The 130,217-nt window shown below is 41.8% G+C and overlaps 3 protein-coding genes and 1 pseudogene across 3 annotated transcripts; 1 reads left to right on the top strand and 3 right to left on the bottom strand.

Annotated features, from left to right (window-relative positions):
• Nucleotides 1–38,858: 38,858 nt before the first annotated feature.
• LOC143390514 (olfactory receptor 9I1-like) lies at nt 38,859–39,803 on the bottom strand. Its single transcript, XM_076842891.2, has one exon. The coding sequence runs from the start codon at nt 39,801–39,803 to the stop codon at nt 38,859–38,861; it is 945 nt and encodes a 314-aa protein (XP_076699006.2).
• Nucleotides 39,804–56,846: 17,043 nt separating this feature from the next.
• LOC143390513 (olfactory receptor 9I1) lies at nt 56,847–76,351 on the top strand. Its single transcript, XM_076842889.2, is given in 3 exon segments — nt 56,847–57,310; nt 57,312–57,785; nt 75,958–76,351. Coding segments are annotated over 3 exon segments (1,332 nt in total).
• An 11,702-nt stretch (nt 76,352–88,053) lies between these two features.
• Or6q1 (olfactory receptor family 6 subfamily Q member 1) lies at nt 88,054–89,003 on the bottom strand. Its single transcript, XM_076844582.2, is given in 2 exon segments — nt 88,054–88,664; nt 88,667–89,003. Coding segments are annotated over 2 exon segments (948 nt in total).
• Nucleotides 89,004–97,292: 8,289 nt separating this feature from the next.
• LOC143641397 (mortality factor 4-like protein 1 pseudogene) lies at nt 97,293–98,604 on the bottom strand (annotated as a pseudogene).
• Nucleotides 98,605–130,217: the final 31,613 nt, after the last annotated feature.

The following is a 130,217-nucleotide window of genomic DNA, read 5'->3' as shown; positions in this document are numbered from 1 at the left end:
TCCCTGGCTTCAGATTCACTTCTTGTGCACTCTTAAAACATCAGTTAAAAATCTCAATATTTTTAAGACTTTGATCATATCGCATTCCCCTGTTAAAAACCCTGCCATGGTACCCTGTCGTAGATACGGTGTCGCTCAGACTCCCTAGTATGGGAAAACTCCCCTGAATCTCCATTTACTTCCTCATGCCTCTTCTTACTTCTGAGACCTCACACCCATGTCACATCCTCCCATAGTCTCTCCGGCCACACTGAGTTAGCAGGATTTCTCTGATCTGCCATGTTCTCTCACATCTCTGTGCTTTTGGCAGAATACTTGCCTGGTATACCTTATCCTTCTCACCCATGGGTTCTTGCCAACTCTTGGGCTGCCTTCAAACCTCAGCTGAGTACTCTTAAAGTCTCTGGGGTCACCTCCTCCAGTCAGTGCAGGGCCCTTGGAGGTCAGCACATGGCAAGGGCTTGAGATGTTTCCACAGAAAAGCCATCAAATGAGATATGAAGCCCCTTGCAAATGGAAAGGCACCATGCACATGTTCAAGTTTTATTTTTTATTTTATTTTATTGACTTTATTTTTCTGTTGGCAAACAGAAAATGCCTAAGAATAAAACTAACTAAAATTGATGAACAATCATGAAGGTCATAAGCCATTCTTGAGTTTACATGTCTATCTTCAAACTAACAATATGCTAACTTAATATCTGCTATCATATTTAACCCTCTTGGTTTTTACCAAAAATTGATTTTTTAAAACTATATGGTCTTGCCTGTAATCCCAGCTACTGGGGAGGCTGAGAAGGGAGAATTTTTTCAGTGCATGAGTTCAAGTCCAGCCTCCTTGGCAACAGAGTAAGACACTGTCTCAAAACAATATTTATTTATTTTTCTTTTTTTATTGATTTAAAAAACATAAATGACAGGGAATGCATTATAATTATTATTACACATATAGAGCACAATTTTTCATATCTCTTGTATATAAAGTATGTTGACACCAATTCATGTCTTTATACATGTACTTTGGATAATAATGTCCATCACATTCCGACATCCTTATTAACCCCCTGCCCCCTCCCTTTTCCTCCCACCCCTCTGCCCTATCTAGAGTTCACCTATTCCTCCAATCTCCCCCTCCCTACTCAGCCTCCTTATATCAGAGAAAACATTCAGCATTTGTCAAAAACAATATTTAAAACAAGAAAGAAAGAAAACTCTAATTTTCTTTTTTTCCTATTGTTCTTAATAACAGAAAACAATATACACACTACTCTATGTGATTTGCATACTAATTCGCTTAATCCCCATAATCACTTTATGAAAAAGGAGATTTTCTTATCCTTATTCTACAGATGAGGAAACTGAGACAAAAAGAGTTTAGGTAAGATGGAGAAGACAGCACAGCTAGTAAATGAAGGAACTCTCATTAGGGCCAAAGTTGCACCCAGAAGTTCTGTTTACCATGCAATGAGATTTCACATGCTTCCCAGGGCTCTTCCAACAGCCCCTACTCAGGAAGTGCCCACCATTAAATCAACAAGCACAGATGCCTGCACTGCAGCCTATGAGTATCTGAAGGCTGGTGGAGGCTTTTGGACTAAGGGATAGAACATCCTTTGGCAGACTTACAGTGTAACAGGATAGAGCAGGCATTGATCATCTTTAAAGCATAAGACTTTGGCAGCTAGAGCAGTGTTGGACTGACCTATTGGGGAACGTGGTAAATAAAGGAAATTGGATCTGGTGACCTGAATTGAACAAAGAACCAGAAGAACCAGGTCAGTTCTCTCACCTGAATTCCACTTTGGCTTTACCTGGCTGGTTCTCTCCTTTGTCCACTGTTTTTCCTTAGTCTCTAAAAGGTCATTTTTCTTTCGCTCTTTGGAGAAGGGTCCCATGGGTGTGGAGGGACCTGTGTGCACGGAACAGCAGGAGGTCGGGGTGGATCCGTTTGCACTTCCATGTCTGCTCAGTTATGATCCGAGCCAGTCTTTTGGATCCTCAGTGTCCTTCTCTCCTCCTACACCCCCTCACACACATGCCTGCAATGTATGAATCAACGTGGGGACAATAATGCCTTAGCTGCCCGACGGTTTCTGGACTGTATGGTTCTCAAGAGCCTTCTAGGCAGTACTGTTCTGTCAAGGACTCTCTTCTCTTCCTCTTTGTCTCCATGACCTGCTAGGTCTGGTTAGGATACATTCTTCACCCTTGCTTTTGTTCTATTCCAGGCAGAGGTAGACACCCCGCTCCAACACATAGCCCTTTAGGAAGTCACACTAATATTGGCTAGAAAAGCCCTGAGGTCCCCAGGCAGTAAAGTGATCTCTGAGGAAAGACAATTATTGTTCACGTGGACTCCTCACAAACCACCTGGTAGCTCTCACTTAGGAGGAAAGAAGCCTTCCCTCCCAGTCCCAACTCCCAAAGCCCTAACAAATACCCAGAGTGGAGTCTAACATTAACAATCCCAATTCTGCATAGTCCCAGGAGGAACTAAATGTCTCTGGCTTTTACTTCTCCAATCAGAGCAAGGTCACAAAGGATGCCAATTGTTACCCTCACCTCATTTTGACAGAAGGGAGGCTTTGATCCAGGGAATTAGGAGGGTCAACCGAGCACCCTGCAGAGAGACCTCAACAGGATGCATTCATTGTGTCTTCTTTTTGTCCTTTCTGGGAGTCAGAGGTTTCATTAAACTCCCCCCCCCTGCCTTTTTTTTTTTTTCTTTAAACACAAATAAAACCAGAAGGAAAACAAAAGCCTGGGATGTTATCCAGAGGGGGATTGGGCAAGTTCTTCTTATTGATATGGCCTTTGCTAGTTCTCCACCTCTTTGACATCATAAGTTTTTTTTTTATCCTCCAATTCATAAGCATTTTGCTAAATTGAATTTCAACAGTTCTCAATTCATAAAAGAAAACAAGATGAGAAAGAACAGAAAAAATCTCCTCTTTGACAATTATGAAACCAAGAGAAAATGGGGCCGCCTGGTCCATCAATTCATCACTGTGTTAAGAATTCTAAATGAAGAATAATTAGAATAAGACATACTTTGTGTTTGTATACATGTCAAAATACACTGTCATGTGTAACTAAAAGAACAAACAAAATTTTAAAAAAATAAAACACACATACAAAACAGACACACAACATCCGCCTGTTGGAAATAGGCAAACAAATAGGTGAGATAATCATCTATCGTTCAAGATGACAAGTACTAAACTGTTAAGCAAAATGTGAATCATGCGCCACATCAGTGTAGGGTACAGTTACTTACAGGTGGAGGAGTCAGTGTAGGGTACAGTTTCTTACAGGTGGAGGAGATCAGGGAAGGCTACCCAGAGCTGGGCTTTGACAGTCTGCCAGGATGGAGGAATGCTGACAAGCTCTGTAGGAAGAGGGATCAGCAAGACCAAACATCCACGGTTAGATGATCCCAGGGACGACTCCCGATGCAATGAATGGCACTTTGATGACAGCTCAGAATGGTACAGATTCCAAAATGCTCGGGACATATCAGAAATCAGACATTTTCAGACTTTCAAATATTTGCATGTTCATGGTGAAATATATAGAAGATAGGACACATATCTAAATCTGAAATTCATTTATGTTTCAGGTATATCTTATGCACACAGCCTAAAGTTAATTTTATACAGTATTTTTCATACACCTATGTTTTGACTGTGACCTGTCACACGAACTCAGTGTGGAATTTTCCACTTGTGTCCTCAGGTAGGTACTCAAAAACTTGAATTTCAAATTTTCATATTAGCAATACTCAACCTATATGAGGCAAGTCAAGTCCAGGACTCAGGATAAAGTATATAGGTGTTGGTTCAAGTGCAAAAAATAAGGTGGCAACAAAAACCTCAGTACAGAAGATAAGTAATATTTTAGCATAATACTTTAAAAAATCGAAATCGATGCAATATAGTCTAAGATAAACAAATATAAAAATTGTAAATAAAGGCCGCACAGCATTACTGATTTTTCCCTTGGCCTCAATCCCATCATGGTTCGTCAGTTGCACTGGTGCTGGGAGATATGTTGAAATGGGAGGGCAAGACCAGAGAGCTTCCAAGGAACAGACTTTTCCTTGGAGAAAGAGCCTTTCCATCACCTAGGGATTTTCATTTATTTTCTCTCTGTTCTCTGTGTAAAAAAGGAAAATGCAAGAAAGTCAACATAATAAGATCAATACTTGAAGAGTGCCTTTAACCATTTCAAATCATTCCCTTCATCTATCTTCACAAGAGCCCTATGGGATAGAGAGAGAATGAGACTCCTCATTGTACTGAGGAGTAAACAGAGGATTAGAAAGGTGTTCAGGTCATACAGTACATTTTGTCTGTCCTGCATACCCTGTTTGCTAGAGGACTCTGCCCTGGCACAGCCCCTTCTGCCCAAGGGGATTTTTTTTTTTTTAATGATCATGAACACTCTCATGCATATGCATGTCAGAGCTCTCGAAATGAAAAAGTCTTCCCAGCTGTCCTGTGTTAACAAATAACAGTAATACAATGTGACTTGCAAAATAATCTTATTTCTAATTCATGAAAAACACAGTGTGGTTTAGGCGGTGCTGAGTCTCATAGCTATGCCCTTTGGAGCCGGTGAACTTGGGGATAGCTAGTGCAGGACCCAGCAAAGGGAAGACTGTGTAGAGGAGAACCAAGGACAGCCCGGAAGTGATCTTCTTCACTCCAACATCCCCGTGACCAGAAGCAAGTCACATGCGCTCAACATAACTGCAAGAGATGCCAGGAAATGCACAAGAGCACACAGATATCTGTGCAAACTAATGTTCAAGCTAACATCTCTGCTACCTTTCCTACCCTTTGTGCAGTATAAAGTCTAGAACCCTCCTCAAAATTTTGAGGGCATGCAAGGGTTCACTATTACATTTGCATGGCTCCTCCTCATCCTGCTTCCACTAGTACATTATTTATATTTGTGCACATTTCCCCTGATTGTGTTCACCCTTCTCTGCACCACAGCACTCCAAAACATGACCTGTTTTCTTTTTGTTTGGTTTGGGGTTTTGTTGTTTTATTTTACAGTACTGGAGATGCAACCCGGGGTGCTTCACCACTCAGCCACATCCCAACCGTTTTTTATTTTATTTTATTTTATTTTATTTTATTTTTTTGAGACAACTCATTAAGTTGCCCAGGCTGTCCTTGAGCTCATGATTCTCTTGCCTCAAACTCCTGAGTCTGGGATTATAGGTGTGTACCACCACACCCAACTCATCTGTTTTCTTTTTCTCTTCATTTTCTAAAATTGATACAGAGTATGGGCAGCAGACTTTTAGTAAAGATATGGTAGAAAATTTAGGAGGTTTACAGTACTGCACAGATGGGAGGGGAATTTAGAACTGAATAATGAATGTTGTTCTGCAAGTTTCCCGGCCATTTCCATCTGAAGGAACTCATTACCAGCTGCTCCTCACCTTCACCTTCAGCCTGCCTACTACTGTTCAACCCCATCTCTTTCTCTACTAAGGTAATCTTTTATTTATATCTATATTCTCCCCGTGGCAAAGTCTTCCAAACCCCTTTCTATCCAGTCGACTAGAAAGAGATTTAAAATTCTTTTCATATTGTTATGCATGATAATGTAAATCTTTAATATCTAAATTTCTTCCATTTAGATCATGCATTGAAAGTTCTTAAATTTCATTAATAAGATGCTATAAATCACCATGTGCCTCTATCTTTCAAAAGTGTTTTCTTCAACCAAAAAAAAAAAATTCTCTTTTTAACAGAGAAAAATTAGGTCAAATGTCAGCTAAGATTTTTTTTTTAACATTTCAATAAAGGATTCAATGTTCAAAGAAGTCTGGAAAAAAATTAAATGAAGTTAAAAAACTATCTTTCCAGAGACTTTAGTATTTCATATGCTTTATAAATCTCAAAAATAAAGAGTATATTATGAAGCAATTCTCAAAAGTATTTAACCACAGAGTGCTTTGTTGTCTACTGTGGTGTAATAAACACCCACAAATTCAGTGGTGCACAATAATGAGTGTCTTTTTCCCCTCACATTCGTGGTTTCACGGTCAGCAAAATTCAGCTTGCTTAAGCTGCATTTGGCCACCTTGTCAAGCTGTCAGGCTGCAGTATGTTCCTGATCTGCTTGCATGTCGTCTTTGGATCAGCAAGCCTTTCAAGGAATGTTCTTTTTCTAACAATAACAGAAATACAAGCAGACAAAGCCCCATTATCAAAACACATCTCCTGCATCGACTCTACTGATGTCCCATCCATCAAAGCAAGTCGTGTGGTCAAGCTCAGCATCCTCAAGGATGGGAAGGAGGGGAATTTATTCTATTCCCAATTGGCAAGGAGTGAAATGAATATTTTCTGAACACTAGTCCAGCCATCACTGTTGTTCATAAATGTTCATGTCCTGCCAACCCCCATGAGCCACATGCAACACACAGGCGTCATCACCCAATACCCCCCACCACAAGTTTCAACAAACTATATCATCAAGATGAAACTCTGGCATCTTGCAATCTTCACCACGTCCAGAGGTAACTCTCCCTGAGTCTAAAGAATTATAATCTAATATGGGCACAGTGGTGCATGCCTATAATACCAGTGGCTCACCAGACTGAGATAGGAGGATATCGAATTCAAAACTAGCTTCAGCAAAAGCAAGGCACTAAACAACGCTTTGAGACCCTGTCTCCAAATAAAATACAAAATAGGGCTGGAGATGTGGCTCAGTGGTCAAGTGCTCCTGAGTTCAATCCCCGGTACCAAAAAAAAAAGAAAAAGAAAGAAAGAAATATAAACTTAAAAGACAAGTTTGATGTCATCCCACAAACTTCAAAAATGCATTGATGAGTCAGCGATGAGCACTTCCATTAGAAAAGCAAAAGAGTGACAGACACCTGCAGTCATTGGTCTATAGCAATTCTGAAATCCTGGTAAAGTGTTGCTATGTCTCCTTATCCTGGAGAAGAAGAAAACATGCCTGTCAGTGCATGAATCATCTCCCCTGGGAAGAGGAGAGTGGCAAGTGACAGAGAAAAAAACACCATGACCATATTTTTTTTTTCATAACCAGAAACATGCAAACAGTTTCTGTGTTTCACTGTCTCTTTTTTGCGGTACTGGAGATTGAATCCAGGGGCACTGTACCACTGAGCTACATCCCCATCCATTTTTATTTTTAGTGTTAGTTTGAGACAGGGTGTCTCATGAAGTTGCCCAGGCTGGCCTGGAACTTTGGATCCTCCTGCCTCAGCCTCCTGAGTCACTAGGATTATAGACGTGCGCCACCCCACCCAGTTCACGTGTCTCTTTCAATTAGCATGCTGTAGCCACTTAGAGTTTACCAGAAAGAAGGGGTAAGAGTAAGGGTTCTGGTCTCAGATGGCTTGGGTTTAAATCCTGTCTCTATCATTTTCCATCTGTGCAATCTTAGGAAATACACAAAATCTCTCTACTTCAACTTCCTCATCTATAAGTTGGGGGATAATAGTAACAATCTCAAAACATTGTGGAGAAAATCAAATAAAGACAGAAAGTAAAGCCACTGTTGAGTTAGATGCCCTGGTCTTCTCCGCATCAGAGGGTGATTCCCAGACAATTTCCCAAATTCAACCTTTCTTCCTACTTCCAGGTCAGAATCTGCGTACATTCAATAAACACTATAGAGCTCACACCAACTAGTTACTTTAAGACAGCAGTAAAATCTATCTGGACTCTAATGAATATAGAGCCCACTAATAATAGATGTGATAACCACAGAAATAGTCTCTCTGAGTACCCATTATATGCCAGGCACCATGCCAAACTCTTTCACATAAAACTCCCCACTTAAGAATAAAATTATAAATTGTTCAAACTAAATATAGCATTTCTAATTATGTAAGAAAATATCATCAAAGATTATTTTTTAAAAAAAACTTTTCTTTAGATGAGAGCTCTTATAACTCCATCACGCAATGTCTCCTGTGGTCCTTCTATCCCATTTTGCTCTTCTCTAGTCCAATGTTAATTGACTATTGATGTCAGCCTTCCCTGTCATTGCCTTTACATAATTTGATTTCAAATATATGTCAATCTTTCTTTACATTAAAATATGAAATTTTTTGTTGTTATTATGCCTCTGTCTTTCTCTGTCTTCCCTGGTGCTAAGCTTCCTGGGAAACTCGGGAGGCCTGGTTTCATGCAAGTGAACACTTGCAAATGATTATGAGAGCCCAGATGGTTGGTACAGCAGAGGAGGTGCTGATGGACACTTTGTACAGCTCTGGAGATAATTAGAAGAAAGTGGCTTTATTAAAAGCTTTCCTCGGGGCCTCCTTTACTTCCTGGTTCCTCAGTTCATAAAACTGGAAAGTTCAACCTGGGGCTCACTACTGTGGAGAACATGGCCACAGCCTTTTCCCCCATCAGGGAGAGACTTGCCTAAATCATTATATACACAGATTAAAGCCAGAGTCCCAATGACCAGCTCAACTGCAGTTACACAGAAGGCAAAGGGACTCTGCCTACAGACGTGATTTGTAGATGTGCAGACGCCCTGGTTGTTGAAAAGGATCACAGCTGCTCTGGGAAGAATCACCTAGAAAGAGAAGAATTAGCAGCTGCTTGAGGACACTAACCTCCGGGTCAGTGCCAGCAGCAATGGAGGTCACAGAACATGAAATTGACTGTTGAGAACAAAAGGAGAGACAAGGCGTGATGTATTGGTAGGCCAACAACTGTCAAACTCTAAATCATGCATCCATCACCCTCTGCCTGACATCTTGGGAATCATAATAGATTGGGGGGGGGGGGGTGACGGTGCCACAAAATAATCACAGTCCCATCTAAAAACTAACTAGTATTTCCAAAGATGAAGCCCTAATTTTAATCAAATAACACATTCAAAAATGTTAAAGCAATGGTTTTCAGTCATTCCTGTGATCACCACCGCATGATGCCCTGTGTTTCTTTTAGCCCTTGTTTAATCACCCTGCTTCAAGAAACAGCAATTACCTGTCCTATACTTTCCCTTTAGAAACAGACCTGATATATCATGGACTTAAGGAGCCAAGAGAATTTTGAAGTCAGTTTTAATGCATTAAAGATAAAAATTGCCTTAAGGCTAAAGTTTTTCATTGCAAGAGAGACTATATTGAAAAGCAAAAAAAAAAAAAAAAAAAAATTTCATTGGAATTTCTGAAAAAGAATCTTCTGATATAAAAAGCAATCCTGGAAAACAAGGGAGAGATTATACCACTGAGCATACAAGTCACACTATATAGAGTCATTCTCTTTTTTCGTTGTTGTTGATATTTAATTTTTTAATTGATTTTTTAAAAAATAAATGACAACAGAATGCATTGCAATTTTATTACACATATACAGCACAATTTTTCATAACGCTGATTGTATATAATGTATGTTCACACCAATTCGTGTCTTCACACATGTGCTTTGGGGAAGGGACAGGGCAGGGGGTTAGCAAGGATGGTGGAATGTGATGGACATCATTGTCCAAAGTAGAGTCATTCTCTTTATTAAAGTGACACGTTATCTGTAGGTAAGAGCGGGGGAAAGAGGGTGCCCTGATTAGATTACAGGTGTTTTTTGGATTCTTAAGAAGTGGCCAGTGTCCGACATCCCTCAACCCAGGATGATTTCCAGAGGAAATCATCAGAAAGCCACCTAAGTCTTCATCCTGTTTTCAGAGGCATCTGGAAGACGGGATGCTTGTGTCTTGCTTCCTAGGGTAATGGCAAACCTTGCAGAGAATCCCGACATGCCAGCAGAGCCACGCACCAGCAATGGTTGGTAAAGGTGTCAGGGCAGAGGGGCCAAAACAACCTCACAGAACCCTAACACCTCCATGCAATAAACTGCTGAGAGTGCTGGTAGCCAAAGGAGCCTCTGGGCCATGCAGAGAGAACGTGGAGAGCATGCATCTAAAAAGGGAAGCTGTGGCCTGACTATGGGCAGCAACAGCGCAAGAACAAAAAGCTAGCTAGCTGCATCTAGACAGGGGAGCACAGGGAACTGGCTGTGCCAAATGTCCTATCTCGATGCCAGAGTGATTGGCAAAGCCCTTGAAATTTTAAAGCTCTCCCAGGGAGAAGAAGGGAACAAAAAGGAGAATTTCAAACTAAGGTTTAATCCTGAATGGGCTTTGCTTAAAACTGAAAGTGAGAGAGTGGCCCTGCATTGGAAAGGATTTGCTTCACCCCCCACATTCCCCAGTTGAAAATGACTGAGTTTAGTTAAAACAAAATTTTACAGTTGTTTTTTTCACATACCTATATTGAGACAATAACTTATACACCTGCTACACTTAGCAGAATATAGAGCAAAAATGGGACCAGAGAGAATGAGAATTGTGAAAAAAGTTAAGAGGCACAAAAATTTTTTTTAAAAAAAAGGTAAAGGAAGATAAAATTAAAGAAATAACAGTAAGAAACTTTCTTGAGTCTAAGAAAATAAATCTTAGGCCTTCAGATGTGAAGAACATTGTCAAGATGCCAATATTGAAACAAGACATACTTCTAGACGCAAGGATAGAATGAGTACATTGAACATTTCTGTAGGGAAAAACAAAAAACAAAAACGGGTGATTTATAAGGAAACAAGGAAACTGCCATCAAATTTTTCATCTGGTATACTGAATAATAGAAGCCGAAAGAAAGAAAAATGTCTACATAGGTCAGAGAAAATGGCTTTCAATCTACTATTCCATACCTGGCCGACTTATCACTCAACTGTAAGTTAATCATACAAGACTCACATTCTCTGACCACAACATAAGGCATAGAGAAATTAACAAAGGCCTAACTGAAGAAATTATTAGGCATTTTGACATATTGAAGTAATCTGAACAGTTACTCTTGAGATAAAATAAAGCTCATCCCCAAATCACAAACTCTTTAGAAATAATTGACCTTGATTAAGTACATATTAAAATATGTGAATCAGAGCAGCAACAGCAGAGGGGCAAAGTAGGCCTTTTAATATATCTTATTAGACAATATGGACATCAAAAGATAAATGGAACAAGGAGTCTCAGTGGCGCTTGCCTGTAATCCCAGGGGTCTGCAGACTGAGGCAGGAGGATCACAGGTTAGAAGCAAGTCTCAGCAATTTAGCAAGGCTGTAAGCAACCTAGTGGGACCCCGTCTCAAAATAAAAAAGGGTTGGGGATGTGGCTCTGTGTTTACACACCCTTAGGTTCAATCCCTGATACCAAAACAATAATAATAAATAAATAAATAAATAAACAAACAAATAAAATGGAACATATATTACCAGCAAATATATCAATAGTACATGCACACTCACACACACCAAAAAGAAGCTACAAGAAAGTTTAAAATTTTTCAGTATAAAGTAATGATATATGTGATGACTTTTAAATAGACCTGATAAACTATGAGTTGGTTCTTTGAAATAATCAACAAAATAGACAAATATATTGCCAGTCCAAATGAGGGAAAAAAGACATAAAACAAAATAAAGGAGTGACACTAAGACTGAGCAATGAGAAGACACAGTTTGTGGAGTTAATAGTCTATTATAAGAAAGAACATCTCAAATATATCATACTAACAAAAAATTAAATATGACCTGAAGTTATCAGTATGGATAAATCCCATACGCATCAGGCTTATGATGGTTATGAATAACATTGTTGGAGGGTTGAACATTATGAACACCATGGCACCAACAGATGTGAAGTTCTAAAATAAATATAAATAAACCATGGATTGATATGGAGACATAAATGTGTGCTGAATAAGCAAAAGCATGTGTGGGAATGTTAGCACCAAGTTCAATGTAGTTATGATCTTTGCAGAAGAAGGGAAATGGGTACACCTGGATGAGCATTCATCATATAACTGTGTTTTGTGGACTTAAGATATTTTGTAATAAAAACTGTGAGAGATACCTTATACAACTGTTGAAGGTCTAAATGTCATGCTTCACTTCTCAAGAAAATGTTAAAAAATTATTAAACCAGCACAAGAAATAGGAAAGTAAGTACATCATCAGAGTTGAAGAGTAGTAAAAGGCCTACCTCCATCAAAGACATCAGAATATTATGGGTTTTATGTCAACTACCTTTGGAACTTATAAGGGATAGATCATCCCTATGATATTTTAAAACTTCTGAGCACATAATGGCTAGCACAGCATTAATATCAAAACCAGACAGAGATAGCATATATGCACACCAAAATAAAATCATATAAAAATCTCACTTTTATCTCCAGTTGCCAAGACTTTGGATAAAAATTAGCAAACTGAGTTAACTGGTATCAACACATAAGCCTGGGACTTCTTATAAGAATGTACGGATGGCTCAACAGTAGAACATCTATTCATGAGAAGGTTTTTACATATTAAAAGAGAAAATCTTGTGTCCTTTGTGATACATCCTTAAGAAAAAAAGCTCTTGATAAAGTTGAACACTTATTCTTTACATGAAAATATAGGCAACAACAACAATAACAATAACAAATTTGAGCAATTAATAGGGGAGCTATATTCAATCCCCAAAAGCCAAAGACCAGATGTTTTCTTCAATATGAGGATGCTGATTCATATTGGCCATGGCGGGGAGCATGGGAGGAATGGAGGAACTTTAGATAGGGCAAAGAGGAGGGAGGGGAAGGGAGGGTCAAGTGGGTAGGAATGATGGTAGAATGAGTTAGACATCATTACCCTAAGCACATGTTTGAAGACACAATTGGTGTGAAAATACTTTGTGTACAGTGACTTGAAAAGTTGGGCTCTATATGTGTAATATGAAATGAATTGCATTCTGCCATCATGTACAACAAATTAGAATAAATAAATAATTTAATTAAAAAATAGTGGAGCTATCTTGCTGTGCTGATGAGGGACAGTGGATTCCAGACATTAATGGCAAGTGCCACCCTGAATGGTAGGCTACGGAAGACATTTTGACTACATTCACATGCACAGCAAAGCAGCTTCCCCTCACAGTCCTGACCCAACATTACTCTGGGGTCCTAAGCAACACAGCAGATTAGAAAAATAAAGCAAAATGTTACATATTTTGATGAATTGGAAAACTATCATAATTTATAGGTCATATGTTGTCATGTAGAAAAACCAAAGAACTGGCTGAAGAGTTATCACAATCTAATCTATCAATGAGGTATCTATATACAAGAAAAACATTAAAAATTAATAGCTACAAATGCCTACAGCCATGTTGTTCATTAGGGCAGAACTAACCACAGGTGGCTATTAAGCACTTGATATGTTGCTAGTCAGAATTCAGTTCTAAGGGGCGGGGGTTGTGGCTCAGCTGTAGACCGTTTGCCTAGCACATGAGAGGCCCTGGGTTCAATCCTTAGCACCACATAAAAATAAATAAACAAAATAAAGGTATTGTGTCCAACTACAATTTAAAAATAAATATAAAAAAAGAATTCAGTTCTAATATCAATGCTGGATTTTGAAGATTTAATATGAGAAAGAATGTAGAATACCTTAAAATTGTTATGTCACATTTAGATGCTAGTTTTTTAGATATAGTATTAAATAAAATGTTATAAAAATTAATTTCATCTGTTAACATTAAAAGAATTTTAAATTATATTTGTGTGCCATATTTATGGTTTATATTATATTTTTTGGATAACACTAGATTAAACAACATAGTAGAATAGAAATTTAAATCATAACAGTAACAAATACTATGATTACTATTTAGGAACAAACAATAAGAAATACCCCACTATATGTAAACAAAATTTTAAGAATCTATTGAAGGAGCTAGGGATGAGGCTTAACGGTTAAGCACTTGCCTGGCATGTGTGAGGCCCTGGATTCCATCCTCAGCATTATAAATAAATTTTAAAAATATATATCTCAATGGGGAAAAAAGTACCATGTTTTTGAATGAATTCAATCTTTCAAAAACTGTCAGAATGAAATCCATTGCTTTAATTCAAATCTAATCAAAATCCCAATGAATTCCCTACTCATGTTGTTGGTTGTGTTGTAATGATAGTATATCAATGACCGAATTAAGAGTTATCCTCTACTGTAAGCTTTGCATGTGGTTGCAGCTTTGCCCTCCCAGAGATGGAGTCTGTTTCTCCACCCCTGAATATTTCTGATTTTGTGGCTTTGTCCCATGGATTGTCACTGAAGCCGCATGCCATTTCTGATCATTAGCTTCAAGGCACCTCGCTCACTTCTGCTCTAATTCTTGGAGCAACTCTAATTCTAGATCTGTGTGACTAGTATAAACTATCTTGTTGGAGAATGAGATAGCACATGGAGGAGCATCCAGATGTCCCAGCCAAGGATGATCTACAGCCAGGAAATTCCCAAAGATGTGACAGAAAAGTAGCCAACCTACAACCTGGTCCACAGTTCACAGATGCGTGAGCCCCCTCAGCCAAAACCAAGAGCACTAGTCAACCCACAGACTCAGCTGAAAATTTCAGCAATCATAAAAATTTGGCAACAGATAACTGATCCATTGATAAAACACAACAAGTTGATTTTAAAGTTTATCTCAAATTTGGAGAAACAAGAAAAATAAAGATATTTTTTTAAAATGCTAATGAGATACTTTGCCTTGTCAGAAACCAAAATCAACCCCAAAGCCTCAGAAATTAAACAGATTAAGTTAAATACTACTGTAGAATTAAAATATATCCATGGAACAAAAAAAGAAGTACTGAAAAGAAATTCAAATAGTGTCAAAATAATCAATAAAGAAACCAGTAAACAGTGCTTACACAATTGGCATATCACATCAAAATAATGTATAAATCAGTATCATTTTATTTATAAAAATAAAAAAAGTATTTTTAAACTTCGGGGAGAGAAGGATGACAGAAAATACCAGGAATTAAAGCTTTAGAAGACCTCTGACAGGAAAAGTAGTGGCAGTCTGGGAATGGTCTTCTGGTGGAACAGCAGATAAGTGACATCATGCCATAGGAGGTGAGCCCCAACATTCTCTTTCTCTCCATCCCCTGGTCCCCTGCACCGGTCTTCAGAGCCTAAAAGGAATATGGCTTCTATTTCATTTCCTTCATTCCTCCAGCTCTCATGAAAATGTTTATTATGGCCCCAACTGAACTAAAACTATGCAAAGAAAATAATTGTAAAAAATGTTGCTCTATTCTAGCTTGGCTGAATAGTCACAGGACAAATCTATCAACAATTCCACTTCTAACCCATATCACATGAAGATCCCTTCCTACTAGGAAACATTAGGCAGCTTTGGTGGGAGTTGGAGTTGAAGGCATGCCTGGTATTGTGATGCCCCCTGCTTCACTTTTCTTGCTAAGGATTGTTTTAGCTATTCTGAGTCTCTTATTTTTCCAAATAAATTTCATGATTGCTTTTTCTATTTCTATGAAGAATTTCACTGGGATTTTAATAGAAATTGCATTAAATCTGTATAATGCTTTTGGTAGTATGGCCACTGACAACATTAATTTTGCCTATCCAGGAGCATGGGAGATCTTTCCATCTTCTGAGGTTTTCTTCAGTTTATTTCTTTAGTGTTCTGTAGTTTTCATTGTAGAGGTCTTTCACCTCTTTTGTTAGATTGATTCCCAGGTATTTTAATTTTTTGAGACCTGTGAATGGAATAATTTTTCTAATTTCTCTTTCAGTAGATTCATCGCTGATGTATAGGAATGCGTTTGATTTATGAGTGTTGATTTTATATCCTGCTTCTTTGCTGAATTCATTTATTACTTTTAGAAGTTTTCTGGTGAAATTTTTTGGATCTTCTAGATATAGAATCATGTCATCAGCAAATAGTGATAGTTTCAGTTCTTCTTTACCTATTTGTATCCCTTTAATTTCTTTCCTTTGTCTAATTGCTCTGACTAGAGTTTCAAGGATAGTGGTCAGAATGGCAATCATCAAGAATAAAGGCAACAATAAATGTTGGTGAGGATGTGGTGAAAAAGGCACACTCATACATTGCTGGTGGACTGCAAATTGGTGCAACAGTATAGAAAGCAATATGGAGATTCCTCAAAAAATTGGGAATGGAACCACTACTTGACCCACTCCTTGGTTTATACCCAAAGGACTTAAAATCAGCATATTTAGTGATGCAGCCACATCAATGTTTATAGCAGCTCAATGTACAATAGCTAGACTAGAACCAACCTAAGTGTCCCTCAATAGATGAATGGATAAAGAAAATGTGGTATATATACCCAATGGAATATTACTCAGTCTTAAAGAAAAGTAAAATTATGGCATTTTCCGGTAAATGGTTGGAGTTGGAGAATATCATACTAAGTGAAATAAGCCAATCCCACAAAACCAAAGGCCGAATGTTTTCTCTAATATGCAGATGCTAATTCACAATAAGGCGGGTGGGGGGGGGGGGCTAGGGAAGAATAGCGTTACCTTAAATTAGGTAGAGGGAAGTGATGGGAGGGGATGGGAAAGGATGTGGGCATAGGAAAGATAGTAGAATGAAACAGACATTATTATTGTGTGTATATATGTGACTGCATGACCAATATGATTCTGCAACATGTAAATTCAGAAAAATGAGAAATTATATCTCATCTATGTATGATGTATCAAAGTGCATTAATGTATTCTACTATCATGTATAACTAATTAAAACAAATTAAAAATTTTTAAAAAAAGAGAAGGAATGCCTGAAATTAACAAATGATGAGTTATCCATAATTGTAACATAAAATGAAAAGCTTCAGAAAATGATGTAATTATGAAATGATTTTTGTTTAGAAAATGTAAATTATATATATGTAAATTATTAGAAAATGTAAATTATTATATGATTTTTGTTTAGAAAAAAATCAAATAGTTTAGTGAGCATAAACAGACTCATACAAAACTAATCATGTGCCTGGGTGATAAGATTGAAAGTCAGAATCTCTGAAAAGGAAGGAATCGCACTTATTTTTTTTTTACTTTATATATTTATGTATGCTTTAGGTTTGTTACAACAAAAAAAAAGTCTGATTTTCATAAAACAAAATCCAACTAAGTCTGTAAAAGAAACCAAATACCTAAAATATGTATGTTATGGAAAATTCAAGGCTGTGCACTCATTACATTTAATCATATCTCTTCCATTAGGATAAATCAAGTTAGTAGTGATAATGGTGGTGTTGGTGGTGATGCTATTAGAATGAGGCTTTTTGGTGACCCACCATCTCTACCTCTTTCCTACAAGTTGGAAGACTTCTGAACAGCAGTTTTTAAATATAAATAAATCCTTGGGCTGGGATTGTACCTCAGTGGTAGAGCACTTGCCTGGCATGTGTGAGGCACTGGATTCGATTCTCAGCACCAGATGTAAATAAATAAAATAAAGGTCCATGGGCAATAATAAAAAATATTATTTTAAAAATAGAGAAATCCAGGGAATGTTTTACAATTTTCCTGGTCTGCATAAACAACAGAATCTCTATGTTCAATCTTGGAACTCCAGAAGGTGCACAATTTTATAAATGTCAACTGTTCAGAAGAAGGAATTTCCCACATGACGTACTCACTAAGGCACGAGGGGAGGGACTTCCCTAAAGCATAGCTCACTGGACCCTGAAGTCAAAGAATGTATTCTACTCTCTCCTTGGCACTGCTAGAGGCACCTGGTCTCTTCCATCAACAGATACTCATTTGCTGTCCTCTGTCGCCAGGCAGTGAACTGAAGGTACAGAAACATCAGCAAGCAAGGCTCACACTGCCCCTTCCCCACTGAAAAGTTCAAGGCCCCCTGGGGAAAACAGACATCAAAGCAGTCACCGGAAGTGGCTGGCCTATTCCAAAAAGGAAGGGAGAGGGAGCTACAGGAGCAAACAGTCCACTGGGGGAATCACAGACAAGCTTAATAATGTCTGCAGAGGATTCTGGATGTGGAGAGCCTGTTACCTAAAGAGCCCATTTGTGACAAGATGGAGAAGAAGACTTTCTTATTGGGAGAAAGAAAGTGAGTTTTTCCTTCCACAGACATTAAGCATATGTTATGTGCCAGGAACTGTGGTATTTCTAACAAGCCATTGTACGTTCATTCATTCATCACTTATTCCACAAATATTTCCTAAGTACTTTCACCTGCCAGGGACTTTTTTAAAGCACTGAGAACACAGCAGAGAGCTATGCCCTCATGAACTTGCATTCTTGTAGGGTGACAGAAGCTAAAATTCCAGAGGAAAACATATTAGATGGTGATAAGGGCTATGTAGAAAAATACTGCAGAAAAGAGTGTCAGGGAGCTTGTTTTCCATTTTAAACAGGGTGATCAGAGAAAGCCTCATTAAAAGGTGATCTGTGAGCAAAGATTTAGAGGGATCCAGACAGCAAGCTATCTAGGGGAATAGTATTGTAGGAGAGGATACAGTAAGTGCAAAAGTCGTGCAGTTTTATCATGCCTGGTGTGTTCAAGGAACGGCAAGGAGTTCAGAATCTAGCAAAAGAATAAGCTGGGGGGGGGGTGTGGATTGTGGCTCAGTGGCAGAGTACTTGCCTCGCATGTGTGAGGCACTGGGTTCAATCCTCAGCACCACATAAAAATAAATAAATAAGTATCATGTCCATCTACAACTAAAAAAAAAAAAAAAAGAAGAAGAAGAAAAAAAAAAGAATAATCAGATGAAAAGGAACTCTCTTATAATTCAATGTGACAAGCACCGATGTGATTCTGCAATCTGTATACGGGGTAAAAATGGGAGTTCATAACCCACTTGAATCAAATGTATGAAATATGATATGTCAAGAGCTTTGTAATGTTTTGAACAACCAATAAAAAAAAACTAAAATAAAAACATTCAATGTGACAAGCAATGTGGCTGGAACATTTTGCTAATGAATTAAGGAAAGCCATGCCAGAATTCTAGAGCTGGGCCACATAGGCAAGGTTTAGTATTGGCTGGAATGAAATGTTTTTAAAGAGATGGAAATGTTAACGACCCTGAGGTGGTCATTCCACATTGTATGTATGTCAAATTATATACAATTAAAATAATATTTTTTTACAAAGAAACTGGAAGCAAGGTCAATGTTAAACAGAGCCATTGTCCTCAGGACAAGTAAAACCAAAAGCTGACTTGGCAGCACAGGGACAGGTGTGGTCAAGGTGAATGGGATCAGACTCCTCCCTGAAGCCCCCTTCCCCTTTTCCCAGTGTGTCTCCTTTGTTCCTTGTTTTTTCTCTGCTCCTGACCTTCTGGTCATCCACTGATAGTGATCTCCAGGTGAACTCTGCTCAGGGTGACAGGACACCCTGGCCCAGCCCCACCACCATCCTTGACTAGCTGTGTGATCCTGGGTGAGTCTCTCCATCTCTGAGCTTTCACGCTCGCATCTGTTGCTTTTCACTGTTCCCCACACGCACACAAAAAATATAGAGATGATCACAGTTTAGTCACTTAACGACAGGAAGCTGGAGACGTTTCACTTAATGATTCTTTTTTCTTCCCACATGTGCATCCCCCATGCAAGCAGAAGCAGGTTGGGGGTCATCTGCTGGAGGCTCCTGGCTCCTGCACAAGATTGTACCGGTGTGTTCTGTGCCAGCCCTGTGACCAGTCAGTGACTGGTCTGAGTCTCCAAGGAGAGGTTATTGCTGATACTGGAGTTTCCTTTTGTACAGATGGCACACTGTGGCCTGAGGCTTCTCTTCAGTCCCCATTTCTTAAAGCCACAGGCTTTATTGGGCCATCGTTAAGAAGGAGGAGGGAGCCTGAAGTTCCAGTTCTGCCTTGGTCCCATGAGGAATCATCTGTCTCCCAGTTTCCTCTGTCATAGTGATGTCATGAATCATAGGCTGCCACCCTCGCCACCTGTGACCTGGGAGAACGGACGCTTTGTAAATACCCAGCCTTTACCCAAAGATGGTAAAATAGAAACCCATTCACTGCAGAGAAGAAGAGGCCCATTGTAGCCACCAGTTGGCCCTCTCTGGGGTCAGGTGCTTCATCGAGTTTCTCCCTTTAATCTTTAACACAAGAGAAACCCTAGGGGGAAAATAAGTAGGACAAGCGCATTTTCCCGAGAAGCAATTGGCAGTGAGCAGGTTGGCATAACCTTGGCCAGCTCTCTGCAGCTAAGAAATTGTGGCAATTATTCTTAGCATCAGAGGCACAAGCACTTTTTATGACTTTGAAAACGTCCAGGCAAGAAAAAGGAAAAGAAGAAGGTTCAGATGAACCAGGCACAGGACAGGTGGGAGCCATCTGCACCCTCGGTCATTTTGTATCCATCTTTCCTTGTGGAAGGTGCTCTAGTAGCCAGGACTGACATTTATACATAGAGAGAGAGACATACATACTTCCTGCCTTCAATAGCTTTATAGGCTACCATAGGAAGGCCATATATACGATCAATCATTTCCAAACCATGATGCAAATTCAGAGGAGATGATTTCTAAGGAAGTGGCATTTTGGCCTCAACCTTGACACTTAAAATTTCAAACTTCCTGTTCTCGTTGTCCTGCCTAATTTTCTTGCATAGCCTAGAAAAATAACATATAACTTACTTATTATATTTATTGTCTGTCCCCCTCACTGCCATGTAAACTCTGACCAAGACTTCTGCCTCACTTTCTGTCCACCTCATCCTTCCTCCTGAAGAAAAATGCAAAGAAAAAGTGATGTGCTCTATGTTCACGGAGTAGCTTCGATGTTTCAGAACAGCGCCATATGCACTGTATCCTGAGAAGGTTATGTGACTTTCCCTGTTCTTCTGAAGCAGGGACACAGGGAGGCAGGGGCTAGAAGCTTACCCAGGGCCATTCACACCCACCAACCTTACAGAGATGAATTAGAACCTTATGGGGCCTATAGAAAGTGCTCAAGAAACAGAAGTTGTTATTTCACTTTTTCTTGTACTTTTCAAAAGGAAGATATCAAATTATCTTAGTACTAACAGCTGGCATAGGAAGCCGTATTTTTCCTTTGACTTTCCTGCTTATTACAATTCCAGAAATTAAAATCACCCTTCATTTAGTGCCTTACCTTTTACAAAGATCCAAGAAGGTCTTTTTCCAACTTCCGTAGTGTGGCACAGATGGCCTCACTGATGGAAGACTCTTTCTTATGCTTTGCTCTGGAACAATTAATAGCATGTATTCACTATTCACATCCTCAGTACAGTCGCAAGCCAGTCTGAATTTTAACACCCTGACAACCCATCATTAGAGGGATACACTATTTCTATGTATCATTACAATAAACACATTCAGACACAGCATAATACTTCTCAGCGATGAAAGCTGATTCTCTCAAAGAAGTGGAGACATTTTTTACTAATGACGCCTCATTACCAGTAACTGGTGAAAATAATGGCATGTTAGCACATTACACAGCTACAGAGAATAATTGTTAGGAACCTTCCCAAGGGCTCCTTCATCTTCTTGTTTCTCCAAGATATAAACCAAAAGATCCCATGTAGTAATGATATGTGTAAACCATGTAATCACCTTAACCAAACCAGCATGATCAGTATTTTGGAGTATCTAGTTGTCTATTAGCACCATGAGGTCAAGATCTGTATATACCTTGAGCAAGTGAGATGGCGCTTGGGGTGTCCAGGAAGCTCCATAGGTAAGGCAGAGCTCTGGGTGTCCAGGAAGCCTCATAAGGTAAGGCAGAGCTCAGGGTGTCCAGGAAATCTCCTAGCAATGCCATTTCAAAGAACCTTGAGCTTGGTGTTACCTACTGGAGAGGAAAGAAATTTCTGATTAACTGTATATATCAGCTGGGACTCTTTTGTTGTAAATCACCAAAGACAGTTTGAACAAGCTTGTACAAAGCAAAATAAATTTTATTATAAGAATATGTATATTCAAGTCAGGGCCCAGTTGCACACTCCGGTAGTCCCAAAGGCTGGGGAGCCAGAGGCAGGAAGATACTGAGATCAAAGAGAGACACTCAGCGACCCTGTATCTAAATAAAAATATTTTTATAAAGGTACCGGGGATGTGGCTCTGTGGTTAAGCACCCCTGGGTTCAACTCCCAGTGCCAAAAAAAAAAAATGTCTATTCAGAACCCAACCCAGGATTCTAGTTGGAAACTCTGTAGGAAGTCGGGTAGTTCTTTCTGTCCATCTATTGTATAAGTTCATTCTTGGTATTCCTCTCTCTCTCTCTCTCTCTCTCTCTCTCTCTCTCTCTCTCTCTCTCTCTTTCTCTCTCTCTCTCCACCTTCTACCTATTGTGCTGTGCAGAATATATAAATTCACAGAATCCAAGTTTAGATGCTTTGGGTTTAGTTGCATGCATACCTCTTAACTCTCTCGACCTACTTCCAAATTCCCAGGAAATTATTCTAATTGGCTTAAACTGAGTTTAGAAAAAGTTGTGGTTCAATCCACTTGTGACCCAGGGTCACTGCCATCTATTACAAAATATATGATGGGTGATTTCATCATTGTAGGCTAGAAGGGGAGTAAACATACAGTGTTCAAGAAACAGGAAGGACAGTGTAAATAGAGGGTACTGGGGGACACTATCTCAAACCTAATATTCCCAGGGAGAACTCATGAGTCCACTTTTTTTAAAATGTTCTTAAATAGAAGGGAAAGCAGTACAGAAGAAGCAGGGGACCAATGAAAAAGGAGGTGGGGAAGGAAAGGGAAAGGGGGAGAACTGACCAACTTATGCTGTATGCAGGTGTGAACATATCCCAATGCATTCTAATTTTATATATGACTATAATGCACTAATTTAAAAATAAATAGAATAAAGACCAATGGAATAGAGTAAGGAGATCGGGAGGATAAATGAGAGAAGAAGAAGGGATAATACTGAGTATTGAAATGGAGAAAACTATGCTATATGCATTTCTGAATATGTTTAAATGAACCTCACTATAATGTGTAAAGACAGTGCACTGAAAATGAAGAAAAAAAAAGTTCTGCTCCCTCTGATCAAAATCCTTATATCCAGTTCTTCCCTGTTTTCTTGTACATTCAACATTTAATCTGTGGTTGTCTATTACCACATAATAAATTACTCCAAAACTCAATGGCTTCAAAAAACAATTATTTATTATCATTCATGGGTTCTTGGATTCATGGATTCAGACAGGACATAGCAAGGCCACAGATACCATACAGAAGGGCTAGGACTTTATTAACTCACTCACTTGTCTATCTGGCTACAGTTGAAGGACTATCAGGGATGTGACCATAACACTCCTCCCATGGCCTCTTCATGTACTATAGGCTTCCTCACAAAATGGTGGCTGAGTTCTTTGGGCAAAAGTGGGAGCCATGCAGAAACCATCTTGCTATACAGGACCTAGCATCAGCATTCACATAGTATCACTTCCTCAACTTTCTATTGATTGAACTACCTGCTAAAATTTGCCTGGTTTTGAGAGGAAGAATCATAAACCCTCACATCTCAATGGAGGCATATATCAACATCATATTGCAAGGAGAGTATGGGTGCATGTATCTTGGTGTGGTTATCTTTAAAAAATAAAGTCAGCTATACTATCTGTAAATCTTCTTAAATCTACCTCCAGAAAACATCTCAAACCTGACCTCCTTCTCCACCATTACCAACCTAGATCAACTGTTTTCAAAATCTTTTAGACTATTGTCAATTGCTTTCAAACTGGTCTCTCTACTCTCACTTTTAAACTCCTTTCTGTCAGTTCTTTACAGAAAAAGCTGAAATGTCTTTTCCCTGTTCCACCATCTTCATCACCTTCAGAATAAAATTCAAAGTATATACACCCTTCATAAATGGCTCATGGCTGGCCACCTACAATAAGAAGATCTATTATAGGTTTGAGGGCAGGGAAAGCTGTTGAAGATTTCTCAATTCCTCCAAGCTGTCACCAATCTAGTCTCGGTATACCCATGACTAGAAATAAGTAGCGTTCCAAGAGATCTATGGTGAACTTTGGCAGGTTTCAAAGATGTGTGATGCAGCAGGGACTTGAACTCTGAATGCTTGTATAATAAACATGGTTTGGAATTGATACCCCTAGGCATGGTCTATTTCTTTTAAAACTCTCGCTATGAAAAAAATATATAAGGCACATCAAACCTGCACAACCCTGTTCGTGTCATATGCCCCAGACCTTATCTGAATGCATGATCATGATGGACAATATAAATACTGAGACTGGTCAGTTGATTCATGTTTCTTCTCTGAAGAATTTTAACCAAGAAACATAGATACTGTAAGCCACTTGGGTGGTAAGAACTTGAACTGATTATCTTCATATATTTTAGGGCTAGTGGTCATATTCAGCCCCCGTACAGAGGACATTGGTCAGAGGATTCAAAAAGAATCAGAGTGAATCAGAGATGAATCAGACCACAACACCCCTTGAGATATGAGAACAAAGTTTTGGTTCCCAGTAGCTTTTGGAGTCCAGTTCCCAGGGTGCCTCTCTGCATTCAGCTCCCTTATCCTTGAAATTGACTATTTTGTCTTGACAATAAAATTCCCCACTGTTACTGAGGCAGCTTGACATGATTTCCATTTGCCACAACCAACAATCCCTGACTAAGAGAGCCTGAGAGGGTGTCAGGTGGAGAATGGAGCTTGAACCATGGGAAACGTGTTGCCACCAGCCACTTAACGGAGGTACTCAGAAGACCATCAACTCACGCATCTACCTGCTCACATCTACTTCTTTGGTTCCCAGAAAATTAAATTCTTTAAAAACCTCCAACCCATTTTCTAAGTCTCATCAGAAAAGCACCTGCCAGTCAGTGAAAATCTACTAGACACGAGAAGAGCAATATACAGTTCTTTCTGAACAGGATGGGCCATCCTTTCCTGACTGACAGGTCATCAGTGGAAATTCCAAGCCTGCCATGTAGCATTAAGCAGAAGCTACTTGCCAGCCACTCCATAATCTTCTTCTCTCCCTCCCTCCCTCCCTTCTTTCCTTCTTTCATTTCTCCTTTTATTTTATTTCTTTTCCTTCCTTCCGTCCTTGCTTATTTCTTTTCTCACAACCATTATTTTTTGTTACTAAAGGATAAGAGTCCAATGATGACCAAAACAGATAAAGCACTTGCTCTTTTCAAGTTTGCAATACAGTTGGTAAAATAGACATTAAATAAATATCAAATAATCACTCCGCAATATAAATATATACCTACATTAAAAGCTACAAAGAAGATTTATATGAAAGAGAATAAGAGGTTCATATGACCCTGACAGGGAAGTCCTGAGAAGATTACTGAGGAAGGAAGTTAAAACCGGCGCAGGTAGGAGCAACCTCCAGGAAGAAAGTGCTAGAAGGAACAGATCAGCTGGCCTGAATAGGTCAGGGACTGCAGCTATCCAAAGTCATACACTTGAGTGAGTAGAAGCAGTTGTTGGTGCCAGGACTCAGCTAAGGAAAGTATGGAGCAAAGCGAGGATAGCTGTTCGTTGGGACTGGATTACATAGAGTCCAAGAGGCAGGTTCAGGGTTTGCTCTCCACCCTAACAGCAATGGAAATCACATGCTCCAAGGCATGATATTGGCTGATAGATTATTAGAGAGAATATCTTATTATCCTATAAGGAAGTTTGTTATGGTTTTGTTCAGGAATGTTCTCTAAGGGCTCACATGTTTAAGGCTTAGTCCCTAGTGCAGCAGTGTTCAGAGGTGGGACTTTGGGGAAGTGATTGGATCGTGAGGGCTCTAACCTCATCAATGGATTAATCCACTGATGGATTCATGATTGAATGGACTATTGGCCTTGGTGGAAATTGAATGATGTGGGACCTAATTGAAGGGAGAGGGTCTTTCAGAGCATGCCCTCGGGGACAATATCTTGTCCCTGGCCCCTTTCTCTTCCCCTCTTTTCTTTCTCTTTTCTCTTCCTCCTCCTCCTCCTCCTCCTCCTCCTCCTCCTCCTCCTCCTCCTCCTCCTCCTCCTCCTCCTCTTCTTCTTCTTCTTCTTTCTCTCCCCCCCTTTCTCTCTCTCTCTCTCACAAATGAAACTCAGAATTTAAGAAGACACTTACTTTAGGGACTGACCTCATACTTGAACCATGGGAAACATGTTCAAGAGTAGGTACCTCCTTAGGAGCAATCATTATGCCACGCCATCTTCCAAGGGGCCTGTGATGGTCACCTTGGGTAGGTGATAGTTCTCAGCTATTTGGTCAAACATCAGTCTAAGTGTTGCTGTGAAGGTATTTTTCAGTTCAACAGTTAAATTGGATAACTGAAGAAAGCAGAGCACCTGCATAACATGAACAGGCCTCATCCATCAGTTGAAGGCCTTACTGGAAAAGACAGAGGTTTCACAAAGAAGGAAGAATTCTGCCTCCAGATGGGCTTCAGAGTGAAGACCACAGCCTCATCTCTCCCTGAGTCTGCAGCATGCAGCTTTCAGACTTATTAGCCTCCACAACTGTGTGAACCAATTCCTTAAAAGAATTACTTGCAGATGGATGCACAGGTGTATAAACAGATATACAGATGATCTATTGATAGATATGTGTATAAATATATATGCATAAAAAGTGAGAAGTATGTCAATATGAATATATCTCCTGTTGTTTTTGAAGAACCCGAATGTAGAACTTTGCAATCACTATCATCAAAAGTAAGTCAAACTCAGAAAGTCAAGGGTCAAATGTTTTCTCTCATCTATGGAAGCCAAAGAGCAAAATAAAATAACAAAGGGATCTTACAAAAACAGAAAATGAAAGAAACAGAGTAAAAGAAAGGAAATAGGGGATAGAGGAGGAGAGGGAAAGGAGAGGTACTTGAGAAGACAACCAAATTCTGATATGTGCATGTGTGAACATATCACAACAAATCCCACTAAATTGTGTAATTACAATGCACCCCTTAAAAAAGCCTCGAGTCTAAGCAATTAAAAGCTCATCTGCTCAAGGTCAGTGTAGTGAGAGGCGAACTTCATAATGACTCAGGGTGCAACTCTGAAAACAAACGGCCAGCATTCAGTTCTAGGTACGTGTCCAGCTTTCTTGACCTCCTTGTGCCTCCGTTTCTTTGTCTGTAAATGGGAGACAATATCAGTATTAATCTCAAAGCACTGTTGTGAAGAATAATTGAGGGAATGTATACAAAATCCCCAGAATAATGCCTGAGCCGATAGGAAACCTCATCAGGTGTCAGGATGTGTTAATTTACTAAGGCTGTGATAATAAAGGACCACCAGCTGTTTGGCTCAAATGACAAAGTACCACAAGCGTGGGTGGCTTTAACCAACTTGTCCTCACAGTTCTGGAAACCAAAAGTCTGAAATCAAGGTGCCTGCAGAATTGGTTTCACTTGAGACTCTGAGGGACGGTCTGTTCCAGGCCTTTCCTTAGTTTGTCTTCTCCTTCAGTGTCTTCCATCATCTCCTCTCTGTGCTGGCCGTCTCTATGTCCAAGTTTCCCTTTTCATAAGGACACCAGTCGTATTGGACTAGGGCCAACCTGATGACCTTATTTTTCATTGATTGCCTCTATAAAGATTCTACCTCTAAATAAAGTCACATCCTGAGGTACTGGAAGTCAGGACCTCAGCAAGTGAATTTTGAAGGGGACCCAATTGGACCATTAACCCAGAATTACGATTCCCCTGGATCAGTCTGCACAGCAAGTTCCTTGTCATCTGTGGTAGGCTGGGCTTTCCTAGAATCAGACCCTGAGCTGTGGAATTGAGGGCAAATTGTTTACCTAAGAGGTGACCCCAAGAAGTGCAGGTAGGGAGGTGGACAAGAGAGGTAAGAAAGGAAGAACAGGCCAGGTCTGTGAGCAGCTGCTCCATGCTGATACCTGTAGTAATGTCCAGGAGACAGCCGGGAGCTCACCTCAGAACTGGACCATCCTGGGAACGAGGAGTCTTGAGAATTTTCCTACAAGTCCAGACACTCCTTCTTGAGGGCTACTCTCCCAGCCTTAGCTTCCTTCCTGACTAGCTTGAGGGTAGAGAAAGTCCTCAGGAAAAGAGGGGAGGGTGTTTACAGGAGGAATCCCCCAGGTGGTGTGCACTGGGGTGGCCAGTGCTGAGGGGACATGAGAGGGGCTGCAACAGCCTCTACTGTGTTGCTGTGCACGGCTGAATCCCACCAAGCATGACCATGACCTCGTAGTGCATGGACACTGGAAGGTCTGTCTGCCCTGAAGGAACTGCTTCCTAGCATTCTGCAGGCAGAACCTTCCAAAGCTGCAGGGAAGAATCACTCTGTTGGTTCTCGGGTGCGACCGGAGGGAACGCCATCTCTCCCTGGCTACTTTCAGTGTCCCCAATCATGGCTATAAAGGTTCAAAGAAATCATAAGGATTGGGAGGTGATAATAATTCCTGTTCCCTTCCAAATCTCTCAGCTTCACCACAGAACAAAACATCCACAGCATTGATTTTTATTGCAAGCCAAAACCCTCCACATTATTAGTGACTAATGCAGTCTGCAGACAACCCTGTGTCTCCAGGCCACTCACTGGGCTGAGAGCAAAGTGCTCAGACTCTTAATTTCCTTTCTGAACACCAAGTTTTAGTCCAAAATTGCTTTTCTGCCCCCCACCACCATCTCTACTTTAAATATCTCCTGGCTCTTTCTCTCCTCTTACAACTTGCTTATGTGATTTCCCCCACACTGTTATTACCAGCAATTAATATTTATTGGCATAAAATGATACAGAGCAGATTAATTCCAGAAACATTCTTCCATCCATCAAATCCTAATTCTCCTGCCATCCTATCTGCTCTTTTCATATGCTGAGTCATATTCTAGTGATATAGCGACACTATTAATAATCCCTCGCATTTAGATAGCTCAGGAAATCAGAGAGCCCGAGAAGTTGTGAAAGGTCATCCGATCCAGAGACTGTGCTGCATCCTATGTACCAGGCCCCTCTTATCTGAGCCAGGGGTCACACTCTGGTGGGTCACAGAAGAAATAGAGATATCAGATAAGCATTGTTTAGCCCATATGTGATTTTTAAAAATCAAGAAACTTCCCATTTTTAAAACTCACTTTCAAACTTTCTTTAAAAAAGAAAACTGTTTTCTCATAGCGCATGGCAATACTCGGTTAGAGCCCAGAGGTGGTGGCTCCTATAGAAGATGGTTTTCTTGTGCATGATTCACCACCCTTCCTGGTGGATCGTCTCAGTCTGAATCACTCAGTTATTCAGGTTCTCTGATGTTTGAATCACCATTAAAAAAAAAAAAAAAACTTCAAAAGACAAACCTGGGAAAAATGTTTGCAATACAAATGACAAAGAACTGGTTTTGCTAATATACAAATTACCCTTACAAGCCAAAATTGACAAAATACATTAAAAATTTACAAAATAAATATAAATGATGTACGTAAATGAGACAATTCTAAGCCTTATTAATAATCAAATTAACACTAATTAAAATAATGAGATGCTTTCCAAGTAAATATTGGTCATGATATTTTAAAAAGCTTGTTCCCCAGTGCCATGAGAATGCTGGGACACCAGCGGTTTCATTCATTGTGCATTGGAACGGCCCTTCTTTAGGAAATCCAGCAATAGCTCACTTTGTATGTTTCAAGCCTGTGGTTTTAATTGTTCCCATCCTTCATTCTCTCATCTAATCTATCCCCCAGTCACATCACGGCTTCCAGAGCTAGCTCCCAGCTGCACCGTCCCAGATCTCCATACCAATCAATTCTCTTGATTCCACTCAGTCTACAATTCCTGGGACTCACGCCCACTGGCCTTACCCTAGAGGATTCCCACACAGCTTTTCTCTGCCCACAGGTCTCCCAGGAAATGCAACAATGGTGGCTAACATGGTGGTCTCCCTGAATTCAGGTTCCTGAATTGTCCAGGATTGCATTTCTACCCTGATCCTAACTGGAAAAGAAATGTAAGGTCCCAGGACAACTAAAAGCAACAACAACAAAACAGTAACAGCAAGACCAAAACCATTCACGTTGATGCCTGGGGTAGTTTGGTGCAATATAGAGAAATGGAAATTAAACATTAGTTCACAGGTCTCATTCTCTAGAAATGTCTTTGCTCAGCAAAGACTGTCTGTCCCCATGGTTAGAACGAAATAGTACCTATGTGCCCCCAGCATCTTTAGCTCCTGCTTCTTACCCAGCCCTTGCAGTCTGACACCCACACAGCCCCACCGCTGTTAGTAGAAGTTTACTTATTTGAGTTCAGTTTTTTGTTTGTTTGTTTGTTTTTTAAGATTCCATAGATAAGTGAGATCATTTGGTATTTGTCTCTCCATGCCTGGCTTATTTCACTTAACATAATGTTCTCCAAGTTCATCCATGTGGCCTTCCTTTTTAGTGTTGAATAGTACTTCAGTGTGTGTGTATGTGTGTTTATGTTTGTGTGTGTGTGTGTGTTTGTGTGTGTGTGTGTGTATGTATACCACGTTTTCTTTCCATGACTCATGGATGGATACTTACTTTGATTCCATAGCTTGACAGCTGTGAATCATGTTGCAACTTTAAAACACAGTTGTCATCAATAAGTGGGGGTGAAGACTAGAAGTTTCATGGATTAAACAAAAGGAAATAAAGGGAAGGGAGGAGGGAGGAGAATAGAGGAGACAGTAGAGTGAATGGGACATAACTTTCCTGTGTTCATAGATGGTTACGTGACCAGTGAAACTCCACACCATGTACAACCACAAGAATGGGATCCTAATTAGAATCAGTTATACCCCATGTTTGTGTAATATGTCAAAATACACTCAACTGTTATGTATATCTAAAAAAGAACAAATAAATTTAAAAAATTAGAACAGAGTGGCCATTCAGCCATAGTGCCTGGGCTTATCTAACCTTGCCAGGCCTTGTTCCTTGTTAAAAAAGAGCCAGCAAGAGATGAGAAGGGGAAAGCTGGTCCTACACATGATCCTTCCCTCAGAATCCTGAGACTATGTCTCCTCTCATTGTACAAAGGACCTCAATAAATTGGTCTAGTGATACTTTTACCAAATGATGGTAGGAGGCTGGTATCTGCAGGCAAAAGAGTAAAATTAGACCCTTACTTTACACAATATGCAAAAAATAACTGAAAATGCATCAAATACCTAAACATAGGGCTAAAACAAAATTTTTTAAACAGAGAAAATTTTGTGTCCTTGGACTTATTTTAAATATGACAGAAAAAGCACAGGAAATAAATGTAAAAATAAACAAATGGGACTTCATAAAAATTAATAACTTGTGTATAAAATAATGCTATAAACAGAGTAAAAAGGCAACCTACAGAATGAGCAAAAATATTTGTAAATCATGTAACTTATATGGGGTTAATATGCAGCATATAAGGGAACATATACAACTCAAACAACCTAACTTTAAAATGAGCAAAGAGCTTGAAGAGACATTTTTTTCTAAAGAAGATATAGAAATAACCAAGAATCACATGAAAAATGGTCAACATCTCCAGTCATTAGAGAAATGTAATTTCAAGTCCTCAATGAGTTGCCACTTCATATCCATTAATTAGGATGGCTAGTGATAAAAAAAATAGAAAATAAGTGTTGACAAAAATGTGGAAAAATGGATTCTTTGTATTTTCTCAGTAGGAATATTAAATAGTGCAGCTTCTGGTGAGAAGCACTAGGTGTCCCCTCAAAAACTTAAATATGAAGCATACCATATGGGCCAACAAATCCACTTTCAAGTGCATACCCAAAAGAATTGAAAACAGGGATTTGAACAGATATTTGCACATCCATGTTTATAACAGCATTTTTCACAATAATCAAAAAGAGGAAAGGCAAGTGTCCACCAACAGATGAATGCAAAGATAATGTGGTATATACATATAATGACATGTTATTCACTCATAAAAAGCAATGGAATTCTGATACATGCCACAATGTGGATGAACCTTGAAAACATTGTGCTAAGTGAAATAAATCAAAAACAGAAGGACAAATGTCATATGATACCACTCATATGAGGAACAGAGAAAAGGTAAATCCACGGAGACAGAAAGTAGAACAGTGGTTCCCAGTAGATGGAGGGGGAGGTTGATGGAGAGTTACTTGATGGGCACAGATATTCAGTGTGGGAGGTTGAAATAGTTCTGGAGATGAGTGTGCAAATATACTGGGTGCCACCAAATTGTACAGTTAAGTGGTTAAAATGGTAAAGGTAATCTTATCTATACTTTACCACAATGAAAAAAAAAAAGGTTAAATAATCAAGGGGAAGATTTTTAAGTTAATTTTCAAACTGTGGGCCAAGTTCTAAGCTACCCACTGGAAATACAGTGAGACACAAGATCAGCAAAGTCCCTGCCCACACACACAGTGTACCACTAACACAATGAAGCAAACAGCTGCATAAATTTAAAAGATGTAATTTGGGGTGGTGGTGGTGGTTCTATGCTCAGGCAAAGTAATGTAAGGAGATAATGCTCAGGGAACGGAGGCAGGGTAGGAGTGCTATTTTAAATGCAGTGCCCAGAGATGCCTCTTGAAGTTGGCAACATTTAAGCAGAAACCTAAATGATGAGGAACAGCCACTTCAGGGTTTGGAGGAAGAGTTTGCCAGGCAGAGGGACATCAAGGCAAAGGCCACAAGGTAGAGATGAGCTTAATAATCAAGAGCACCAGGAAGGAACAGATGAGAGCAGAAAGATAGGCAGGCGCCAGCTCATGGGGGCCTAATAGGCTGTAGTAAGGAGTCTCGATTTTTATTTAGGACTACTAGGGAGTCATTAAAAGTATTTAAGCAGGAGAGTAGCATAGTCTCATGGACATATCTAGAAGAACACTGAATCACCACTTTGGAATACTGACAAGGCAAAGAGAGAACAGGAACTCCATTAGTGAGAAATGCCCCCCAAACTCCATATGCAAACAACTGAGCCAGAAATAGTTCTATGCAGTGACTGATACATAGAGCAAATTAGAATTCAGGTCATCTGCCTCTTTGGTAATATCTTCCCTTTGGATGCTGAACATTCTTGCAAAGTTAATTCTATTCCTGTAGGGGAAGCTAAGCTGTGTTCCATTTCAGGATCAAGAAAATAGGCTGTTTCCAATCAAAACAGCCAGGGACTTTCCCCACCATCCACCATTTATTTCCATATATTTCTCTAATCTCATGACCACCACTTAGGAAACCAGGACCAGTTTGCTGGGGCTATGCATGAACATAGGCTATTTTCCTCTCATCTGAAGTTAGAGAAACCCAGAATTCAATCCTTTGATTCATAAGACTCAGCACCTTGTAGCACCTAAATTTGGAGGATCCTAAGAAGAGACTAAAGATGCTTGGGAGGAGAAAATAGCTTTAGGCAAATGAATTTCATGAAGGTTTTATCATCAGAGTCTCTTTATTGAAAATGAATGTCTCTTCACACAGTGAGCCATGCTGATGTAATGCTGCAGGATCTTTCTGCACATGCATCTGGAAACATCCTTTCTCTGCTTTAAATTCTTCATTGCTTCCCTAAGGGCTGTGGGATTGAGTACAAACCTCAGAGCATCAGAAAGGAGCTGGCAAGATCTGCCTGCTCTTCTTGCTCCACCTTCGCTTCAGCAACTAAAGATGCCTGGGGTAGCCCACCACTACCCCAGCAGCTGGTCCATGACATGAACTTCTTTTTATCCTTCAAGACACTGCTGAAATGTCTCCTCCCTTTCAAAGCCATCTTTGATCATCAATCCCTGCAAGGAAAAGTTTATCATTTCCCACTCTGGCCACTACTATACCTTGCCTGTGAATCAACGGCAGAACATGTACATGTATATTTTTGTACATGTTGCAAACATTTCTTTACATATTTCTCACTCCTTCTAAATTACAAGCTCCTTGAGATCAGAGACCATGTCTAAGTGGTCTCCAGCCCTCACTGGAAGGTTGTGAACAAAATACAAACTCAGTGAATGTTAGATCAAATTTATTATCAGCGATTATATTCAGCCTAGAAAGCAAATAATACCTCCTACCTCTTCATTCCAGTATTTCTGAAATAGGAAAGTATTCATTTAGGTTGTAAGATTCACACCTCAGTTTTTCCACAGCACTTAACACATTTTAACATACTACATTACCTACTATACTCTTTACTCATTTATTATAGTCAATGTTTCTCCTCTGTTGACTCCATGAAGATATAAGCTCCACATGGACAGAGAATTTTTTCTTTTTTGTCTATCTTCTTCATTGATAGCTCTCCAAAATTGCTCCAAAGCAGTGCCCAGCAGGTATCAGTCCCAAATAAAGGATTAATGTATTGAATTAATGAATGAATAAAACATTTTAGGTTGTGTCTACAGCGAATCTTCAAAGCAACACACATAGATGGGCTCTTCCTATAATACCTTTCTGAGGAGTTTTGAGATCCAGAGAAGCACATTCGGCAAGAGAAAGGTACTTTTTATTGCTGTAGCCATCATTTTTTTTTTTACTTTTTTGTGTTTGGACTGTTATGTTTTAAATAAGGACAAAGACATGTCAAGAAAAGGAAACAGACACAATGTTCTTTTTGACTATTTTCAGAAAGCTTCATGACTTTTGAAGAAGAGATAAGTGGAGAGCCCTGAGATTCTCCTTCCCAACAGGATTAAAAGGATGAATCGTATAATGTCCATGCCGCATCTTGATCTCCACAAGCCACCTGGCAGCCCCACCACAGGGAAGCAGGCAGCCTACTTTTCTTTCAACTTCTGTCAGCTATCCCGATCTCCCAGTGATTCATCCTCCTGAACACACTATGTCTGAGGAAGATTTGCGAGAAAATATGCTCTGAAGGTTGAATTCAGCATCAGGCAAAATGAGACTCAGAACCTAGAGCTACCCTGCCTCCTTTGAACTCCATCACCAGTGAAAACCTTTCAACCAAAATGCTTCATTCCCTTTCTGCTCCCTGCACCCACTGCTGCCGGAAAGGTGTGGGAGATCCACAGAGAAGGGTGGTGTGGGCGCCCCAGCAGCTCTGCCCTCTGGCCATGTGCATGTGGCTTCAGTGGGGTTTTCCTTTCCTTGTAGGTTAGATAGCAGGATTTGAGCAAGGGTCAGGGGAGAAATATGAAAGTGTTTTATCTGTCCTGTATTGATCCTCATGATTAAAAAAAAATGTGACTATTTTGCTCTTATCTGTGTATTGCAGATCCCCATCACCTCACTGGTACCCACAGACCAGTGTCAATGTATAAACACACATTTCCTCCAGGGGCCTAAGAGCCTGTATTGTGTGGGTTACATGCCATCGTCCCCTCTACACCATGTCCTTATGCTGATAACCTGGTTAATCTGTCCTTACACCTACGTTCCTTCTTGGAAATTAATATATATGTACAGGTAAGACCATGAGTAAAGTGTTAGTGCTGTTCTAAATGATGACAAGAACACAGCACTTTGGCTTCTGGATGAATGGAGTTAAATAGGTCAGTGCAGAGTTCGAGGGTCTGCTCTCTTTATTTTTGGATATATTGAAGTCAAAGTGTTACAACTTAAAGTTAAAAAACTTGCAACATCAAAGCCCAGTTCCTAAAAAGAAAGAAATTCCAAGTTGAGAAGGAATCAAGAGAAAACAATTCCAAGATTACCAGCTAGAGTCTACTTCTAAAAGATTATATAGAGAGTCTATTTTAAGAATGAGACTTTCATTTTTTTAAGAACGAGAGTTTTAATTGAGATAAAAGAAAATTCAGGATGGAACTTGACATGTATTAGGTAACTTATGAATATTTCCATTCAAATATTAATACATGTAATTGTCAAAACAACATAAACGCCATTTCCTCTGTATCTTCTATATGAATCAGACGGAAGTATCCAAAACCACTAAAACTTCATTTTATTCTTACCTACTTGGTACATACATAAAGCAATTATACATATGTATCTTCAATATCATACACATACCAAACATCATTCATTTCTGGGCAGTGTTGGTTGTCACTCAGAAAGTAGAAGTTGGGAGGAGAATGAGGTAACAACACCCACCACCACCAAAATAGCAAACCCCTAACATTTTGGTCTTTAATTTCTTTGTTTTGTAATTTAAAGATGGATTTTCTGCCATTAAACACATAAGAATTCCTGCAAAGGTGGTTTCTTAAGCTCAGGAACACAGCTGAGCATGTCATGGGAGGTTAATCAGTGTGTTGACCCCCAAGGAGTATGACCACCCTGAGGAAGGAACAAACGGGTTTGCCCCTCAGGTGCCCAAGGATGGTCATGCTGCATAGAAATAAAGGTGCACCAATGAAAAGGGGGTCAAGCCAACCTCGTGGGCATGCACCTGCTGGCTTTCTCCAGCCCAAGGTGAATTCTGGAATGAAGCATACACAATCGCATGAAAGTCAAATGCCATGCACACAATACCACAATTTGTGTTTCTTAGGCCTAGAGAGTCTATGTCCTTCCATCTCCACCACCATGTATGCCCCCTTTCCACACATCATACGGCAGCCAAAGAAATTTTCCCACATTCAGAGCTGACCATTCAATACCTTGCTCTTCTTGGAATCAGTTTCACAAGTCCCTAAGTAGATCTGCCAGGCCCTTTGCCCTGGTTTCTTCTGAATTCACCAGTTGCACCTCACACTAAGGTTCCCCACCTCATGCTACCGCCACTGTGGCTTCTCTTGGTTCCTCAAAGCATCCTGCCTCACAGGCTCTCACTCATACAACTCTTCCCTTCCAGAACAATCTCCCTATCTCATGACTGTGGCATACTTAATTCTTTAGGTCTCTGCTTAAATGTTAGTTTTGCAAGGACTTTTCTTACCATGCCAAAATCGATCAGAACTCTATGAGACAATATAACAATCCCTGTGTTTCATTTTTTGTTCTATTTTCCAAAATGATATTTAAAAATTAATTCCCTGTAAAAAGGGTTTACTATCTGTCCATGCCCCAGGTTCTAATCCCCATGTAAGAGAAGCCATACTTTATACTCACACTCTGTTCTGAACTAATATCATGTCTGAGGCATAGTAGATAGTCCATAAATATTTGCTGAGTTGATGGATAAGATTGTGGGATCTCCATGGAGATGTTTCCCAAGAAATATTTCTAGCAGATATGGAGGTCATTAAAAAGTGACAGTCAGAATTCATAGTTATCTGTCTTCTGACAATAAAGTAAATGTCCTAGAGGAGATGAAAGTAGATAGTGGGTTTCATTACTGGAGAATAGGAAATAACTTGAGTTAATTGAGGCAGATGTGCATGAGTAATACTTTAGAAATAAAATAGAGCTTCTGATCTTTGATGATCAAGAAATATTACAAAGTTTATATATATATATATATATATATATATATATATATATATATATATATATATGAGATTCAGTTCAGCCCTACATCTAGATAAAATTGTTTCCAACAACTAAAGCAGATCATTACATTTTTCTTTCATTCTACAGTGTATTACCCTCTATGACATCTTGGAAAGTAGGCTAATATATTAATTGAACATTTCTTAGATCACATCTCCTTTCCTCTCTTTATTTTTCCTTCTGTTCACTGCTTGTAATTTTTCCATGGCAAACACCTAAATTGGATATGACTAAATGTTAAAAAACATTAATATCCACCCCACCATCCACAACCAAAGAATTTGACTGACCTTACTATGTAAAAACTGAGCTATAGGTTTGTAATTATTTTAGACACAAAAATGAGCCTCAGGAAAAAAACTCAACCTATATCTTGGAAAAGCATTAATAAAGAACTCAAAAAACTTAACACTAAAAAAACAAATAACCCAGTCAATAAATGGGCTAAGGAACTGAACAGATAGTTCACAGAAGAAATACAATTGATCAACAAATATATGAAAAAGTGTTCAACATCTCTAGCAATTGAAGAAATGCATATCAAAACTATTCTAAGATTTCATCTCATTCCTGTCAGAATGGTAATCTTCAAGAATACAGGTAACAATAAATGTTGGTAAGGATGTGGTGAAAAAGGTACACTTATACATTGGTAGTGAGACTGCAAATTGGTTCAACCACTATGGAAAGCAATATGGAAATTCCTCAAAAAAATGGAAATGGAACCACCGTTTGACCCAGCTATCCAACTCCTTGGTTTATACCCAAAGGACATAAAAATCAGCATACTATAGTGATGCAGCCCACATCAATATTTATAGCAACTCAATGTATAATAATTAAACTATGGAACCAACCTAGGTGTCCCTCAATAGTGAATAGATAAAGAAAATATGGTATATATACTCAATAGAATATTACTCAGCTTAAAGAAGAATAAAATCATGGCATTTGCCAGTATATGGTTGGAGTTGGAGAATATCATGCTAAGTGAAATAAGCCAATCCTACAAAACCAAAGGCCAAATGTTTTCTCTAATATGCAGATGCTAATTCACAATAAGGCACTAGGAAAGAATAGTGTTACCTTAAATTAGGTAGAGGGAAGTGATGGGAGGGAATGTGGGAATAGGAAAGATAGTAGAATTAAACAGACATTATTACTGAATGCACGTATATGACTGCATGACCAATGTGATTCTGCAACATGTACACTCAGAAAAATGAGAAATTATATCCCATCTATGTATGATATATCAAAGTGCATAAATGCATTCTATGTCATATATAACTAATTAAAACAAATTTAAGAATTAAAGAAAACATTCAAACTGTATCTAGAACAGGTAAGAAAAATAAATCCTATATTCTATAGCACATTGTTATTTACAAACGTGGTATTCCATTTCTCTTGAGCCTAGCTGAAGGTCTCTCAACCTTCAGTCATAGCAAGGCAGAAATTTGTCTGATAAGAAAACTGATACAGAGCATCTCCAACTCAAGATCATAGAACTAACAAAGTTCCAGAACCCCAAATTCCATCTCTCTGCTTCACGATATCTTAGTAATTATGAAATCTAGTTTATGTTTTAAGAGAGTGAGATTAAAAACTCAAAGCATGACTTGCAGGGACTTCTGGCCTGATGAAGCACCAGCCTTACTCCCCTTGGGAAACCCTCACAAATCTTTTGAAGACTTTCTTCAGAGCCTCCTTCACTTCCTTGTTTCTCAGGCTGTAGATCATGGGGTTTAGCATGGGAATGATCACAGTGTAAAACATTGACACAATCTTGTCTTCCCAGAGGGACTTGCCCATGTTACCTTTCAGGTAAATGAATATGAGTGTCCCAAAGAACAGAGCCACCGCCATCATGTGAGAAGTACAAGTGGAGAAGGTCCTGGCTTTACCACCCACTGTCTGAATCTTCAGAATGGCCCAAATGATGAACATGTAGGATATAAGAATCACTAAAACGCTCAAGATGATGACCAGGAAAGCAAAGAGGTAGATGACCTGCTCCAGAGGCCTGGTCTCACTACAGGCCAGTTTCAGCAGCGGTGGAAGGTCACAAAAGAAGAAGTCCACTTGATTGGATTTACAGAAGGAGATGGAGAAGGTACACCCAGTGCGGACCACGGAATTCACCATGGCACCAGCATATGCAGCAGCCACCAGCCCCAGGCGGGTCTGCGGTGTCATGGCCATGGCGTAGAGGAGGGGATTACACACAGCCACGTAGCGGTCATAGGCCATCACAGCCAAAAGGAAACACTCAGTGCTACCATAGAGCGTAAAAAAGAAGAACTGGGTGGCACAGCGCTCGTAGGTAATGACCGTCTTCTCAGTCCTCAAGGTCTCAAGCAACTGAGGGACAATAACAGAAGAGTAACAGATGTCCAGGAAGGACAGGTGGCTGAGGAAGAAGTACATGGGAGTCTGCAGCTGAGGTTCACTCTGAATCAGCACGATCATGCCCAGGTTGCCCCCCATGGTGATGAGATAAAAGGCCAGAAACACGAAGAACAAACATAACTGCAGCTCTGCGTGAACCTGGAACCCCATCAAAATAAACTCCACCACCCTGGTGCTGTTCTCTGCCATGAAGCCAAGGTCACCTGCTGAAATAAAATAATAAGTCTCATTGAGAATCCACTAAGGTGACGAAGGCTGGATTTAATCATTGCTCAGTAATATAATGATTTTTTTTTTAGATTTGTAAACTACTGTACATTTTTCACCAACTTCGTTTCACTGGATCCTTCAGAAACCCTGGGAAGCACATGTTGTTAATCCCACTTTTGACAGAAGAATATAAGGGGAAAAAAGAAATGAAGTGATTCATTCAAGATTCATTGTAACCAGGCAAAGCCAGGGTTAGAATGTGCTTCTTTGAATACTTCCAAACCCTTGCAGGTCCCATGTTAGAGGCTATATCAGCTTCACATAGAACCATAAAACACTGCATTGGGAAAACCCTAGTGTTATAGTATTAAGGACTGGGCTTTGAAATCACCAGGTTTAAATCCTTTCAGACCTTGAGCAAGTAATTCACTTGTCTGACCCTAGGCCTCCTTCTTGGTTTAATGGGATTACAACCCAAAGTCTTAACATTAAGGTAAAGGACATATTTGCATACTGTGCATGACCCTTGATCTCACTCACACTTAAAATTATGTTTTCCAAATGTGGTATACATACAATGAAATACTATTCAGCTATAAAAAGCAAGGAAATCCTGTTATTTGTGAAACATGGATGACCCTGGAAGACATTATATAAAGTGAAATAAAGCCAGGCATAGAAAGACAAGGACCACATGTTCTCACTCATACATGCTATCTGAAAGTTGAACTCAGATAAGCAGAGAGTAGAATGGTATAGTCGGGGTACTAAGGAGATGCTGGTCAAAAGAAAAATAAATGTCAATAAGTTCGGACATCTATTGTACAACAAGGTGACTATAGTTAATAGCAAGGTATACTTAAAAATTGCTGAGAATAGATTTAAGTGTTCTCACCACAAAAAGAGTATAATATATATTAAGTATCTTGATTTAGCCATTCCACAATCTGTGCAGACCTCAAAACATTGTTATAAATACCATAAATATACACATTTTTGTCTTGTTAAAAAATAAGAAATGATGAATCCATACAAAATTTTTTTCTTCATTATGAGATAATGGGAATGACACACTACTAGATTCGGTCTGGAATCTTCTTATCCCCAAGTCCACAGCCCCCTGGAGTCCCAACATCATCTGTGCCTATGTGCACCTAAGCAGTGGACTTAGATGCTAGACAGAGGGACATAAAGAGCAAGCACAGTTAGAACCTCCGCAGCCTGCTGCCTGCCAAGTCGTGTCCCCATCTCTGCTCCTGCCAAGCATTATGGCCTGGTTTCCAAGTGCTCCTCTTATTCCCAAGGACCTGCCCCAATTTAAAAAAAAAAAAAAATACCAGATCATTATCAATCAATGAGATGCCTGCATCCTGCCATTCCAGAATTAGCCTGCAAAACTCATTAAGGGACAAAGCCGTCACATTGAGTTTACAATTCTAATACAGATGGGGTTCCTGCCAGGTACAATCTTGTCTCTGAGCCTTTGGATGTTAATAATTGGGGGAATTGAAAATATGGAATGTGGACTTCAAAGACAATTCCTCATATACTCTTTTCATCCTTGAAACAAAATCTGAATTTGAGAAAAATCTCCTATTGCACTTCAGATAAGTAATAAATCAAACTTTGATCAGTGTTTGGCAACAATGCTCTAATGGTCGAACAAAGGTCAGCATCTGATGGGGACTTTCGCCTCACACCAAGTTCTTAATAGTATAAATATTTAGATTGTTTTCCTGTTCTGAGGGCTAAATCTTATCTTGATCTTCTCCCTGAACAATGACTTACTGTGTTCTTCAGAGTTCAAGCAAATCATCCTGATCCGATGGAAAAAGAATCTGTATTCATGTTTTTATTCAGTAAGAATCTACTGAGAATTTATCCTGTACCAGGCTCTCTTCTGATTGCTTAGAACAAAACAGACTAAGAAAGATCTCTGCCTGTGGAGCAGACATTGTAGCAGAACTGTCTATATACAATATGCTTTAAAGAGAAGAAATATATTTTCTACCATGATAGCAGATGACAAGTTCTATGAAAAGAAATGCAGGATGTGGGGAATTGAGGGTATGCAAGTAAGAAGGATATTGAACAGGACCATCCTAAAGCTCATTGAAAAGCAATGTCGAGCAGAAATGGTGAGATCAGGTAATAATTATTCACATTTATTTGCACACACTATTTACCCAAAATAATACTTTAAATGACATTTTAAAAAATAGCAGTAGACTTTCCCATTCCCATTACAAAATATGTGAAGTTTTTTCAGGTCCTTTTGGGATATTTTTAAGACAACATTCTTCAAGAGTATTATCCTTCTAATAACAAAGAGAAGCCCCTGAAGTACTGGAAGTTCCATAGGGAGCCCAGGATAACCTAGCATAAAGGTAAGGCTGGATCCCAGAAATAGAGCACAGTGGGCAAGAAACGGGCCCTGAAGAAACACTGAGCTTGTTCCAAACCTGGGCCTAGCCATTTCCATTTGTGTGAACTTGGACAAATTCCTTGACCCCTAGAATCAATTTTGATACCTATGCAATAACAATAATAGCACTGCTGGGCTTTGAGGAAAAGATAGAATTCATGGAAATACACTGTGCCTAATACAGAGCATATCTGACACATGAAATTATTACAAAAATGGTTTTATAACCCTTTGGTTCTTCAACCGTTAAGAAATTTAATTTATCACTGCTTTATTGCTGAGTAAAATCAGTCTCGAACTGGGTAAACCACTCTCTCAAAATCATGCAGTTAATAAACAGCACCAGGGTTTCCACCTCTAAATCCACCACACTTTCCACTAACCTAAATCATGGCCCATACTTCCGCTGGACACATAAGCTAGATTGGTTGTACTTTTATCTTTTGGTAATAATTATAATGAGCGACGTGAGGAGAGTGCCCAGTATGTTAACTATTGCTCTAGGTATTTCATGAAACTGCTTCATTCATTTCTCACAATACCCCAACATAGCCCATCTTCTTACACACAAGCAGAGGCTGGCAGAGATTAAGTCGTTTGGTTAGGTAGACCACCAACCAGGGATTTGAATCATGACCTGTCAGACCCCAAGGTCCTGCTCCCAATCATCCCCTTATTCCTGAGTACAATAACAATGAGAGTTACCAGGCTGTGAACACTTTTCTTACCCAGGACTTCTCCAGTAGTTTTACAAACATTACCCTCTTACACTTGGGGCAAGGAGAAGACTAATATTAAATAAAAATCTTGGCAAATTACCCTAGTTCTGAGTTGGAAGCACTGCCTAGTTTCTCCTCCTTGTAACCTCACCGTATTTTGTGTGTCCTATCTGCAGGAAGGGGAAGGCAGGAGAGGTGCTCAGGCTTACAATCAGAACAAACTCCTAACCAGGAGTCTCACCCTCTCAGAACATCCCCTCTATTGTAAATCCATTCTTCCCTAATCTCCCATTATACCTCTATCACAGAATTAAGTTGAAAGATGACAGTCATGTGAACATGCCCTGATTACCATCTGCTAGTAGATACTCCCCTTTTGCCCAAATCTCATTCCTCATTTTTAATTTATCTTATCTTGCTGCATGTTGTGCATTTTTGTAAACCACTTTAAATCTCTTTTGGAAAGAGGTATTGATGAATAAATAAATACAAAATAAAATTGCCCATTTGCTGGATGCCAGAATAATCAGAATAATTATCCCTATCAGCATCAGGCCAATAACAGTGCCGCCAGAGGACTCTGCCAAATGGGTTCTGGAAAGACAATGCACAAACAGGCATTCAACCTAAATCAGACTGATCTATGTATGGATGATGGAGAAAGGCAGATGCTCAAGGAGAAAATGGAAAAGCTTAAGGAGGTTTTCAGGTCTGCCATACTAGAGCCAGTTCCTGAAATCTTAAAATCTCAAGATAGCTCCCTAGGCCTTCATTTTGAGACAGTGTCGGGAGAGGTTCTCCTAAAACATAGCAAACCTGATGAGATCCTTCTCGGCATCAACTGTGTCCACTTTAATGGGCAGAAGAAAATTTTGAGGGAAACCAAGATTTTCCAGTGGTTGCTGATCTCCAGAAGAACTACCATATTTTTTCCAAAAACTATCACCTTGCCATGTGATACACAGTCTAAATTCCTAAAACACTGCTGAATGACTTATAATTCTAGGCAGAATAGCCTTAATCAATTTCCTAATGATTAAGATTAGGGAAAACAGCAACTCCACATAACATCAAGGTGGGAAGAAGAACCATGGATGTGTGTGGACTTAGAAGAAAGTATTTGGTCCCAGGCATTCAGAAAAACTAAATGACCAGGAGAGTATGGATAGAATACTGAAGAATCAGTTTCCTGTTTTTGAATCCCTCAAAGTAGTTGAAATCATTGGCTTCTAAGGACATACCAGAAGAAAGTGAGTCTTGAATACCATCCTCCATCATATTGAGCAGCATCAGCATTTAACATTCACAACAATCTGTTACCAAATTGTTGATCAGGTGTGCAAACCCTTCACTTCTGGGGGCCCTACTATAATGTGGCTCCGTAATTCTGGGTCACCCTCCACCGAATTAGCAATGTCTGCCCAAGACTCACAGCCTCATTTCTATATCAACCAACAATACACACAACTAAGATAAGTGATCCTCACCCACTCGGAAGCTAAAGGAGATTGTCTGCTCTTTGAAATTATTAATACTCCCCAACCCTCCTCTTAATCTCAGAAAACTAATGAGGGTTTCAGAAGAAAGTTCAGTGGACCTTAATAGGCTCCATCTGTCATTCTGGAGAAGAAAAAGTACTGTACTAAGAACCAAGAGGCTGATAAGAATCAAACAAGAAAATGCACAGGAAGATGATTCTAAAATTTTAAAAGTTTGCACTTGCAAGGGATTTCTATAAGTGCCCAGAGATCAGCTTTATAATAGCACATGCTGTGGGAAATAAATAGTCATGGATCTGAAGAGTATTTATATAGCTCAGTAAAACTAATCCACTTAGATCCTCCAAGTCCGTTTAAAGTTGTCTTTAAATGGTGACATGTAGAGGTGGTGTTCTATGCCTAAAGTTATGTAGCCAGTTTTCTCGGCTGGAATCATGCAACAAAAATTTATAAAGGCTTTGCCCATGAACTCTGCGCCAGGCAGTATACTGGACACCAGGGATGTAGTAAGAAATATTTAGAACTAAACAGACATGGATGATGGTGATTTGCCCTCTGCCCCATAATCGAATTGGCATCCTCTGCCTGTGCTGTCTTAAAGAGGAAAGAGGAAAACAGATGAGGTATGATGTTTTGGCTGCCTCTCAATGTGACAGGAACAACTTGGACCCTCAGGATGTTTAAATGATGGGAAAAGTATGTCAGTTCCTTCTGCCACGTTTGAAATGGTTCAACTTAAGGATGAAAATAGTTACTATCCGAGGGCTCCCTGTTACCCTCAGAAAACATTGGTTGATTATTTTCTAATTGAATAAAAACTCATCAAGACATAGAAAAAAATATTATCTGGCAATATATTGCACTGAAAATAGCAAAAAAGGCAGAATCAGCAAGGTATCAAGGAACTAAACTGCTTTGAAGTTCTGTCACAGTGGGGTCAAATCCCAGCCAGTCACTTAAAGTCCCTGGATTTCAGCTCTTCGTTTTATGCAATGGTCACGATGCTCCCTAAGCCACAGGAGTGTCGTGAGGATGAAGTGAGATGAAATATTGTGGGTTCAGAAAAGGACAGTTCTGCTGCATACGAGAGAAGATGTGAATTCCATCTCCCAGATACTACAAACTGCTCATAATCCCTCACTTTAGAACATTATGGACCCGTTACCTCATTTGACCCTCACACAACCCATTTTCAGATAAAGAAAGTGGGACACAGAAAGTTCAATGGAATTGTCCAAGGGCCACACAGCTAGAGAAGCAAAACTGCCAGACCCAGGACATAGACCCTTCCTACCACACCACACGCCACAGAGATATGTGTACCCTATATGAAATAGCCAGGAGAGGGGACGTGAAACACTGAGATCTTAAGACTCTTCCTCACTTTGTGATCCTGGAATGAGCTTCCATAATGGCATATATAGTCTGCCCAAACACTTACCCTTCTCCTCCTCCGTCCTGCTCACTCTGACCTAGCTTCTTCCCAGATTGAATGCAGTGGAGTTTTGAACTTAAAGGAGCCTCAGAAGGTGATGGTCTCAACCTCCTGCCTTCAGAGGTAATGACGTAGTATTACCTCCATCCTAGAGATGAGGAAAGATGAGCCTGAGGTGAAGAGCATCTTGCCCAGATACAGTCAACCAGTGGGAAAGGTTGGGGTAACTAGAGCCCAGGTCTCCTGCAGCCTGAGGAGATGCTCTTTCTGCTACCTGGGCTGCTCCTCCTGTCAGAGAACACAGCTTTTCTTATTCCAGGGCTACTGCTCTTCTATCAAGGGGGATTAGGAGGGGAGAGGAGCTGTGATGCTGAGGATTCTCGACAGAGCCCGTCTTACAAAGCAGGACTGTGGGCATGGGTTTTCATGAACTCTAACTGGGGCTCTTTCACCCCCTAATCTCCTTGAGCTTCTCCCAGAGTCAGCATCCAGCTGACCAGTTTCTAAAGGAGAGACCTCAATTCTCTCTACTTAGAAAAGACTGAGCCAAGCACAGAACATTGCTCCAAAGACTCTGAACTGCAGGGATCTAAGACTTCCCTGCCACCCAGAACAGAAATCTCCTCTCTAGCATCACTGACAGATAATTTCCGAGCTGACAGTGATCCTTTCTGACCAGTTACATTTATGCAGCCCGAACAATTCCAAGGATGGAGAAATTACTCTCCCAGGAAGGAGTTTGTTCTGTTTTGGAGCCTACCTATAACTTTCAGCTCTCTGTAAGGTCAATGGTATCACTGGATAACTCCAAACACCTGACAGAGTTTTACAAGTTTCTTAAGAGATTCCACAAGAGCTTTCCTTACTCTCTCCACTTTCTCAATTAGAATCCATGACATCCAAATAGCATCCTTACCTTTTCATGGCATGCCACCTACTTTGTGACTTCTGATGCTAAAAACAACCACCTAAAAACACATTTGAGAGACATTATCAGTCCAGTGTTACAGAAGAAGAAAGTCCCAGCACATTGAATTCCCCAGAAAAAAAAAAATCACACTCAGTGTTGACCCTACTTTATAAAGGAAAACCCACTTCAGAATAGAGGAACCCAAGATTCAGATTGTCAAGTACACTTCTAATCCGGACTGTGGTTCGTTTTCTCTCTGATCTACCAGAGCCATACTCACCTTCAGCAGCACCAAAAGGCCCTCCCCAGTCCAGAAGCCTGAGTGAGTGCAGGCAGGGTGTGGAGACTAAGTGGCTCTTCAAGGAACTGGAGAAATGGACATCGTCAGCACCTGCCGCTCACAAGCCCCAGCACCCACAAGAGCGACCGTCAATAGGTGCTGGATCTCTGCCCTATCCTGGGCTGGATCCTTCACCCCAAGAAGGCAATTAGAAGATGGAGGCAGGGGGATTGCCATTGACGGGAGTTTCTAATCAGGCCCTAAGCTTCTAATTAGGCTTCTCCAACTCCCAGAGGAAAGAAAACTTCCAAAAAGGGCCCATGCACTGTTCTCATCCTCCATTCCTCCCCATCAACCTTCATCCTGTCTGGAAGCCTCGACCGTAATTCAACTTCACCTTGGGGTTGAGGAAGCTACTTCTGTGTTCTGCTCTCTGAGGAGTTGTCATGAACCCAAGGTGACCCATTCTGACCCACCTCCTTTATAAGACACAAGTGAAATGTGTATGTGAAGTCCCAGTGGCCTGCTTGCTCAATTATTCAACTAATATTTAATTAGCTATAAAAATAAAATACTAGAACAGTACCCAGCACACCATATTAATTTTATTTATGTTTAGTCTATTGAATCACCTAGAGAAATCCTGTGAAGTAGATACTATTGTTATAGCCTACCGAAGGGGGAACTTAGAAAGGTGAAACAGCCACTCACATAGGAAGGGGAAGGGCTGAGATTGCAACCAGGGCAGGCTGATTCCAATGCCTGACTCTCAACCGCTATTGCTATCCTAGCTGATGTCACGCAGCTGATAATTAATGAGCTTCTTTAATACAGAAAACTTGGGCAATGTCCAAAAGGTGTGGCAAAAGAAATGGAAACCGCTATAATCACACCATTCCAATAAGCCCTGTTCCTAGTTTGAAGGGAAATGCACTAAAATGTGCTTACTTAACACATAAACTCTCCGATAGTCAACTGCGTGGGTTTAAATCCTCCCTCTACTTCGTGAGTGTAAGGAAGTTATGTCACCTCTCTACGCCCATCTCTTGGGGTGGTTATACACGTTTTGAACAAGATGACTCATGTAAAACACTCTGAACAGGGTCTGGTACTATTATACCTGTCCAGAATTTTTTTCTATAGGCATTTACACATCTTTTTTTTTTTAATTGGGATTGAAGTTCATATACTGTTTTATATTGTTCCATTGAGTAAGTTAATAAGAAAAAAGATTAACTGATATAAAGTTGCCTAAGTAGGAGGGACCCATGACCCTCTGCAGTACCAAGTTATCTAGGGATGAATCACAGTATATGGGAGAACATATATGCAAATACCTGACCATGTTATACAAGGTACTTAAGTATCAGTGGATTGGGCCCTGGATATCCCCTGGGGAATTTGAGGATGACTCTGTATGTCTCTGTGTTTGTGTGTGTGTAAATATATATACATACACACAGATGGAAAATAAAGATATGTATGTATCTTAACCTTGAACACGATAGAGAAGATTTATATTCCCAAAAGTGTATACCTCATACTGACGGTTGTGCTTCATCTAACACCAACACCTGCCACCAGTGACCCAGCTCTGCCCAAAGGAAGATCTCTCCTTCCTTCCTTTTCGATGAATTCCACACAGACTCACTCCCACCCAGGACTGCTGAGGGTGTTTTACATCCCAGGACCTCTGCAGAGGCCAGACTTTGAATCCTTTATCTCAGGGGAAATTCCTCAGTGTCCTGTATAGATAGTGGCCATTGAATCTTTCCCACCAAGAAACGACCAAAAGACTGAGACTCCCCTATATTGTCTCTCTCACATTTGATATATCAGAATTTTCCAAGGAAAGTCTTAGAAACAGTTCAACATTCTCTTTCCAAATAGCCAAGAATTCCACCATCAGTGATTCAAATACACGTTTCTTTCTGGGGCTGGGGTTGTGGCTCAGTGGTACAGAGCTTGTCTAGCAAGTGTGAGGCACTGGGTTCCATTCTCAGCCCCACATAAAAATAAAAAAATAAAATAAAGGTATGGTGTCCATCTACAACTAAAAAAAATTAAATGTTTCATCATACATAAATGAAATTTTTAAAAATGTTTTATGGGAGACCAACCTTGCACGTGACTGAGTCACACTCCCCCACTGGGTGCTGAGGTGCTCAGTTACAGAAATGTGGCAGAGTTTTCCCCACCCTTCTTGGGTCCGAGGGTCGATGTCTTGTGCATGGGTGTGTCTTGCTACAGCCCCGTGGGTGGAGCTATGCTCACCTGTTCCTTTCTAATATACCTCCTTGCCCTGTTTAGGATAGAATCTTCCATGGAAGTGCCTTGTGTGTGTCCCTTCCTCTAACTGTGCCCTTGGGTGTGGCCTACCCAGGTGACAGTCAACCTGCTGACAGTGGACATCATGAAGATAGACTCAGCCCCCTGAAACCTGACCCCTTGCCTCCTTTGAATAGCTTCTCCTCAATAAAAGAGGTCAGCGCGAGCTCTTTCCCCTAACTGAGCTGCAAAATAACCAACAAGAGACACAAATACCTTTTAATTTGGGGTCGCTCTGACGGCTCCTCTGACCTTAAGGGTCCACAGAAAGAGAGAGAGCGAGAGTCCGCGCTGACCCCTTTTATTGAGGAGAAGCTATTCAAATGAGGCAAGGGGTCAGGTTTCAGGGGGCTGAGTCTATCTCCATGATGTCCACTGTCAGCAGGTTGACTGACACCTGGGTAGGCCACACCCAAGGGCACAGTAAGAGAAGGGGACCCACACAAGGCACTTCCATGGAAGATTCTATCCTAAATAGGGCAAGAGATTATATTACAAAGGAACAGGTGAGCGTAGCTTCACCCACGGGGCTGTAGCAAGACACACCCATGCACGAGACACCAAACCCTCGAACCCAAGAAGGGTGGGGAAAGCTCTGCCACATTTCTGTGCCTGAGCGCCTCAGCAGCCAGCCAGGGAGTGTGACCCAGTCACGTGCAAGGTTGGTCTCCCACAATGTTTCTTTCTACAACTGATGTAACATGGCAGCTTCATCATATAATAGATTCTCATCTACACTTGGATATTCTTCCAAGCTTTGTAATTTGTTATAGTGATATATTTATAAATTCTTATGTCTGAAGAATGCTCTTTCATTAATAAATCTTCATAGTAAGTTTATGTCAAGCAGGTTATTTGCTATTTTTGTATTTCCAGTTTTTCTCTGTTATTTTCACCCCATTTGCCCCTCCTATTGTACTATAAATACTGAAATATTTTCTTTCTGATAATATGTCATTTTTCCAACAAATCTCCAAAGATTATGAAAGTGATATCCTTTTTATAAGGCCTGCTGATACTCATTTTGACAGATCTATACTCTTCTAGCTATTCCAATGCCTATATAAATATTCAGAACAATAAATACCTCAGTTTGGTATATATTCTTCTAAATAGTCCTATGCCTGTATAAATATATAAACTAATAAATACCTCAGAGTTGGTATTGAAACTTTTTTCAATTGAAATGGTTAGAAAACTCAATAAAATATATTTACAATACAAAAAGAAATTAAATTTACCAACTCATGTAACCAAAACCATTTGATTCCAACGCTTTCAGGCATGATTTCTCCAGAAATTTAAATTTTCTCATCAGGCCACATCTCCTAACTTTCCCTCTGATCCATTTCCACCAACACGGTAGTATCAGAAGCCCCATATATAAACACTCAAAAGTCCATGAGGAAGAAAGGCCATCTCTCAGTACCCCAGCTACTAGTCGCGTATCACCTGCAGTTACTGTGAGCACTGATGACAATAGGCTCACAGCTATATCCTTCCCTGGAGTAAGGGATCACTGTTCCTAGAAATTTCTAGGAAGTCACACCCCTATTGGGGAGATATAGAGGACAGCTCAGTCAGTGAGTGGCTGTTATGAACTGCAAAATGTCAAATCCCTTGCCGGAGGCAGAACTAAGTCCATGGTGGAATTTGCAGGAAGTCAGAAGTGTTCTCCAAGAACTCACAGTTCAGCTAAGGAGATGAGACTAACCACTAAGGAACAGCTATGAACAGTGGAAGACAAGTGGAATGCAGGGCCACCATGTGTGGTTCTAACAAAGAAATCATGAGTTTCAGAGGCCAGGGAAGAAATGAGAGCTAGAGTAGCCAGAGAAAGTTGACCATACAGATTCAGATTTGGAGGATACAGATCCTCCAAATGAATCTTCAAAGAAGGTGAGCTAACAAGCTATTCAGGGTAGATGTAATTGAAATGTGCATAGGCCACCCTGGACACATTCCTTCCAATAATTGGTCTTCTTTGTAAAGCACTAAGCAGACAGTACAATGAGGCTTCCACCCCTGAGATGGGACTTGACGTCAGGACCAAGGATGGGTGCAACGTAAAGAGAATTTCACCAGAAGTCCACATCCAAGTTCCAGTCCTGAGAGCACTCATTGCAGGACAGCGGAACACAAGGGCCAACGATGAAAAGAACCAAGTCTTTCCCTGCAGAAGCCTTGAGACTAACAAGAGACTCACAAGGCCTAGGAGTTGCCACAGAATCCCCAAAAGATTTGCTTTTATCCTCTAAGATGTGTAGAGAGCATGCGATAATGAGCTCTGCGGAAGTGCATTCTCCCTGACAGGGCTGCCTTTTCCCAGGAGCCCCGGGGTGTCTCAGGTGCTGATTCATGATCCAGCAAAACCCTCTGGGCTCACAGCATCTCTCCCACAAAACCACCTCCAAAGCATTTTAAATACTCACTGGTTTGATGAATAAGAAGGAAACCTAAAATTGGTCAGCTACATTCATTTATCTGAGCGACTTTAACTGCCTTTTATGAATTGCCTGAAAAACCTTAGGTTGGTTTTTCCAAGATGAATCAACTGGATTATTGCACCAGGTAATGAACACATTAATTCTCACCCTGAAAATCCTGGGCAGATACTGGCTCTGAGGGAAGGTCCTTGCACACTAGGGAAGATGGAAGTAGGCAGAAAATCTGGCCTTTGCTATCAGAACTTACCATCTCATGGGACCACATCCAGCCTAGGATGTCGGCTCTTGTATGAAACACGCAAGTAAGATTGGAACATTTTTTTTTTACCTACAGCTTTAATCTCTCTGTGTTTATGTATCACTAGGTCAATTTTAGAAAATATAACTTCATGGGAAGTTGATATTACAAAGTGTAGAGTTTATAAAAGACATGTCACTGTAAATTACTATGTTTTCTAAATCTACGCTGGTAAGAGAACTAACTATACATATTAAAACTCTGGTTTTGGAATAATATAAACCTAGATGAGAGTCCAGGTTTCTTTACTGACTTGTTATGTGACCTTGGGTAAGAGTCTTAGTATGCTCCAATACAAAATTTCATAGCATTGTGAGATTTGTATAAGATATGTATGTAGATTGTGTAACATCATGATTAAAAGAGAGCAGATGTTCAATGGCTACCAGCATTTGGAAAAGTAACGCAGCCTAGTCATTCAACTGGGGTCAGAGAACCAGTGTAGAATCTAAATATTTTTTCTTTCTAGCTGTAAAACCTCAAGCAAAATACTTAATGATTCCAAGCCTCAGTTTCCTCATCTATAAAATAAGGACAAACACCCCCAAGTCATAATGCTATTGTCAAGTTAAAAAGGAAATAAAGTCTTTAAGCGTCTAACTGAATCAAAGAACTCTACTCCCTCTGCTCTTGCCTCAATCCAAGTTGATGTTACCCCAAACCCTTCTTAAATAACGTCATACAAAACTGGGCGTCACCATGCAGGTCCTGCAATTTTTCCTTCTGGAAAATATCTTGCAAATTTCTCTGTTTGAAAATAAGCAAAATTTACCATTAAGTAAAAATCCATTCTAAGTTTTCAAAAATCATTATTCTGTCCTCATTTTCTTCTTGGGGAAATTGAGGTTCTAATCAGTTAAGAAGTTTTTCCAAAAAGAGATTATGGTACAACTAAGTCTGTCCTAACCCATAAAAAAGGAAAAGAAGAAAAAACTTAGATCACAAAAAAAGACTCCAAAATCATTCTTGATTCTATCCTCCTATGGAAGTTGAGTTTAGACCAATTAATCTACTAGAGGTTTAAATTCTTCTTTGGTAAAAATAGATAATAAAGGCTGCTTAAAGGTCTATTTCAAGGACTAAATAAGATAATACATGCAAAGTATTCAAAATCTTTAGCAGAATGGATCAGTTAAATATGCTATAATCATATCAAAGAAGATGATAATGAAGTCACCAATAACAAATTAAAGTTGCCTATGTTACATAGAAGATTACAAAAAATATGGTGGATGTGGAAAAAGAAATAAAGTGTGATTTGTATCACAACATCACACGTGTAAATTTGAAAACATAACTAAACCACTGTATTTTTAAATATAAACATATCTGTAAATAAATATAAAAAGAATAAACGTGGAAGGATATATATTTTGTTATGTTCTAAGTTTTTAAAATATTTTTAGTTGTAGATGGACACAATATATTTATTTTATTTGTTTTTGTGTGGTGCTGAGGATCGAACCCAGCACCTCACACATGCTAGGCAAGCTCCCTACATCCGAGTTATGACCCCAGCCCTGCATTTCAAATATAGTAGAGGGAATACCCATGAGGTCAGGGAAAGGCATGAGGATGGGGTGAGAAGCCCAGAAACAATAAAATATAATGAAGAAGTGCCTTGCCTTGAGCAATGAAGACTACCATCAGGAACCGGAGAGTATGAGTCATTCGGCTCAGACCTAAGGTCCCACAATATTATGTTTAAGTAACTACAAATCACTTGGAATAGTGCCTGCACAGTTTATCTAATCAGTACTTAGTACATATTTAATCAATAATTAGTACATATCTAATCAGTAATAAGTGCACATATTTCGAATAATATGGATATTAGGAAACCCATCCAAGAGCCTCCTTTAGCCTGTACACTTAGTCATAAGATCCTGGGTTGTAAAGGCAGAAGATGACCATATAATCTAGATCCACTGTTCTTCAGAATAGAGTGAAGCCCAAGGAGAGGAAGAAACCCTTTGAAGTTTCTGTAGGTGTTCAGTGCGTATCATAGAGAAGGCAAACCCAGCTTGAACAATCCCAAGATGGGCTTCCAATGAGGCTGACTGATTCCTGCTGGGTGGCATGGAGCGTTGTGTGTGACTGACAATGTCTTCCTCTCAATAGGGACCCTTGGTTAGACCCTGAGGATGCTGTGGACTCAAGGGCAGCTTCCACTGGCCCCTTTATGAAAGTGTGTGCAGCTGGAATCTCTACATGTGGAATCCATAAAGCTATCATGATTTTATAGAAGCCCAAGCTGGTCCGGGGCCTCATCACAAGTTCAGAACCTGTTGCAGGAAGATCCCAGTAGAACTGGAAATAGAACAGTGCTCCCATGGACACCAGGAGAACTGCCTGCTCTCCCCAGGTCTGCAGACAACTCACTCCTTGACTTTTGAAGAAGTCATTAACCTCTCTGGGCATCAGTTTTCTCATCACCAAAGTAATAGCAGTACCAGTCATGTCCATTTCACAGGGAGGTGAAAGCAATGACAGATGATTATGAATATAAGAATGTATGAAAGAAAGTAAAAAAAGAGGTATTCTGATGAGTAAGTAGTTTTTACTACCATGAGTCTTATCAAAATGGCAATCCTGCGTAGTAGAGCAGTTAATAGTTGTACTAATGAAAAAGAATTTATTAAAAACTAATTTTGATATTTATAGATCTGGTTATAGATTCAATAATTCTGAATTAGCAGATGCCAACATGAGAGAGTTGGGGATGTGGTACTAGAAGGGCAGGGAAATGGTTCATGGGAGCAAAGTAAGAAAATGGAATCAGGAGTCTTGGATGAGGACCCTGCCCCTCCACATGTGAGGTCAACAGCTAGTTTTACATGTCTGATCTGTTTCTCATCCACAAATGAGACAAATGTCACTTGTCCAGTAGGATTGTTGCCAGGATGCTTAAAATATTGCATATGGAAAGTTCTAGAACAGTAGAGATGACATTGAAGAAAGAAAGTATGAATCCTGATTTCCAGGCAAAGATCTCAAGCGTCACTTGGACTTTAGGCACTTTAATGGGGATTCTGGATGGACTTGGAAAGGGGCCAGCAGCAAACACACACACTCTGATGTAACCCCAATCTGTGCCCAGTGGCAACAGAAAATTATAGGGAATGCAAAAATTTCCATGACTCAAATATAAAACAAACTAAATATAATTATTTTGAGCATCTGGTAAAGTATAAGAAAAGAACATTCATTTCACTTGATATTTGAAAGCTTGTCCTCAAGCTAAAGTTTAGTGACATTGCTTCCTCTACAAATTCTATCATGCTATTTAGTCCTTTAGTGTATAATAAGCATGTAATAATAATAGAGAAATGCCTCTTATTATTGTCATAATCAACCCATAGAAAAGTATAGAAGAGCTAATTAGAATAGAAAACATTGTCACATGAATGGAATAAAATATTTGTTTGTTTTAATGGAGTAGAAAGGAAGAGAGAAGAAATGATAGGGAAATGACTTTTTCACCTTAGTGAGAGTCCAAATTTACTCAATTACTGAAAGAAAAAAATATATACACACATAGGGATATATATAGGTAGACAAACAAATATATTATTTAAAGAGATAGACAAATTGCAATATAATAAAATTTTCTTGAGGGAATGCATTATCTTTCAGAGCAAGAAGTCAATAGATACTTTCTAAGACTGATGATAATAGCAAAAATAACATTAACTAGCATTATTCAGCTCTTTCAACAGCTGGACTCTGTAGCATTCCTGTTACAGATATTAATTTATTTAAAGTCCAAAATAACCCTATGATATAGGCACACATTTTCTGCAACGTGGATGAGAAATTGAGGCACAAACGTGTTAGATAACTTTCCTAAAGTCAGATAACTAAAAGGTAGCAAGACTATAAGTTTGAACATATTATTTATAATCATGGTCTTCGAAATGATAAAAAATAAATAAATAATATTGTGAAGATGATGACCTCTGAGCTAGAGTGGTAAAGATTAAAGTGGAGGAAAAAAACTTTTATCTATTAATTATCACTAACTGACCAGGAAATTTCAACTGCCTGGTTGAATAATCATATAATAAGAAGAAAAATATGTCAATGTATACAGTAAGGAATTATTCAGCATGATGAGTAGATCATCATCTTCCACCTTCTGAACAGATGGTAAGAAGAGATTAAAATTGTTGCATGTCTGGAAGGGATAAAACTAAGGCCAGTGGGTGGAAGGTACAGAGAGGAAGAATCCAGGTCCAAAACAGAGAATTACTGGTGGAGCTGTCTGCAGATGGAGGCTCATGTAGCGACTAAATGACCGCACAGGGTATGCAGGAGAGGGACTCCAGCCCCAGATGGGATTAGAATACATGTCACTTTGCTCCCTTCCAAACTTGAGAATCACGTGTCTTGTATCTCCACAGAAATCCCCAAGATGAAGCAGAATTAATTTGAATCAGAAGCACCAACTCAGGGGTCTCAGCTCCATACAATGCAGAAGAAGCTCAAGGAGAATCAGCCGGGTTCAGGATTTCTAAAGAAAAATTTAAAAAATAAAAACTCTATACCTAAATTCAGAATTATAAACTCATCTTCTACCATAGAGAAAAAGATTCTGTTCCTGATTCTAAGAATTTTGTTTTGTTTTGTTTTGTTATTTTACTTTGTTCTCACCCTCAGACCAACAGTCCACACTGAATCCATGGCCAAGAATAATCTCACTACAGTGGCCGAGTTCATCCTCACAGGCTTTACTGACCACCCCAACTTGGAGACGCCCCTCTTCCTGGTCTTTCTCAGTTTCTATCTTGTCACCCTTCTGGGGAATCTGGGGATGGTGGTACTCATCCGAGTGGATGGCCAGCTCCACACCCCAATGTACTTCTTCCTGAGCCACCTCTCCCTGCTAGATGCCTGCTACAGCTCCATCATCACCCCTCAGATCCTGGCCACACTGACCACAGGCAAAATGGTCATCTCCTATGGCCGCTGTGCTGCCCAGTTCTTCTTCTTCACCATCTGTGCAGGTACAGAGTGTTTCCTGCTGGCAGTGATGGCCTATGACCGCTGTGTTGCTATCAGCAACCCTCTGCTCTATACTGTGGCCATGAATCCCAGAGTCTGCTGGAGATTGGTGCTGGGAGCCTATGTCTGTGGGGTGTCGGGCCATCCTGAGAACCACATGCACCTTCTCCCTCTCATTCTGTGAGGACAATCGGATCAACTTCTTCTTCTGTGACCTCCCGCCCCTGCTGAAGCTTGCCTGTGGTGACACAACGAACACTGAGGTCATCATTGTCTTCTTTGGCAACTTTGTGATTTTGGCCAATGCCTTGGTCATCCTCATTTCCTACCTGCTCATCATCAAGGCCGTTTTGAGGGTGAAGTCTTCAGGGGGCAGGGCCAAGACTTTCTCCACATGCGCCTCCCACCTCACCGCTGTGGCCCTTCTCTTTGGGACCCTCATCTTCATGTATATACGAAGCGGCTCAGGAAAATCCCTGGAGGAGGACAAGGTGGTGTCTGTCTTCTACACTGTGGTCATCCCCATGCTGAACCCTCTGATCTACAGCCTGAGGAACAAGGACGTGAAAGCTGCCTTCAAAAAGGTCACTGGTAGAGTCCAGGTGTCCCAGAGGGGGTAGGTAGAAATGAGAGGACTTCTTATCCTAGGCAATTTTGTTACCACGGCTACATATCCTAATAGGTTCCAGCACTATATGCATCCTATAGGCATGAATGGAGACAAGGCGGACCAGGGCCACCAGGCACATGAGAAAAACTGCAAAAGCTGTGAAGTTTGTAGCCAGCAATACCCCTTCCAGCCCATTCCTTGTCACTCAACAGTCCGGCCACTCTCTAATGTCATAACTTAGAAATCCTGAAGTTCACCACCCCAATGCTTACCACTCTTTCCCCTTTCTGTGGGCTCCCATCAACATTAGCCTGTTCTTGTCAAAGATGACATCTGGGGACCCCTGTGAATTGAGCTAATAATTGGCCTTCCTTTTTCCTTTTAATATATAAATGAATAATCACTTCAATTAGCAGGAGGACTATATAAAACAGAACTGAGACTCTACCTGGCCCAGGCAAGGAGGTCTTTGAGATACAGGCCTCCCTTTTCACCATTAGGGTGTCTTGCCCCTTAGTGTCTTCCTTCCTGCTCAGGCCATGGTGGAATTTGCGAACGGCCTTGCAAGCTGGAGACTCACTGGCTCTGTGGTTCCTGCCTCTTTGCTCTGCTGAGATCTCAGGAAGAAGTAAGCCACTTACCTTTGGGAGGGTCTCCCTCAGCTCTGGCTGCTGAAGCACACTGTGCTGCCTCCTCTCCTCACCCACTGCCTACCTCGTGAACAGTTCTTGCAAGCAAAGAGCTCAGAGGAATATAAAAGACAGCCGAACCACACATCACCTTCCCTAGCAAAGATCTTGCTATAAATTTATAAAGACTATTGCTATTTAGAAATCTGAATTTGCTCGTTACTTGGTTCACATTTTGAAAAATTCAGAGATTCAGAGCCTCAAAGAAAACTGTATTTATAATCTTGTGCTTCAGAAATAGGAATAGCAAAAAAGAGTCCTTGGAGACCCCCTAGTTAGGCTTATCCCAAAGCATAGATTCCATGTCTCTAAACTTCCATTCCAAAAAACAAAGATTTTGTAGCTAAATAAGGATGGATAATCTCACCTCAAGAGAAGGAGCTATTAAGTACTAGAATATAATAATATTTGTGTGACAATTCAACATGTCTACACCGGAAATTTCCAAAATGAGTTATGGACAACTCTAGATAAGATGTGGCACTAGACCTATCCGTGGCCCAGACTGAATGTGTGAAAGCTGCTTTGTGTCACATAACTGGTCTTGTTGACACAGCAGGCAGTTAATATTTAAGCTGGTTACATTCTTTCAACTTTTTTCATTTATGTACTTCCCTCAAACAAAAGACAGCTGGACGAACCTAATCTCTTTTTAAAGCATTTGAACTAAGAAACCCTGAAATCATTTTTCTGTTTCAATGAAATGAAAGATGATGAACTTCCATGAGATTGTGATCCACAGCCATGTTTAAGTCAAAGTTAGGGAGCAAGCAAAGTTGAGGACTCAAGAATCTTCTTAAATTAATCAATCTAAGACTTGCTTCTGTCTTTGGTTTTTATTAGGCTCAGGTCAGTGGCATCAAGTCAGAGAAAATGGAAGAAGCAATGGGAGAAATCAAGGCTGTCCATGCCAAGATACCACTAATCAAGAGATTTGATGTGCTAGTCCAAAAGGGCAAGATAGCAGTATGGAGGAACCCACTTCTTGCCTGATTGTTCCCAAGATAAAACCAAAACAACTGATATGTAGTTAGCTGAATGTTGAGGTGGGTAGCCATGGGAGAGCACTGGAATTCTCAGAATGCTTAAATCCAGAGTCATCTTGAAAAGGGCCCTGTTGTCTGAGCTTGAATCACTTTGGGAGTCAGAAACATCTGAATTTTCCTATCTCTGTGACCCTGCGGCCATTCAACTGCTCTCCCTTGATAATGGACTTCCATGAGACGGTCTTGGCTCAGGGTATGGGGTCAAACTGCTAAGAGTTCTATGCTGTGGGAAATGTGGAGTGGGATGGAGAGGGGGACAAAAGCACTTTGGAGAACCTGCCTTCTGAGTTCAGTGGCGTGCACAGCCACATGGCGTTCTGCGTGGGCACCAAGTCTCATAGCACCATGAACAAGGATGGCAGATCGCACAGATCCCACCACCCCCATCACGGCACAGATCTTTATGGCTCTGTGGCCTTTCCCACCCTCAGAACCATCTGGGTACACACCATAATGCTGGTGTCTGTCCTGTCCCACCCCCAGCATTGCAGCCTACAAAGCTCCAGAGGAATCTTTGCGTGAGGAGTTCCACATTTCAACTAGGTTATTCAGGAGGCAAAGCCGCTGAGAAAAATTTAAACTGCCTTCAGCCACAAATCACTCTGGCTAATCCCTGGAGGGCATCACGGCTGAACAAAGGAGGGTGGTGAAAAGCCCAAACGCATAGCTTTTTCCACAGGAGCACACAGCTCAAGACCCAGAGAGAAGCTTTGGTCCACGTAGGTCATAATCGCCCTTGCCCTCATCCAAGCACCTTGGCAAGTAAGAATGTTTTTTTCTTTTTTATTCTTTTTTTTAATTTTTCTATATTAAATAATAAATATAGGCAATATAAAGGATCCATGAAACAAAGGGTTGATTCTTTGAAATGAAAAAAATAAACAAAATTTTGGGTAAACCAATCTTTAGGAAGAGAAGGAAGAGCCAAATAAATAAATAAACAAAATTACAGTTGAAAAAGGAGACATTACCATAGATACCACTGAACTTCAAAGGATCATTAGGGAATATTTTGAAAAATATATGCCTAGCTAAGCACAGTGGTGTACACTTGTAATCCCAGCAACTTGGTACACTGAGGTAGGAGATCACAAGTTCAAAGCCCATCTCAGGAACCTAATGAGGCCCTAAGTAACTTAACAAGCCCCTGTCTCAAAATAAAAAGTTTTTAAAAAGGGGACTGGGGATGTGGCTCAGCAGTTAAGCATTCCTGGGTTCAATCAGTATGATTGATATATATATATATATATATATATATATATATATATATATATATATGTATAATTATATCAATAAGTATGATATAAAAACCTAAATAAATCCTTAACAAGCATTAAAATTGAATCATTAATAAAAGTCTCCCAACAAAGAAAAACCCAGAACCAAAGGACTTCACTACTGAATTTTATCAAACTTCTAAAGAACAGACATCAATGTTCCTCAAACTATTCCATAAAATAGAAAAGAAAGGTCACCTAAACTCATTCAACAAAGCCAACATTAACCTACTACCAAAACCTGACAAGGACACAACAAAAAGAAAAATATATTTATCAATATTCCTGCTGAACAAAAAAAAATGCAAATTGAATTCAACTGTACATTTAAAAGATCATATGTCACAATTAAATTGCCTTTATTCCAAGGATACAAAGAAGATTTAATATATACAAATCAATCATATATCACATAAATTGAACCACGGACAAAATTCACAGGATTATCTCCATATATGTAGAAAAAGCTGTTGATAAATTTGACATCTCTTCATGATAAAAGTCCGGAAGAAAAATACCAGATACAGAAAGATCATACCTCAATATAATAAAGGCTGTATAGGACAAGTCTGTAGCCAACATTATACTGAATGGGGGAAGCTAAAATTATTTCCTCCAAGACAAGAATCAAGATAAATATGTACATGCCCACGGCTCTTATTTAACATAGTACTAGAAATTTTAGCCAGAGCAATTAGGCAAGAGAAAGAAATGAGTCATAAAAATATGAAAAGAAGTCAAATTTTCACTGTTTGCAGATAGTATGGTTATATACATTATTTCTGTACTTATAAAATTACAAAGACTCCACTAAAAGACTCTTAGAATAATAAATTTATTAAAATAGTAGAATACAAAATCAACAATAAAAAATCAGAAGTTTTTCTATACACCAACAATGAATTTACCAATAAAGAAGTCTGAAAAATAAATTCATTCACAATAGCCACAAAAAAATAAAATTAAAAACTTAGGAATAAACCTAACTAAGGAGATTTACAACGAAGATTACAAAAATTAAATAAAGAAATTGAAGAAAACAGAAGGTGGAAAAACCTCTTCATAATCATGGTTGGGATAATGAATAATGTTAAAACAACCAAACCACCCAAAGCGATCTACATACTCAATGCAATCCACATCAAAATATCAATGACATTCTTCACAAATCTAGGAGAGAAAATCATGCAAAAGCACAAAAGACCCAACATAACCAAACAATCCTGAGCAAAAGGAGCAATGCTGGAGGTATATCAATATCTAATTTCAAAGCATGCTATAGAACAAGAGTAATAAAAACAGCATGGTATTGGCATTAAAAATAGACTCACAGACCAATGGAACAGAATAGAAAATCTAGAAATAGACCCATGCATTTTCAGCCAACTGATTCTCAACAAAATTGCCAAAAATATACTTTAGAAAAAGGACAACAGCCTCTCAGTAAATTGGACTGGGAAATCTAGATATTCACTTAGAGTAACTTGAAGCTAGACCACTCTCTCTCTCACCCTGTACAAAATTTGACTCAAAATGGATCAGAGACCTTAATGTAAGACCAAAAACTACTAGAGAAAAACAGGGTAAGCCCCTCGAGGTAGTGGTACAAGAAATAACTTCCTCAGTAGGAAGTACAGGAAACAAAAGTGAAAAATGGGAATGCATTCAATTAAAAAGCTTCCACTTATCCAAGAACACAATCAACAAAATAAAAAGACATTCTACAAAATGGAAGAGAGTCTTTGCCAACTGCTTATCTGAAAAAGGAAGATTTAATATATACAAATCAATCAATATATCACATAAATTGAACCCGGACAAAAAATATATATATAAAGAATTCAAGAAAACAACATTAAAAAAAACAAATAATCCAATCAAAAAGAAGACAAATAATCTAAAGAAATTGAATGAACATAACAGATATTTCTCAAAAGAAGTACAGATGGCCAACAAATAAAAAATTTAAAAAAATGTTCAATGTATTTGTCAATCAGGGAAATGCAAATCAAAACTATGATGAGAATTTCATCTCATTCCAACTAGAATGGCAATCCTCAAGAATTTAGGATTATTATTTATAAATGCTGGCATGGATGTGGAGGGAAAGGAACTCTTATCAATATTGGTGGGAATGTCAATTAGTATAAGCACTATGACATTATACTAATGTCAATTAGTATAAACATGGAAGTTCCTTTAAAAACTAGGAATGGAGCTACCATACAGTCCAGAGTTATTCAAAAGAATTGGTCAGGACACTATAGAGACACATGTATACACATGTTTATAGCAGCATAGTTCACAATAGCCAAGTTATGGAACTCACTTGGGTGTCCATTAACAGACAGGTGGGTAAAGAAAATGAGATAGATAAATAGATAGATAGATAGATAGATAGATAGATAGATAGATAGATAGATAGGATAGATAGGATAAATGATAGATGGATAAATGACAGATACACATGTGTGCAGGCCCATACACACTGTGCACCCGTGTGTATGCATGCGCGCGCGCGCGCACACACACACACACACACACACACACACACACACACACACAATGGAGCTTTATTTGGCCATAAAGGAGAATGAAATTATGTCATTTACAGGAAAACAAATGGGACTGGAGAGCATTCTGTTAAGTGAAATAAACCAGACTCAGAAAATAGAGGGTCATATGTTTTCTCTCCCATGTGGAAGTTGGAGAGAAAAAAGGAAAGGGATATCATGAAAATAGAAGGGAGACCATGAGGGCAGAGGAAGGGAATAGAAGGGAGAGAGGAGGGGAGGAAAAGAGAAGACACTGGAAAATGAAATTGGTCAAATGGTGTTATTATGTTCATGTACAGATATGTCATGGTGAATCCCGCTATTATGTATAATTATTATGCACCAATAAAAAGGTTTTTATAAAAAGGTCAGTAAATATGTAACAAAACTCTCAATATGTTTAACCATTAGGGAAAAGCAAATTTAAACTATAATGAGGTTCTATCTCACCCCAATGAGAATGGCTATTACCAAAAAAAAAAAAAACTAAAATTGACAAATGCTGATGAGGATGTGGAGAAAAGGGAACCACTATATACTATTGGTGGGACTGTAAACTGGCACATCCCCTTTGGAAAACAGTGTGGAGGTTCCTCAAAAAACTAAGACGGATCTTCTGGGCAAACCAGCCTTCCCACTCCTGGGTATGTGTCCAAGGGAAATTAAGTCAGCATACAAAAGAAACAACAGCATGCCCATGTTTATTGACTATTCACTATAGTCAAGCTGTGAAATCAGTTTAGGCACCCATCAACAGATGGATGAATACAGAAAATATGGTATATAAACACAATGGAATATTATTCAATCATAAATACCAATGAAATCCTGTCATTTGCAGGAAAATGGATGGAACTAGGAACCATTATGTTGCACTAAATAAGCCAGACATGAAAGATGAATATTATATTTTTATCTTATATGTGAAAGTTTTTTTTAAAAAATGGCCTGAAACTGAAAGTATAACAGGGCTATTAGGGACTAGTAAGGAAGCCAAGGGGTGGTGGGAGGAAGAGGAAGAATCATCACCAAAAGCTGTGACTTCTGACCTGTGGTCATTACCAGCTGCTAACTGTAGGCTGTTATTCAGCAATAGAAAACTAATACATGACACTCTCCCTGTATTTCTTGTAAAATAAAAGTTAAGTTTAAAGCAGAGGCCAATAAGCTTTTTCTGAACTGGGTCAGATAGTAAATATTTTAGGCTTTGCAGGCCACACAATCTCCATTACAATCACTCAGGTCTGCCATTTTTGTGAGCAGGAAGCCATAGGCAAGCGTCTCTGAGTAGCCATAAAACATTTTTTACAAAAATAGGCCGCAAGCCACATTTAGACTGTGAGCCATGGTTTGCTGACTTCAAAAATAATATATATACAATATGTGGAACACAAGCAGGCATATAGTAAGTGATCATTCTTTTAATAATTATAATTTTAAAAAGAAAAGAATGGATCACACAGATGTTGGTTCATGATGGTTGGACACAATTACCTGCACACCTGATCAACACTTATCTTCATTGGTTCAGGCTGCTAAAGCAAACTAGCATAAATTGTGCGCTGTTCAACAACAAAAACTTATTTCTTATAATTCCAGAGGCTGGAAAGTCCAATGTCAAGGCATCAGTTGATTTCATGTCTGGTGAGGCCTCACTTTCTTATAGGCCTCACTTTCATAGCTAGTGCCATATAGCTGTGTCTCCATATAGTGAAAAGAGCCAGGTAGCTCCCTAGCACTTCATTTATAAGGCCCAAGTCACATCCCAAAGTTCTCACCTCCTAACACCATCACACTGGCGATTAGATTTCAACCAATAAATTTTGCAGCACAGTGCATCCAAACTATACGGTTGCTCATACCTGGAAAATTGTTTGCTCATGGTACGTATCTCTAAGTCTCACCCATAACTCTTGGTCATTACCTTCTTCTCATAGCTCTTTTACACCATTGGCAAATTCAATCATAGGAAAGCAAATTTACTCACCCAGACTCTAGGAGGTCCCTAGGAAAGAGATATCTGTCTGACTTTGTGGGGAATTAATCTTATGAGATAAATATGCAGCTCATTTGGGGCCAAGGCAAGGGCAGGCCTTAAAGGGGACCATTTCTCCTCTCATGGCTCCCCTGGGTCTCAAGCATGTTAGACCCCTGGAATTGAAAGAAGTTCGCCCCTCCTTGTGTGTTTCATAAACTCTGTGGAACTGGTGACCTCTGCCTGAAAAGATCAAACCACAGCTTCTAAGTCAGCATCAGCCATGAGACCAGGGACATCAGTGGACTGCAGAAAGGGGGCTGGACTGGTCCTTGCTCAGCTGTGTCAGGTGAGGACACTGTTTGGCTTTCTCTAAGATTCCATCTCCCAGAAAGAGGCCCAAAGGACAAAGAAGTCACTGTGCACCCTGGAGAGAATTTAGGCAGCTCCATCCTGTCTCTGAGCCCCTCAGCCAGCCCAGAACCCAACCATCTGAGCATGATAATGAGGACATCAGTCATGGCCAGTACCTGGCTATGTTGGTGGCGATGGTTTGTGTTCTGTGCTTTTTGGGGTGATTCAAGAGTCACTGTCCCCAGAATGCTCTCAATTTATCTATCACTGAAGCCTGAAGTTCCAACACTGGTGCTGCCTTCCTTCCTTTGTTAAATAGCAGAGTGGTCCTAAGCCGATGGTAGGTGGACCCTGTGACTATGAGGGTCCCAACTTGCATGGGCTTTGGGAGCTCAGGGTAGAGAGGGGGACATTTTTGCTCAGAAACCTAGAAGCCAGGGGAAGGGTGACCCAGTATCTGTCCATGGACCGCTTTTGAGCTCTTATGGTAGGAGCGTATGATGTACCAGCGGCAGAAATTGATTCCAAGGGTTGAAGTGAGATGCTTAGGGCACAGCCAACTCTGCTCAAGGCCCAACTGAAAAAAAACAAGACCCACAGATAGGGAGATGGATAGTCCTCCTCTCTCAGGGGGGTGTGAAGCAGAGGTCAAGTGCAGCAAGGACTGAAACCAGGAAAAGGGCCTCCTCACACCTTGACTTTGTCCACTTTGGGTCTCAGAGCAGAAGAGCCACATTGCAAGCTCCCCACGTCAACAGGGGTACCATTAATGGGAATAAAGTGCCTCCTCCAGATTTTTGCCCACTGCAGATATCAACAGGAAAGACAGCACGGGTCAAGGGGTCTTGTTTCCATTCATATATCAAACACCCGCCATGGCCCCCTAAGACATGGGTAGGGAAGGCTAAGACAGGGCCACACAACATCTGCTCTGAAGCCAGCAAGTGCAATGGGGACGCGTGCAAATAGGATATTGACTCCAGATGAGGTGGGGATGCTCCAATGTGCAAGGCATGGACACATTTAGGAGCAGTCAAGAGCAACTCCTATGAGAGGGCTCCCCAAAATCATACCCCACAACCACAGGACAGTTGCACTGTCACCCCAGATGCATGGGCAGACAAGCAGTTTCTCTCTGGGCCAGTTGCTCCCTCTTCATGACCCTGAAATTCCTTTCTTGTAAAATTATGGAGCCAGACATCTGGGCCTGGGCTCATTTGTCATCTAGGCAGAATGATGCAGTGGACAATTTATCTTCACAGACCCTGTCTCTGGCTGGGCACATCTCCTACTCCCTGGACCTGGGATTCCTTCAGGTCCACCAGCACACGGTACCTGCCCCTGATCTGAAGCTCCAGAGGGCAGATACACAGATATACTGTTGTTAGTGAATTTCCCTGGAAGAACCATCCCTATTTTTCCTAAAATTGGCAAATCTCTTTCAATTAGCTACTTACCACATTTAGGCTTCACAAGTGGCACATGGGCAAGGAAGGCACCATTGTTCCCATTCTACGTAAGAGAAAGGTGAGACCCACAGACACTGGATGACTTGTCCCTTAGGTCACAGGGCAGTAGTCGGGATTCAAATACTGGGGATGGTCTAAGATGTAGCCTGAGAAGCATCTGAGGGCTCACACTAGGGGGATCTTCTCACATAGCATGAGCTCATTGGCATGGTCTGGAGGAAGCATGTCAGATAACAGAGAAATTTTAGGCTTTAGCCATTGTGTGACTCAGGCGTTCTTGGAGTATGTGGCCAGCTGTCTGTCCATCTGCTCTGCAAGGTAGCTCAGATGAGAAAGTACGTGGCTCAAGGCCCTGCTCTCTACCTGCATTCAGAAATATTCCAAACACTCAGCAGCCCAAGTGCATAAGTAGCCTCATCCAGAAAGTCAGCAGGTAGCTCTTGCAGATGATGCTCTACCCCACTTCTGAAAGATGACCTTGTAACTCAGGACAATTCTGGAACTGGATCCAGGAGACTTGGATTGCATTTACTTCTTCTGTGGGCTGGGGGCAAATCACCCTCTCTGGACTTCAGCATTGTGTCTGTAAAATCAGAGGGATGGCTCCTCTGTGGGCATGGGCTACCGTGAGGACTAAATGGGAAAAGCTGTCCGAGGATGTTTTTATGCTGTAGAGTCGCACCCTGATCTGGCCCTTCAGAGGCCCTGGCTCCAGCCTCCTCTGGCCTGCCCTCAGGTACTCACCTGGACCTCTCTGGAAGAATCCCTGTCTCAGGAACCATTTGTACTCTCCACACTATGTAAGGTGTCACAGAGGGTTTTGCTGTTGAAATAGAGTTAGGGATAGGTATTTCCCTATTACCCAAAAGAAAACTGAGCCCCAAGAAAGGGAAGGGGACCTGCCCATTGACCCTGAGACACATGCATGGCAAAACCAGGAATAAAATCTAGGTCAAAAGTGTTTAAAGGTAACCCTAGGGCTAGCTGTCCCCCTGCAGGTGCCTCACAGCCTGTAGGATACCAAGCATACCACCCTCCAGGGCCAGCTAGACCTGAGAGAGAGCCCTGCGGCCTTGCACTCAGAAAAGCTGCTTCACTGGTTGTTTTTCAGCTTCTCCCTGGAGACCTCAGGCCTCTGCTGAGCATCGTTGGATTAAGTCTGGCTTTGAAGATTATAGGGTGCAAGCAGGCCCAGGAGATCCAAGATCAGAGAAGTCGGCCTCCTTCATAAACACAGGCCCAGGAGCAGGGTCCCCAGAAGTAAAGAAGTATTGAGAGTCAGGGCCCGTCTCCCACACGGTGGGGCTGTCTCGGCCAGGCATCTCAGCCAGAAAGTAAGGAAGGGTAGCAACTGACTGAACGCAGAAGGTGAGGGGCTGCCAGCGCCACAGGGGGGTCTCAGAGACCCAGAGGACTCTGACGTCACAGTCATGTAGGGGAAAGGCTTGGAGATCCCTCCCTTGGAGGGAGAGGGGTCTCCTGGAAACCCCAGCAGATATGTCTGGAGCCTTCTAGAAGAAGCAAGTCCAGATGCTCTGACAACAGAGGACCCCGGCCACACACCGACAGGGAAGGACAGCCCTGTGCAGTGGTCCTTTTGTTCTGTTCTCAGCAGCTGCCATGGTTAACACTATCCATGCCCTTGGCTACCTGCCAAGGCTCAGACTCCGGAACATCCTGTCTACGGAGGGAGATGTGGCTCCCTTACATGCCGTGGTGGATCAACCAGAAGTCAACTGACAGCAGCTCTGGAGCAGCCGCTGTGCCCAGAGGAGTCCTGATCTTTATCCCTAGGCAGGGGGTGACAGGAACAGCTGTCCTCATCCCCCTACCCAGCAGGGTGCCCCTGCAGCTGTCACCCACCCTCCAAGTTCCTCCGTCAGGGAGACATTGGAGCAGGACAGCGCATTCCTCCTGAGCTCCCTTGGAATCTTTCAGAGGTTTGAGAGGCCTGGTTCTAGTCCCCACCCTCTCCACGTTGCTGATTAACTAAAGCCAAGTCCCTTTTTCACTCCAGGCCTGAATGCCTCCCTCTGTGCAATGCTAACACTCCAATCTGAGGCCAGGGAACACTTTCAACATCGTGGTGTCTACAACGTGGAGAAATTCATATGAAGGCAGAGTCATGGGGTGCAGGCGGACAGCCCCAGGCCCATGTTGGCAGTATCTCTCACCCATGAGCCCAGCTCTCAGGACTATCTGAAGCATCTCCAAGGCTTACCAAGTTTCAAACCAGAGTTCAGTCTTTGAGCCTACAGGTCCTACCCAAAAGATTTCTGGGAAGTGTTCAGCCAGGCTCCTGTGTCACCCTGCCCCTATGTCTGTCTTAGTTCTTCCCGCCTGAGCCATTGTCAAAGCCAGTCTGTGTGTCTGTTGCGTGTACTCAGAGCTCTGTGCTTGTATCTGTGGCAGTTTGTCTATGCAGGTGCCTGTGCCCATCTGTCTGCCAGTGTGTAAGGCTACCACTCTCCAAATGTGTCTGTCCCATTCTCACTGACTCATCCACATCCGAGTGCTGGTCTCTGGATGTGTCTCTGTTTCTGCATCTGAGCCATCTCTCCCAGTGTTTGTGTCTTTCTGTGTCACATCCATTCTGTACTCACTGACTTTATAGACAGATGCCTATGGGCAGGGAGACTATGGACTGGTGCATGTGTGCCTACATCGCTGTCAGCCTGTCTGCACAACTGCTAGTATGTGTGTATGTCTGCATACTGTCACTTTGTGGGTCTCCTTATCCAGCTCTGGGAAACTGCATTCTTTCTCCTTGTCAATCTACCTGTGTGTGTCTATCTTCCCTGGAGTCCCTGCTTCCCCCAAGGCTTTTTTTCTTTAAGCAAATGCACATCCAAGTTCATTCCCACATTCTCACCCTTGCTCCTCCCAAGGAGAGATTCTCTGGGGCTGTTTTGTAGGGCTCTGTGGAACTACTGTCCAATCCCAGCTTTCCCCGTTCTTTCCCTTTTCAAGACTCCAGGCTCACCTTCTCTGAAACACTCTGAGGCTTCTCTTTGCTATGGCTGGGGCAAAAGAGGACCCAGCCTTCCTTCCAACATCATGGTGGGACAGCAGATCTACGATTCCTGCATCTCAGGGGTCTAGACCCTAACAAGCTCCAGCCCATGCCCAAATTTGGCTGCAGCCCCAGAAACCCCTCTGGGTGATTGGAGGGATGACTTTGCTGGAGTCAGAGCCCATAGCTGGGCTGCTCTCTGCGGACAGAGTCCCTCAGGTGAGAGTCGTACCTGGAAAGAGGAAACCACTTCATATAGGTGCTCCTAGACTTACGGTGGGGCTACATCCCAGTAAACCCAGCATAAGCTGAAAATATCCCTCAGTTGAAAATGCATTTAATAACCCGCCAAACCTCCTTGCTTGGCAATGTGGGCCGCTCGAGAGTCTCCTTGTGTACCCACATGATGGCACAGCTGACAAGGGAGCTGTCACTGCCTGGCACCACCAGAGAACATTTTGCCTTATGTCACTAGCCCACGAAAAGACCAAAATGTAAAAGTTGAAGTATGGCTTCTACTGAATGCCTAACATTTTGCACCATTATAGACTCAAAAGTCTTAAGTGAAACACCTTAAGTCAGGAACCATCTGTACTCTGGCACAGGGCACAATGACAGATACAAGCAGGGAGAAAGACCGCAGGCTGTGACCTACCAGCAAGGTGACTTCCCAGAGCCTGGGAGTTTTCCTTCCACAAAATGGGATGCAGGTCTTGGACTAGTTCAGTGCTTCCCTGATTCTGTTCTAAAGACCCGTGCTGCTCCGTGACAATCTCTGGTCTGCAACAATATGACAAGAAAATGATAAGGTGACACATGAGTCAAGGTGAGGTCACCAGCCCTCTTTGAAAGTTGGAAGTATTTTTCCAATGAAATTTTGTGCCAAAATTAAAATCTGTCTAACTTAGGCCAAAGTCCCATAACTATTCTATTAATTTGTTAAAGAGCCAGGGAGCCAAGGGATTAATGACCCCTGGCAGCCCTTCCCTCTCCACCTGCCCCACATTCAGGACTTCCAGGCAGGGATGGTCACATTTCTCCCCTCTCCCCTTATCAGAGGTTGGGAAAGTAGCAAACATAGCAAGACATTCTGGGAGATTTCTTGAGACTTCTGTGAAATATTTGTCTATTTTTTATTTGACTTTCCATATCCACCAAACCTGTTAGGCAGGGAGGCCGTGTTTATCAAATCACTTCCAAGGTGGAGAAACTTTATCTTCTCCCCAGAATGCCTAGAGAAAGGTACATGACTGCCTAATTGTGATTTTTTTTAACCCCTAAAGACCTTCCTTTCCAGACTCCATTGTGGTTTCAAATGAAAAATCATCCAACCCGTTGAGAATACTTTACCCTCTAGGAGGAGTGGTGTGTGCATATTGTCAGTCATTCACACCCTAGTAGAAAATGAGTTCATCATTCCTTCTTCCTTCTGCAATATTGACTTAGTATAAGTTAATAATAGCTACATCTACCATTTACTGTGTCTCTGCTGTTACAGAAACTGCTTTTTCTATATTCTGCATGTATTATAATTCTTAAGATCCAATGAGTTAATATATCTAAAAATTTTATTAAAATGCCCAATTTATAGCCAATGTGATGTTCATGTTTCCTATTATTTTATTATCTTCATTTTATTATCTCTTTTTAATACAAAAACTCTGTGAGAAAGCCACTATTATAATTCACATTTTATAGATGGTGAAATTGAGGCTGGAAGAGGAAATTTCACTTGCCTAAAGTCACATAGCTAATGAGTAATGGTTTGGGATTGAAACCCAGACCACTGATTCCAGGGAGAGAAGTTACAAAAACCAGGAAGGGAAACCCCGCTTAGACAGAGGTGCTGCCTGCGGGCTGGGGCTGGGGCCGTAGCTCAGTGGCAGAGTGCTTGCCTAGAATACGTGAGGCAGTGGGTTCGATCCTCAGCACCACATAACAAATAAATAAATTAAATAAAGGCATTCTGTCCATCTACAACTACAAAAAAAAATTTTTTTTAAAAAGATGCTGCCTATCTCTGTTCTGGCTGTTTCCAAGTTTTTCCTGAGCACCCGTCTCCTTATGGTGTAGAGCGTTATGCTACAGTCTCATGTCCTTTGAGGCACATGGGGGCTACACTCTGTCCTGCAGTTGAGGAGAAGGTGAGCATGAACCCACAGAGCCCCACAAAGATCTGCCTTGGGAGAGCTCAGGGTGGAACCACCCTGCCTCAATGCTCCACATTGGAACCGTGGGTTACAGCGACCACATTCTAAGTCAGACACTTGCAACGTGGCTGACAGTGGACGGTTTCCTCCAGTTTTCATTTACATGAACAGTCTTCCAAGGTATGAAAACAAATCACTTTTCTTGGCTCTTAATTGCCTTCAATGACCAAGTGCATGAGATCTGTCACATCCCCATGGTTTCAGGTTGCTTTAAGGTCCCACTGCAGTGCCATGGTGGTGTCAGACCCAAGACCATCCACCCCACGTGGCTACTCCCTTCATCAGGGCTCCCTTCTCCAGCCCCATTAACCTCATGAGGTCAGGGCAGCAGCCACTGCTTTTACATGAAGGGCCCCACTGACAGGGGACTCAGGCCTTCTAACAGATTCACACCAAGGTGCTGTTTATTGAAGACTCTGCTTTGTAGCTCCAGAGATATCCCAGTTCACGCCCATGCACCAGGTGTGTTCTGATCAATAGCTACAAGCCACTTCACAACCTAATATGAGTGAGGCCTGGTTGTCAACCCCACAGAGCTCAGAGCTGAGTGGGACACAGGCAGCGTGGAGACATCATTGTCTCAAGAAGTGCACCCTCACCCAGAAGCGACCACTCTCAATAGAATTGCCTCATGTTGTCCAAAATCATTGTCAAGACCAAACATCATATGTTAACTCTGAATAAGAAATAGAACTCCCAGTGCTGCCAACACTGTGGCTGCTCACTGTACTCTCTCCTTACAGAAAAGCCCCTGACTGAAACCAGATTATTCTTAGAATGATGAACCATGAATCCAGCATCAGGGCACAAGGAAACACCTGGACCATTGCCACTATGAAGTCAGACCTGCCGAGGCAGCCAACATTTGGCTCAGCACAGACTGTCTCTTTTATAAAAGAGAGAGACACCCAGGCAGGCTGAGTCATTTTTTTAGTTGATTTGACTCTCGCTCATGTAGGAGAGAGAGAGAGAGAGTCCTCAGGAACATTCTAGTCCTGAGCATATGCCGTCTCACTTCCCAGGTCACCCCAGCATCAAGCCCAAAGTGTGTTTAGTGGGGATATTAACTTCAGGAGATTGAACTTAGCTTTCCCCAGGATCAGCCTTGTAGGCTACACATACCTGGGCCTTGAGCCCCCCCAAAAATGAACTTATTTACAATGTAAGCATCTTGGACTGGGGATATAGCTAAGTTGGTAAGTGCTCACTTCACATGCACAAGGCCCTGGGTTCAATCCCCAGCACCACAAAAAAAAAAAAAAAAATACTAGAATGTTATGCATCTTTTCTCTAGCACTGGGGTCTTCACCTGTTGGGTATTACCTTTATTTTGCTAATATTCAAGGGAAGTCCTAAGTCTACCTCAGGAAATTACTAAGAATTTTGCAATGGCCCTTGACATTCCTAACTCCGGTTTTCAAAATCCCAGAGTCCTTAAAAAACAAAGGACCCAGCTGAGACCCTCCTCATGCATATGACTCCTAGAATGACCGTCAGTAGACACAGAAACGGGTCAGGAAGAAGAAGGACTAGAAATTCCAAAGGGCACTGGCTTGACAGTCAGTAAGCCAGGATCTTGAGAAGATTACTTACACTTATGTGATATTGACAAGTTAAGTCATCCCTCTGAGAGTCTCATCCTCTTCTACAGTAAAGATAACAAAGGCTAATAACAATGTGTCTAGCTTTTAGTCTTTGCAGGTATTAACAGACTATAACATAGCATAACAATACATTCTAAATGACGTTAATTGTTATTGTTGTTGACAATAATTATAAAAATATAATCTTGGAAGGAGCAGTTAACTTTTGAGAAGAGACAGTTCCCTGATCCTCTGTATATTTTGTACAGTATAGACCCAGAGAGTCACCAAGGACTTGGAATAAAAGGACTTTTATGTGTAACGGGTGGAACAGCTTCCTGACAGAGTGCTGGGGACTGTCCAAAAACAAGCCCCATACTGAGTAATCTGGGGACTTGCAGAGGGAGAGGAAGAGTAGGAAGAAAAGGAAAAGGGAGAGAAAACAAACCATAATTGTTAGTCCCCTTCTACCAAACATAATATCTCTTAATCCCTTGACTGTCTCTTAACACCAATATTCAACTTGCTGTAGCACCACCCTGTCATTGATCCTGAAAAGTTTTCTGCTAACGAGCAGATTTGAGAAAACTGAGTACACCACGTGGCGCCCACTTCACCTGCCCACCAGCAGTCACTCCCTGACTGACTGATCCCTACCATGCTGCTCTAAAGGCCTGGCCTCCTTCCATGGGTCAGAAGGGCTGCAAAGCCTCTAGATCCAGGGCCCTCATCTGAAACTTCAATGAGACACATCCCTTGATACTGAATTTTCTTCTGATTTTGCTTTCTGTGTGTCTCTTGGAAATGGCAAATGTCTGACTTTTGCTCTTTATTCAACTCTTAAGTGTCTGTCATAGTCAGGATCTGCGGGGTCCCCTCCTCTTTGCCCCTGAAAAGGAAAAGCCCAGATGGCACACTGAGATGAGAGATTGATGGAGGGGCTGTTTCCAAAGCCAAATTCAGGGTGAAGGATGCCAAGGTATGAAGCTGCTTCTATCCACGGGAAGGAAGTAGGAGAGCGCCCCCCCGCCCCCGCCACCCCCTACCAGAGCTGTGGCCTTCATAGAGAAGATAGTCACTGCCAACCGTGGATGAGCAGAGAGCACTGGCAGCCCCTGCCTCACTCTGCCATCAGGCCTCCCGCCAGAAGACGGAGGGCAAATCATTCATAACAATCAGTCTTCTGAGGCCCAGAGCAGAGAGGAGGCTGGAGCATTCACCTCGACAGGCAAGTAGGGGAGAGAGCACCCTCTTCCCAGCCCAGGAGCACGGCTCTCCACATTTACTTTTTTGCAGATATTTCTTGATGTTATCCTGCTTCCATATACTCATCTATTTACTATGCTGTTATTGCTTTTGATTAATAAATTAAAAACATAGCAATAGAAATAATAAACATAGAATATTTTCATTTAATTTTGTTAGAAGATATTTTATGCTTTTTATGTACTTTTTCTATTATCCTAAGTTTGCTGACTTTTTTCCAATTCGTTTTTTCCTTCTGCTGCTTTGGAAGGTATGTATGTATGTTGTTTCTAGTCTTCTAACGATGATGGTAGTTTTTAATTCCCTCGAGTCTGTACCCCTCAATGTCAAGAATGACGTAATGCAGAAAGAAAAACCCTTAGAAATCCATACTTCTCTGTTTCTCCCACCTGTGCCAAAAGACCTGATTTTTCCACTGCATTCCTTCTTAAGGTGAACTCGCTTCTCAGAGCTGAGACTACAGGTTTGAGAAGGGCCTGGACATAGCATCTACCAAAGGTCAGTGAGGTAGTCTTTGAAAGTAAATGGCAGATGGGGACTAGGGTGGCAGCGTGGCCTTCTCCAACAGGATCGGCAATCTAGACAGCATTATTGACAACACAGCCAAAGTCATCGCCTCCACCCCTACCACCAAGGTCATGCTCCGTGACTGCCACCACCTTCACTTCAGACTCCTGGCTGAGGCCCTTCAGGAAATGCGACTGGTAGGACATGGGTCTTCTCCACCTCCTTCTTCTACAGTCCTTCAGTGTTGGGTCCCAGAGCACAGAAGCTCCTGAATGGTAGCTTCAGCCTGGCCACACTCTCAGGAATGTTGCCTGGCTTTGAGGATTTCCAGTTGACCCTGCACCCAGCCACCTTCCCAGGCAACCCTCCGGTGAGGAAAATGGGGGAGCGCAGCACGGATCCAGATGGCCTGGTCTCGGGGCCTCCACCCAAAGTGCCAGAGAAGGGGCTCAGACTCCCACGGGGCGGGAGAACATGTGCCCACCTGTCCACCTTCAGCCTTGCTGATCTCACTGCCACTCACCAAGCCTACCTAGCAGCCAAAGCCCTGCTGGTCACCTATGGGAACCTGATATCCTGCTCTCCAGGAGAGGGACCATTCCTGGGAGGCACATGTGCCAATGCATAGGATGCCAGGCCTTGGCAGGTGAGCAAGCAAATCCCTCACCCAGCCCTGTCCATCCCAGGTAGGATGAAGCCCAGACATGCAGAGAGGCAGAGCGGCCTAATGAAAGGAAAGCTGAACTGAGGGCCCAAAGGATTTGAGATGAATCCCAAAATGACATTTCTGTGGGGTCTGGTCACTCACCTTTGTCTGAGCTTCAGCTTTCTCCTCTCTAGAGTATAATAATATTTATACTGCAGGGTTATTTTTTTTAAAAAAATAAGAGGTCATGCATATGAACACTGCCAGGTGATGAGTGCCCGTCATCAGGTCCAGCCCGCTCCAGGTGATCTGGCGTTGCTAACAACAATGGTGATGATGTGAGAACTGAGAGAGGTCTTAGAAATCAGCTGCTCTGACCCATAGAGGAGGTCGTGGAAATGGAAGGCAGACCCAGGAGGGAGGCCAGTGGTCGGTCAGGTCACTACCTGCCAATGCTGACATGCAGCAAAGACAACATGAGGTCCATAGTAGGAAAGAATTCACCAAACAGTTAAAAAAATAATACATCTGCAAAATCATGCATGAGATAGGTAACGACCACCCATGCTTCATCTGTGGCTCAGCAGTGGGGCGTGAGGTAGTCCTCCTGCTGTCATTGGAGAGGCAATGCTAGAACAGCCTCAAAGAGAGACGGGGCAGCCAGGCACTGTGCTGCACACCTGTAATCCCAGAGGCCTGGGAGGCTGAGGCAGGAGGATCACAAGTTCAAAGCCAGACTTTGCAAATTAGCAAGGCCCTAAGCAACTCTGTAAGACTCTGTCTCTAAAAAAAAAAAAAAAAAAAAAAAAAAGGATTGGTGATATTATTCAGTGATTAAGTGCCCCTGAGTTCAGACCCTGGTACCAATAATGAGAAAGAGTGAAAGATGGATGGTACATGTTTGGGAGAACAAAAGCTTCAGCCAAGAGCTTCAAGAAACAGCACTGTTTTTTCAGCCAGAAGAGCTGGGTCTGTGTTGTTGTTCTATCCCCAGTTTGCTGTGTGTAAGAAAAGTCTCTTTGTCTCTCTGGAAATTAGGTACTTTGGTCAAATAAACTAGACAAGGAAGATTTGTATAACCATGGGAAGGTTGGAATAGATGGGTAATTGTTATAGTGTGCTCCTTAGGCTTCAGGGCCCTAGAGAAGGATTTAAGAGTTCCAGGCTTATGGATTGGTCTTCCGGCAGTGAGAGGCTAAGAGGTGGGAATCTGGACCCCATTCTGCCTGCTCCAATCAGAGATGATCTATTTTTCTACCTGACATATTGGTATTCAGCATAACATTTTACTTGGGAAAAAAAATTTTTTCCCAAAGTGTCAACTAATAGACTACATTACCAAGAATGATGCATAAGCCTTCTTGGTTAAGAGCTAGATAGAAGTATTTCAGGATTTTTCAGTCCACATAATCTCTATCACGAGTACTCAACACCACTGAGTAACATGAATGAAGCCACAGGTAATCCATAAGCTAATAGACATGACTGTGTTCTAATAAAACCTTATTTACGTACACTGCAATTTGAGTTTCTTCCACATGTCTTCCATGTGTGATATAACAGTATTCTTTTAATTTTTTAAACGATTTAAAAATTTAGAAGCTATCATTAACTCACAAGCCACACAAAAACAGGTGCAGAGCATATTTGGCTGCAGGCATAGTTTGGCAGCCTGTGAACAAGAGGATCTCCAGCAGAGAGAGGGAGAGGTGGACAGCTGCCTCTTTAGGACATTCATAAGATACCTCACCAAAGATACTAGGGGTCTCGAGTAACAAGACAGAACTGGCTCCCACCAACAAGGGTCCATTGTCTGTTTTTCAGGAATTGTGCAAATTGTTAATTACCCCATTGGGAGCTTGAGGCTGGCCATGTTGTGAATATTCTCACCAAGAAAATTAGAGAACACGAAAAAAGCTGACTTTTTTTTTTTCTCCCAGAGAGACAGTTGTTGAACAAGCAGTACGCCACTGCTAACGTCCAAACAATGTTGTAAAGTTGAAGTAGAGGAAAATTCTTTATCATATTTTATTTTTTGTACTGGGGATTGAACCCAGGGATGCTTTGCCATTGGGCTACATCCCCAGCTCTTTTCATTTTTCATTTTGAGACAGTGTCTCACTAAGTTGCTTAGAGCATCCCAAAGTTGCTAACGCTGGCCTCAAACTTATGATCCTCCTATCTCAGCCTGTGGAGTTGCTGAGATTACAGGCAAAAGCTATGGTGCCCAGCACATTTCTTCTAACATTAATAGAAGTTTTTCTTAGTGCCTCTGTGCCGGTGTAACAATTTAATAAAGACTGGGTACTTTGTGAATAAAATAAATTTGATCCCCCAGTTCAACAAACTGGAAGATCCAAAATCAAGACTCTGGCATTCTGTGTCTGGAGGGGACCTTCTTGTGTTTGATGTGGTTGAAGGCAGAAGGGTAAAGACAGGCCTAGCTAGTTCCCTCCGTCGCTTCTATAAGGCACTAACCCCATTCATAGGGACACAGCCCTGTGACCTAATCATCTCCCCAAAGGCCTCCCCTGTTAATACCACCACAAGAGAGATGAGTTTCAAGGTGAATTTTGGAAAAAACATGTGTTTAAACCAAAGAAATCTTCAAATCAGGAACAACCTATTTTATTGTCTTTTTATTAGTGCATTAAAATTATATATAACAGTGGAGTTCATTTTAACATTACCATAAATGCATACAATATAGTTTGCTCATTCTTAATCCCCAACACATCCCCTTCCCCTCCTCTTCTTCCTCCTACAATCCCCCTCCTCTGCTCTACTGGTCCTCCTTATACATCTTTGTCTATTTTTAATTGATGCATTATGTTTACACCTAAAAGTAGAATTCAATACAATGTACTCACACATAGCATAAGTTGGTCGGTTTCATTCCACAGTTGCTCTCTTTACCCATCCCTCGTCCCTTCCCCTCAATGCCCTTCCTCTACTCCACCTTCTCATTTTTATTTTCATGTGATCTCCTTCTTATTTTTTTTCCTTGTTTTTCTCTAGTTTTCACAAATGAGAGAAAACTTTGGCTCTTGACTTTCTTTTTTAACTTTTTTATTTGTTCTTTTTAGATATGCATGACAGCAGAGTGCATTTTGACATATTTGCATGGAGTATAGCTTGTTCTAATTGGGATCCCATTTTTGTGGTTGTATGAGATGTTTCACTGCTCGTGTGTTCATAAATGAACATAGGAATGTTTTGTCGGATTCACTCTGCCATCTTTCCTTTTCCCATCCCCTCCTCTTCCCTTCATCTCCCTTTGTCTAATCCAACAAACTTCTATTTTCTGCCCCTGCACCCTGCCCTTGACTTTATGAGTCTGGCTTATTTCACTTAGCGTGATACTCTCCAGTTACACCCATTTACCAGCATATGCCATAATTTCATTCTTCTTCATAGCTGAGTGAAACTTCATTGTGTATATCTGCCACGTTTTCTTTATCCTTTCATCCATTGATGGATCTTTAGGCTGGTTCCAGAACTTGGTTATTGTGAATTGGGCTGCTATAGACATTGTTATGCATGTATCACTGTAGTATGCTAATGTTAGTTATTTTGGATAAACACCAAAGAGTGGTGTCCCATTCCTAGCCTTTTGAGGAATCTGCTTTTCAACATGGTTATACTAATTTTCCATCCCATCAACACTGTGTAAGCATACCATTTTCCCCAGAAGTCATTATTTGTACTATTTGTATTCTTGATGACTGCCATTCTGACTGGAGTGAAATGAAATCTCAGTGTATTTTTTGATTTACATTTCCCTGATTATTAAGGATGTTGAACATTTTTTCATATATTTGTTGCCCATTTATACTTATTCTTTTGAGAAATGTCTGCATAGATCATTTGCCCATTTATTGAATTTTGTTATTTAGATTTTTTGTTTTAAGTTTTTGGGTTTCTATATATTCTGGATATTAATTCCCTGTTGGAAGAGTAGCTGGCAGACATTTTTCCCACTCTGTAGGCTTTCCCTTCACACTCTTAATTATTAATTATTTCCTTTATAGCCCTGCCCCCAATCAAGAAATTTCTAGACAGGAATAATCCCTCTTGGCTGGAATCTCTCAGGCTAACTCAACAAAGAAGTTTTTATGCCACAAGCATGTATTAAGCAATATCCAGTCACCTTGGAGTAATAGGGGGATAGGAAATGGGCAAAAATATGTGCTTGCCCCCCAGGTGTTGACCTTCTGATTGGAAAGAGCCACAAATTATCATAAACATCAGGCAGAGTTTTGGAGAAAATGCCATTAGCAGGAGTGGCCCAAAGCATGGGGCAGACAGCAGAAGGACTTGAGTGGAGAGATGAATAGATGGGTGGGTGGCTGGGCGGTAGAAAATTGGATAGGTTCATATTCACAGAGCAGCAGAACTCTGAATCTATTTTAGACAAAACCCAATGCTTCTAGATTCCCATTGCCTTGACTTTCACTTGGCTATCCAACCCCGATAGATGAACACAACTCACAGCATGTGAAAAGAGAGGGTTATTTTTTTAATCAGAATTAATCAAATGTGTGGATATCAGGTTCCCCCCCCCCAAGCACCAGCAAGCTCAGATATGGGGGAACCATGCATAGCAGGAAGGAAGCACCCCAGGACTGGCGCTGCTCCTGTCCACTTTCTGTCTCCTTGTCCTCTCTCAGGTGTTCCATTACACCAGGAACGTCCACCTCACCACCAGAACCCAGGAAGAGATTTCTTCACCAAGGATGGTGAGACGCTGACAGCATTTGACATTAGAAACATCGGCGGTCCTCCCAGGTCAGAGAGGATATAAAGTCGTTGGACATTCTGATTTTAGGGGCCCCCGTGGAAAACAGCTACCGATCAATGAGAGAGCTGTTACCTGAGCAGAAGAGCACTTATAGGTAAACTCTGCACACACAGGAGTGTTTGTTATATTGAACCTACTTGGTCAAAAGGGGTGAGTTATTAACCTACACATCTCTGAGTGGAACCTCCCTAAGCCACTCCGAGGCTCCCCAAATGAAGAAGCTTACAAAAGACAAAGAAAATGAGAAGATAAATTGTATTCCACTGCAGATCCAAGCTCACCCTGAGGTAGCTAATGTGTCCTCCTGGAGTTACTAGGAATAGTCAAGAAATAGCCAATCGATGCTGAGCTTTTATAAAACAATGGGAAATGACCCAGGGAAACCCTTTAGTCCTTGGCCAGACCCCACAGCAGCTCAGCGCAGCAGAGGGGGGAATTCTCATGTAAGTGCAGTTACACCTCAACTATCAGGGCAGGTCTCTGTTACAGCAGCTTAAACTCTCCCTTCACTGGGCAGCCAAAGCATCTTCCGCAGACCAGTGTAGTAAGAATAAAAGTAGAAGTTTCTCCATCGGGTATGCACGTTCTTCTCCCATTGTAGAGATTTCTAATTATCTCCCTCTGGTCCTGCTTTTAGTCTGAAATGTCTCTTTCCATGCCCTCATCTATCCTACTCCGGCCCCACAGCTGAAACGGCATGTCACCAGGTAAGGAGGGAGGCTGGCCCTCACCAGAGTGTGGTCAGCAGCAGCAGCAGAGTAAGCTTCAGGTCAAACCTCACGTTCACATCTAGGGAAGATCCTTCGGTGAGAAAAAGCACCGGAACAAGGAGACCAAAAAGATGGGGTCAATGTGTCCTTCCCGCAGGCTACGCTCACATCACTTAAGCCTCGTACATCCTTTCTTAAATCAACCATGAGTTTGTCCAAATCCTGTAACTAGTTTAAGACCTGGCACTTGGTAGTCCAAAAACATTGAAGAAAATCCCCCTGTTGACTTAAACGTATTTTCCTAAGTTGTCATTCATTCATCAGGTACTAAGTGGCACCTACTGTATACTGCCATATACAAGGCTAGCAACAGCAAACGAGACACAGTCCCTGGACTCCTAGAGCTCCTGATGTGTTCAAGTACAATGACGTTCTGCCCCCACCCTGCCCTCCTAGCTCAGCTCTCTTGAGAAAGAAACTAGACCATGAAGCCAAGTTATAAACCGTAGTAAAAGTTTGAGCCTTGAGAACAGTGGAACAAGTAATCCTGAAGAGGCATGTGCAGGGAGACTTTTCACTGAAGGGAACGGTGTGTGATGCAGGCCTTAATCTATGAGTGACATCCTAAAGGCAACAAACCATAACAAGGACAGCCCAGGCCAAGGGGTAAGTCAGCAAAAAATTCAAGGTTTGAAAGCAAGGAGGAGCCATGGCAGATTGAGTTGAGACTGTGATGTAGGAAGCAGGTGACCAGATCACAGAGGGCCTCACTTGTGGACCCAGGCACACAGACTCTATTCTGTAGGAAATGAGCAGCTGCTGATGTGCTCACAGAGAAGCCGGGCATGTGTTGCCGTGGGATTAGGGGAGACGAACACATGGTGGATGTACTAGAAAGGAGGATGATCAGAACAGGGACACCAGGTCCAAGGTCCCGGGAACTAAAGAAGCCACCGAGTTGGACAAAGGCTTTTCTTACACTGAAAACTCTTTCTGAGAGGGTGGAATCGTTGGGAAAAGGTGCCACTCAATGAAGCCAAGGAGAAGCCACTGGATGCTGAAAACAATGGGAGAAAGATAAATAAGAAGGAATCCTTAAACTTGGAGATTAGGGGAACATGGAATAAAAGTCTCTAGAAGCAAAAATAACCAAAGCCAGGATAAGAGGTTAAATGGGAGGGACTATGTGACCATTTCAGGGCCCAGCTGCAAAATCTATCCTGTAACTATGAAATACAAAGCTCTGTCAAGTTCTATCACTGGAATGATTTAGAGACTGGTGGCTGCATGCTAAAAAGAGAGGCTTTCTTCTAGCTGGGCATGGTGGTGTCTAGCTGCCGTCCCAGCACTCTGGAGGCTGAAGCAGGGGGAATCCCTTGAATCCTCGAGTTCAAAACCAACCTGGGAAACATACAGTGAGACCCCCATCTCAAAAAATAACCAAAATTTTTTTAAAAAGAGATGGATTCCTTGTAAATGCTAAGGACTTCATAAACATTCATTAAATAGGTTGTTGGGTAAATAAATGCACAAATTAAGTAGTCACAACTATTAATTACGACAGTGCAGCAAGCGATGGTCGTTCAATTCAAAAGGACGCAGCCCGGAGAGGAGGTTCTGTAGGTTGCTCAATGTTATTTCATGATAGTCTGGCGCATGATAAGCAGCCACCATGGGGATTTCTGCCATCTGTGCCTTTGGCTCCCGTTCCGGGGACATCGCACAATCTGGAAGGCCCACTGCAAGGAGATGGAAATGCTCGGAGCCTCCTGGAAAAGCCACCACACGTCGTGGAACCACTCAGCTGCCTCCAGGAGCTTCCCGGCTCTGCTCTCTGACACAGTTTCTTTCTCCCTCAGAGAGTGCCACACGCCAGAAGTGTCCCATGGACTAGGGGCCCAACGGGAGGAAGACCCGGTGCACCACAGATACCCTGGATGTCATGTCCTACCAGGAGCCCCTCAGCACAGCGCTGGCCGTCTGTGCAGCCCTGCTCTCCCCCGTCGCCCTGGCCATCCTAGGCATAGTCATCAGGCACCAGCACACCCCCATCGTCCCAGACAATCACAGCCAGCTCTGCTACCTCCGACTGTCCTCCTTGGCACTGTGTTTCCTCTGTCCCTTCATGTGCATTGGCTACCCAGGTCCCCTCACCTGTGCTGTGCACTAGGCAGCCTTTGGGGTCACCTTCACAGTCTGTGTGTCCACTGTGCTGGCCAAGACCATAGTGGTGGTGGCAGCCTTCCACACCGCAAGTCCAGACACGGAGATCAGGGTGTGGGCAGGGCCGGTGCTCCCTGGCACCTCCCCAATGTCTGTTTCCTGCTCCAGACGGCCTTGTGCATACTCTGGGTGACCAGATGGCCCCCACAGTCCATAAACTCCACAGAGCCTGGATCCACGGTGACTTTGAAGTGTAATGGGGGTTCCTTGGAACTGTTCTATGCCATGCTGGGCTACTTGGGTTTGCGAGGTCTGCTCAGCGTGATGGTAGCCTTCCCTGCCCACAGGCTGCCTGACACCTTCAATGAAGCGAAGCACATCACTGTCAGCATGTTGGTCTGCTCCATGTCTGGGTGTCCTTCATCTCTGCCCACAAAGCAAAGACACCGTAGCCGTGGAGGCCTCTGCCATCTTGGCATCAGGAGCAGGCCTCCTGTTCTGTCTCTTCGTTCCCAAGTGCTACATCATCCTTCTCCACCGTGCCAAGAACACCAAAGGACAAATGCTTGGCAGACCTCATCCCAAGTGAGGAAAGCAGAAGGGGATCACAGGAAGTCCTGCTTTCTGGGGAATGCCCTCTTAACTCCCTACCAGGAGGAACACTCCTTCCTCTGAGCCCCATCACACTGGTCCAGAACCCCTGCTTGCCCCAGCTGCCTCTGTTTTGTATTTCATCTCATCAGGGGAGATAAGACACATTTGCAAAAAAATATTGTCCTTGATGGAAGCAGGTGGTCTCTTTCATCCTTCGGCCCCTAAGCACAGAGTCAAGGCCAGGGACACAGAAGAGACTGATTACATCTGATGAACAAATGGATCCACTTATGCAAAGTTAGCACAGGAGGAGACCCGGGAGAGGAGGCATGGAGAAAGGGGGGTTGAGTGGAGTCCAATAAATGTGGTTCTAATTCTCTGGCTCCTCCCTTTGTAGCTGTATGGACTTGAGCAGGTAGCTTAACCTCCCTGAGGTTCCGTCTCCTCCTGCAGAGGATGAGGCTGAGCTCTCCCCTCCAGGTTGTGGGGATGATGAAATGAGAAAATAGTGAAAGTGCTCGGCACACGTGAAACACATGAAAAGTAGAGAGTTAAAGACACCTTGTCTGCTCTGACCTCTTACAGATAAGGGAATAAGTGCTGAGAGAGGACCAATGTACCCAGAGCATCACCACTATACACAGGTTAAGAGGCAGATGCACAGGGCTTAAGCCTTAGCTCTGCCACTTAGCTGCGTGACTTTGGACAAGTTACTTAGCTTCTCTGTACCTCAGGAGGATAACAATAGCACTGACCTCATGGAATTATCAGTGAGGAGTAAATGAATTAATATTTATAAAACATTTAGAAGAGTACAAGGCACATGGTAAGCACTGAACAATTATTTGTTAAATAGTTCAATAAAATGATGAATAGTGGCAAAATCTGGATATCTTGTTTTATTGCCAAATGATTAAAACTTTTTTTGAGACCCTTACTCTAAGCTAGGTCATGGGGGGGGGGGGGGGGCTCTTTGGAGAGTCTAAAACATATTCTTATAGGCAAAGAGTTTGGGGTCTAATATTTCCAACTTAACCCATTTGAACTACACTAGACATGTCTACTATGAAATTTTCTTCTAAGTAAACAACCTGTCCCTGCTATGGTTAGCTACTTGCCTTTTCGTAAATGAGGACAGGTGACTGTCACAGACCCCCTGGGCAGCACTCCACACTAAGCCCATGCTTCACTCTAGGAACAGAAACCCTCAGAGAAGCAATTATGTTTTCAGAAATGTTCTATTTTCTGAAATGTACATTTTCCCTGACATGATTTCCTAGTTTATCTTCACTGCACGTGGATCTACCATTAGTAGCCACTTTGAAAAACATTGTCTGTTGATACCTCCACTTTTCGTATGCCCCAGATTCTGATGTAGCTGTTTTTTTTTTTTTTAAGAGCGATAGTTTTAATTTTGTAATGTAAATAATCACACTCTCACAAGAGTGGGGTTTTCCCCCAGTTTTGTTTCTTGTATGAGGTTTTATTAAAACAAGATTCACTTTATACGTGCAAGAGCCTTCCTGATGCAATTTATCTCAAAAATATAGACTTATTCCTCAAGAATCCCAAAATAGTAGACTTTATTAATACTTCCCATGGAGTTATTCTTAGAGCAGTTCTCAAAATTCAGAAAACAGTACTTGTGTTTAAAGTTGAATTCTTCTTGCTACCATAAATGAGTACTACGTAACCCAGAGCATTTCCTTTTCCTCAGTCAAAACCCAATAGGTATTGTGTTTATGTCTCCTCAAGTCAGGTGCCTGGAAGTGTAGAGTCCTTCTATTTCATTCAGGTGAATTCTTCCATTTGATCCTGAGAAGTTCTCACTTTAGTAACATTTTTGCATCCCACAGTCATTGAAAAGAATCTAAAGCACATTAGTGATGTAATACTCAGTAAATGAGCCAGGCACAGTGGTACACGCCTGTAATTGTAGTGACTCTGGAGGCTGAGACAGGAGGATTGCAAGCTCAAGGCCAGCCTCAGCAACTTAGTGAGGCCCTGTCTCAAAGTAAAAAAAAACAAGAACTGGGGATGTACTTCAGTTGTCGAGTGCCCCAGGTTAAATTCACAGTACCAAAAAAAAAAAAAGTAAATGAAAGGTTTTCAAACTGCTTGACCTGTGCACTCCCTATTAACAGAGGGAAAGACAACAGCTCAAACGCTATTAGGCAAATCTGTGGTGTTGAAAGATGCTGCCATGTCATCTGGCCAGTTGAGGAACATCGTCAAAGAAAATCTGTCCTTCCCCCCAATCGGTCCCAAGTTCAACATTTTCTTCTTCCATTTACTGTAGTTTCTGGAATCCACATTCAAATGGTGATCATACATGCCTTTAGGAACGCAATTGGTACATATAGGGAACTACTTGAATTGTAATTGTCTTTTTAAGTATAACTTGGAACTGGCATTGCCATAGAGATCTCTTTAAATCAATTTGCAAGCACCATCTGATTTGGGAGAAGATCGGTCTATATTTCAAATCACAGAATGCAGATATTACAAATGAACATAAATCACATGGAAAATCGGCTCTGATTCTGGGAATTTCATCTGTGGTGGAAAGTGCTGGTTGTCTATCAAATTGTGTTTTCTTCCATTTCTTACAATAAGTAAACTGGGCATCTGGTTGCCCACCTAGAGACTAATTTTACTTCCTTTGTGATTAGATGTAACTTTTGACTCACTTCTCACTGAAAAAGGTGAGTGGAAGTGCTCATTACCACATCTGCTCAAGATACGTTAAGGCACAGAGTGTGTCTCTCCCATGTTTTACTCTGGCCTCTCTTGCCCAGTGTTGACCATGTAAATAGCAAGAAGTCTCTAGATCAGGGGCTGCAAGTCGTCTCTGTTACAACTACTCAGAATAGCCATTGTAGCAGAAGAATGGCCTTAGTTGTCATTATAGCAAGATACATGGATGTGATTATGTTCTAATAAAACTTAATTTATGGACACTGGAATTTGAATTTTATGAACTTTTGTGTCAGGAAACATTATTCTTTTAATTTTCATTCAGGCACTTAGGAAGGTAAAAACCATTCTTATCTCACAGGCCATTAAAAAGCATGGTGCTGAGCCAGATTTGGCCTGCTGGCTTTACTTTGCCAACATCTTAAGGAAGGTTGACTCTACCAGATAGAAAGAACTTGAACCTTTGAATACCTGCTGCTCAGAGCTCCCCATCAACCTGGAACACTCACCAAGGACTTCTGCCAGGAAGACAAAATATCCTGCATTCTTCATGCTACGTTGTAGTTAAGTCTCTCTTGTTATAGCAGCGCAGCATGTTCCTTTAACTATTGCATAGTCTATAACTCCTGGGTACCCAGCCATACCTCCCTTCCGTAGTCCTTACCATGCTCCTTTTGGATACCCCAGAAAAGGAGGCTGGGTATCCTCCATCCGCCTCCTCATTGTCTCTTCCAGGACTTGAGGGAAAAGGCTCGGCCCAGGGCTCCCTTCACCTCCTTGTTCCGAAGACTGTAGATGAGGGGGTTGAGCATTGGTGTGACGATGGAGTAGAAGACGGACACCACCTTGTTGAAGTTGATGGAGGAGGCCACTTTGGTCCGGACGTACATAAAGAAAAGAGTGCCATAGAAGAGGCCCACCACTGTGAGGTGAGCCGCACAGGTGGAGAAGGCCTTCCGGCGCTCAGCAGCCGAGCGGATGTGCAGCAGCGTCCAGACGATGTTGCCGTAGGACACGGCGATGACGGTAGAGGAGGCCAGGAGCACAGCCAGAGATACCAGGAAATCCACCGTCTCCTTCAGGGGGACATCCGAGCAGGACAAGGCCAGCAGGGGTGAGGCATCGCAGAAGAAGTGGTCCACAACGTTGGGGCCACAAAATGCCAGCTGAGTCATGAGGTAGATGGGCAAAATGGGTGTAAGGAAGCCTGCCAGCCAACAAGCAGCTGCCAGACGGATGCAGGTGCCCCAGGACACCAAGGACCCATAGCGGAGGGGCATACAGATGGCCATATAGCGGTCGTAGGCCATGGCGGCCAGCAGGAAACAGTTGCCCCAAGGAAGGTGAAAATGAAAAGCTGGGACAGGCAGCCAGCATAGGAGATATACTTGCCCCCCTCTACCCCAGTAAAACCAGCCAGCATCTTGGGCACCGTGACTGAAGTGTACAGGATTTCAAGGCAGGACAAGTGTGTCAGGAAGAAATACATGGGTCTCCGGAGCCGGTGGTCAAGGCCCACCACTAGTATGATGGCCAAGTTCTCTGCCAAGGTGAACAGGTACATGGTGAGGAAAAGCGCAAAGAAAAGGAGGCGTGCTTCTTGCACCCCAGCAAAGCCCACCATGACAAACTTCGTTACTTGGGTCCAATTTTGGGTATATGACTGCATAGGTGGGAGGGACAACTTGGTAGACTCATAGCCTCCTCGATGATGAAAACTCCAAGAGAGCCTAAGAGGATGTCGACTATAATACCTTCTAGGGCAGAAAAGGAAGGTGAAGTCAGACACTGACCCCACCCACAAAGAATGCAAAGTCTGAGGGGCACGGGAAAATGGACAATCTCAGTACAAGATGAAAAGGGTTGAATAGGATTGAGGCAGGATATTACGGAAGGAAACAGCAGGGAAGCTCAACCAGTCTTGAGAGGTCTTCCTGGAGGAGTCAGTAAACTTGAACCTGAAAAAGAGGTATGAGTTCACGAGATAAACAGTAGAGAAGTAGAGAGAATGTTGCAAGTATAAAATCCCAGGCACCATAGAGGACATTGTGGATTTGTCAAGGGAAAGGAAAAGCTAGCTCCAATCCGAGGGCCACAGAGAGCTTGAAGCGTTCTAAGAAGGACAGCAATCCTTGCTTTTTGCCCTTCAGAAGGAGCAAATTTGGCGGATAAGAAAAGAAGCAGAGAGGCCAGAGGTTGTTGTGAGTATAACATGGAGTGATATTGGCCTTGACTATGGAAATGTCAGTAGCTCTGGAGAGTGAATGTAGCTATTAAAACATAGAATCCACAGGATTGAGATCAAATACAAACTGGATCATCCCATTGTAGAAACATAATAAAAACAGGGTACAAAGAGATTAAACTCCTATCTTATTTTAAGAGTAAAGGGAATATGTAGTATCTCCATTTCTACAGAAGTTTTAAAATGTAACCCAGAGCCAGGCATGGTGGTGCATGCCTGTAATACCAGCAACTTGGGCAGCTGAGGCAAGAGGATCACAAGATCAAAACCAGCTCAGCAATTTAGCAAGGCCATAAGCAACTTGGCGAGACCCTATCTCAAAATAAATTAGTCTAGGGATGTGGCTCAGTTGTTAAGTGCCCCGGGTTCAATCCCTGATACCAAAAAAAAAAAAAAAAGCAATCCAAAATTCTTTGACACTCTTCCCATTGAAATGTGGGATCGATGGCTATTCCCTAGAATCTGGGCTCTGTGACTGACAGCAAAATAACATGGAAGTGATGCTGTGCCTGTTTTCAGGATCAGAAGAAACTGTCAGTTTTCACTTCCTGCTTTTTGGAATCCAACCACCATATTGTAAGGAAGCCCAAGCAGCTTGCAGAAAGCCCAGATGGAGAAGAACTAAGGCCCCTACCCTGGCCAAGCTCCCACTGACAGCCAGCAGTAACATGCTAATGTAGGTGAATAAGAAGTCTAACAAATATATCCTTCAATCTCTGGTTAGGACTGCCAGACTGACACCAGCCTTCCCTGATGGACCCTCCCTAGTTGTAAATTTGTGAGCTAAATAATTGGTGGCTGCCACTTTAAGCCTGAACTAGAGTTTGAATTCAGGTTTGCCACGTTCTTTAAAGCCCTTTCCCCTTCTGCTTATAATTAAGCAAGTTTCTTCTGGCTTCAACATCCCATGATTTCCAGATGAGGAGAGCACACAGAGGTACAAAATCAGAAATGAACAGGTCAGTGACTTCAGATTCCTGTGCATGTCCTCACCATTTCTAAATCCAAGCTGCAACATCCTTACATGCCCTCCCTAGAGGAGATGTTCACTGTACACAGATGCTGTAGAAGCCTGACTTGACAGCTGTTATAAACAGATTTTGCAGTAAAGTTCTCTGAAATGTTCTCTCTTCTCTGCATTCAGGAGGAACATGAGATGTAGAGTCACACAGATCTGGAATCAGCCCTGGATCTGCAATACACTGGCGTGGCTGTCTCATATATGAATTGTTACTATTATTCTAAATCTTACCTGTCCTTCCAGCTGTGACACAAGTTTGTTAGTCCTATCTTCACTTGAGTGCCTTTTACTTCCCTCATTCCCCCCAATTTGTATGCACATCAGGCCAATAAGTACAAAAACACACCTGCTCTGTACCAGGAATCTTGGCAGATACTGAAGAGCATCCTGGTACAGAGCAGGTGCCCGCCAACAGCCAACCCGAGGTCAAGTACGGAGCCTTGTAATTCTCTGATCCATGGCTTAGAGTATGCCAAAACCTGTGGGGTTCATATCAGGTCCAGATTAGATCCACTGAAAGAACCTGCTTTATTACTCAAACACTGAAGGAGGATAGAGAAGTAGGATATTTCAGACAGAGAAAGTGCAAAGATTCATGCTCACCCAGTATGGCGTAGTTGCCAGGAGACAGCTGGAAAGGGACTACATTTTCACCTTCTTGTATCCACTCAGTGATGCATGTCATCTGTGGCTGGGATTTTTTGAGAAGCGTGTGTGGCTTCCCTGTTCTTTCCCCATTGTGAAGCCAAAAGATGGAAAGAGCCCGAGTTCCCTGCAGAATACAACTCATGTCTTCCTGAAACATAGAACATCAAGTATTTTCTGTACAAGGCCAGACTGTAAATAATTTAAGTTTTTGGGAGCCACAGATAGTCTCTGCCACATATGGGGTTGGGGGAGGCGTTGCAAAGCTTTAAAAATGTAAAAATCATTCTCAGCTCATGAGCCTTACAAAACTGGGCTACAAGCTGGGTATGGACCGTGGGCTATAATGTGCTAATCCCCGTCCCACACCGGACTGTTAGATGAACAAAAAAAGAATGTCATCATACTGTGGTGAGCTTCAGTTACCCTACTTGATGGACACACCACCTCTGGCACCACCATGCAGCCAAGCTGTTACCAAATCATCTATTTTCTCTTGTTCTGCAGAGAGATGGGGTGGGGGATAATTGACACCCAAGAAGGTATAGGTTGGACACAGGTGGGCAATTACAGCCTGATTTTTAAAAAAAAAATGTTTCTTTATTGTTTCTTCTATTCTATTATCTACTTAACAAAGTGCAAAGAGATCTTTTCTTGAATTCCAAATTGAAGGCCAAAATCTAAACAAAAAAATCCTAAGAAATGAGCTTGAATTCTACCAGCTCTTCCTCTACTGTCTGATACCTAGTTGCATCCTCTGAAAGACTCAAGGGATGAACTCTAGCTGTCAAATGGATTGGATGAATATATTGAGAAACGCATTCAGAAAGTTTAAATTAATAAAATAACTGAATGAATGTCCCATCGCTGCACTTACTAGCATTCAGGTATGTACCACTTAACAACAGGAACATGTTCTGCAGGCAGCATCATTAAGCAGTTTTGTCATTGCATGAACATCGTAGAGGTACTTACCCAAACTACAACAGCTATGCCATCACTAAGTGTGGCCTGTTCCTGCCCAAGCCAACTTATGCAATGCATGACTGTATGTTATTTCACTTCCATTCATTAAATAAGAGAATCTCAGGATTATCTAACTTTTGGCAAAAAATTGAAATCCACAGCATTCAAACCCATTAACTCACTGATGTGGTGTATGCACACTTGCATGCTGACCACTTCCCCACTCCAGCATTCGTCAGGGACCCTCCATGCCAGGCGTAGGAGAGATCATCAGGCTGTAACAGTTAATAGGGGCCAAGCCCTGCCTTTTAAGAACCCAAGATGTGATGAATCTGTTATACACCGGGAGAACAAAATAGGGGACAATTAATTTGGCCTAGAAGGAAGACAGAACAGAGGAGATTAAGAAGCAAATATCCCACCCAGGTCACAGTGAGGGTGGTGGAGGCCAGACAAAAGCAAAACCAAGAGCATCATCGGGAGAAGAAGGCATCCCAGAAGAAGAGGCCTAAACCTCATTAATAAGACCAAGCGAATCACAAGAAGATGTGCACGGGAAGGCAGGAGACTACCTGGTGCCTTCAAATCCCAGGCCCTCCTCCTATGAAATGAAATAAAAGAAACCCAGATGGAGGGTGATGCTTACCACAATGGAGTAAGTATATCTGATAGGATCACTTAAGACAGTGTAATGAGAAATGCTGTCTGAACAAGAGTTCAGAATGGGCCCTGGCTCACCCCACAGCATCCAGATCCTGCTTTGCATCTTCATCCCCTCCACCTCCACAGGCCAGGTGTTGGTAGGAAGGTGAGCCTCTCACCAAAACAGAGAAGGGATCATAAACTGTATCCCTCCCATGGGCCAAATTCTGCCAGACTCCTATTATCTTATTTTTCCTTCATAACAATATCATGATTCAATGGTCTATCCTTGATAGGAGCGTTATTTGTCCTGGTTTTCATACCACTGAAAAAACCGAGGTTCAGGAACAGTCACTAACTTGCACAAGATTAAAGAACTCATATGTAGCAGAGATAGGATCCAAACCTTGGGGTATCTGATGTGAAAATTGTGCTTTCTGTCCACACCATGCCACCTCTCTGCCTTTCCATTTCACCAAATGACATGCCTACAAGCCCTGACTCCCAGCCCTGACTGTGAGGTTGATTTCTTGGCAGCTCACAGCCCTGCTGGCTGGAGGAACCCCCTGCAGGCTGCAGCAACCTGCAGGAGCCCAGTGAGGCACCCAGACATCAGCTTCCTCTCTGAGGTCAAGAGAACTTCATCAACCAAGTGCCACATAGGGAGCAAGTGGCCAAGGGGAGAGGAGACGGTCACACAGGACAACTACTAAACAAGGAGAGAGGCCGCCCAGGAACTTGACCCAATTTGGTGTCCTCAAAAGATGGTGTTTTCTTGGCTGAGATTTTTTTCTTACAAATATGGAAAAACAGTTTGGGATTCATGCAGGGAAATTAAAAACTTAGTTCCTGAAGCCATTAGCTTGTGTGGCTCTGTGACAAGGCTGGTGAAAGAGATTGAATTTCTCTATTTCCGTTCTCTCTACCTGGCCCCTGAGAGACTTGTTCCCAAAGGTGAAAGGAATGGAAAATGAGCTTACTGAGATCCAGGTCATGATTTCAGAAAATAACCATCAACCAAGGTGAGCGAGCAATGGCAGGTGGGTGCCATGAGGCAGACAGAAGGGGCCCCAGGATGCCCACACCTGCTGTCTGCTTGTCCTTTGCTCTTCTTCACTGCATGGCTGATTCCCGGCTCCCACTGCAAAGAGGCAGCCCATCTCACGCAGATGGTCTCCTGTGTCAACAGCACTGTCTCAAGGACCAGAAGAGCAGAGTTTGACCCTGGCTCCATCTAGTACTAGCGATGATTTTGAGAAAGTCATTTAAACTTGCTGAACCTCAGTGTCTCCATCTTCAAATCAGGAGAGTAACAGGGACATTGCAGGCGTGGTCTCAGGATGGAGGAAGCAGCATCAAGTGAAATCTCAGGACCTATGCCATTCTTGTTCCCTCTTTCATCTCTATGTGGCTTCCTCTGGCGCTTCCTTCAATTCTGTGCACAAGGCCACCTTAATGGAGAAGTCACTTCTGACCACCTGTCTGAAAATGCAACTTCCCATCACTCTCTGAGCCCCTGCTCAGCTGGAATTTCCTGGTCACAACTTCCTTTTCAACTGATAGATATTTATTTGCTCGACTATAATCTCTCTCTCTCTCTCTCTCTCTCTCTCTCACACACACACACACACACACACACACACACAAAGTTCCTTGAAAATAGTGCCTTTGACAATTTGCTCATCATCGAGTTGGCAATACCAAAAAGAGTCCCTGGCATGTAATCCACATGCAATAAATATGTTGATGAATAAAAGAATAAATGCATGTTCCCACCATTATGCTAACCCAGAATACTTAGTTCTCTTTCACCTTCCGGCTACCTATTTTTGAGGAAATGGGAAGAAACTGAAGCCCACCTATACTTACAGAAGAGCTGTCCAATCTGGGTGAGGTCCATGAGACCATGCTGCCACTCAGCTCTGAGATCACTGGATGCCTGCAGGGATGACCCCCTGTGTGCCTAGAGCAGCCTGCTGTCACTTCTCTTGTATGGGAGGCAAATTGAACTGACTTTTTCTATATAATTTCTTTTTTCTTAGCTGCTGAATTGGATTTTAAATTCCCTGGAAAGCTGTACTATATTAGCTGTTTTTAAACTCTGGTCTAGCATGCCCTATATTTCCTCCGTCGCCAGATAGCTGGGAAGAAGAACAAAAAGAATATAAGCTTTGCTCTTATCAGCTAGTAAGTGACAGAGTCCAGATCAGAAAACAGCCCAATCTGACCCCTCTCCAGTCATGGGGGCAACAGAGACCCCAGAGTCCTGTTGAACTGGAGAGTCCACTAGAGCAGGAAGGAACCATGGTGGGAATCAAAGTTTCTGACTCCCAGTTCCTAGTCTCAAGAAAGGAATAACAATCTCTGTTCTTACTGCCCCGCTCCCCACTTGCCACACCCCAGACATTCTGAAACTCATTGAGAGAGATGTGTCAGTTCTTTGAAAACTTCAACAGTACCTTTGGGAAGAACTTACTGTCCTGCTTCTCTTGCTTATAAACCATTCGATCACCGCAGCATTTCACTGGATGGAAAGCCGAGGGCTGGGGAATCCAGGGGCTCCCCAAGTGGTCCTGAAGTTGCTCTGGACTAACAAGCAAATGGATTTTATTTAAACTGAAGGTTTATTTGAGGTGGCTTGAGGGAGGCAGCCACAGATAAAAAGACCTAAAACCCCCCAATGTCCCTCAGCACCCTTACTCTATGTGAGCATAAGGTACTCCAGAAGCCAACAGCCTACGTCCAGGTGTGCAAAGGTATCTAGAGAACCACACACCTGTCCCTGCTACCTCTTCCATCCACTTTCTTCTCTGGATGGAACATGAAAACCAAACATGCTCAGAACTCTGGAGCTGGTGGGAAGGGCAGGTTATTAGATCCCATTGTTGAACAGGGACCCCAAATTCAAAGATCCAGCTTCTCTGATCCAAAGAGAGAGGGCAGAATTCTGCCCTCAACTGAACCGGAAGGAATAGGGTAGTTATCACTGGCAATAAAATGATGCCTGCTCCATGTTTAAACCTAAACCCCCCAGGGGTGGCCCGTGGGATCAGGTCTCTGCGGAGGTGTGAAGCCTTCAGAAAACAAAGGAAAGAAGATAATAAATCATGAGGAACTCTGCCCCAGAGGGTATGCAGAAGCTATATGGGAGTCCCACTTTTGTAGACTCTCAGGACAAACACTTCAGAACAGAGGAGGAGGGGTCATCCAGGGAAAGTTCCATGCCAGCTAGACTCTGCCAGTCTCTGGCTCTGAGCTACTACAGGAGAGAGCGAAATGAACTCTCCCACCTTCCAGATGTTATGGATCCAAGGAGGCCATTCTCTTCTAGAGTGGGGGCATGCACCTGCACACCTGCATGTACCTGTCCACTCCTACAATAACAATAGGCATTACTGAGCAGCCCTGAGGTAGGATAGAAGAAATCTTGTTAAGATGGGTAGAAAGGAGACATAAAGACAGGACAATGAAATAAAATTTTAATTCAGAAGCTTCATATACATTTCCAAGTCTCTCTCCCAAGACATTTACTCCTAATTCCTAGAAAATCTATAAAACTTAGTTAACCATGAATCTGTTGACTTATGATAATCACCTTGAGTACTGTTAATTAACCCCCCTCCATAAATCGATTAAATAAAGAGTGATACAATATCTTGAGCAGCCCATAATTCAGGGTACTTTCCTGTGCTCTCTGTTGATCAGATAAGGAAGACCATATCAGCCTGAGGATCCAGAGATTGACCAGACAACCAGAAACTACCTTAAGGTCACCAGACTGATATCATTCTTACAGTCTTTCCCATAGCCACCCCTCACCAATTTTTTTTTTAAAGAAGAGCTAGGAACCCCAAAAGCATCTCTCATTCTCAAGATGGCCTGCATCCTCCTCCAAATGCAATTCTTTACACCCTAGGTATCTTCTCTCTTGAGATTGCCCTCACTCTCCCTTGAATATTTATCTACTTACACATATCATATATCCAGGGGTGCTATTCCAAATATTTAACCTCATAGACATCAACCAAGCTTTGTTCTTTTTTTTTTTTTTTTGAAATTTAAAGAAAAAATTTATTGAAGATTTGAAAAACAATTCCTAAAAGATTTGACTTTTCCAGAAAACTGTAGCTACACAATACATTGCGTCTATCATGTTAAAACGTGCATAAGACACAAATACAAAAACCATGAAACAAGCCACCATTCTTCAACAATTTGAGCAAAGATATAATGCCTAAGGAACAACATGGATGACTTGTGAAGGATGGGCTCTTTACTTTAAGCACCATTTAAAAAAAAAAAAAAGGAGCACAAATGGATGAGTGTGTTCAGTTATATACACTGAATTGAACCTTTGGCACTAGGAATCAGAGCATTTTGTCATATAGCATTAACACATATTATAAAAGTGCGTAGTGTCAAAGGAATAGAACCACCAGCATTCAAAAGCAGCTTTGTCAACTAGGCAAACACTCTACAGCATGTCTCTCTGTTGTCCATCATTGAATACACTGGTAGCAACTTTGAAATGAAATTAAAAGAAAGGAAAAAAGGAGCAGTAACCCCTTTTATTTTCTCTGTTTAAATTCAAACAGAAAACAAACATCAATTTTTGTTATACACTAACATCTTCAAAGTACATCATTTGTACAAGAGAAGGACTAAGAACAAAAATGTGTTTACAGAGATCCAAACACAAGTGAATGAAATACACCTCCTCACACTGCTTTCCGATGGTATTCAGGAGGGGCGACTTCATAATCGCTGGCACTAAACAAAGTTGCAGAATTTTTTGCCAGGTACTTGAGGAAATCATGAAGATAATTCAGTAATAAAGCAAGGCTCTTCTCATCCAGAGGTGTATAGGCCAACATTGCTCCATTTCCTACAAATAATCTCAGTAGATGTGGCGCTCCATACACCTGGGACATGGGTGCATCAGGATGATCTGCAAGGGTTTCAGCATACTGTGGTCTCTCAAATTTGTAGAGCAGTTGAGTGCCCAGCATTACATTGAAGTATTCTTTTATTCCTGCCACAACTTCATTAACAGCATACTCCTTATTATCTGTGTTTCCTCGAGATTTCTTGTAATTTGCATAATCCTCAAGAATAGAATCCACATTCTTCTTCGCAGGAAGATAAAAGAGCTGTTTTTGTCTGGTAATTAAGTCCCAGTCATCAACAAGCCCTGGTTTTAGCTCTTCAGGAATCTTTACTTTAACTTCAACTCTGTTCATAAATGTTTCTTCATTTTCAACAGTAGGAGCTACCCGGGCCCTTTTCTTCCGAGGAGGCTGAGGTGTCTCACTGGTACTGCCACCATCTCCATTTCCAGGTGTTTTCTGTTTGTTCTTTTTGGTTTTCACTTCAACATTTTTCTGTTGCAGACCAGATGTCTTCTTTCCTGGAGCAGCCCCTCTCATCTTCCCCTCTGCATACTGCTCCTGATTGGCTTTTTGGAGTTCTCGCTGTTTCTGCAGATTGGTGTCCGCGTACTTGAGCACTCTGCTCTCTGGAACCCATTCATCCCAATTTTTATTCCAACCACTGTAATGTATAAAGTATTTCACTTGTTTGTCCTTTATGGCAACCTTAACGCACTTTGCTTCATAAAGGAGAGGCCCATGAAAGCACAGCACTCGCTCACCCTCCTGGAATTTCGGCTTCGGGTCCTGCTTGGGCGCCATTTATAAGTGATTCGCCGCCTCCTCCTTCTCCCACCACCCCCGACTACCGCCCCCTACTCTCTACCCCACCCAACTTCGCGTCAGACGCGCCGTCAGGAACAGCCAGCTCTACATCCTGGGCCCGATTTGCCAGCGCCTAGACCTCACAACACAGCGACCCGCGCATCCGCCGCTCCAGCCAACGGCTGCGCGCCGCGCACGCGCCCAAGCTTTGTTCTTAATGTTGCTTATCTACATATTACTTCTTTATTTCATGATAAATCTTATGAAAGATTTGCTTATTTCATGATTTCCTTTTTTTTCATTTTTCAAAGAATGAGGTTTCGATTGTCTTAATTTTCTATTTCATTAAGTTTTGCTCTTATACTTATTATTTTCCTCCTTTTACCTTCACGGATTACTTTATTTTTCTTTTTAAGCTATTTTGATTGAATAAAATGCATTTATTTCCATTATTCTTACTTTTAATGAATACAATGAAGTTATATATTTTACTCTAGTCACCTCGCTGACCAGCTCAGGTGCATTTCTATTTATAATACACTTTAAATTGTTCAGTTTAAATATTTAATTGTTATATTTTTTACCTTTTCTTTAACTCATGAGTTCCTCAGGTATGCATTAGAAAAGTTCTAATAAGTAGGAAAAAGGAGAAAGTAGGGTCATTAGACTGATTTTTGCCATTTAAGTTATTTCTAACTTGATTCTGTCCTGAGACATGGTGGTCATTTTTATATCAATCCTTTGAAAGTTGAGTTCCTTTTTGAACTCATGTTCAAATCTCACAAAGCTTCTATTTGTACTTGGGAGGGATATGTACATGCACATGTTGTGTGCAAAGGTTTTAAATATGTATATTTAGAGATTAGGTCACATTTGCTAATTTTATTATTCAAAGCTAATTTGTTTCTAATTGGTTTCAGTTTATGAGTTGTATTACTCTCCTACAATGGTTTTATGAATTTCCCCTTACTATTCTGTCAAAGGTTGCCCTATCTATTACAATGTTATAATACATGAACATTGTATTAGGAACATAGAATTTTGTTATTATTATGTTTTCTTGATGTGTGCTTTCGCTTATTATATTTTTTAGTTTCTTTGTTTATCCTTAAAATGTTTATTGCTTTAAGATCTTTTTGGTCTTCTGATAATTTTGTCACAGTAACTTCTTATTATTTGCATTATACATCATCTTCCATTCTTTCAGTTTCAACCTGTATATGTCAGTTTGTGTGTGCGAGTGTGTGTGTGTGTGTGTGTGTGTGTGTGTGTGTACACATTTAATCATTCTATCTTGTAGGTAGGAAGCAAAGAGTTTCATTTTGTGGGTTTTTTTAATCCTTCAATTGCTTCTGTTTTTAAACAGATTATTTTATTTCATTTACATTTTTGTAAGTCATAATTCATAAACTGATTTAGACTATTAAATATCATCACATTTTGTGTTTTCTGTTTACCATTCTCTCTTTCTTCTTTTCTACTTCATTTTCTTTAATAATGTGTATTCGCTTCTGATTTAAGAACTGTAGCTCTTATTTCTATTATTTTAATAGCTGACCTGAATTTTTTAACCTAAATGCTTAAACTTTGTGTCAAACTTTACATTATTTGATTCCTTCCAGCTACAGTTGGATCCTTAGAGTGTTTTAAGCCCCACATCTTGAATAGCTTCTCCAAATTGCTATTATTGCTGTTAAAGGTTGTAATTTTTAGACTCAAACCATTAATTAAAATTTTCAACACATTTTATTAATCTCCAGGCTCACTAGAATGTTTTAGAATTGGGGCAGAAAAGTATTTAGAAAATGCTTGCTTTTTTGGATTCCACATCTTCCCTCCATTTTTAAAGCAAATTTTAAGTCTCTTGGTTACAATCTATGTGTAGTAAAGTCTTTTACTATTTATATGTCTGAAGATGTTTTTATTTAACTCTCCTTGAATAATAGTATAGCTGATGGTAAAATTAAAGGTTGACAGATTTTCTCCAGCACCTCAAATTTATTCTATTATCTTCTGTTTTAGTCAGCTTTTTACTGCTGTGACTAAAGGACTTGACCAGAACAACTATAGGGGAGGAAAAGTTTATTTGGGGTCTCACAGTTTCAGAGGCCTCAGTTTGTAGACAGCCAGCTCCATTCCTCCGGGCTCAAGGTGAGGCTGAACATCGTCGCAAAAGAGTGAGGCAGAGGTAAGTAGCTCACATGAGCATCAGAAAGCAAAGAGAAAAAGATTTCTACTCACCAGATATAAATATATACCCCAAAGCCAAGCCCTCAATGCCCCACCTCCTCCAGCTACACCCACCTGCCTTCATTTACCACTCAGTTGATCCCATCAAGTGATTAATTCACTGATTGAGTTAAGGCTCTCATAACACAATCATTTCCCCTCTGAACCTTCTCACATTATCTCACATGAGAGTTTTTGGGGAACACCTCACATGCAAGCCATAACATCTTTCCAGGTCTGTTACTATAATAAGAAGTTTGTTGTCAGTATGTAACTCCTCCTTTACATATTTCATCTCTTTACTCTCTTTAATGAATCCTAAGTGAGTTCCTATATATTGTCTTCCAATTCTCTAATTCTTTCTTTTCCTACATCTGAACTAGATTTCAGCCCATTCATTTCATATTTTCTTAAAAATATGTGATATATTTATATGGTCCAAGCCCAAAACTTACACCAGTAAACAATGAAAAGTTACCCTCCTGCTTCTCCTTCCAGCTGCTCAGTTTCACTTTTCTCTGTGGCAACTAATGCATCAATTACTTGTATTCTTTCTGAGACATTCTATGCACATAAGTGGAAATGCGTGCAGGTATTCATACAGACACACACAAGAGTTCTTTTTCTCCCTTTTATGCACAAATGTTGACACACTGCATACTTCTTCTTGCCTTGTTCATTGAACAAAATATCGCAAGGATAATTTCATATTTGTGTGAAATGAGCTTCATCATCTACTAAAGGTGCTCCATTGACGAACATGACTAATTCACAAATCTCCCGCAAGAACCACTTCTAGTCTTTGCCATTAAAATAATTCTGTATTAAATGACATTATTTTGAACATGTAAGGGTGGTCTTATCTCTAGGATATATTTCTTCAAGTAAAATTACTGTAGGATTGTACTCCTAAAAGGAAAATGTACACATACCTAGACATGTTTGTTCACAATTATTTGCATTTGAATTAAATTTTTAGAAAAACTTTTTATTTAATTTTGAATTGGGAATACATACACTTAAATATAATGTTCAAAAGAGGCAAAATTGTAACCAACAGATTATTATTTATCCTTCCAGAGTCATCACTTGCATATGTAGGCACATGTATGTAGAAGATATCTTTTATTCAGGAAATTAGTGTTTCCTTCATTTATTTATTTGGAATAATCAATACATTTACATTAAAGGTTGTCTGATTATTCTGTTCAATTACTTTCATCTGAAGTGAATCCATTGTTCCTTTACTTGGCAGCAAGTTTGTTCCCAGTCTCTTTCCAAAAGGGCCAAGGATGAGATGTGAACGTCACCCTACTCTTGAGCTTCAGTGGGTGAACCTGTGGTGCTTCCCCATCTCACAGGAAATACTCTTGACCCAGCAAGTCTATGCCACCCCTTCCACCCTGATCACTGTAATTCTGTGCCAACCTGGATCTTCAAAAACATTGGTCTGTATTTGACCCTGACTGCCTTCTTTTGTTTTCTCTTATTTTAGCCAGTGTTGTTATGTTTTTTCAGGAAAGAACATTTTTTTAAATTGCTATATAATAATTATATAGAATAGTAGTTTCCTTTGTGGCACATTTGTGCACGCACATATTAGTTAATCAACTTCATTCCCATGTACCTCTCCTTTACCCCCTCCTCCCTCCCACTCATCCACTTCCTCAACTCTACTATCTCCCTTCTATTTTCATGAGATCCCCCTTTTTTTTCCTTTTTTCTCTCTAGCTTCCACATATGACCTTAACATTCTGAATTTGGTTTATTTCACTTAACGCGATGCTCTCCAGATCCATCCATTTTCCTGCAAATGACAATGGAGATTTTTTTTGGTGGTGTTGTTGTTCTTGTTTTTTGTTTTGTTTTGTTTTCCCACATGTTTTATTGGTGCATTATATAGTTGTACATCTTGATGGGATTTGTTTTTACATATTCATACATGCACACAACATAGCGATATAATTGGCCAATACCATTCCACAGCCCTTGACAATGAAGTTTTACTCTGCCATAAGTAAACTGCATTCTTGAAGCATGAACTTACCACTCCTTCATATCCAGGCTCTTAGTACATATACTTAAAATGAGATAGTTGGATTCTGTGGACCTCAACTATAGTAAAATTCTTATGCCCAAAGTGGCCAGACCAGGTCAGTAGTGATATAAAAGCCACTTTATTCAGGCTTGCTCTTGTCTCCATCTGTTGCATTTTATTGAAGCATCGGGCATATGAGAGACAGTCCAGATTAAATAGCAGCTGAATCTGATTCTGAACGTTCCCAATTCAAAGAGTAATGCAAAGAGAATTGACTGAAAATGAAAAAAAAAAAATTCTTGGAGTTAACTCATGTTTGAAAAAAACTGATTCTGGGGTTGCACTCCATGTATGTATAATATGTCAAAATATACCCAGTGTCATGTATATCTAAAAGCAACAAACAAAAAAGAGAAAGGAAGAAAGATCTATTCCCAAGAGGCCCGAAGCACAGGGTTGCAGTAAGAGGGCACTTAGCATACTCTCTGGCATGTACTAACTCTGCTAGGATGCACCTGGTACCAGACGTACTACAAAAGGGCCAGAGGATTCAGTAGGTACAGAGGTCTTTAAGGGATCAACAGGAAGGGAGAAACAAAAGGGAACAGGAAGTGACTCTCCAGCCAGCAGGGGGAAAGGACTAAAAACAGAAAAAGATGATTTTATCACCAATGAAGCCAAGTTTCCTCCCTTCCATCAACCTTCACCCTGTACACGGGAAACAAGGAATTATCAAGTGTAAACCCACAAACCATATAAGCCTACAGAGGCTATGAGGCAGAGAGCAAAGCCCCTCTACAATGTACAAGTACACTCTGCAAGGTCTGGCTCTCATCTGTGTTGTTCAGAGCATGGTGCCTAGCACATAGTGAGCATTTAATAAGGGTCAGATGCAGGAATAAAGGGGCACAGAGGAGTTGTTATAGCAGATCCCAATGCAAATACCTGTGAGAATACATATACATTGTGGATACAGAGAGCTCACAAATCAGCAAAGGGGATGTCTCTCAGCATTGAGGATTCAATGTAACTTTAGGGCAAGGGGGGAAAATCAAAATAAATGAGTGTGTGTCCAACCCTGGCCATCGGGAGAGTTCCAGTAGACCCATTCAGGGACATCTCCTTACAGCTAGGAAATGATGAGGTCTGAATTGTAAAGGAGTCCACCCCACACAGGTTCAGAGATGAGCAAAACATTGTTCAGTGTGTGTGTGTGCAGAGGGATAATATCTTGATCAGCTTGGCAATGTTAATTCAAATTGTATAGTGAATGTGCTTAACCTGAGATTCTGATATTCCCAGAGGAACTAGGAAAGAAAAACATGACAAGGAACAGCCCTTAAAATCAATTTTGAGGGGATTCAGAAACAAATTGCCTAACTCAAGGGCTATCTGTGTAATCCCCGGGTGTTCCGGATGTAGCTGGTTTCCTGAGCTGCTTTAGAGATGAGTGCCTGCGATGACGAATGCCACTTACTATGCAAGTACCCCTGGGGACATCACGTCCCACACTCTGATCCTCACGTTCCTTATTCCTACGAAACGAGACCTGTGCATCAGGAACATTTTGGTTGCAACTAACAGAAAATTCCACTCAAGCTGGTGCAGTCAAAAGTTCTCATTTGCGGGGGGACATTAGCCAAGTATACGAAAGGCCCTGCAGTCAATCCCCAAAATAAACAAAAAGAAAAGGACATTAGTGGACTAGTATGATGGGAGCCCCCTGGGTGTAAACCAGGCTCTCAGGTTGGCTTCACTTGTAACAAACCCTCTCCACTTGATGGCAAGGTGGCTGCCAACAGCTCTGGACCTACATCAGGAGCATTAGCCCAGTGGAAAAGAGCACAGTTGTCCCACAGTCTTAGCGGGAGATGGCCTCTCACTGGCCCCAAAGGGGTCCAGTAACCTACCCTACGTCACCACGTGGCCCGCGGGATGTGGTGGCCTCAGTCCCCATCTGACATGCACACGTACCCCTGGAGTCAGGGAGGGTCCCCAAGGCACTCTGGGCCAGACCTCATACTCAAGGATTCCAAGCTTTGCTTCACTTGAATATCATCCTCCTCTTTTCCTTCCTCCTGCCCTGCACAGGTGCCCACAGCCTCCAGTTATTCGAGTTAAGACAGAAATTTAGATCCCTCTAAAGCTTGTCCCCATTTCTCCACCCCTTCCTGCACTCCCCTCCCGCCACCCCCAGATTCTCACATTTTCAATGGAAAGATGGTGTTGAACCTCCGTCCTACTGGGACATCTGTCTCTACCTCACTCCTGCGTTGACTCCACCTCGATGCTGGTGGCTGACACTGGCAGGTGCCCTGGGAATGTGTGGCTCAGTCCCTTCTGGTTGTCTTGGCTTGTTTTTCCCTCCTGCTTGAATGATGTCCACAGTCTTGAATGGACGCATCCAGTTGGGACGTGAGGATCAGGCAGTTTACCCACCATTCCCCATAGAAGCTCTCCTTCTGCTTCATGTCTCCTGCTTCCTCCTTACCATCTCCCTCTGACTCTAGCCAGAGAAACTCCTCTTCTCTTAAGAACTCAAATGGAGCTTGGGTAGAGACCTTGCCCAGCATGCACAAGCCCTGGGTCCATCCCCAGCACCAGAGAAAGAAGAGAATTCAAGTATTTAGAGTCAGTCTACCCAGATAATCCAGAATGATCTTCCTGTCTCGAGTCCACATAGAAATCACATCTGCAAAGACCTTTTTGGCAATGTTAATGTAACAGACTTGGAACTTGTCAGCCCCCATCACTCTAGGAGCCAATTCCTTATGAGCCCTTTTCTTTCTTTTTTGGTACCAGGGATTGAACTCAGGGGCATTCGACCACTGAGCCACATCTCCAACCCTACTTTGTATTTTATTTAGAGACAGGATCTCTCTGGATTGCTTAGCACCTCACCATTGCTGAGTCTGGCTTTGAACTTGCGATCCTTCTGCCTCAGCCTCCTGAGCCACTGGAGGCTGTAGGCGTGCACCACCCCACCGGTCTCTGAGTCATTTTCTACATACATCTACATCTTCTTCTGTTTCTCTGGAAAATGCAAAGTAATACACAGGGCAAGGTTCCCAAGGTTCAAGAGGGTATCATAACCAATAAAGAAAATAATCTTCATTTCTTGAGCACTGATCTTACAATAACCCACTAAAATAACATTGTGATTCTGTAGATCTTGGGGAGGTTATACAATTTCTGTATTCAAGGTCCCACAACTAATAAATAAAACAGATAATAATTTCCCGGATCTGGCTGAAGGCTTACTCATTCTGTTGTGTAGTGAATAACTGGTTGAAATTCCAGGCAAGTGAGGCCCTGGTTCTCAGGATGTGCTGAGACCCTTTTCCTTCCAAGATGCAACCAGACCATTCCATTCATAATTCTGCATTTCATGTTAGAGAAGAGCATTTGGGCTAAAAGTTTTTGACACAAGCTCATAATGGACGGGAAGAGAAGCAGAGAGAAAGATAGTCTGGCTAAGAATGGAAAAGACATTGTAATTTATTATCAATGTCTGCTAAAAAGTTTACTTGAGGTAAGAGCTCACAAGCAACATATTCGTCATCACCAAAAGAGGCTATTCAGACCTTCTGTTCCTAGGACCAAAAGACAAAGGGAATACCAGGTATCAATCCCTTTTGCATTGCTATAATGAAATACCTGAGACTGGAATCTTTATAAAGAAAAGAGGTTTATTTGTGTTCTTTGTTCTGGTCCAAAGGCAAGGGGCTGCATCTAGTGATAGCCTTCTTTCTGGCAGAGTCTGTAGGTGGCACGGAGCAAGAGATAAGGATTGCACATGTGTCTCTTTTGGTCTCTCTCTCTCTCTCTTCCAATAAGTATTCAATTATGGTAGTTCCACCTTGGTGACATAACCTGATCCTTATCACCTCCCCAAACCCCCACCTCTAAACACTAGAGTTGTGTTAAGTTTTCATTCTTACTATCTCACAATGGGAATACAATTTTGATATAAACTCTCAGGCAAACCACTCAAATCACATCCAAACTATAGCACTCCAACTGGGCTTTGGTAACGTTAGCAATGACCTGGAGCCAAGACAAATTGTGCTTTCATGTCCGAAATGGAAAAAGGCGGGATCAGGAAGAACTTCCTAAAGAAAGCAGCAATTAGAATGTCTTGAAAGAAGGTAAACATTGTGGTTTAGTTCTATAAAAAAGAGAAAGTCAGAATAATTTGGGCTTGAATCTTGAATCTTAGTGAAGTGTGGAGACTTTAATTGTATCCCAACATCTAAGCAGAGTCCAGCAGATAATATGTGTTCCTCCACAGTATGTAGAACAAATGTTAATAATTCACTATGTCCTCCCCACATCCTGAGCATGCTGTCATATCGCCTCTGGTCTTCAGCTTTATTGGTTGTAAAAGCGACTTACCAGCATTTCCTTATGGGTTTGTTATGAGTCGTCCAAGGGATCACTTCCACACAGTGATCGGCTGAGAGCAGAAACTCATTAGAGGGCTCGACACCCCAATTAGAGTTGCTTTTCTTAAACATTAATTAGTAAGTCTACCAACTGGTCCTACTGTTTTCTCAGCACCTGGGAATCAGAGTGTGTAGGGGTGTGAAATATCAAGAAGAGATGACTCCCTTTGACCTTAGAGACCACTGGAGCAAATTTTCACTTGATCATAACTGAGGAGGCCAATAGAGGGCAGCAGAGAGCTATGGGGTTAGAAGGAATCTAGAAATCATGGGAAGAGGCTTCATCAGAAATGCAGATGGGTCCTAAAACCAAGCCAGGAGTCAGGACCCTCAAAAAAGCATCCTGGTTCTGCCGCACACTTGCTGTGTGACCTTACCTAAGGCATATAGACTCTCTGGTCTATGCTCTCTAATCTCTGCAATGAGGACCTTTAAAGTAGGTCCCAAGACTGTTGTAAAGACTTTTTATACTGGAAGAGTTGCTGAGTTCTGCAGCAAGATCTCCTCAGGGCAAAAACTGAGGACTTCACAGAAACCCTAACTCAGAAACAGGAGACCAAAGAGCTGGCTTTGGGATTATATAAGTAAGATTGTTTTCGTAATAAAGCTTATATCATAATTAAAATATAGGTGGCACTTTTCATGATGGTGCACAAATTCCCTCTGACCCCCAGACAATGCAGCCTGAGAAGCGACTGTGTCAAGACCATGCCTCTTCAGCTATCATGAATACAAACAACAGTCAGTGTTGGCGAGGATGTGGGGAAAAAGGTACACTCATACCATTGCTGGTGGGACTACAAATTGGTGCAGTCAATGTGGAAAGCAGTATGGAGATTTCTTGGAAAACTGGGAATGGAACCACCATTTGACCCAGCTATCCCTCTCCTTGGTCTATACCAAAGGACTTAAAAACAGCGTACTACAGGGACACGGACACATTAATGTTTATAGCAGCACAATTCACAATAGCTAAATGCCCTTCAGTAGATAAATGGATTAAAAAATGTGGCATATATACACAACGGAATATTACTCAGCAATAAAAGAGAATAAAATCACGGCATGGAAAATGGATGCAGTTGGAGAAGATTCTGCTAAGTGAAGTTAGCCAATCCCAAAAAACCAAATGCTGAATGTTTCTACCCCACTATGAATCAGCCTCTTTAGAGGGGTAGGGAGGGGGAGCATGAGAGGAATAGAGGAACTCTAGATAGGGCAGAGGGGTGGGAAGGGAAAGGAGGAGGCATGGGGTTAGAAATGGTGAAATGTGAGGATCATTATTATCCAAAGTACATGTACGAAGACATGAATTGGTGTGAATATACTTTGTATACAACCAGAGATATGAAAAATTGTGCTCTATATGTGTAATAAGAATTGTAATATTCCGCTGTCATATATAAAAAATAATAAGAATAAAAAGGTTTTAAAAAAAAACATGCCTCTTGTTCACTGAATCCCACTTTTCCTCCTTTCTGGGCACATGGGAGACTGTCTGTAGCCAATACAACGTGAGAGATGTCTGTCATTTCCAGGCTGGAGTAAAGGGAAACCCTCATGTGACCCTGGAGCTTCTTTCCTCTTCGAAGGGAACAGAAGCAGCCGTCAGCCAGGTCCCTCTTCCCCATGCTTTGGTTGCAACTCAACATGAGTGAGAAGAAAAACGTAGTGATGTTAGAGAGATCTGGAGTCTGTGTTCTTACAGCACAGCTGAAGTTATCCTAGTACAGTGAGAGAAGGGGTGGGGGGGATTCTGGAGGGAAGCATGTATGGTGATATTAATTTAACAAGCTAGAACTTGCAGTCAGAAAAGGTATTAAATTTTCCGATACCACTCTGCATTGATTAAAGGTACACTCCATCAAGAAGCTATGTCAGAGGGCTGGGGCTGGGGCTCAGTGGTAGAGCACTTGCCTAGGACGTGTGAGGCACTGGGTTCGATCCTCAGCACCACATACAAATAAATAAAATAAAGGTATCATGTCCGTCTACAACTAAAAAATATATTTTTTAAAAAAAAAAGAAGAAGCTATGTCATGACACTTCATGAATTTAACCACATAACTTCAAAATTTTGTAATGAAAATCTGTTTAAAACTAAGAAAAAAAAATCACATCCGTGTGAAGAATAATTTGGAAAGTCGATAAAGAAGTTTGAGAAGTGGCATGGTCCAGCTGAAACCATGGGTCACTTCTGACTACTGAACTTTTTTAAGAACTGCAAAGAGGCAAAGGCAGGAAGACTAGTTAGGTGGCTATTACAGTGATCCCAGTGGGAAACCACAGTGAATGGGACTAGAGGTGATGAGAAGCCGTCAGGTCTCGCACACGTTTGGAAAGTGCAGACAGGAGAGTTATTTGACCAATGATGGGGTGTAGGGTTCAAGGGAAAGAGGAGACACCAGGCAATATTCTGTTTTGGCCTAAGCCACTAGAAGGACAGAATAACCAGTAACTCGTGTGGGATAGATCATGGGAAGGGCAAGTTCGCTGGCACAAGACCAGTAGTATGGATTTGGATATAATTTTTTTAAAATTCTTTTAGGGACCAGGCATAGTAGTTCATGCCTGTAATTCCAGCAATTCTGGAGGCTGGGGGAAGGAAATTGACAGTTGGAGGTTAGCCTCAACAACTTAGCAAGAACCTGTCTCTAAATAAGAGCTGTAGCTCTTTTGTAAAGTACCCTGAGTTCAATCCCCAGTACAAACAACAAATTCTTTGAGACACATCCAAGTAGGAAAATCAAGGGGAGAACTAGATCCTTGAGTCTGGAGAGATCTGTACTAGAGATATAAACTGGAGAGTCTTCCTTTATGGATCACACGTAAGGCAATGAGACGACCTGAGAGCACCCAGGGTGGGGAGCGGAGGGAGGGAGGAGAAGCTGCCAAGAAACTGTGCCCTAAGGACCTCTCCATTGGGGCTAGGAAGATAGGAGGACCCCCCAAAGGAGACAGAGAAGGAGCAGCCGGAATATGCTTAGTGGGTATCAAGAGAAGAAAGGGTGCTGGAGAATCTGACATCTTCCACTGTGTCAAATGTCACTGACTCACTTAGATTCACCAAGTAAGATACAAACTGAGTTCACCACCAGATTTAGTCACACCAAGGCCAGTAAAGATTTTGAAGGAGCTGGTTTTAGAGGAGTATTGGGAGTGAACACTTCTTGGAGCGAGTTCAAAAAGAAGGCTGGGGATATAACCCAGTTGGTAGAGTGCTTTCCTTGCACACCCAAAGCCCTCGGTTCAATCCCCAGCACCACCAAAAAAGAAAAAGAGTAGAAAGAAAAGAACTAGAGACAAGGAGTAAGAACTACTATGCAGACACATGTGACTGCAAAGTGGGACAGAAAACTAAGTCGATCCCTGGACAGGGTAGAAGGGTAGAAATTAGCGTATTTGTGTCTTGCAGCTAGAAGAAATTGCCTAGTGTTTGTGAGCTACTTGTATGTTTGTTTATCCTTAAATGCACAGGGAGACTCTTGGTTCCCAGATCTTCTACTGCAGCCAAGAGTGAGAGAGGAGCTCGTGACTGGCTTCAAAGCAGATCACACATTCCACATGACAGCCCAACGCCCCACTCCCGTTAATCCCACACCGTGAGGCCAATCGATTACAGAGGAAGTGCTATGGAAAACCTCCGCTTCATTACCATACTGAGGTTTATTTAATTATTTTGTATTCTCAAAAGACTTCATTATGCAGTTTAAAGAGCTGCTCAGGGCCGTGAGGCTGACTGACCCACTCCTCCCTAGCCCAGACCCAACACCCCCGCCCCAGGCACTTTCAAATCCACCATTTGTTTCTTGTTTGCTGTTTCTAGATCACATGCTTTACCATTTTTATAGGGTTTTTCCAAGACTTTCATTTGGGGCTGCAGGAAAACAAAGATTTAGCTCTTTTAGCCCACACATCACATCCACATCTTTATGTTTCTTCTCTATCATCCTCTCAAAAAAAGTTGTATCAGGATTGTTTGCTAAATTAATATTTAAGGCTTCCATTATGAGCTAATAAAAGTGTAACTCACAGTTGACTCATTACGTATATTACAGTCACATATCTTTTGAATGACTTTTTATTTTTCCTGAATTGACAATTGCCTTAGCTTTTCATTTGCTAAGTTTTCTATGTGCCTATAAATAATGCATCCTTAAGCAACCCCCAAACTATTCCAAAACAACGAAAAACTCACTTTCATATCAAGTAATTCGTATTCATTCATTCAATATTTCTCAGAGACATGTCTCCTGGGCCCTACAAACTCCTCTTTCTCTCTGGATGGGCTGCCCTCTTGGCATGATGCAGCCACCCTCAGGAAGGGGATTCCTTCCCCCCCCCCCTTTTTTTTTTTTTTTTGCAGCTTCCTGAGACAGGATGCCTGAGAGTTACATTTTTATGACCTGGCAGATCTGAACCTTTCTTTATTGTAAACCACAGGAGCTTAAGAGTTTGATTAAGCTTAGGCCTCAGAAGTGGGCATCACCCTCTTGAAATCATGATCCCACTGTCTTCTGATCTTGGTGCTGATAGTGAGAAGTCCAGGGACATTTAGGTAATCATCTCTTGTTTATGGTCTCTTTTAACTCTATAGGTTCTTATTATCCCTTGCAATCTGAAATTTTAGAGTTGTGTGCCTTGTCATTTATCTTTCCAATCAGTGAGCTCCTGAAATCTGGAAACTTGTATGTTTTGTTCTGTAATTTTTTTCCTTATCTGTGATAATCTTTTGCCCTCAATTTTGTTTTTTGGTTGTTTTTTTTTTTTTTTTTACCTGAAGTTCTTATTAGTCTAATGTTAAAACTCTTTGCCTGATCTTCCAATTCTCTTGTGTTTTCTTTATTATTTTTCATCACTTGATTCTGTATTTTGAGGACATTTCTTCAGTTTTCTTTTTTCAAATTTCCTATTAAATTCTTTTATTTTTACATCACACTGTTAATATTCCAGTGTTTTTCAGCATTTTAACATTTTTTATACTACCTCGTTTTTGATTATGGATACAGTTTTTATCCACTCAATCAACAATAGTGGTTGAGAACCTCGATATCAGTCGTGAGCAATAATGACAGAGAATGAACAAGACCAAGTCCCTGCCCTCATCTAGTTTACGTTTTGAGGTGAACTGAGAAATAACGAATACTACATAGTTTTCAAGATGTGATAGCGCTACAAAAAAAAAATGAACATTTTTGAACAAAGAACAGATGTAGAAAACTGTGGGAAGCAGCCCTCCTGGTCTTCCTCTCTCATCTCTCATGCAACATTATAGTATTTTGAAGTTGACATTTTTTCTCTGTACTCTTATCTCCAAATTACTTTTCTATTTGTTGACTTTCATTTGTTTTTCATTCTGGTCACATGTCCCCCAAAAGATTCGACTGTCCACTCATATTTAAAAATGACACCCAGCCCACCAAGCCTGGGCCTGGCTTCTTGGCTTGGAGGCGTCAGTGAAGGGCCAGCTAGGAGTCTGGCTGCAAGCATTCTGGGACCCAAACATGAATGAGAAGCCTGGGGAATCTCTTTGGGGTTTTCAGTAGCCCACATTTTCAATCTGGCATTTGACTACTGCCCTCAACTGGGCCTGATATCCACAAGTGCAAAAGCTCTTTGCTTCAACTTCTCCAGACATAAAACTTGCCTCTAATCATTTGTTGGGGTGAAGTACAGGATTTGGGGTACAATCACTCCTCATTTGGACTTTCAATAGTCTTCTTGTTTTTTGCCCAGCCTGCCCCTCCTCTAGAGCTACCCTGGGACTCCAGCTCGGCCGACGTCTTAACTTTTTCTGCCTTCCCAGAGGGGCTTAAAAATAAGCTTCCTCTCTTTCTCAGCTGCTCTGCCCTCTTCTTATACTCCCTTCACCTTATGGATTCGTATCTGGTTTTTCCCCCCTTGCTAAAATTTTGGTAGAGCCACGCATGGCATTGCCTATGACATCGCATGTTCATTCCCTTACATGTAACCATACAAGTAGACACAAAGCCTGCTTCACAGGTGTGTGACCTGTGAAAGTGCTCAGAAGTTCCACTGTCGCCATCTTAATCACTTTTAATAAAGTTTGACTAAAAGCTCCACAAAATTGCGAAGCTCTTTGCGTATTACACGAGTTACGGAAAACCTGGGAACACAATCTCGCCAACCCAAGAACAGGACATGTAGAAGCAAAAGCTATAACGTTCATAAGGAAAAGAGATTGTCTGATTCAAACCATTCGTTGATTTTTTTCATTACAGGATTAACCAGTCACGGAGCTCAGCTCTAGCCAGCTGTTGAACCTCCAAGTCCATTTTTGGTTTGCTGGAACTGTATGGTCAGCACTGGATTCATTACATTGTATGCAAATGAGACATCTGAGTCACAGGCAGCAAGCAGTCACAAGTTCACCACCAGGCTGTTTCTCTGCTGATTCCCATCAGTTTCTATGAAGCAGTTGCTCCAGTTTCTTTTTCTGTGGCCCTGACCTTGCTATCTTGCAATCTCTCTCACCCTCTGGGCTCCTGCTTGGGCAAGTCTGCATGGACGAATTCAAGGGGTTTTTTTTGTTTGTTTTGGGGTTTTTTTTTTTTTTTTTTTTTTTTCCTGCTCAGTATCCATTCCTTCTTCCTTAGTTACAGGAAAGAAACATCCAAGTGGGTGTGCCAGGCTGAAAAGTATATATCCCAGCTTCTCTTTAAGGTCACCCTGAGCTCTGGCCAATTCAGCTCAAGCAGGAGTTGGCTATGGACTCCCCAGGAATGTTTTACTTACTTGACACAGGGGTTAGCCCTTCTTTTGCAGCTTGTCGACTTCTCAGTGGCCTGGAACTCTTAAGTGACAGCTGGAGCTACAACAAACCACTCAGCAAATAGTAAATGCATACTTGCTGTGTTCCAGGCATTTTCCCAAGCCATGGGGATATGGCAGTAAGAAAACCCGTGTCCTTACCCTTGTGATGCATGCATTCTAGTGGGCTAGCTGACAACATGAAGAAAAGCAAGGAGCAACCTCAGAAAAGCAACCTCAGTGCAGACATTTTTGAGCCGCTGAACCAAAACCAGAAACTTACTTGAGAAAATAAAATCCTGTAGTCAGGTTTTCTGTTACTTACAACTGAATGCATTCCAAAACACACTTCTGATCTTAGTTCTTTAACTAGGACCAAGTTCCTTCCAGTTTTGACATCTGAAGGACATCTTGGTGGTATGAAAGCTTCTTCACCTCAGCACTCTTGACATTGGGGGCAGATAATCCTTTGTTGTGGGTAGGGGCTTGTCCTGTGCACTATGGTATGTTTAGCTGCATAGCTGACATCTACCCCCTAGATGCAGGTACCTGCATTCCCTGCCCCACACAGCAAGAGATGTCAATTAAAGCTGTCACACACAAGAAACCCATGAAGGGTACAGAAGGGGAAGATGGCCATCTACAAGGCAAGGAAAGAGACCTCAGAATGAAACCAGCCCTACTGACACACTAATCTTGGACTTATAGACTCTAGACTTGTGTGGAAATTTCTGTTACTTAAGCCATCTAGACTGTGGTATGTTGTTACAGCAGCTCTAGCTAACTGATACACATCCTAGGAGCTCCCTAAAGGTAGAGATTATTTATTTTTTTTAATTTTACCTAATCATTTGTTAAAGGAATGAGAGTGAAACCAATATTTATTACTTGCACACTATAAGTGAGGCACTCATCAGATATTTTACATATGTAACCTAATTTGATGATCCCAGTGATACTATGACATGGACGTTATTATGCCCATTCTATATCTAAGGAAACTAACATTGATAAGGCAACAAATTAACACTGATAACTTAATTACATGTGCCTTTGAAGGGCTTCTAGAACATTTTCTGGGTCACGATCATTTTTTAAACGTCTCTAGACATTGCCAAGTATTCCCTAGAGGCCACTGGTGCAGATTCTCAGATTGAGGCATATGGATGGTGGTGCTGGCAGAACTGAGGCAAGCAATAAAAGCCAACTTCAATCTAGAGTCTCTGGAATCAACTAATCACCTCTCCATCCTGGAAGAAATCCAATATAGCCAACCTGCCCCTTCGTAACTGCCCCACCCTCCAGTTCTCACAGCTTTTCCAGAACTCACGGACCCTTGGCTGCTGCTACTGAGGATTATCCAGACACTCAGAACGCAATAGGAAGCCAGCCTTGGTGAGGAGAAGTGAGGGCTGTTGAGCACACACAGCCTCCGTCCCTGCCACCATAGTCACTCTCCGTGGAGCAACTTTGAGTATTGGGGCGTCAGAGAAATGAATGCAACAGCTTCCCCCATCCCGGAGAGCCTCCTCTGCATCAGAGCCTTCGGGTGAGTGCTCAAGTGGGGTTCCAACGTCCTCTCCATCCACGCCCATCTCAGGTGAGTCCACACCTTCCACGGACCTCTTCAGCCATTTTCTGCTCATCCGTCTTCCAAATCCTTGACCATCAGAGCCTGCCCTAGTCTGTGGGTAAAGCAGGCTGAAATGAAGAGTGACTTCCTGAGGACTTTCTGCAGCCTGTACGACTCTCATTCTAGAGTAAAGGCCAACGAGCTGCCTCCCAGGCCAGGGACACCAAGGAAGCAGAGAATGGAGAGTCCCCCACCCAGCCTGGTGGGCACAGGAGAACTCTGTCTACATCTGGACACCACCTGGACTTTATTTCTGTAAATTGTAACAGCTTCTGTGGAGGCAGGATGGGGTGGGGGGTGGGAGAAATCTTGCTGCTTCTCCCCAAACTGTAAAATCCACTTTTTCTTTACCATCATTTGCCTATTTCTTATTTGGGTAGGTAAACTAATCTGGCCAGCCAGGATCCAAGTAGGGATCCCTGGGCTATGCTGCCAGGGATCCTGTGACAAAGTACTTTAGGCTGAGTGACTTATAAACAACCGTTCTTGAGGCTGGGAAATCCAAGATCATGGTGTCAACATGGTTGGGTTCTCCTCCGGGCCACAGAGTGCAAACTTCTCATTATGTCCTTACATGTCCAGGGGGCGGGGGGGGGTCTCTTTTATAAGGCACAAATCTCATTCATGAGGACTCTGCCCTCATGACCTAAAAACCTGGAGAAGGCCCCATGACTGAACACCATGGCCTTGGGATCGGGATTTCAGTTTATGGATTTGAAGGAGGCAGGGATATAGCATGTGGACCGCAGCAGAGCCCAGCTGCAAGCCTGAGGTTATTTCTTTTAAAAACACAAAAGGTATTTGCTGAAAAAAGAAAGATGACTGTCCTCCAAAATCCTAGCCAACTGAAGTGGTCCATGTTTCATATGAAATGTGAGTTTTCAAGAGCCTGGAGGCAGAGCCAGTCCACTCAGAGCCTTCCCCCCACCCCACCGGGAGCCTTTCTCCTGAGCCGACTGGAGTCTGATAGCTTTTCAGATCACCCAGTAAATAGGTCAAATAGGTGCTGAGTTTTATTAGCAGTGATTTACTGGGAATTATATCTGGATGAGTAGTGTGGCCTATGAGAATAAGTTAACTTGTCCAGTCCCTTGGGGCTAGCTAATTGGCCTAAGGAATATTACAAATAGCTATGACTGGAGAAAGCAGAGTTTAAGACACGTGATTTACTTGAGAATCATCAACGTGATGATTCAAGTAGTTTGGGAAAAGATAAAAGTGCATAAAACCATGTTCATCAACCAACATTGGATAAAGAAAATGTGAGATAGATAGACAGGTATTTGCAGCCTTAAAAAGGGAAGGGAATCCTGTCACATGCGACAACACGGATGAAGCTTGAGGACATTATGCTAAGTAAAATAAGCCACTCACCAAAAAGGACCCACACTGCATGATTCCACTCTAAAGTACTAAGTCATACAAACAGAAAGTAGGATGGCGGGAGACTGGAGAAGGGAGAGGGAAAATTAATGTGTAATGGGGATCGAGGTTCAGTTTTGCAAGATGAAGAGGTTCTAGAGATTGGAGCACAATAATGTGAATGTACTTAATGCGATTGAACTGTATGGTTTGATACGGTTAAGATGGCAAATTCAGTGTTCCATGTTTATAACCATAATTTGTAAATATAACTTAAAAGTATATGCATACATATGTAAAGCATATATGTATTATCTGTAAATATGTGAATATACTAATTATTGAGGAAGAAAAACAGGCAAAGCAAATGTGGAAAAATGCTAATAATTATGAATTGAGGATATATGGATGTTTTTGTATTATCTTTTTTTTTCAATTTTTCTAAAAAAAAAAACAAAATGGGGCATGGAGGTATATGATTCACTTGGAATCGTGTAGCAAGGCCTGTGGCCACTGTATGATTAAGGTTTATTTTTAAATTGAGGCATCATCCGCACAAGGAGAAGGCGCTTGGGCTGGGGCCACCTGGGCCCGTTTCTCCCCACTGTGTCTGGCAGTCCTGCTATGAGCACCGACCTGCTCAGGAGCAGGACTTTCATTCCAGTGCTGGTCCTAATGTCTGGTGATGGAGACAAGGTCTCCTTCCAAACTCCAGACCAGCTGTTTGTGCTTGCAAGCAAACCCAGGAAGAGCTGGAGCTGCTGGCATTTGGTCTGCAGCTTGCTGTATGACCAACACCCCATCACAGTGAGGGTGTGTGGGTGGAGACACACACAACACCCCGCCAGCACCCGCTCCTAACACCATTCACCACGGATAATCTGACACTCACGTCACGTCCACTGGCAACTCCAGGATGCCACCATGGAATGCGTGCCTCTCAAATCCCAAGAGGCATTCCAAAAGGAGCAAGCGGAGGGCCACTATTTCAGAATGAATGACATCGTGTGTGAGAGGGGAAAACAGGAAAGAAGGGGATGGAGGGAGGGAGAAAGGCAGGGGAACAGAGAGGAGCGGAGGAGTAAAGAAGAGAAAGGATCGAAAGGAAGAGGAAGCCCCCCTTTTTGGATATCTGCATGTATATAGCTATTCTGCAAATACTCACACACAAAAAGCCTAAAAACATGTACATCACACTGTTAGCAGTCATGATTTTCAGAGTGTAGTTGAAGGTAAGGGTAGGATTTTCACTTTTTTTTTTCCTACTGTTCTCTTGGAAGTTTTTACAAATTCTCCAAATTAGTCTATCATAATCTGAACCTTTTTGTGAAGAAAAATTAAAGCAAAAGGCACTGTAGGGGAGGAGACTCTTCTTCATGAAGGAAAAGGGCTAATGCGTCACTTGGAAGCAATGTGGGCAAAGTGCTGGTTAGGTTAGAGATCAGCAAGCTGCAGTGATTGGGCCTTTCAAGGGCCCCTGATTTTGTAAATAAAGTTGTATTAGAACACGGCTGCCTTCCCTGTGCTGTGAACAGCAGAGTTCTGAGTTAGGACAAAGCACTACACCCTGCAAAGCCAAACCTGTTTATTATCTGGCCCTTTCCAGAAGAAATTTGCCAATCCCTGTCCTAGATTCATATTTATCTCTGAAATGAGAGTTTTACAGTCTACATTAAAACATTGACTCCACAATTCAAACTTTGAGAGGCAGGAGGAAAAGGTAAATTAATAATTTTATTGTATGAACCCTAAAAGTTTAAATCAGCAGATGTTACCTCCTCATAAAGACCTTCCTTATTCACCCAATGATAATAGTCCCTAACACGGACCTGTCATTCTTTGTTTATTTTCTCCAAAGAATTTGTCACCTTCAGATAATTCTGTTGTAAAAGGCATGAGTGCAGGAATCTTCTCACTATGTTTTCACTACATTCCCCAGGGCCTAGAACACTGCCTGACACATATTAAGTGCTCAATAACATTGGATGGATGGATGGGTGGATGGATGGATGGGTGGATGAATGGATGGATGGATGTTTGGATGGATGGATGGATGGATGGATGGATGGAAAGATGGATAGATGAATAGATGTTTGGATGAATTTTCTAATTTGTTCTTTTTTAGATATACATGACAATAGAGTGTGTTTTGACATATCGTATGGAGTATCACTTATTCTGTTTAGGATCCCATTCTTGTGGATGTACATGATGTAGAGTTGCACTGCTCGTGTATTCAGAAAAGTTATGTCTAATTAATTCTGTCTTTTCTATTCTCCTCCCCGCTCCCTTCCCTATATTCCCCTTTGCCAATCCAATGGACTTCTCCTTTGTTGTGGGTTAGCATCCAATATCAGAGAGAATATTTGGCCTTTGGGGGACTGGCTTATTTCACTTAGCATTATATCCTCCAGTTCCATCCATTTACTGGCAAATGCCATAATTTCATTCTTCTTTCTATTCCCTGATTAATATTCCCTTGTGTATATATGAATCTTCTTTATCCATTCATCAGTCAAAGAGGATCTAGGTTGGTTCCATAGATCAGCTATTGTGAATTGAGCTGCTAAACATTGATGTGGCTACATCACATTAATGTATACTGATTTTAAGCCCTTTGGATATAAACTGAGGAGTAGGATAACTGGGTCAAAGGGTAGTTCCATTCTAAGTTTTCTTATATTCCCTGATTAATATTCCCTTGTGTATATATGAATCTTCTTTATCCATTCATCTGTCGAAGAGGATCTAGGTAGAGGCTGGTTTCTCAAAAATGGAGTCACATTAGTTTCTCAGTGGGAAGTGACAGGAATTCGTCTTTTCAGGATTTAGAAGCAGTCAGAGACTTGGAGGGGGAAGGAAGTAGCAAAAAATCCAAGCTGGAAATCCTCCCGGCTTTTGGACTTCTGAAAGATAAAGTTACCAACCCTAGGAATCGCCAAGCCCAGCCTCCTCCCATCACTAGGTAACTGTCCAAGAGGATCCTGGGCTCATGGGAACCCCAGTCCCAGCAAGATGATAAGGGCTTCTCTTTTCCTTGTCTGCATTCATCCCTCCCAGGGCAAAGTGGATTGTCAGATGCTTACAATCCTTCCCCACTCCCTACGTCCCCTCTCCCTTCTGAAAGGAGTAGATCCTAAGGAGGGGCTTGGCCAGGCAGAGGGACAGATGGGAGAATGAGAGACTGAAGACAGAGAAAGAAATTAGACCATTTTGCTTAACAACATAGAGAAAAGAGATAAAGGAAATGTGAAACTTTTCCCCCTGGGAAAGATAGCACATATGTCTCATGGGAATTTTTATTCGGTTTTGTCAAAGATCAAAACTATCTCCACAGGATAACATAGAGCTTTGCCATCTCCCCAAGTAATGTTCAGTAAAATTGTCATTATTCATTAATCCTTTGTTGCATTGGGAAGTGATAACAAAGTTGCAGCCTCAAGGTGGGTGTAGGGTCAAGAACAGAGATTACTCATGGTGCTCAGTCACATGGAGCTACGAGAATAGCCTATTGTATTCTGCAGCCTGCAGTTCTTATCTCCGCCTCAACGAAATGCAGAAAAAAAATGTGCAACCTTGAAATACAGAGACCCATTCACTTTTGTAGGTGAAACCAAAAAAAAAAAAAAAATTTTGTACTGTTTTAGAAACAAATTAATTCCCAGTTGGCTAACAGATACCAAAGGAAGCCAGCAACCCTCTCAAAAGCAAATTCATCCCTTTCATACAAATAAACAAACTTGAATACCAAAAGGAGTGGGAACTCACACACCCCTTTAAAATTTCCCCAAACTTTGCACAATATGCCCCATTCTCCCTGCTGAACAATCCAGTTGTTTGTCTAAAACAACCTGGTATCTGTCATCCCAGAATCCTATGGAGTAGGATAACTGGGTCAAATGGTGGTTCCATTTTTTTTCATTAACCCTTCCACAGCAGCCCCTTGGCTACATGGCACCTGACTGATTTCACCTTGAATGAGAAAAACAGAAAATGCAGACACCCACATTTCCAACCTTAGAAGAATCCTATGGAGAGAGTCCCACGTGTACCATCTCTAGGTCTCTGCTTTCCCAGCAGCCTCAGCACCTCTCAGCTGTAGCGTTCCCCAAGGGTAAGGTGGTATTTATACCATCTCAATTACTGATGAGAACCTCCAGGAAAATAAAACGTATAAATGTGCCTTCTCCCCTGGAGCCTGCCACAAAGAATGAGTATACAGATTTACCTTTTCCCTGGGAGACGCATTCCCTCATCTTTGTTGCTATTCAGATTTAGCAGCTTCCGTTTCAGGGATTCATCTGGATTTAGGCAAGTCTTTGCCAGTATTTACTCCAAGAACTTCTCCTCTCTCAGCTCATTCAGTGGTTCTTTTTTGTTGTTGTGGAGGTGGTGATGGTGGTGGTTAAGAGGGGAGTAGAGTGGGAGATGGGCACAGTACATACATGACAGTTGGAAAGAATTCAGACACACAAAGGGAGTAAAGCAAAATCTCACCTCTAGTCCCCTGACCCAGGATAACTATTGTCAACATCTTGGCACACGTCTTACAAGGCCTTTATATGTAAAGGCCTGTAAGACGTATGCGCGCACACACACACACACACACACACACACACACACACACGGGTTCATATTAGATGTTTTGTTTCAGAACTCGCTTTATTTCACACTTGCTCTATATATTCACTCCCACTCTACTCCCCTCTTAACCACCACCATCACCACCTCCATTTAATGAACATTTACTCTATCCAGTGTTTTCAGGCCCTGGGACTACATCAGTGAATAAAACAGACAGGAATTCCTGTCTTTGTGGAGCTTGAATTCTTGTGGAGAAGGCAGACAAGAACAAATGAGAAGGAATATAGTGGTTCAGATGGCAATAAATGCCATTTGAAAGGAAGGAAGGACTTCCGCATGATGGTGCATATCTGTAATCCCAGTGTCTCAGGAGGCTGAGACAGGAGGATCACAAATTCAAGGCTGGCCTCAGAAATTTAGTGAGACTCAGTCTCAAAAAAAAAAAAAAAAATTACAAAGGGCTTGGGACATAGCTCATCAGGGCAGCAATCCTGAGTTTAATCCCCAGTAACAAATAATAATAATAATAGGGGAGGAAAGACAGGGACTGGGGTATTGCTAATTGTATATGATCAGAAAAGTTCTAACAAGATGATTTTTGAGCAGAAAACAGGGTTTAAGTCACACCAGGAAGCTGGAATACCTTAAAATTTTTTAAATTACTCTTGTATCATCAGAATATGCCACCTACCAGCCTTCCTATGACTGCCGTCTGCAGCCCTGGGCCTCTGCCTGATTATAAAGCTCCTGGCGAAGATCACTCTCTCAGTGATTCTGATGTCCCTGTAACTCGTAGGCTCTCAACCCTGGCTGCACATTAGAACCACCTGGGAGCTCTTGTAAAGCCTATCTATATCAGGATGTAGCCACAGAGGTCCTGCTTAATTTGGTCTAAGGAGGACAAAGGCACCAAGACTTTTGCAAAACTCTAAGTGATGATAATAAGCAAATAAGACATTAAAATAAATAAATACAAGTTGTCTGCATTGTAATAGGTAGATAAGAGATGCAGTTATGACACTGTTCTCCGTGTGGGACTGGTCCTTCTTATACCCTGCCTGTTGTCATTTTGGGGGTGAGTTTTTTGTTCGTGCTGGTTTTGGGTTTGGGGTTTTTTCCTTTTGTTTTGTTTTGTTAAGTGGCTGGGGATTGAACCCAGGGCCTCAGGCATGCCAGGCAAGCACTCGACCTCTAAGTCACATCCCAGCCTGGAGCCACATCCCCAGTCCCTGACTCCTTATTATATCTCATCGTTTCTTCAGCCATTCACTGCTGTGATTATGGTCATGTGTTAGACACTGACCTGTCAAGAACAGCCTGTCTGTCATGTCAAGTTCAAGTCACCCCCTCTCCAGTCAGTGTTCTCCATCTTTCCAGCTGACTCTCTCTAGTTACCCCCAATCTAGTGACCCTGGATTCAGAGTCTCCTGACCTAAGCACACTGACAAGGTCTCTCAAACCCCTGACCCACCACGGCTTCACGTCCCTCCTTACCCAGCCTGGATTCTACATTCCCTCATCCCAATGTCACCTCTTTTTGTCCTCCCTGAAAATTGCCAAAACCGTGTAATTAGTCAGTCTCTTCCAATTATCCACCCGTTCCCAAAGGGCTGGGTTCTTCATTCGTCCCTCCATGGCTATTGTATATCCCAAAGAATTGTAAAATGATTAAATGAGTTCCTCTGTGAAGGGATTGAACCCAGGGTGCTTTACCACTGAGCTACATCCCTAGCCCCTTTTTTTTTCATTTTTCTTGAGACAAGAGTCTCACTAAGGTACTTAGAACCTCTCTAAGTTGCTGAGGCTGGCCTCAAACTTGCCATCCTCCTGACACAGCCTCCTGAGTCACTGGGATTACAAGCATGGGCCACCAAGTCCACCTGGTGGCTTCAAAATATTTTGACTCAGATTTCTACTTCCTCTACTCAATGCCATGAAGACGCTCACTAAATCTTCAGTGGGAACTGCTGACTCAAGATTGTAAAGGACATGACATTAAAGGAATATCTGCTTTTCCACATGGCCAAACTGATGCAAGCTTATGTCACCACTGAAAAGTAGGGGACTCTTTAAAAACGCTGCAAAAAACACCAGATTGTTCACGGACACCTCCCAGTTCCATCATGGCCCCAAAGGTGCAGAATAAGTCTTATCAAAGACAGAGCTACTGGAGCAACGTCAGATGCATGTAGAAGCCAATCTTAGTTCCATCCCCTAATACACAGTTGTAAAGGTCGGGCGAATGTCGGAGGAAAAGACCACCAAGAGACTGTCTCATGCAACAGCAAAGGGTTTATTGGGGGTCCAGCATGCTGGGGCTCTGAGCTCACTTCAGAGGAGCAAAGAACAAAGAGCCCTGAGAACAATTTAAGCAGAGTTTATATACATTCTTTGGAGAGGGCAGGGACTTTACATACATCATAGCATCCTTTAGCAAATCATCACACACTGCGGGAAAATCAAATAACAACTCTAAAACATGATTAGCACATTCACTGGCGGGAACAAGTTGTCCAGGGGTGATTGGTCAGTACAAAGGGGGTATTCGTTTGAACTGATTGGTTTAAGCCAAGAGGGGTGTACATGCTGAACTACATGGTTTCCTAACACCATAAACTACTGGGAGGGTTATCTGGCATCCCAGGTATTTCCCTGTCTCATGCTGATTGGTGGCTGCTAGGGGGCTGCTATGGGTCCCCACCTAGCCTGACTGAGTCAGGGACACCAGGCGCAGCAGATCTCTCCTGTAGATAAACAACTTAGCAGGATGGGAATGTGCCTAGGAGTGCTCTATGGGTTTTTCCAAGGACAAAGGTCATGTCCCTTCCTTGGACAGGCTTTGCTCTAAGATAGAGGCTGGTTTTTCACAGTTATACACCGGCATCTCCCTCTCATTCATGATAATGTCCTGCCGAGCAACATCAGAACACTGACCTGGTCTTCCTCACCCCCATCTAGGGCTTCTCCCTCCTGTAGGTATAAAAACGAAGCCCATGCAAACCTTACTTCAGCATCTCTAATACCTAACAAATTGACTACAGCAGACACAAAAAGAATAAGAACATACACAGTTCCATAACTCATCAAGAACTTAGATTCACCTGAAAAAAATTTCTCAGCAAGAAAACTACTGGCCCAGAAGGTCTCAAAAGTAGGAATTTTGGCAGCCTGGGGTTGTGGTTCAGTGGTAGAGCACTTGCCTGGAATGTGTGAGGCCCTGGGTTCAAACCCCAGCATCGTAAATAAATGAATAAAATAAAAGATCCATTAACAACTGGAAAATTTTTTAAAAAAAATAAGAATTTTTATGCATTGAAGACACAATAAAATGGGTCATTTCCGAATTCTTTGGAAAAGTGATTATAACCTAAATTTATAATGGCACAGGAACATATAAGAAAATGATAGGTCAATCTCATTCATGAAAGTGGATGAAAAATTTTGAGCAAACTAGTTGATTAAGTTCTCACAGTTGGCCTAACACCTTCATAGAAATGGGCATGAATGGGCTGGGTTTGTGGCTCAGTGGTAGAGCACCTGTTTAGCACAGGTGGGACACTGGGTTTCATCCTCAGCATCACATAAAAAAATAAATAAAATAAAATAAAGTTATTATGTCCATCTTCAACTAAAAACTTTTTTTTAAAAAAAAAGAAAAGATACAGACATGAACCCAGGAAAAAGTGATGAATTACAGGCAATAATTTATCTACTTTGAGTTCTTGTCTTTGTACTTGAAAGGTGATCATATATACACAAAATATCACCGAGGAAAGGGAAGAAAATGGTCAGTGTAAGTTGAGGAAGTAATTAAAAGACACATGAAGCCATTTGTGTTTGTCAGCCTTTTATTTCATAAAATTTCAGGGACATATGGCATCATCAACCCCACTATTACGTATAATTATAATGCACCAATAAAAAAATTTTTTTCAGGGAGCTATTGCATGCTGTTGGGTGAGGAGTGCAGAGATGAACAGGGTGCTTGAGGAAGACGAACGTGACAGCTGAATATAGGGAGGATGCTCAGCACCCACAGAACACTCCAGACTCAGAGGGGACTTCCAGATCTCTCCAGAGTGCATGCACTGCCTTCTCTATAAATCTCGTTAAGCCAGGTTTGTATCCCAAAATGAGGAGTCTAAAGATGAGATTTTCCAAAAACTATTCTAAGATTTCATCTCACTCCAATCAGAATGGCAATTATCAAGAATACAAGCAATAACAATTGTTGGCAAGGATGTGGGGAAAACGTACACTCATACATTGCTGGTGGGACTGCAAATTAGTGCAACCACTATGAAAAGCAGTATGGAGGTACCACAGCAAACTTGGAATGGAGCCACCATTTGACCCAGCTATCCCACTCCTCTGTTTATACCCAAAGAACTTAAAACTAGCATACTACAGTGATGCAGCCTCATCCATGTTTATAGCAGCTCAATTCACAATAGCTAAACTATGGAACCAACCTAAGTGCCCTTCAACAGATGAATGGATAAAGAAAATGTGATACATATATACAATGGAATATTACTCAGCCTTAAAGAAGAATTAAATTATGGCATTTGCAGGTAAATAGATACAACTAGAGAATATCATGCTAAGTGAAATATGCCAATCCCCAAAATCAAAAGGCAAATGCTTTCTCTAATAAGCAGACACTGATCCATAGCAGGATGGGGGAGGGGCACTGGGGGAGGGATAGGGAAGAATGAAGGAACTTTTGTTTGTGTATAGAGGGGAGTGAGGGTAGGAGAGGTATGGGGATGAGAAGGACCATAGAATGAGATGGACATTGTTACCCTATAAACATGTATGACTACAGCCAGAGGAATGAGAAGTTGGACTCCATTTGTGTACAATGTGTCAAAATGCATCCTACCATCCTGTGTAACTAATAGAACAAACAAACAACAAAAAAAAGATGGGACTTTCTTCACACAAACAAACCACCTGCCGAACAACTCTGTTTTGCATAATAACCAAACCAAGACCCCCTATCTGCACAAGAGTGAGGCCAATTCCTTGTAGCTTCATCCGGAAGTACCTTCGTCACTGTGGGCCATTCTTATTGGCTCTTCCAGTCAGAACCCAAATACAAGAAAGAAGCCAGATTCTCTGGCTCAAAGCAGAGAATCCAGCAGAGCAGGAGAAGAGGCAGACATTCCGAACACAGGGCTACAAGTGGATGAAAAATTGAGGTGGGATCCAGGCAGATAGAATGCCAAGATACACCTGGGTGGCCACGACAAAACTGTCACATGTACAAACATGCAAACGAGATCCAGACACCAAGACCCCCTTCTGACCTCTCTCCCTGACCCCACGGTTTTCTTCGTATGATTCAGGGGCCAAGCTGCTTCATCTCCATGCCCCCACCTAAAACCACTGATGGGACCTGTTAAGTCCACTTACTCCAACTTGCTATCTCACCATCTTACCTGGGTGAGAAGGTAGACTCCCAGGGCACCATCTGGGAGGTTACTGAGCAGAAAACTTGTGGATCAAATTAAAAGGTTCAAATCAAAAACAGGGGATGCAGGGGGAAAGAGAGAGATTTAGGAAATAATGCAGGCAGGATGGAAAAACCACGCTTTCTCAATCCTGTGTTACCCAAAATTGTGTGTATGTGTGTGTGTCTTTGTCTCATTCCCTCTATCTCCATCAGGTTTCCTACTGACATTGAGAACGTGGAGCTGAGCATAACAAAGGGTGTCAACAGAAGTTGCCTGGAGCCAACAAATGTTCCCTCACAGAGCAAGTCCACTGGTCAAGAGCTCTTGATGACTGGTGACTTGCTGAGCAGCCGTGCCTTTTATCCTCCCGTCTTAGGCAGAGAACAAGTGGGACCAGAAATGGGCATCACCCAAGGGTGCCCAGGTACGATTTCATGAATACTGAGTGCTCCACGAAGGCCCAGCAGTTTGTGTGTCTCCTAAATATGTGATGCTTTCTGGTCCTTTCATACTTTCCTGTAAATATTCCTCACACATATTCTCTACCTCCTTTATCAAAGTCCCTTGGCTCTAGACTTAGCTGCTCTTATTTTTTATATAGGATGACTCTTAAATAATATGAACAACCACTACAGTTCCCTTCGTCAGAAGGATTTTTAACCTGATCCTCGAGATAGGAAAAGCAGAAAGCTGTCAGACCTCAGGGCCACTTGGGCATAACTCAGACACCTGTGACCAAATTGAAAGAGACGGAACTGAAGCCGTAGCAATTCACAGGGAGAAAGACAGGGGACATTCTCGGATGACAGGGAACAGGGTTAGGAGCTGCAGCTGCAAGAGAAAAGGCTGCCCACCCAAAAAAGCACCCAGAGCCTGTGATACTGACAAGTCTAAGTCATTGGTATGCTCCAGGAGGGAACATCTGCCCAGCACGCAGAGGGAATGGTCTCGGCAGTTGTGAAATATGCTGGGCTAGAGGTGAATGGGGGGAAAGAGAGGAATGCAATCAGAGAAAGGAAAGCACAAGGAAGGAAGAACAGCACTGGAACCCATTTGAGATTCAGCAATAGGCCCAAGGTCCTATGACAAACAGGTCGTCAGTACTACATGGGACTCAGGTCTGAAGGGGAAGTGGACGGTGCCCTGCTATCAGAATCTGCTGCGAACATGCAGGGTGCATCATAACACCACCAATGACATCTCATCAAGGACAGAGAGGCTGTGGTGCAGTGATTTTGAATCTGCTTTATGCCTTACTTACCTGAAAATTTGGGGATTATTTCTCTAGACCAGATTATCTCTCTATCTCCAATATGGCTGAACCCTCAGAGGCTGGGAGCTATAAGAGGAAGCAAAGATCAAAGACCAGAAGTATCTGGCTTTGTCCTAACTGTCTCTGACCTGGTATGACTTAGAGTCACATTGTTTTCCTGAGGTTTGATTTTTCCCCTCCATAATATGGAGAACACAATGTTTACCGATCAGATCTCAGGTTGCATGAAGATAAAATAAGGTAATATACATACAAGCTATTGCCACATATGCAAGCACACAGGTTCTATCACACTTACCAGTGATTTGCTGTGTCTTAGTCCACTCTGTATTGCTACAACAAAACACCTGAGGTTGGATGTCTTAAAAAGAGAAATTATTTATTTATCTCACAGGTCTGGAGGCAGGGTAATCCAAGATCAAGCAGGTGCATCATAACACCGCCAATGACATCACAGGTGGGAGCATGTGCAAGAGGGGCAAGTGGGTGTGTGCACCAGGTAATCTTGCTTAAAATGACCAGCCCCCGCCATAAAAATCTGAATCCCCAAGACCTAACTCATTCCGGAGAGACCCAACCCAACCATCTCCATAAAGACATTGTTATAGCTTGGATCTGGAATGTTCCCCCAAATCTCATGTGTTGAAGGTGTGGTCCCCAGAGCAACAAAGTCCAGACCTGGGGCTTTGGAGAAGTGACGGGATCATGAGGGGTTCTGGCCTCAGCAGTAGATTCATCTACTGAGGGCTGAATACCCTCCCAGGAGGTGGTAGAAACTACAGGCTGGAGAGGAATGGTTGAAGGCAATAGGTCCCAGGGGGTGGCCCAAGAAGGGTTTATCTTGTCCCTGTCGTCCCCTCTCCCCTTTCCGACTGCCATGGGCTGAGCAGGTTTCTGCCTTAGAGCCCCTCACCAGGGACTGAAACCGATGAAACCAGGAGCCAACATAAATCTTTCCTCCCTAAATGGTTGTCAGGTATTTTGGTCACAGAGACACAAGACTGACAAGCACAGACATTCATCCATTTGTAGGGACAGAACCCCGGTGGCCTAATCACCTCATAAGGGCCTACCTACCTCCTGATGCTGGCGGTTGAAAGATTAAGGCTCAGCATGAGCCACAAACCACATCCAAACAGGAGCCCTGAGTGATCTGAAGAAAGTTCGTGAGTTCTACTGGGTCTCAGTTTTTCTCTCATGAGGAAAGAGGAAGAAGATCACTAACAACCTCTTGGCTGCTAATGAGAAAAAGCAACTGTCTCAGGCTCCCCAAGAAGGTGATATTGTGTGTATTGTGTGGGCACCCTATGATGGGTTTTCATACATATTCATTCTCTCTCTCTCTCTCTCTCTCTCTCTCTCTCTCTCTCTCTCTCTCTCTCCTCACATTTATTAAACAAAAGTTAGAGGGCTCCAGGGGAAGCAGCCTCAGTCCCATGCAAGGAACCCAAGTTCAAAAGGAGCTCCACCCCCAGGCCTCACCCCCTGTTAATTCCACGTCACCAATCAGTGGCTTCTGGCTCAGCCCCTGGGACAAGCCAGAATGAACCAATTCTCATAAGACCAGGGGGAAAGGCTGGATAATAGCTCAGCCAGAAGCCTTCCCAGGGAGGAGAGATCCAAGGGTCCTCTGGGACTGTCTGAGAGCACACCGGCCCCTGGAGCTAGTCCAAGACACTCAACATCCCAGAAGGGAATGCCAATCCCACAGGGCGTCGGAAGGCTGGACTTGGAGGGAGGTGGTTCCTGCTCCTCCACAGGTCAGTGAGCTTATGGATGACCCCCCAGTTCCTAAAAGCTGTGCTCCAATGTGACTCCCCTTCTTCTTTGTACCCACAAGGCCCCTGTTTAGAAATAATAGCAAGCACAGAATATTT

This window comes from Callospermophilus lateralis, chromosome 2, assembly GCF_048772815.1.
Source record: "Callospermophilus lateralis isolate mCalLat2 chromosome 2, mCalLat2.hap1, whole genome shotgun sequence".
In the NCBI taxonomy this organism is placed as follows: domain Eukaryota; kingdom Metazoa; phylum Chordata; class Mammalia; order Rodentia; family Sciuridae; genus Callospermophilus; species Callospermophilus lateralis.
This window is presented reverse-complemented; position numbering and strand designations above follow the sequence as displayed.

Bases quoted from the DNA above. Each gene is read 5' to 3' on its own strand.
- LOC143390514 (XM_076842891.2), bottom strand. From the start codon at position 39,803: ATGGCAGAGAACAGCACCAGGGTGGTGGAGTTTATTTTGATGGGGTTC.